This window comes from Vulpes lagopus, chromosome 5 (assembly GCF_018345385.1).
Source record: "Vulpes lagopus strain Blue_001 chromosome 5, ASM1834538v1, whole genome shotgun sequence".
In the NCBI taxonomy this organism is placed as follows: domain Eukaryota; kingdom Metazoa; phylum Chordata; class Mammalia; order Carnivora; family Canidae; genus Vulpes; species Vulpes lagopus.
Window position 1 is genome coordinate 25,318,605 of NC_054828.1, and position 144,179 is coordinate 25,462,783.

At 43.4% G+C, this 144,179-nt stretch overlaps 2 protein-coding genes across 3 annotated transcripts; both read left to right on the top strand.

Moving 5' to 3' along the window:
- The first annotated feature begins 2,340 nt into the window (after positions 1 to 2,340).
- Positions 2,341 to 65,450, top strand: RFX8 (regulatory factor X8). Its single transcript, XM_041757037.1, is given in 16 exon segments — positions 2,341 to 2,468; positions 11,046 to 11,169; positions 21,853 to 21,914; positions 23,010 to 23,096; positions 38,582 to 38,645; positions 43,035 to 43,145; positions 43,723 to 43,800; positions 46,110 to 46,223; positions 47,026 to 47,176; positions 49,780 to 49,838; positions 51,366 to 51,522; positions 53,657 to 53,751; positions 56,777 to 56,891; positions 59,087 to 59,403; positions 65,061 to 65,186; positions 65,189 to 65,450. Coding segments are annotated over 15 exon segments (1,659 nt in total). The 5' UTR covers positions 2,341 to 2,468; positions 11,046 to 11,097; the 3' UTR covers positions 65,240 to 65,450.
- A 17,011-nt stretch (positions 65,451 to 82,461) lies between these two features.
- CREG2 (cellular repressor of E1A stimulated genes 2) lies at positions 82,462 to 120,210 on the top strand. 2 transcript variants are annotated; one of them, XM_041757480.1, is made up of 4 exons: positions 82,462 to 82,894; positions 85,212 to 85,381; positions 110,820 to 110,933; positions 120,099 to 120,210. In XM_041757480.1, exons 1-4 carry the CDS (start codon positions 82,475 to 82,477, stop codon positions 120,136 to 120,138), a joined length of 744 nt encoding a protein of 247 aa, XP_041613414.1. In that variant the 5' UTR covers positions 82,462 to 82,474; the 3' UTR covers positions 120,139 to 120,210. The 2 variants fall into 2 exon arrangements, with proteins under 2 accessions (XP_041613414.1, XP_041613413.1); XM_041757479.1 differs by lacking the exon at positions 120,099 to 120,210 and adding an exon at positions 113,279 to 118,422.
- The last annotated feature ends 23,969 nt before the right edge of the window (positions 120,211 to 144,179 follow it).

Below are 144,179 nucleotides of genomic sequence, written 5' to 3' on the forward strand. Positions count from 1 at the left end.
CAGATTTTTTAAAATTGTGGTCAAATATGTAAAACATAAAATTTACCATTTTAGCCAGTTTTAAGTGTATAATTCAGTGGCATTAAGTACATTTACGTTGTGCAACTTTTGCCATTATTAATCTCCAGAAACTTTTCCTTATCCCAGACTGAAACTCTGTACTCATTAAACAACGTCTCCCATTTCTCTTCCCCCAGCCCCTGGTAACCACCATTCTTTCTCTATGAGTTTGACTATGCTAAGTACCTTATATAAGGGGAATCATCTTTTGGTGACTGGCTTATTTCTTTTAGCAAAAAATGCCTTCAAGGTTCATCCATGTTGTAGCATGTAATAAAATTTCATTCCTTTTAAAGGCTGAATAATATTCCATTGTTTATGTAAACACAAATACCGCATTTTGTTTATCCATTCAACCATTGATGGACATTTGGGTTGCTTCTACCTTTTGGCTCTTGCGAATAATACTGCTATGAATAGGGATATAAATTATAAATATCTGTTTGAGTCTCTGCTTTCAGTTCTTCTGGGTACTGAAGGGATTCAGAACAAATCTCCCCAAAATGTGCTACTTCAGCATGTGGTCTATTTTGAGCTGAAGGCAATTGAGACCCTGCAGGCTCAAGAGAAACTCCTGCCCCTCCCCTAACTACCTAGAAGAATCTAAATTGGGGATCTTTCCCAGAATAAAGTTACTACCAGAGATAAATTTTATCTGAGTGACCCATCCTTATGTCAAGGCAAACACCTAATTACCAAACATTTGCCTGTTTCCTTATGGTCCTGTGAATTGCCCTGTTCCCCTTTGAAGCCCTAGGCCCCTATCTCATTCCTCAGCTCAGGATGGCATATTTCCCTCCTTTTACCTTTCTGTCTTTACAGCTCTCATGTATATGGGGTTCCCGTACATATAAAATTAAATATGTTTTTCTCTGTTAATCTGTCTGATGTAAATTTAATTCTTAAACCAGCCATAAGAATCTTTGAAGGTAAAGGAAAATTTTTCCACCCCAACAATACATACCCAAGAAGTGGAACTGATGGATATGTTGATTCTGTTTTTAATTTTTTGAGAAACCACCTGTATTTATAGCAGCTGCACCATTTTACATTCCCACCAGCCATGAATAAGGTTCCAGTTTTTCACATCTTCATGAACAGTTGTTATTTTCTTGGTTTTATTTCTTGTTTTTAATAATAGCAATCCCAATGAGTATGGAGTGGTATCTCATTGTGATTTTGATTTGCATTTCTCTAATGGCCAGTGATGTTTATCATCTTTCCATGTGTTTATTAGCCATTTCTATATCTTCTTCTCCAAAAGAAGATATTTCTTTACCTTCTTTTGGAGATTTCTATATCTATAGAAATTTCTATATCTTCTTTTGGAGAAGATATTCAAGTCCTTTGCCCATTTTCCAGTTGGGCTGTTTTATTGTTGTTGTTGTTGTTGAGTTATGAAGTGTATTTTTAACCTAGATGAAGAAATCTTTATGAGAGGACTTTTAAGCAGTCAGCAGCCAAAGTAACAGTTGCCTGAATGAACTCCTCTTCATGCCACAGGCCCTGTGGCCCATATTTGGTCACTTAATACTTAAAACAACCACACAATTCCTAGTAAGTGAAGTAAGGTTGGGAGAGAGTAAGCAGTTGGACATCACCTATCAGTGACACGAACATCTAGCTCCTGAGGGCAGGGACTGCCCGGAGGTTTGGGGGATCATTGGCTGCAGGCTTGGGGGGAGGGTCACTCCAGGGCAGCTGTTCTCAACGTGAGCCACCACCGGAGTAATCTGGGGTCAGCCTCTCTACAGTCCTGATGTCGGCTCCTCAAACCTCCCGGGACCAGTGGTTCTCAGCCTGCACACCAGCAGCACTAACCTCCGGGGGAGCCAACCCCCCCACCCCCAGACCAATGACATCAGAACTCGGCTTGGCGCCTGGGCGGCAGAATTTCTGAGAGCGGCTCAGGTAACTCCAGAGCGCAAGCAGGTGGAGGGCGCGGCTGGCCACGGCTGCTGTGACCGCGTCGGAAACTTAGACGTTGGTTTTTGTCTGTTGCTTCCTCGTTTGTGTGATGGGTGGGTAGCGCGGCGGGCAGCGCCTTGCGTCCTTCTGTCTTTCCATCTTCTGACCCAGGGGCAGCGAGCCCGTGCCCCCCCCCCCCCCGCCGGTAACCCACCCTCCTGCACGGCCCGAGCAGGCTCCAAAGGGCACCCCGGGCTCTGGTCCCCGTGCGCCCCCCGCGCCCCCAGCCCCCGGCGCCCCCAGCCCCCGCGCCCGCAGCCCCCGCGCCCCCCGCGCGCCCCGCTCTAAAGTAAACACGGAGGAGCGCGGCGGCCCGACGGGTGCAGCGCGGCCGCCCCTGCCCGGAGCGAAGGCCGGGTCGCAGCCACGGCGGAGGAGGGGCCGGCGTCCCCGGCGGGCGGCGCGGGTCCGCGGGGCCTGCACGGCGGCGTCGTCCAGTGGTGAGCGCCCGGGCGCCTTCCCACCCGGCCGGGCGCAGGGCAGGGCTGGGGGGCGCTGCGGGCCCCGGGAGGGGAGGAGGGGGCGGCCGGGGGGCGGGGGCGGGGCCTGGGCGGGCGGCGCCGGGAGCCCCGGGGAGGGCCGGGAAGGGCCGCGGTTCACGCCAGGACCCGCGCCTTCGGCCGCCGGCTCGCCGGGGCGGCGCAGGGGACGGGCCCGCGGGCGCGCACACCCCGCGGAGGCCTCCTGGGGGTCTCCCCGTGGGGCTTCCCCGTGGTCGCCCCCACCCCCACCGGGGGCCTGTCGGTCACTCTGGCTCCTACACCTACGTCTGGAGGCGTGTGGGCCTTGACCAGGAGAGGAAATGTTTCCCCTTGGTATGAGATCCAGAATGGGATGTTTTCGAACTTAAAGCAAAGCCATTTTTAGCTTTAACAATGCATTCCACGTTGTTTGTGAAATTCGCTTCTGGCTATTTAAATAGGGACAGAAAAACTGGAAAGAAAAATATCATTAGCCCTTGGGACTGATGAACTCATGGGTTTGTAGCTTTTCGTAAATGGGAAAATAATTGAAAGCCAGTCTTCTAAAATCTAAAACCTAAGTTTCGTAAGGTGAACAAATAGCAGATATCTGATTACTTTTTTTTTATTTTATTATTTATGATAGTCAGAGAGAGAGAGAGGCAGAGACACAGGCAGAGGGAGAAGCAGGCTCCATGCACCGAGAGCCCGACGTGGGATTCAATCCCGGGTCTCCAGGATCGCGCCCTGGGTCAAAGGCAGGCGCTAAACCGCTGCGCCACCCAGGGATCCCTGATTACTTTTTTAAAAAGGTTTTAAGGAATATTTCTCTGGGAAGACTTACTGAAAAAGTCATGTGAGCAAAATAGAAAAATGAAGGGCGTGTTTGTGATTATAATGTGAAAAGTCCTAAAAGTGTTACCCTCCCTGTTCCTCTAAGAGAAAATTTTTGATGTAATCTGTCTTGCATAAGAGAAAAACGATCAAAAAAATACATATTAGAGGACACACAAAGTTTTCAGAATACCACGGAGCAGTGCTCTCTTTCCTTTATACTCAATATCTCAGATCCCTCAGCAGAGTGGCTCCTTCTTAGAAGAAAGAACTATGAGGATGCCTTTGTGAACTATTCCAGGTCACTCTTTAGTAAATTAGAGTTTCTGGGATTTGCATTATATTCAGAGACTTAAGAATCATTAGAGATTCAAAAATACCTAGACACCCTCCTGAAGTTGTCTATGAACAGGCACAATGCAGGCTATCCACAGTGCAGGTGCCCTAAATCACTTAGGATGGTGTAGACCATTTAAGCTGTAAGCTGAACTAATTCAAGTCCTAGGCCATGAATTCCTACCTCCCTACAAGCCTCTAAAACACAGGGTAATGCTCTTCAAGTTGGGGGAGGAGATGGAGCAATGAAAGTGAGGGGGGCTTAGCCTCCTGCAGAGGGCTGCTCTTTAGGCATCCAGCCTATGAAGTAGAATGATTAATAGATCATTGGGGGCAGCCCTGGTGGCTCAACAGTTTAGCACCTGCCTTCGGCCCAGGACGTGATCCTGGAGACCTGGGATCGAGTCCCACGTCAGGCTCCCTGCATGGAGCCTGCTTCTGTCTCTCTCTCTCTCTGTCTCTATGAATAAATAAATTAAAAAAAAAAAAAACAGATCATTGGTACTGATGGTTTTAACATTGGCGTTAAAAATACAGCACCAACCACTTCACACCCATTAGGGTGGCCATTATCAAGCAAACAAAAATAGAAAATAAGTGTTGTCAGTGATGTGGAGAAATTGGAGCCCTTGTGCACTATTGGTGGAAATGGAAAATGGTGCAGCCATTATGGAAAACAGTATGGCGGTGCCTCAAAGAAAATTAAAACTATAACTACCATATGATCCAGCAGTTCCACTTCTGGGTATGTACCCCAAAGAATTGAAAGCCAGAGACCCGAGCAGATTTTTGCACACCCACATGTATAGAAGCATTATACACAATAGCCAAAAGATGGAAACAATCCAAGTTCCAAACAGATGAATGGATGAGCAAAATGTGATATGTACGTACAATGGACTATTACTCAGGCTTAAAAAATGAAAGAAATTCTGATACATACTACAATACGAATGAAACTTGAAGACATTATGCTGAATAAAATAAGCCAGTTACAAAAGGACAAATACTGTATGATTCCACTTGTATGAGGTACCTAAAGTAGTCCCATTCACAGAAGCAGAATGGTGGGAATCAGGGGCTGAGGGAAAGGTAAGGAGGAGTTAGTGTTTAATAAGTACAGAATTTCTTTTGCAAATGGTAAGAGTTCTTGGATGGATGGTAGTGATGGTTGCACAACAATGTGAAGGTGCTTAACGCCACTGATGATACATTTTAAAATGGTAAATTTTGTTATATATATTTACCACAATGAAAAAATACATATATATTTTAAAACCCATACACACACATAGTAGAGCTACTCAGTTTGTAATCCAGAGCCTTGGCATCCTGGAGGGGGTTAGAAGATGCCCAAGGAAACCAGTTTCCTAGAAGAGTGGCAGTGAGTACTGTTGGGCCAGCTGCCCAGACCTTCTTTCTGAGTGAAAGACCAGAGAGGGGGCTGGTTATTGTCACGTGGGAGGAACATTCCACTTTCAGCATTGCCTCATTGCTTCATTTTCCAGTCACCAGTTAGGTCCTGAGCATTCCTTAGAGACTTCAGTGCCACTGTCGTAAACATATGATAAATTTTCCAAGGAGAAAGGTTCTGCAAGGAGCAGGACAGTCTCCAGGAACAGAAGTAATAGACATTTTCTGTTTCACAGGCAAGAAGGACTGTAGAAACGGAGAGAGAAGTGGTCGGACCTCGGGGGAGCACAAAGGGATGAAAAGCAATGACTTGACTTCCCCTGCTAGGGAGTGACAGGTCTGACTGTGGCCCTTGGCTTCAGACCTCAGATGAAGCTAGGCATCCTCTAATCCTTCTGCAGGCTGAGCCTGGCTAGAGACCAAAATAACTGTCTCCCGCATATGATATGACTTTTTTCAAATTTCTACAGACTGTTGAAATTAATGAAATGCAAATTTATTTTGAAAGATACAGAATTCATAGGAGCTTTTGATTAGGTTGAATCAAAGAAAGGGTACTACAATTCCCAGCATGTGTAATTCCCAGCATTATGTTTTTCTTTACCATGGAAAGGAGTGCTCAGAAAACGTGAGGATCGCAGGACTAGGTACGTGCGCTCTGACATTGGCTACTATCAGATTGTGATGAACACATCACTTTAAACAAGGAGAACATCATGAATGTTTTTAAGATCTTAGCAATCAACTTCATCTGGTCACAAGACCTGGTAAATACTGCTGTTAGACAGCTAAGCAAGAGTTTAGTGAGCTGATTCATTGCTCACGTGTACAGGCCTTATAATCATGACTTCCAAAACACGTTTTGGTGGAACAGTGTAAAACCTTAAGCAATCTCATCAGCCGGTAGTTTGGCCCAGCCCTACTGCCTATATATTAACCCCCCCCCGCCCCCCGTCAGCCTCTCCTTGGACCCACATGTTGTTGAAAGTTGGGCTCACTTGCCAGAGGTGTTTCTGGGCTGCCAGTCTGCCCACAAGGATGTGTTTCTTGCTTCTACTGAAGATTTTGGAGGTAGACACTAAAATGACAATGATAAGAGCTTCCGTGTGCCAGTAAGTGTACAAGGTGTGTAATATGCTTGTTTTCTAGTCACAAAAGCTTGGTATCTCAGAGTCAGAACAAAAGCCTGGCTCTGTGAGGTGCAAAGTCTTGGGTAATATTCATGATCATAATTTCAAGGGGCACCTGGGTGACTCCATCAGTAGGGCATGTGACTCTTCATCTTGGGGTCATGAGTTTGAGCCCCATGTTAGGTGTAGAGATTATTTTAAAAGAAATAATTTACTTAAAATTCATAAGGGTGCCTGGGCAGCCCAGTGAGTTAAGCATCCAACTCTTTTTTTTTTTTTAAGATTTATTTATTCATGAGAGACACGGAGAGAGACAGAGACACAGGCAGAAGGAGAAGCAGGCTCCCAGTGGGGAACCTGATTTGGGACTCAGTATGGGATCACGACCTGAGCTGAAGGCAGATGCTCAGCCACTGAGCCACCCAGGTGCCCCAAGCATCTGACTCTCAGTTTCGGCACAGGTCATCATCTGAGATCAAGGCCCAAGCCAGGCACAGGTCATCATCTTAGATCAAGGCCCGAGCCAGGCTCAGCACTAGGCAGGGAGTCCACTTGAGAATCTCCCTCCCACTCCCTCTCCCGCCACTCCTCCTCCTGTTTGTGCATGCTCTCTCTCTAAAATAAGTAAGCTTTTTAAAAAATCATAATTTCCTATGCGTGTAGGGACTAAATGCTGAAACAACCACTGTTTGAGCTGAAGTAAAGTCATGGCCCTGAACAGATGCTCTTACTGGACAAACTAAAACCCTGTTTCAAACCTTCCCTTTTTCCCAGTTAATGTATGCTGCTGCCCACCACAGGCCAGTTTCTGAGATCTGGCTGGGGACTTTGGGGAAACAACCAAAGGCACGTGGATGGAAATGGGGTGCAGCCAGGATCAAAGCAGCAAAGTCACCAAGGGGGCAGTGCAAGGCTTAAAACCAGAAAGGCAGCCCTTTGTTTCAGTGTGTGACAGAGAAGACACTCATCATAGACCCTTACTGTTATTCTCACTGATAGTGTTATTTGGCCTTACTTGTGTTCCCAGATAACAGGCAGACTCGGTAATGGCATTTTGAAAGAGAAGGACACAGTTCACAGAGGCCCAGAACAAAGGAATTACTGTGATGAGGAAAAAGGGTTCGCAAAAATTTAAACTGGAGTTTTTTTTTTTTTTAAGATTTTATTTATTCATTCATGAGAGAGAGGCAGAGACACAGGCAGAGGGAGAAGCAGGCTCCCTGCAGGGAGCCCGACGTGGGACTCGATCCCAGAACTCCAGGATCACACCCTGGGCCGAAGGCAGTGCTAAACCGCTGAGCCACCCGAGCTGCCCTGGAGTTCATTTTTAAGGAGCATTTTGCATGCTTCTTTTTAAAGGAAACCATCCCATGATAAATCAGTAACAGCTATAAACAAACAACAGTGAGTTTGACCTTAACATCTATCACATTTTGCAGCAGCTCCCCAAGTGTAGCAAGCTTTTGTGATACTTTAAGTGTAGGTTTTTCATCTATCAATGAGTGATATCTTAACAAGAGGAATAGAAGTATCACCTACTTGTATGAATTTGCCACTCTGCTCCCCACCAATAGACATCATCCTGTATTCAACATTGAGCCAAATAATTGGTGCTATAGCAGCTATATTTAAACCAGGGTAAAGTATCTCAAGTGGCATGTTGTCACATGATGTTAAGGAGACCCTTGAAAAACCCCCTCCTCGGGCAGGTACTGGGTTGAATAGTGTCCCCACCAAATACATATCCATCTGGAAGCTCAGAATGTGACCTTATTTGGGAATGGGGCCTTTGCAGATGTAATTGATTAAGAACAGATCCTACTGGGTTAGGCTGCCCCCTAAATCCAATCCCTGGTATCCTCATGAGGGGAGAGGACTCTCAGAGAAGAGAAGCCCAGGTGAAGACGGAGGCAGACATAAGTGCGACACATCTATAAGCCAAAGACGTCCAGCGACCACAGAAACTAGGAGAAGAGCATACAACACATTCTCCCTCAGAGCCTCTGGAAGGAACCACCCTTAAGGACATCTTGATTTTTGGATTCTCAGCCTCCAGAACTGGGAGAGAATCAATTTCTATTGCTTTAAGTTGCCTGGCCTGTGGTAATTTGTATACCTCATATTAGGGCCAAAGATTCCCCCACCTTCCCTATGTTGGTTTTTCCTAGGAAGCTGACGGGGTTGACAATTGTGGCTGTGGTCTTTAGCTCTCAGGGAAAGTAAATTTGGGCCTCAGCATTCTTCATCCCAGAAAATAAGCTGTATATCATCAATGAAAAAGGAGAAGATGTATTGGTAAATTCCCTGCTAAACATTCTTCTGTGTTTAAAAATGATATTGGCTTGCTTTGCATATTTCTCTAAAAGGATGAGGAGAACACTGAGAGTCTTTCCTCAACCAGGAAAGGGAGGGTTGTGATCAGATGTCACTATGGACCACACCTTCTTTCTTTCTTTTTTTTTTAAAAGATTTTATTTATTTATTGAAATGCAGAGAGAGAGAGAGGCAGAGACAAGGCAGAGGGAGAAGCAGGCTCCATGCAGAGAGCCCAACGTGGGACTCAATCCAGGGTCTCCAGGATCACGCCCTGGGCTGCAGGCGGCGCTAAACCGCTGCGCCACTGGGGCTGCCCTGGACCACACTTTCTGATCTCAGTCTCCCCACTTCTTGCCCCACACACATACCAGTTGTCAGAACAGAGACCTGGCTGTCCCCACAGGGCTGGTTGTGGGCTGTGAGCCAGAGGCAGAGCCCCTCGTTACCAAGGGGGCACCACCTGCCCCCAAGTGTAGGAGCACTTGAGCAGAGGCCTGGAGTGCTGCAGATCACATATAAATGCCATTCAGCTGGAGAGGGAAAGCATACTGCCTCTCTGTCTCTTGGTGTCTTGCATTTTACATCTCATCTCAATTTAAAGAATCAAAATATCGTGGCCTGCCCTGGATGACTCAGGTTTAAAAATTGTGCAAACAACTGGGGGAGGGAGGCAAAGCATTGCCCACAGGGTCTGGGTCACAGGCACACAAGGACTGAAGCCATGCTGAGACCAGCAGTTGCCTGCAGGGGTGATATAGCAAGTAAATAATTCTCACTTTAGGGGCACCTGGGTGGCTCAGTCGGTGAAGCATCTGCCTTAGTCTCAGGCTATGATCCCAGAGTCCTGAGATCGAGCCCCACATTGGGCTCCCTGCTCCAAGGAGAGCCTGCTTCTCTGTCTCCTTCTGCCCCTCCCCCTGCTCGTGCTCTCTCTTTAGCTCTCGTTCACCCTTTCTCTCCCACAAAAATAAAATCTTGAAAAAAAAACCTCTCACTTTATTGCTGTAGAGATCTTGGCTGCAACATTTATAATAGTACGTAAAACAGTGTTTGCTGGGCCACCTTCGTGGCTCAGTGGTTGAACGTCTGCCTTCTGCTCAGGGTGTGAACTGCGAGTCCTGCATTGGGCTCCTCACAGGGAGCCTGCTTCTCCCTCTGGCTATGTCTCGGCCTCTCTCCGTGTGTCTCTCATGAATATATAAATAAAACCTTAAAAAAAAGTGTCTGCTGAGCCAATAATTTAGGCTTCTTTTCAATATACCTACATGCTAAAAACAAAAACAGACCAACAAACAAAACAATAAAAACCCACATGTTGATAATCTAAAGACCCATAATTAGAATGCAAACTGGTGCAGCCATTGTGGGAAACAGTATAGAGATTCCTCCAAAAGTTAAAAATAGAACTACCCTACAATCTGGTAATTGCACTCCTGGGTTTTTACCCCCAAAATACAAAAACACTAATTCAAAAGGATATATGTGCCCCCCTGTACATTGCACACTATTTACAATAGCCAAATTATGGAAATAGCCCAACTATCCATTGGTAGATGAATGGATGAAGATGTGGCACATATGCACATTGAAGTATCATTCAGCCATAAAAAAAAATGAAATCTTGCCATTTGCAACAACATGGATAGAGCTAGAGAGATAATGCTAAGTGAAATAAGTCAGAGACAAATACCATATGATTTTATTCATATGCAGAATTTAAGAAACAAAACAAATGATCAGAAAGTGGGGGGGCAGAGAGACAAACCAAGAAACAGATTTTTTTTTCTTAAGATTTTATCTATTTATTTGACAGAGACAGCAAAGAAGAGGGAGAAACAAGCTCCCCACTGAGCAGGGAGCCCCATATGGGGCTCAATCCCAGGATTCTGGGATCATGACCTGAGCCAAAGGCAGATGCTTAACCAACTGAGCCACGCAGGTGCCCCTACAGACTCTTAACTATAGAGAACAAGCTGATGGTTCCCAGCGGGGAGGAGCGTATACTTATCTTGATGAGCACCGAGTAATGTATAGGATTGAATGATTGTATTGTACTCCTGAAACTTATAGCATTGTATGTTAGTGATATTCGAATTAAAATTAAATAACTAAAAAAAAATAAAGACCCATAATCAATATACTCTGGGCTGAGAACAAAAAGATACATTATTGGGCAGCCCAGGTGGCTCAGTGGTTTAGCGCTGCCTTCAGCCCAGGGTGTGATCATGGAGACCTGGGATCGAGTCTCACGTCGGGCTCCCTGCATGGAGCTTGCTTCTCTCTCTGCCTCTCTCTGTGTGTCTTTCATGAATAAATCTTAAAAAAAAAAAAAAAGATACATTACCGATGCTGACTGATGAGCCTTTGCATTTAATACTTAAACAGATTTCATTTTTTTGGATCCCACACATGTGTCTGACTGTTGATCTTTATCAAAATGTTCTACTCCAAAAAAAAAAAAAAAAGAAGTTCTACTCCAGACAAACCAATGTCAATTTCACCTCTGCCTTGTCTTCCTCTCCCGCAGGTTGGTTGACAATTTCTGTATCTGTGAAGGATACAGTGTGCCTCGCTGCCTGATGTATGAGATTTATGTGGAGACCTGTGGTCAGAATGCTCAGAATCAAGTCAACCCAGCCACATTTGGGAAGGTAGGTTATGAAGATAAAAATATAGTACTCACTGAGTAAAAAAAGCGTGCAAGTGAACTGATGAGGAAATATTAAAATCTATTTGGGTCTAATGGGTTCTTAGTGGGAATAATTGGCTTGGAAGCTGACCAGATAGTTAATATACTTCTTCATCTTCTTTGAAAAGCCATTATGTCCTTCGTCCACACTTCTTGGTAAGGGGTCTGGAAAGGTAAGGAATGGACGGTGCCTAAGAAAGTACCCACGGCAGCTCCAAATACTCCAAAACCTCAGCCAGGTTTGCTGGGCCGATATTTCCTGCATAGGAATGCCAACACTTAGGGTGCCTAGGTGGTGCAGTTGCTTAAATGGTTTTGGCTCAGGTCGTGGTCTCAGGGTTGTGAGAACAAGCCATGTTGCTCTCCATGCTCGGTAGGGAATCTGCTTCAGATTCTCTCTTCCTGTCCCTCTGCCTCTCTCACTCATGCTCACTCTCTCTGACTCTCAAATAAATAAATCTTTTTTAAAAAAAGAAAAGAATTGCCAATGCTTTGCACCACGCAAACTCTAAGAACCACTTGTGGTGTCAGACAGCTGGTGCTTCTTATAATTTGGTTGTACTTAGAGAATTTATTGGCTCTTAAATACCTCCTCTGGAGGTTAAGAGCTCTGTCAGGAACTTTGTGTAGAACATGTAATATACAGCACATATTAGCACAAGAGTAGTCTATCTGAGACCCTCCACATATGACAAATATTTACTGAGCAGCTGCTATGTCCCAGGCACTGTTTTAGATGCTGGGAATGTAATAATGAACAAGACAGAGAAAAATTCCTGCCTTTGCTAAATTTATTATAGTTGGAAGAGAAATATATATAAGATAAAATACATAGTATATTAGACAGTATAAATGCTAAGGGGAATAATAGAGCAGAAGGAGATAAGGTGTGTGTGTGTGTGTGTGTGTGTGTAAATGTTGTAGTTTTAGAGAAGGCAAACAAGGAAAGCCTCCCTCAGAAGTAATATTTGAATCCAGACTTTGAAGAGATAAGGCAGTGAGTATGTGGATATGAATAAAAGAGCAGTGCAGGCAGAGTCAGTGCAAAGGCCCTGAGGGAAGAAGGAGCACAAGCAGCAAGGAGACTAACAGCTGGAGGGAGGAGAACAGGGAGAGAGGAGCAGGATGGTCCCCAGGACCTTGAGGTCAAATCAGGGAGGCAAGAGGAGCCAGCTGTGCCAAGAATAGACAGAGATGTATTAGGGAGAAGAAGTCAAATTCTGGGTATATTTGAGAAACAGCCAATAGGATTTGTTGATGGAAATAATTAATGGAATCATAAGACATAATCGTTATTAAATTAACAATAATAATAACTTCCAGTGATAGAGTTGTATTTATTTTCAGGGCACTTACCCATCTGGTTTTTCAGGAATAGGCACACACCAACTCAAAACAAGTTAGAAGGAGAATTTTTTAAAGGAAAAGAAATATCTCATTAAATCCTCTTGTAAGAAGTTCAGACTTCATAGAGTCTACTCCATTGCTGCCCAATAAAAATGTAATGGGAGCCACAGATGTAATTTAAAATATCCTAGTATCCTCATTTTGGGATTGTTTTAAAAAGTGCAATTTTTTTATTATTTTGAAATGTAATCCAAAATTTCCAAAATGTTATTTTAACGTGGAATCAATATTATAAAATCATTGAGTTTTTCATTCTTTTCTTTATGCTAAATCTCAAAAATCTGGTGTATGTTTTACATGTACAGCCCATCTCAGTTTGGACTAGCACATTTCAAGTGTGCAGTAGCCACATGTGGCTGGTGGTCCCCATCTCAGCCCACAACTAGTTTCTAAGTCGCCAGGCATCTCTTTTCTTTCTCTCCAGTATATCCTTACACCACTGGGACTCTGCTTCTCTCCACTGGCCTGCTCCATGTCCCTTCCGAGAAGCCAACTTCCTTCACTGACTTCCTGATTTCCCATGATGGCTGCTTGGATGGTGCTTCCTATACCTGACCTTCTGCCCCAGTGCCCCATACTGTAACAGGCTTTGGGCAAGAGAGGCCTGCAGGAAGGACATGTGGGCAGGGAGGAAATGGTTGGCATTTTTAAAGCTTTGTCTTGTGTCATAGCTGTTGGCTGTAGCAGGCAGCATTAGAAGTCAAGAAAACAAACTAGCAGTAAGGCTGAGGATCACACAGCTAGTTGCAATGCTTGGGTGGTGGTTGGGGAAAAATTTTTTTCCTCTACTCTTTCCGGTTCTTTTGGTTGGTCTAAGATTTAAATCGACAGGAGACAGATTAATAAGAGAAAATCAAATTTACACACACATAATTGTGTGCGTGGGGGTTATTTTGGACCATCTGGCAGTCAGGCAATTGAGGCTTATATGCCATCTAGCACCAAGGAGAAGGGGGTGGGACTGTGGGACTTCAAAAGGGAAGAAATGCAATTCACAGAAAGATGAAAAAGAGTGAATGTTTGGTAAACTTTAGCTGGGCCATACAGAAATAACAAGAGGAATTTTAGCAAACAGATATTGCTAAAATTCCTCCCTGTGTTCCTCACATCATTCATATTATAGAAGTCATATTCCAGACTTTTCTGTAGAGATACCTCCCTTAGAAGATAACAGGTACTCCAAATTCTTTTAGGCAATTAGGGGAAAGGTCAAAGTTTCTTCTGGAGCCCTCTATATACCTAAAATAACCTGCTTACTATAGAGGTACACTTTGGGGTGGCAAATTTTGCTCCCCTCACATTCAGTCTCCTGAATTGTGAGTCAGACTTCTTTCCACTTGTTATTCCATCAAAAATATCCTTGAGTTCAAAGAGACCTTAACCATCACCTGGTCCAGTTCCATCCCGGTGCAAGATCCCTTTGAAAGCACCTCTGGCTGGAACTTTTTATGAGAACAAAATGCCCTCTCTGGGCGGAGATAGGTGATGGGGCAGCAGGCTTCTGTGCTCTTCCTCTGAGCAAACACAGTCCTGTTGCAGGATCTTGCTTGACAAGTAGAGCACAGCTTGATGAAAACCTGCTTGACTCCTCATTGGTGACCTTGGTGCACCTCACAACCAGTATAACCATACCACTTTGGGCAGCCACCTGACTTGGGCTGAAATCATGTGGGTGACAAGGAGCTTGCTGACCAGGCTTCAATGATGCCAATTTAATATCTTCCATACCTCCCTTCCTTCTTTTGTTCCTTCTCCCTCTTTTCCATGGCACTCAGATAGACAGAACTGAATTGATGCATGACACACTCTCATCATGGGCTTACCCATGGCCTAATTCTATCTGGATACTTAGTTCTTTTTTTATATATATTTTTTATTTATTTATTCATGAGAGACACAGAGAGAGAGAGAGAGAGGCAGAGACACAGGCAGAAGGAGAAGCAGGCTCCATGCAGGGAGCCCGACGTGGGACTCAATCCTGGGTCTCCTGGATCAGGCCCTGGGCTGAAGGCAGTGCTAAACCCCTGAGCCACCCAGGCTGCCCTACGTAGTTCTTTTTAACAATGTGGTAAACATCTGTGAACCCACAAGCCCAAATGAACCACATCACCAGTTCCCCATGACCCATTTCCCTGCCTGCCCCACTGGTGGGAACCGTCAACCTTCTCATCATTACCTTGCTTTTTAAAAAAGAATTTAAGTGCATTTTTGTGTATTTTTTAACCCTTTAACCACCTTTACCCCTTTTGCCCACTCCCCTGCCCCTTGCCTCTCTCAACCACCAACCTGTTTTCCATATCTGTGAGTTTGGTTTGTTGTTGTTTTTGTCTTTTAGGTTCACATGTAAGTAAGTGAGATCATAGGGTACTTGGCTTTCTTTGTCTAACCTATTTCATACATGTATTTCTAAAAAGCATATATTTAATTTTTGTGGCTTAACTTTTAAAAGGGGGTATCATGTTGTGTTATTCATCATCTTTTGGGACTTAGTCCACTTAATATTGTATTAAAATTCATCTAGATTCATTTCACTATTGTATAATATTTCATAATTTTCTCATCCACTGTCCTACGGATGAGCATTTGGATTGTTTCCAGAATTTGCTGTTGTGAATATTCATGTGTATATTTCCTGCTGTGCACATGATGTTCTCTTGGGCAAGGAGTGAACCTTGCAAGCTAAGGAGGGGGTGTGACTGTGATGTCTCAGGATGGGGCCAAAATATTTTCCAAAGTGGCTGTTCCAGGTTACCCTCCCACAAGCAATTCTGTGGATTCCAATGTTGCTTCCAAAACATTGAATTTTTTGATCCATTCCTCAGACCAAAATCTTCATGCCTGAAACTTAGAGTCATTGGTAGAAGTCCTGTACTTTTGATAATAATAAAATACATAGAAGAATCTTCTAATATGGCAGCTGCTCAAATATTTGAAGCAATTTTTTACATCTCCCTGTCTTTGCTTCTCCACACTAAATACTCCTTGGCTCCCGAATTTTTACCTTCATACCCACTTGTTTCATTATGACTTCAATTTATTGATGTTCTTCTTAAAAGGTGTCTTAGGAGTACTCAGAGGACAGAGGCTCTTACTTTTATGGGGGGACTACTATTGGCTTTTATCCTTCCCTGTCACTCTGTTGGTTTCATCTTAAGCTTGTGGTCAACAAAAATAACACCTAAATATTTTTTCACATGAATTAAAATCAAGCTATCTCCCTCCCTCAAAAAAAAAACTGCTTTGGAAACTGTGAAATACTCCACATAAATACAAAATATTATTCTCAGATTATTGTCATTTTAACTATTTGAACACAGAAGCAGCCATTCCCTTATTCCTGTATCTCAGCTTATTAATTTCAAACTGCAGTTCTGTTTGCCAGTATCTTCTTGAATCTTGTAAGTCATCCAGTCGTCTCAACCTGGTGAAAAGTGTATCTCTTATCCCTCATTCAATAAATGAAAGCAGTATGAGTACGTGTAAGACGATGAGTACACTCTGTGCTCACAAGGTGTCCTTGAGTAAAATTTTCCAGCCAACCAGGAATTCCCTCAGCTAGCTTATCATTCAGCCCACATTTTGCCATTTCGTCACTTGGCAGCCTGGAGCATTTCCTCAAGGGGACCCACTCCTGGGGACCCTGGCTGTACAGCATTTTCTTTATCTACCTGCCCAACAACTTGATCAGATGGAAGTGGCATGACTTGAGCATGACATGTTTAGGCTCTGCAAGACTTCTACTTGATTTTTTAGGAAGCCAAAGCCTATTTCTCAAAATCTTTTTTAGAGTTTCTTGTAAGTTGTGTTCCCTCTAGGGTAGTCTCACTGCAGAACATTCCAAAGGAAAAATAAAAAAGAGACTCCTGTGTGTGGCGATGGGCATTTATTTCGCATTTTTCATTTTAATACTTAGAATCATTCTTCAAGACAACTAATGTTCAATTCTCGTTGGGGGTTTGCCTAAAGAATGGGCCATTCTGTGGAGCCCATGTTGGGAAGGGACCCTTGCTGCTGAATTTGTGACTAATGGACAAGGGAGAGGAAGGGGAAAAGGATATGATCCCAAAGCATGTTTACAAGAGAAACAACAAAATACCCAATTCTCATTTCCTCCCCCTTCCCCTGGGAATGGAGTTGATTCCAGATTCCACATCAAGTTCCTGTGCAGATGTTGGAATGTTTCTTGCTCTTTTTGGCAGCCCTGGGCATGTGATGGGTAGTGCTCATTCTTGGTGCAAGTGATATCTCACATGGATTAGGGAATTTCCATAACACTGACTTCCTTTTTAAAAATAACATTTACTGATTATTTTTCTGATTATTAAAGTATTACAGTCCCTTTATAGAAAGTATAGGATTTAGAGAAAACTATAAAAGAGGGAAATAGTGTCTGTAACCTCATTGTCCAGATATGTAGCCACACATGTGTTTATTTGCATATTTGCACAAACATGCACACACATGTGACCAGCAAGAGCTGAGGGACTAATCACACAGTGGTTTTGTCTTCATTTCCTATGGTGTTTTGAACCTGCTCGTTGGCTGGTTCTTCCTCCACTCCTGAATGAGCACACAAACAGGCAGTGTGACCTCTCTAGAAATCCTCGGGTGATACAAAGCCCTGTTGTCACCCTTATCTTAATTTACCACATGGTATCAGTCTGATACTTAGAATATCCAGTTCCATATAATATCAAAACTGAACTGGGTTTAAAGTCAAATCTTATCTCCTCCAGGGTGGTTTCTTGCCTGCAGAGAACTTGGCATGAGGGCTTCTGTTTTCCTCCCTATACTACTCTTCTCCAAAACTTACTGGGGGTTGGTTTGACCACTCTGGAAGCAGAGGAAGTAAAAATGGCTGGAAAGTTCCTACTACTGAGCTTTACACTTTGGAGACCAGACAGACTCTTGTTTCCTGGTCCCTTTGGTGGCTTCTTCCGAGCAGCCCTTGGGAATGTTCTAGTATGCATTCCTTGTCTTGGTGAATGACTCTTTCTACAGCCTGACTGTCCATTCTGTGGGCCTTTTGCTGGGCGAAGTCTGGCCTCTTACACATGTCAGCTCTTTCTCACACATAGACAACTTCTGGCCATAGGAACTACTCAGCCATTCTTGAACTAAACAGACTTTGGATGTGCTGACTGACACTCACCTCTGCCTGTCCACCAAGGCCCCTGGCCAGCCTGTCTGTAGTCTATCAGGAGTCCTATGCCATAGCCAGACACGCATTCCAGGGACCTCCCCAAGAGTTCTTGGAGTGATCTGTGAATCCTCTTCTGCTAGGCTCGAGATGATTGAGCCACACTCTGTCCCACACACCCTCTACAGGTAAGAAGGTCTTACCTTCTTATCTTACCACAAGAAATCCTCTTAGGCCTCCTCTTCTCTCTATCTCATCGTGAGTAAATTGAGACGAGGACTTTTTAGGGTTTTAATACCCAATTTTAGATAAATGTCTAAGGGTATAAGTTCCCTGAGATGTGTGTGTCTCACAATTCACTTTGATGTCTGCTGTCTTCGTGCCTCATCCTGTTGTATGGATACTACGTGGAGGAATGGATTGATTGATGTGTGGATAGGCAAGACAGAAAGGTGAATGGACAGGTGGATAGACAGCATACAGTATGGCATTTTTTATCATTTTTCCATCATAATAAGTATACTCTTTATTCCTACCTCCTTGTATCCCCCATCCCTTCACCCACCTCCTCTGGTAGCCATCAGTTTGTTCTCTATAATTAAGAGTCTTTTCTTGGTCAGTCTGTCTGTCTGTCTCTCTCACTCACTGATTTTCCTTGCTTACATGTTTCTTAAATTCCACATATGAATGAAGTCATATGGTGTATGTCTTTCTCTGACTTATTTTGCTTAACATTATACTCTCTAGTTCCATCCAAGTCATTGCAAATGGCAAGGTTTCATTCTTTTTTGTGGCTGAATAATATTCCCTTAAATATATATCACTTTTTTTTTTTACCCATTCATCAATTGATAGGCACAGGCTCCTTCGATACTTTGGTTATTGTAAATAACGGTGCTATAAACATAAAAGTGCATGTATCCATTTGAAGTGAGGTCGTTTTTTTTGTTTGTTTTTGTTTTTTTTAACTTTCTGAGGGACCTCCATACTGTTTTCCACAGTGGCTGCACCGGCTTGCATTCCGACCAACAGTGCATGAGGGTTCCTTTTTCTCCACATCCTCGCCAACACTTGTTGTTTCTTGTGTTGTTGATTTTGTAATATGGTATGGTTTTTAACAGCACTAAGCCTGGAATCCAACTAATTAGGCTATAACCTTGGGCAAATTATTTCATCTTTTTGTGCCTCAACATCATCAACTGCAAAGTGAAACGATTCATAATGTTAATAACAGTACCTGCCTTAAGAGATACTTTTAAGAAATTAATGAGATAATGCATATAAAAAGAAATGAGTGATCTTGGCACATAGGAAGCACTCAAGAAATAATTAACTTATATAATTACATGCCCATTTATCACTTAGAATATCATAAACATTTTCACATTAAAATGTTTTAAAATAAATGGTGTAAAATACTTTTTGGATGTTCCAGAATTCGTTTAACCATTTCCCTTATTGGAAATTTAGTTGTTTATAATTTTTCTCTTTTACTGTAAGTCCCCACCTGTATGTGATAGCTTCCCTAGGAGAGATTCTAGACAATTATAACTAATTCACAGCCCTTATGGTAGTTCCTGATATATTTGGTAAGCCAAATCTCTAAAATTTTAACCAAGAAAATGTATAGCTGGGAAACCTGGGTGGCTCAGTGGTTGAGCATATGCCTTCGGCTCAGGGCGTGATCCCGGGATCAAGTTCTGCATCGGGCTCCCTTCAAGGAACCTGCTTCTCCCTCTGCCTGTGTCTCTGCCTCTCCTTCTGTGTCTCTCATGAACAAATAAATGCAATCTTTAAAAAAAAAAAAGAACTATATTTAGCTGTTTCATCTTGCACTTATTGGATTATTAGGAAAGGTAAACACTTTTGCATGTGCTTTGGTCGTATGGATCTTGTGTGTATATTATGTAATATGGATACATATTATCAGCAGACCACTTTTTATTGAGGTATTGTTGTTTTCCCATTAATTTATGTGAACTGTCCATATATTAGACATACATATTTCTTATTACATTTTTTGGAAATAATCATCTCAGTTGGTTTTTAAATTTAACTGCAGCATACCTGATCATAAAATGAAAACACAGGATAGTCTGGGGTTGGAATTACTCAATAAAATAAAATGTGCAGATTATTATGCTGCCAGACAACTAGGCAATTTATTTCTGATTCTCTCTCCAAAACACCAGATTATTTCCCAGGGCCTTGAATCTGAGCCTGCTGCATAGTTCATAATAATTCTTCTAGGTACCCACTATTTTACAAGTAGATATAGAGGGAGGGTTGTAAGTGATTTTCTTAGGAGGTGATGGAATTTTCAGAATCTCTTGTTGAAAGTAAGAATTTCTGGCTTCTAATCCTGCATTTTTAGACTTGCTGGCTTTTTCTTTTATCGTCATTTATTCTTCATCTGTACATTTTGGACCCTTTCCCTGAAGGAACTTCTCAATTTGCCCTCACAACCTTGATGTTTAATTGTGCAAGACTTGCCTTTCCTGTTCCTTCATTTTTCTTCCTCCATACCCAGGCTTGGGTGGCTTCCCATAGGAAAAGGTAGGGCCTGGAACCAGACAAGAGAAACATTACACAACACTGTCGAACCTTGCTGCTTAGAAGTTAAGAAAAAAAAGAAAGAAGGGACACCTGGGTGGCTCAGTCAGTTAAGCAGCTGCCTTCAGCTCAGGTCATGATCTCGGGGTCCTGGGACAGAACCCCACATTGGGCTCCCTGCTCAGTAAGGTGTCTGCTTCTCCCCCTCCATCTGCCCCTCCCCCTGCTCTCTCTCATGGTCTCTCAAATACATAAATAAAATATTTAAAAAAAAAAAAAAAGAGGGATGTAAGAAGAAATCAAGCAGAAGCAGAGGCTGAATGATTATGGAGGGGATTGTAGAAAAATAGCAGAAATCATTACTTAACTGCTTTAAACACCATGCCTTTCATGCTCTGTATTTTTCTAATTCCACCATGCTCCAGGATTTCCACTTCCTTTTTTTTTAAGATTTTATTTATTTATTTATTCATGAGAGACACTGAGAGAGGCAGAGACACAGGCAGAGGGAGAAGCAGGCTCCCCATGAGGAGCCCTATGTGGAATTCGATCCCGGGAACCCAGGACCACACCCTGGGTCAAAGGCAGACGCTCAACCACTGAGCTACCCAGGCGTCCCAGGATTTCTACTTTCAACAGACATGCCCTTGGATACCATGCATGTCATGGACCTCTTCTAATTAGGAAACTGGAACAGACTTCTATTTTTTTTAAGTGTAATTAGTCATAAATATAATATCAGTGCTAACAAAACACATCAAAAACATAACTGGGGGATGAGAAGTTGAGTCAGAAGTAGCTATGTTATTCAATATTTTAATAACATTTGCTACTAAAACCTTTAAAATGAAAAAATTGGGTAAACGAATAATAAAAAATGAAAATGACTATCACATTGGAAAAAGAAAAATAGTAAAATTATGGCAACACACATAGACTATTATGCAGCTATTAATAATCTCTTGTTTTTAGAGAATTCTTAATAACAAGGGGAAACATTTATGGTACAGTGTAGAGGGGAGAAAGTCAAAAGCAAAACTGCACACATGCTAATTGTGTGACACTAGTTGTTTCCTATGTATACCCACAGAATACACATATTGAGGCTTGCAAAAAAGACTAGAAAGGGGTGCCTGGGTGGCTCAATCAGTTAAGCAACCAACTCTTGGTTTCAGCTCATGCCTCAGGGTCTTGAGATAGAGCCCTGGATCTGGCTCTGAGCTCAGCAGAGAGTTTGCTTAAGACTCTCTCTCCCTCTGCCCTTTCCCCACACAAGTGTGCTCTCTCTCTCTCTCTCTCTCATAAATCTTTAAAAAAACAAACAAAAAAGACTGAAAGGGACCACACTGAGGTTTAAAGAATGGTTTCCCCTGAATGATATGTTTTTTTCTCCTATACTTGTCCGATTTTTTCAAATTTCATTTACATATATTTTCTTTATAATAAAAAAAGAGGAAATACAATTGAAACATTATAAATGAAGAAACAGTAAGTTTTATTTCTAAATTTTCTAAGTGCAACTTTAAATCTGGTTTATTCTTTTAGCTTGTGCATTTGGTTTTTCCTGATCTCGGCACCCGGAGGCTAGGCACGAGAGGAAGTGCCAGGTAGGCTTATCATTTTTGCTTTATTTGAAGTGTTAAAAACAAACATTTTGAAAAATCTCAAAATGGGTGACAAAAAAATGCAAAACTAAACAAACTAGAAAAATCAATGCTTTACCAAAGAGTTCCCATGATTCAAATGATATCCTAGTGCCTGGAATAATTTGGGTGATACTAAAAGCAAATAGTTTTTACTTTCTTGGTGACTTTGTTAAAATGCGAAAATCACAATGTTTTCTTATTTCAACACTTTAAATGTCTATTGAAATATCGAAATAATTACACACACAGAGTAATAGAACTGTTTTAATTGCTCTTTGAACTAAAATTTTTAACTATTCATCTAATTAGCATATTTGAATTTTCAGGAGACCAGGTACCCAGGCTCTTTGTATTTTTAATGCAAAAGGAAATTCCAGTGTTATCAGGTGCATCGGGTTATAATTGTCACTCAATTACTATTGTTGTTTGTTGTTTCTTTTAAATCCAGAAAAATCAGGAGAAATCAGTGAGATCAGAAAATCAGTGCGAAGGGATAGAAGCCAAATTAGGAAAGGGGCCTGCTACCCACAGGGGAATGAAGACAAGCCCAAGCGTTTGCCAAACTAAACATTGGGTAATAGTTCACTTGAAAAAATTTTGCTCTGCTGCTGTGAGCCTAGACAAGCAGCTGCATTTTCCCAGCTCAGCAAAGTGCCTGGGCTGCAGAGCAGGAACTAACTTCCTTCTTGGGTTTATGAGAACCTGACTCTGGTTCTCAGTAGAGGGAACATTGGTGTCGCTCTCTTTCACTTTAAAAAGGTTCATGGAGGTGCAGCAGAAGGCTTTCCCTGCCACATCTTTCTAAGACTGGGGTGTCCTAAGTTGGGAAAGCAGAGTAGAACGTTTGTGAGCCTGTTTCAAAGCTAATGTGTATGAAATAGTATGAAACTGTCTACCTAATGGAGCTAATAAAAGGGAGTCATAGCTAAAACTGAGATGAAACTCAGGTCTTCATGAGCTAGCCTATTCAGTGGCTTTTGTAAAGCATGTCAGTGGTTTGACATAATCTTTAAGACAGCTTAAAGATTAATCTTTATCTTAATCTTTATTTTTCAGGTATCATTATGATGGAATCTGTATCAAGAAAAGTTCTTTCTTCTATGCCCAGTATTGTTACCTTCTGGGTGAAAAAAGGTATCACAGGTTAGTATCTGTCTGTCATTTAGGTATTTTGGTCATAGGTTACAGCCTGATTAATATGAGAAGCATTCATATTTTAGTTGAATCTAACTGGCTTTTTTGGCTGTTCTGCTATTAATCCTTCTTAAGGATGGAAACACACACATCATCATGTCGACATGGCTTTGACATGGGCAATAAATCAGTCTCTGGCAACATCATTAGCCAGAGAAAGGTATTTCCAGTTCATTTTCTTGGATACTTTTCATTATAATTATCATTGCAATTGCCAAAGCCGTTTTTTATTTGTTCTTCTCAAATTCTCTGTAAAATATGACAGCATTGGCCACTTCTTTCTCGAAACTTCATTTGGCTCTGAAGACTGCTTCTTCCAATATTTTCCCCAGAGTGACCCCTTCTTGGTCTCCTTATCGCTCTCTTCTCTTATGTGCAGACATTCTCCTGAGACCCAACCAGTGGAGCTTTTCCTATCCTATGGTCCCAAGATATCTCATCCTTCTTTATCCTTCACCTATCACCACACCCCCATGGATGACTCCTTCTCCTAAGTCATTTTTGATGGGCCTTTCTCTCTCACCTCCCAGCCATTCCTCTCAGTCTACTGGATATTTTCATTTATATGACCCATTGGTGCCTCATACTTAGTATGCAGAAATCTAAATTTTTAATCTCCTTCCAAAACATCTCTGCCTCTTGACTTCCTCTTGACTTATTTTAATCTATGCTACCAATAGATAGAATCTGCACAAAGTGTCACCCCAAAGTCATCCCTGACTAGATTGGGAAGAGAGGTTCAGCCTAAGAGATAGTTCTAAGACTGCTGTGGTCATTTGGATGAGTGCCTGAATCAAAAATGTGGCAGATCAGAAAGCCCTCTCCAAGGCAGGGTCTTCGGTTGGTTGACTCAGCCCAGCCTGTCCCTCTGAAACCTCAGACTTAACCTCAAATAAAGTCATTATGTTCCTCCTCCAACCAGCTCTTCCTCTTAAATGTCTTATTCATCGATTAGTCACAAAGATGGAAAAATTGCATCAACAAAAATCGAGAAGTTAGGGAAGGCAATAGATAGATTTATTTCAGTGAGGGTTAGAACTCTCCTTGTGCAAGTTCTCTCACTTACTGACCCATACACTTTTGAAAGGCTAGAACTGGCATCTCGCTTTGCCCCAGAGCACCCAGCCGACAGTTTAGAGAGCCCCACAGCATGACAAGACTGGCACTCAGCAGCGTGAGATGCCAAGAGTGTCCTAAGGTCTCTGGATTGATGTCACAGAGAGAGGATCTGGAACTGGTCTTTGTGGGGAAAAAATGTAGGTTTTATCCTCAACAAGGAAGAGGAGGGCTATCAGGAGACAGAGAGATAAGAACAGGGGTGACATTGGATGATCCATGAGATAAGCCCAACACCAGGTGCTTTTCATGCTCAACACATATTTAATAATATTTGATAATTGATAAACTCTACAGTCTTGGCCATTTAAGAGATTTTTTAAAGCACTAAGATTTAACTGCCTTACTGGTTCCAGATTTTTTTAAATACTTAATATTTATTTTAGAATGCAGAAATATAATAAATGATACACTATTATTAATAATCTATGAAATACACAGATGAAAATGTCTTCTATTGTACATTTTATAGAAGGATCTGTATGACAAATTCCTCTTAAAAATTAGGTCTCAAAACAAAAATTTCATTTCTCCAGTGAAAATTGTATAACTCATCCACTCATTTTTTTTGTTTATTCAACAAATATTTGAGTACCCACAATAAGTCAGATCCTGATAGTTCTAGTCACTGATAATAAAGCAGTAAACAAGACAAACAAGGTCTCCCCTCTTGTCAGTTTTAGTGGTGAAGATGTAAGACAATAAAAAAGGAACAATTGCAAGATTACTCTGAAGACCATAAAATGAAGTCATGGGAAGACTTCCTTGAAAAGATGCCTTTTGAGCAGAAATGTGAAAAAAAAGAGCCAGCCAAAGTGAAGATCTGGGGGACAAGTATTCCAGGCAGAGGAAAGAGCAAGCTCAAAGGGCCTGAGGCAGGGATGACTCCAGAGAACAGCAAGAAAGTCTGAGGGTGGAGGTTGGTGAATGAGCAGAAGAGTGGGAGGAGTGGAATCTGAACATACAAGCAGGACCTAAAAGTCTTGGCAAGGAGGTTGGATATTGTTGTGGGTATGATAAGGAGCCACTTGAGAGTCTCAGGCTGGGTAGTGAAGCAATCTGATTTCTTTTTATTTGAATTTTTAAAAATTTGAGTATACTTGACACACCTGTTACATTAGTTTCTGGTGTACAACATAGTGATTCAACAACTATATACATTATGCTGTGCTCACCCCATTACTGGAATTTGGGGGTCCCTCCCAATCTCCTTTACCCATGGTGCCCATCCTTCCCCCCTCCTTGTCTCTGGCACCCCCCAGTTTTGTTCTCTATTTGTAGGTCTGAGCTGCTTTTTGTTTATTCATTTTTGTTTTTTACATTCTACTGTTAAGTGAAGTCATGGTATTTTTTTCTCTATCTGACTTATTTCACTTAGTATAATAACCCTCTAGGTCCATCCATGTTGTCACAAGTGACATGATCTCATCCATTTTTATAGTTAATATTATCCATTGTGCATATATACACCACATCTTCTTTATCCATTCCTCTATGGATGGACTCTTGGGTTGCTTCCATATCTTGACTATTGTAAATAATGCTGCATAAATGAACAGAGGAGCACATGTATCATTTCAAATTAGCGTCTTCCTTTTCTTTGGGTAAAGACCCAGCAGTAGAATTACTGGGTCATGCGGTGTTTCTGATTCGTATTTTAAATGGAGATCCTTCTGCCTCTGCCTCTTTTAAATGGAGGCAGAGCGACCAGATGGAAGACTTTCTCAGCAGCCCTGGCGGAGCTGGCCCATTGATATTTCTCACTGAAATAAGTTTAATTCTCTCAAAAAGGCAGCATGAGGGGATCCCTAGTGGCTCAGCGGTTAAGCGCCTGTCTTCGGCCCAGGGCATGATCCTGGAGACCCGGGATCGAGTCCCACATCGAGCTCCCTGCATGGAGCCTGCTTCTCCTTCTGCCTGTGTCTCTGCCTCTCTCTGTGTGTCTCTCATGTATAAATAAAATCTTTAGCATTTACTTTGTATGTGGCTGTCCAGTTTCCCTAACATCATTTATTGTTGTATATTCTTGGCTGCTCTGTTGTAATTAATTGACAATAAATGTATGGGCTTACTACTGGCCCTTCTATTCTGGTCTGTTGATCTATGTATTTTTCTATTCTATTTTGGGCTTTTTCTATTGATTTTCTATTGTATCCCAAGCATTTGGGTTATGCTGTTAGAAGATTTTCAATCCTATTAAATCTTCTACTTTACCAGTCACCCTGTTTAGGTGTAGCATATAGGTTCTGGCCTACTTTTGTGTGCTGTAGACTAAAGATGGTTGTTTTCAGAGCCCTTGCATGCTGTTCTGGTCTGCTTCATTCTTCTGGCACCACAGGGACTGCTGATCAATTCCTTACTGGTGCTACCTACAGGGACTGAACCTGCTGCTCCCCTGGGCCATCTGTGGGGAATGCAGAAAGCCAGAGTGGCTGGGCCTGGGTCCTTTTACGCTAATTGGTATCAGGCAGGGAAGTACTAGGTTCTGCTGGCATTGCTCCTGTGGGTAACATGCTTTCCCTTCTATACTCCATTGAATTCCCAAAGGACTCAGTACTGTCTCTGCAGGTGGATCAGCCCATCCTGGGTATTGAGACTGCCACTGTGGTCAAACTGGGTTGCCAGTCCAGGCTCCAGAAGCAAAGGTTGCAGCCCCCTCTGGGTCTCTGTTAGACTTCCCTTTCCTAGCACTTTGTTCAGAGAGTGTAGATTTTTCTTGGGATTTATGCCTATTCCTACTGACAGTTCTGGGTTACAGGTCTCTCCAGTACCCAATCCAACTATGAGTGGGGCATAAAAAGAAAAGTGCCTTCAGGCACTTGCCACACTATCTCTTCTCTGGTCAGTCCACCTTCTACTTTCCAGGTTTCAGAGTACTTTCATCATGTCCCATTGAAAAATTTCCAGGGTATCTATTTGTATTAGAGGGAATCAGCAAGGAAAAATGAATCCACACTATCTTGTTCCCTGTACATCATCCATGCTGCATCCAAAACCTTCTGAAAGCAGACCTTGTATACATTATAAATTAATGTCACCAGTGATTGGAATGCTTGATTATATGATTGTGCCTAACAAATTAAAATATGATGAGTTAAAATATGATGGTAGGGACTTTTGGCCAGGCCTAGATAGCATACACCCATTTCTTTCTGCTCCTCCTTGCTAAGCACATCTGTAAACCCTGGTAACAATGCAAGAAGAAAGGAAAACTCTGAAAGGTGGTAAGAAGAAAGTAAGCTGGCTGGGGACCGCAGGACTGCACAACCAGCACTGTGATAGGGCACTGTGTATCTTCCCCCATTCACCCAGGCCCACTGGTTCCCAGCCCCCTACCTAGCAAGACAAGGCATCTGGGTAGACTTGTTCCTCCTCTAGTTTCTCTAATAGCAGCCAAGGGAAGTCTCTCCAAAAATAAGTAGCCAAAGAAAGCACTCTCATTACTCTCTGGGTCTGAGATACCCCTTTTCCACCAAGAGATACACTGAGGAGTTTGAGCTAATCTGTCAAGGAAGACCCAGTTATAGCAAGTGGCCTAGTCTAGGAAATCTCTATCTCTACTGCACCCAGAGGGAGCTGGGGAGCACCAATGGAGGGAACCCCTGCCCCACAGAGAGAAACCCCTCACCCAATCTTGGAATAGCCCTCCAGCTCCCTCAGGTAGCACCAGCAGGGAGCCCCAGTAGCACTAGATAAACTAAGCAAACCAAAATAATATATTCATACCTATGGCTAAAATTTACTACAGAGACATAGTAAGGATACACAGTTGGAACATAAGGGGAAAAGAGGCAGAGGTCTGGAGGCATGCATGTTTAGGCTTCTATATGCTCTTGCTCTCCTATGAGGGATCACACAGAGCATACTCCTCTGTGCAACAAAAATGCAGCAACAGATATGTGATGTTTCTACTCAGGTAAGCCCATTGAGAGATTCCACACTCAAAGTTTTTACTGGGGGCTGGTCATAAGCATATTCTTCCTAGCATATGCCAAAATGACGGAGTCCCAAAAAGAAAATATGTTATTCAACATAAATTATATTGTTTGCACAAACAGTCTAGGCACAGGGAACCACTCTTATCAGTAACTGTTGACTGAGAACACTCTGGGAACCAAGTTCCCAGACTCCAGCCAAGGGCCAATCTTGCAAGCAGGCCTTTCTAAGGAGAGCAGTCTCAGTACCGCTGTGTTATCTCTTTTCTGCACAACTGTATGACCCTGTGAATATATGAAGAAAACATTGAATTGCACTCCTTAAATGGGTGAATTGTATGGTATGTGAATTATCTCTCAGTGAAGTTGTTAAAAAAAAAATCCCAGCAAGGTTTTTTGTAGACATAGACAAGCTTATTCTAAAAGTTATGTGGAAAGGCAAGGCCCTAATATAGTTCAGTCTTGACAAAGAAGAATCAAGTGGGAGGAAACACTACTTGATACTTAATGTCAAGTAATGTAGCTACAGTAATCAAGACTGCAGTGTAGTTTTGGTGGGGCACAGACACAGATCAAGCAGAGTAGGGAATCCAGAAATAGATCCACTCAAATATACTCAACTGGCTTTTCACAAAGGTGCAAAAGAAGTTCAATGGAAAGAGACTAGATTTTCAATGGTGCTGAAACAACTAAGATGTCCACATTAAAAAAAAAACTCACAACTAAAGTTCACAACTTATACAAAAATTAACTAAAATGGATCACAGACTTACTTTTAAACCATGAAAATATTTTTTAAGATTTTATTTTTATTTATTTGAGAGAGAAAGAGCACAGAGGGATAGAGAGGAGCAGACTCCCACTGAACAGAATGCCCAAGGAAGGGCTCAATCTCAGGATTCTGAGATCATGACCTGAGGTGTAGGCAGCCACTTAACTGACTGAGCCACCAAAGTGCCCCTTGACACCAAAACCATAGCCTATGGGAAAAAGCTAATAAGTTGGATCTCACCAAAATTAAAAATTGCTTTCTGTGAAAGACGGTATGAAGAAGACGGAAAGACAATATAGAAATTGGGAGAAAGGACTAGTAACTAGTATATATGAAGAATTCTCAAAACAGTAAAAAAATTTAGAAAAATTAGAAAATGAACAAAAGACACATATATCTCACTGAAGAAGAGATACAGATGGAAAATAAGAACATGGAAGAATGATCAGCATCATTAATCATTATAAAAATGCAAATTAACACCATAGTGAAATATAACTACATGCCTATCAGACTGACTAAAATAAAATAACAGGAATCATCAAATGCTGATGAGGATCCAGAGAAGCTGCATCACTTATACATTGCTGGTAAGAATTCAAAATAGTTTGGCAGTTTTTATAAAACTAAACATACAATAAACATTCAAGCCATCAATCGTACTCTTGGACATTTATCCCATACAAATGAAGAATTAGATCCACATAAAAATCTGTAGAGGGTGCCTGGGTGGTACAGTAAGTTCAGCATCTGAATCTTGGTTTCAGTTCAGGTTGTGATCTCACAGTTGTAGGTCATGATTTCACAGTTATAAGGTCAAGCCCCATGTCAGAGTCCACACTCAGCACAGTCAGCTTGACATTCTCCTCCATTTCCCTGCCCCTCCTGCTTGTGTTCACATGCTCACTCTATCTCAAATAAATTAATTAATTAATTTAATTTAATAAAACAACACAATTGCTGTTCAGCAGCTTTCTTTATAATGGCCAAAAATTAGAATCAGCCCTGATTTCCTTCATTGGGTGAATGATTAGACAAACTCTGGTACATCTATGCCATGGAATATTACTCAGCAACAAAGAGGAATAAACTACTGATTTGACAGCTTGGATGAATCTCTAGATGCTAAGTGAAGAAACTCCTGTCTCAGAAGGTTCCATGCCTTATGATTCCATTTATAAAACATTTTTAAATGACACAATTTTTAAAATAGAGGACAAATTAGTGGTTGCCAGGGACCAGGGGTAGAGAAGCAAGAGGTGGGTATGGTTATAGATAGACAACACAAGGATCCTTGTGATCATGAGACTGTTCTATATGTTGTCTGTGGCGGGATGGACACATGAATCTCCATAGGTGATAAAATTATATAGCACTAAATACACATAAAAATGAGTTTAGGTAAAACTTGATAAAATTGAGTAAGATCAGTGAATTGCATCAATGTCAACATCCAGGTTGGGACATTGACTATAGTTTTGTGAAATGTTACTATTGGGGGAAATTGGACAGAGTATAAAAGGAAGCTCTTCAAATCATTCCTTACTACATGTCAATCTACAGTTAACTCAATTAAAAATTTCAATTTCAAGTAATAAATGAGGCCTAATCCTACATGACAGGTCCCATGAAGTATCCCCACAGTATTCCCTTGCCCATTTTTCCAGGCCATATCTGCAGAGGTTTTAGTGTTTCTTCTGCCCACACCCATTCTCTCTTCTCACAGAGTTCAGTTCTTTATTTCAAAACACTCTCCTGCACATTCCTCTGTGTGGAAGTGGCAATGGCAGCCCAGTTGTTCTTCCTCCGGAGACCTTAAATGGCCTCATTACCATAACCAAGCAAGACTCCTAGAGCCAAGAGGCACAGAACAGGAGGGGCCCCTCTGCAGGCTTGGGAAAGTCTTCAAGCCCTGTGGGCAGTGGGCAACTGCATCTGCTGAAGCATGTTTACATTCACCTTCAGGAGCATGATCTCCCCAGTGTTTAAAACACAGAGGGAAACCCACAGCAAACCACAGATGAGTATATTCATAGTTTCCAAAAGTTGAATGTCCCAATGAAGCAGGCACTTCTCTCTGTGAAGACTAATTTACAAAAACTATCTTATGGAAATTTGCCTATGAGAAGAATAGGAATCTGAATTTTTATGTTTTGTTGTTATTGTGGTTGGTTTTTTTGTTTTGTTTCATTTTTATTTTTAACAGCATGGCTTGTTAGCAGGGTCTTAGAGTGGAATATACTCCATTTCCAGCAACAACCACCTGAGTTATTGAGCTGTGTGCATGCTGTTCGAGGGCATTCTGTTTGCCTTTTATGCCTTCTGGACCTTGTGTTAAGGAAAGAAATGGAAACACCAATAGGAGTGTCAACATAGGGATCCCTGGGTGGCGCAGCGGTTTGGCGCCTGCCTTTGGCCCAGGGCGCAATCCTGGAGACCCGGGATCGAATCCCACATCAGGCTCCCGGTGCATGGAGCCTGCTTCTCCCTCTGCCTATGTCTCTGCCTCTCTCTCTCTCTGTATGACTATCATAAATAAATAATAAAAAAAAAATTAAAAAAAAAAAAAAAGGAGTGTCAACATAGATTTGACAAGGAACCCAGGTTGGTAGCAAAGGGTGGCTTTGGGGGACTTCGCTTTCTCCTCACCACCACCACCAAGTGCTGCAAAGAAGCATATAACCTAATTAACATAGATTTAGTATCAAAATAAGTCCCTGTCTCCTCCCTATTTCCTCCATATTGTTCCTCCAAAGGCTCATCAGTCTAGAACTTCTGATGCCCAGGTCTCTGACACCATCCATCCCACCCTGCCCTCCATGCAAGCAAACAAAAGCATCAGGAAGACATGATTCAGAGCCAGGGCCCACATTCACTGATGATTCCCTTCACTGGACACCTAAATAGGTGGCCAAGGAGCAGATCAGGAGTCCAGCATGTCAACAGCATTCGCTTGCAGTAGGGTGGAGTGGGGGTGGTGCTGAATTTCACTAAAAACTGCTGAGGCAGCGTCTGCCCTGAACCAAGCAGAGACCGAGGTTTGATTTTCAAAGCAAATGAAAAGTTTGAGGCTTTTCTTCTTCTTCCTTTTTTTTTTTTTTTTTTTGGAAAAAGAAAAATAACTATAAATATGCAGTGTGCACCATATGAAAAGGACCCCTTCAAAAAATCCAGAACGTTTTCCCTCCTGCTCCCCTCTCCGGGGTAACATAATTTTTACAGGGGAATAGGCCTCCCCAGATTCCAATCTTGTTTAGCTGGCAACCAGATTGAGACTTGGACCTGGGTATAATTGCTGACCTAGAAACTCACTGAAGAATTGAGGCCAGAGTATAAAATGCTTTATTATTGTCTGGGGAAAAAGAGGGGAATGGGAGGAGAGTGTGTGTATTATTGTCACATCTAGAGAAACAACCCTGCTTAATTCACGGTTAGGCTCTTCCTCTGAGGCAAAATCCCCGTTAGTATGTTCCAAGGAAAACGTCTTTGTCATGTTGCAAATAGATGAATTCCCATTCTACCTAATGTAAATTCTGAAATCAGTTGTACAGAGGCTCATATTTCTCTCAGGAAATATGGAAACTAACCCTTGCCCTCATTCCTCTCCCAGCAGCAATCTCTCTCTCTCTCTCTCTCTCTCTCTCTCTCTCTCTCCCTCTCACTCCCTCTCTCACTTTCTCTCTCTCTCTCTCTCCCAGCTTTTCAAATTTAGGAGATTAAAAGCCCTTAAAAAGCTTCTAAAATTGTGCCTTCGACATTCTATGGCTTTGTTCTTTGGCCCTTTGTTCTTCGGCCAGCTCATGAGCTCAGGGGGCTGCCTCGGTGGGCCTCGGGCCTGCGGGATCCAGGGCTGTGAGTCCAAGGCTGGCCAGTCCTGCCGACAAAGCAGAAAGGCAAAGGGTTCGTCTTTCAGACCACACCACCCTTGAGGAGAATGAGTTCACAGGGAGCTGTCAGCCTGGCAATTGTGGGCACCGCAGACCTAATGATGTCAGAGCGAACACCAGCAGTTCCTTCAGAGTCCTTCTCCAGACCCAAGAACGGCTTCCTTCCTTTCTGTCCGGTTAGGTCGAGGCCCCAGGCTCTGGTGAGCCCCAGAGGGCCTGACTCTCAGGTACTAACAAGGTGTCCAAGTTGCAACCCGCTTTTTGGCCCTGTCCACCCTATAGTTTTCAAGGCTGGTTAGAACATGCGAAGGTTAAAAAAATACGCATTACCTGGGTGCTGTCTAGCAGCTCGAGAAACATACGTGTGGGGAATTATACCCTAGACTGCGCCTTGCCTGGAAAAGATTATAAAAGCAGGTAGCACTCCTGAGCTCGCGAATGCTGGATGATCCGGTTTGCTCAAAGCCTCCCTCCCTCACCCACGGGCCGCTACAAGCCAACGTGCTTTTGCTCTCTGCTGGTGAAACTTGACTTCTGGTTGCCGAGTTTTACCTCAGGAGGGTGAGGGTGAATGGATTAGACTTCCAACATTTGCAAAGGTGTCATCATTTTGCAATTAAGTTGCTCATAAAATCTAATGGGTCAGGGTACGGTTAAGCAGTATAAAAACCAGCAGCCCCCAATGCAGGACATGACTAATCCACGAACACTCAGCAAACCAGTTTTTAAAATAAGGTAGTTATTTTCCATTTTAAGTTTCAAATACCTGATGTCTTACTCTGTCCTCATGTACATTGTTTTTTATCCTAAACGTACATCTTGCAAGACAGAATGGATAGAGATAGGCCTCTGCAGTCAGAGCTGGGTCTCTAGCTCTTTGAATTGTTTCTCTTTTCTGATACATAAAATGGGGATAATAATGAATTATTATCTATCTACCTTGTGGATTGTTATGTTAGAAGAATTTAGGTAATACAAAGTAAAGCACTTAGCAATAAATAAGTGCTCAGTGGATTGTAGGGATTATTATCACTGGTAAAAGCAAAATTATATCAAAGAAAGCTTTTGTTTTTCAATCCTAATGACACGTGTCCTTCTACAGCTACATACATTTATTATTTTAATTTTAGCTATAAAAATATTCATCAAGTTAAGTTCATCTAACCAAACTGAAATATAATTATTCATGTGCTTTGAGTAAAAATTGAAATTGGATCCTTTAATGACTGGAAAGTGAAGCACCTTTGCTCTGCAATCTGACACCAAACAAGTATGGTCCATGAATTAGGTTTTATTACATTTTTATCCTCTTACCTTTGTAATTGCTTCAAGTTGTTTCACTGTTGTTGGAGTGATTTGAGAGGACAAATTACGAGGCCAAAATGATGTAAATGAAAGTCTGGATTAATGACAAATGATGTCAAAACCTGAGAATGTGAATGCAAATTGTACTTAGACTATAAGAAAGTCAAATGCCAAAAAGTGTATTGAGCTAACACTGCATTTGAAAGATTTTATGGTTAAAAAAAAAGAGTTGTGTGCCATATAATCCACATAGCAGTCCTCCTCATGCTGAATCCTTCTTTAGCCAAATTTATCATAAAAACTAATTCAAGGAATGGGGTGCCTGGGTGGCTCAGTCTCTTAAGCACCCAACACTTGATTTCTGCTCAGGTCATGATCTCGGGGTCATGAGATCAAGCCCTGTGTCCTGCATCGGGCTCCATGCTCAAGAGGGAGTCTGCTCCAGATTCTCTATCGTACTGTATGAATTCTGAGCCTTCCTTCTTCCTAAGTCTCTCTCCCTCCATTTCCAGGGGACCCTTTGTTTTTTTCTTTTTGTTGTTCTTTTTTTTTTAAACCAGGGGACCCTTTGTGGCCCCTTCTGACCACCACCACCCCATCCCTAGCGGTTAAATCCTGACATCCTGGGCCTGGGGCTCAGGAGACAGTTCATAAGGAACACAAGTGACTTCACTGGGCAGACTTGATTCAGGGTTTCTCTTAAGCCCTGAGCTCCACTGGATTTGACACCATGAAATACCTCAGGCCTCAGGGAATGGTGGAAGAAGACCTTGTGGACTGGAAGCCCTTCATTCATGGCAAGGCTGGCTCTGGATGTTAGTGTGGTTTTATTAGAACCATATTTCAGCAATGACTATGCTTTTGACCACAACCTAATAAATGTCCCAAAGGACTGAATCAGAACCACACAAGGGAAGTGATGCAGTAACAGTGACCCCTAGAACATGAGGCCATCCTGGCTGGCACCCCAAGAGCTGAAACTGTCACCTCCAATGCTGCTTTGGCCTCCCTACCCTCTCCACCCTGATTGCCTCTCCTCTTGAGTGATAGACCTCACCTGTCTTCCAGTCTCCCTTTCTAGCTCAGCCCAGCATTGTCTGAAGATTAAAGCATGGGGCCAATGTCTACAGTGTCTGTTTGGCCTAGTTGGCCAGATCCTCTGGGCACCAATGCCCTCGCCCTGGGCCTCCATGGATCCCCCTCTTGCCACAAGGCTGGTCTCCAACAGCAACCCTCTGCTCACCTGCTTTGTAGCCTGGCTCTCATACTGCCTCCCTCTCTCTCACTAACTGGTGCATACTTTCATGCATCTTTGCTTGAAGGGGGCCTTTGAGACTAGCAAATGTTTTAAATAAATAGATAGGATTACACTAAGCCCAGACCCATGTTATGAGCCATTGACCTGAATTAAGGGATCCCAAAGGTTGGAAGAGGCAACCTTGCCATTGTTTTGAACAAGTGAGCTGTCACTGGCCAGAAAGAGATGGACACTTTTTTGTAATATCTCTCTTTGAAGATGAGATTTTATTTTTCCTGTCACTATTGTTTCAAAGGATAAAATCCCCCATCTAAATGTTATGAAAATAAAATAACTCCCCCTTGAGAATAGGGGGCTTGTGTTTCCTAGTCTGATACACAAAGGCCTCTATGTGGCAGGAAGTTCCCTTTCAGCCTCCTTTGAACAGTGAGGAGGGTAACACCATGCTCCTTTCAATGGTTGTTAAATTAAACTCCTATACTATGATAAACACATGGCAGAAACTTGGGACTCGCATTTATACTCTCAGTTGATTGGCTTCCAAAGCTACCAGAATCAGGGTCAGAGCAGAGGGGCTGAGCAATAAGGCAAGAGGGTTGCCCTTGTCTTGCTTTTTTTTTTAAAGATTTTATTTATTTATTCATGAGAGACACAGAGACAGAGAGAGGCAGAGACACAGGCAGAGGGAGAAGCAGGCTCCAAGCAGGGAGCCCGATGTAGGACTCAATCCCAGGACTCTAGGATCACACCCTGAACTGAAGGCATTGGCTCAACCGCTGAGCTACCCAGGCATCCCCGTTGTCTTGCTTTAAGTCAGAAATCAAACCTTCTAGCTTCCAGATTCCTGTTTCTAAGCAGCTAAAGGAATGTCCCAGGAAGATTGCTGTCATCATCAAAAGAGTTTAGTAAGTGCTGTCCAAGTACAGTGTTAAGATAAGTACCATCCAAGGGGGCTAACTAATCACAACTGAAGCTCTCCTGAGCTTATCAAACTGATAATTTACAGGCACGTAGACTAATAATGGGATAGCACAGGCCCCCCGACATTTGTTCCCCTAACACCCCATACTGCAACTGTCTTAACTCCCATGCAGTATCTTTGCAGTTATGTAACATCTTTTATCCTCTATAGGCTGTTACCTCTGCAAGAACAGCCTCTCTACCATGATCATAGCTATATCCCCCAAAGCCTAGTGCAGTGCCTGACATATAGTAGGCATGCAGTAAATATTTGATGAGGGATGGATGGATGAATGGATGGATGGGTGGATGGATGGATGGATGGATGACACTGAATACACTCATATTTTGAATGAATATCTTGCATTCGTTTTTCCAAAGAGAATATATTAGTAGTAGCATATTAACAGAATATGGAATTACAGAGAAATTTTTTCCTTCCAATTTAGTTGACAAGAGACCTCACAAGTGATTTTTAGGACATCTCTTTAAGGCTGATGACTATGTATTTTTATATAAATTCCTCTTCTATTAGCCATTTACTCAGTGAACTTTCTGACCTTTTTTTTTTTTTTTAAGATCTTTTATTTTTTATTTGTGAGAGCAAGAGAGAGAACACAAGCAGGGGGAAAGGATAGAGGGAGAGTGAGAAACAGACTCCCCACTGAGCAGAGAGCCTGATGTGGGGCTCAATCCCTGGACCCGGGGATCATGACCTGAGCTGAAGGCAGACACAACCAACTAAGCCATCCAGGCACCCTTCCTCTGTCTTCTTTCATTCTAGGTTTTATCCAATGTTTTATTTATTATTTGTTGATCTTGAGGAACTGTCTCAGAACCTGAGTGGCAATGGGCTGTTTACATATTTTACCTGGAGAAACTCCATCATTGTCCATACCTACCCGGGAGACCACTGGGATATGACAAGTAGAATTCCAAGACATCTCAAATTCTTCACCTGTGGCTCTCCTTGCACCATCCATCAATCCATCATGCTATGTAGAGAAAGACAAATATATATCTTTCCTCCAGATTCTGTTCAGATCCCATGTTCTGAAACCCTCTTGTCATTGAGCACTCCAAAGTACAATTCCCGTTGTGATAACAACTCTTAATGGAAGGTGAAGAGGGTGGCTTTCTAGTGGTTTTGTATCCAAACCCTAATCTATTGCCCTGTTTTGAAATAGAATATTACGTAGAAACATTCATCAGAGGGGTATCAAGTAATCTCAGTTTCCTACAAGTTGGGTTGGAGACTGGAGACACAGAAACCTTCAGCAGGGAGCTTCTGGGGCTTTGGAGAGGCTGGAAGGGGCTGTAGTCTCTCCCTGTGTGAGATAAAAGCCATTGGCTTCCATCTCCCCTGCTCCCCTGGACTCTGACCTCCTCCCAGGCCATCCTACCTTGAAGACCACCGCCTTGCTTCCAGATGTAGAGAACTAGTCTACTGCCTTCCTCTTTTCTTTGTATGTTTACATAGAGTTGAAACAATCTGGTGTGATGATGTGCATTGAGTTGGAGTGGACAGAGCCTCCACAGCTCTGAGGACGGTAGGGGAACTGGGAAGGAGATGCTACCTCCTCTGGCATCCAGCAAATACACATTTCCTGTGCAAAGGGGGTCATCTCTGGGCTCCCAGTTTCTCAAATACCCAGAATTAGAGGGAAAATGTACCACACCACATGGAGAGGACTGAATCTGTTCTCCATGACACACAAATGTCTTCATTATAAGGTATGAATCCAAGAGACATGGGGAAATGCAATGTGTATCTCATTATCCTCCATTTCCTTGTTCTGCGAAGGTGCCTACTACATCCATCGACTCAGAAGATATTATCATTTCTGAATTGGTCAATTTAAAAGCCCCAAATCAGGAAGTATAAAACTTCGTTTCCATAATGATTTTTCTTTTCTCTCAGGAGCAAGCTCTACCCATGGTGACATCATAACCTTACTTCTAAGGGGGAATAAACCCTTCAAAAGAAATACATGGCAGTCTCAGTTACAGAAATTGATTTTTTTGACTCCAAGCAGGTGCTAATCACCAATCATGTATAGAAACTTGGAGGAGAGTTTTGAAATAAAAGTTATACCCCATATAAGTAAACTTGCTGCAAAAAAAAAAAAAATCACTTCATGCTTGCGCTCAGAAACAGGTGGCTTACTAAAATTATTTCTCTGTTATCTGTTCTGTCACAGTGGAGACATCATTGCCTTTGAAAAATCTCCTAATTATAACAGCATTATCCAACAAAAAGGAACAGTGAGTATGGAATAAAATAGAGTTACGATAACAGACCCTGCAATAGTCAGTAATTGCTTGATCAGATGCAACTGTTTTCCTGTGTTTGATGGTCGTATTATGTGTGACCCTTAAACACTCACCCATTTGGCCAGGGTTGTTGATTATCCACAATGTGCCACACACTGTGCTGGGACAGATGTCCTCAAGGAGTATACTGTTCACTGCACATCAGCTGTTTGTGTTTCTTTTGCTATAATTAAGGATGTATAGGTTGTTAGCAATCAATTTGTGTGAAAGCATCTCCATATTACAATTATAGCTCTTTGAATTAGGACACCAGAATTATTCATAGCTAATCTATGACATCATGAGTTGAATTTTACTTAAGTTGTCTGAGATGACGTGGTAGTACTTTGATACTGTCTTGTGGATCGGTGTCATTGAATGGATGAGTTTATAAAAAACCTTTTTTTTTGTGGCCAACACTCTTGAGGACTGAATGAGGTATGAAAGAAGAGTAAAAACATATGCTCTATACTTGAATAGAATACAGTTTCATTTTTGGGGAAATAAGATAGACATGAAATAACTGGTGTGCTGTGATATGGGCAGGGTAGGCTGTAGGTGGATTGGGAAGTCCAAAGTGGGATTGTAAGAGAAAGATTGTAGTGGGCCAGAGTGATTAGGGAAGGCCTCATGGAAGAGGTGGCCTGTGTTTGTTTCCTATTGCTCCTATAACAAATTAGCACAAATGTAGTGATTTAAAACACAAACTTATTTTCTTATAGTTCTAGAAGTCACAGTGTGACATGGTTCTCACCAGACTAAGATCAAAGTGCTGGCTACAGTCTTTCTGGGGGGTGTGGGGGAAAAATCCATGTTCTTTTGTCTTTTCTAACTTTTGAGGCTGCCCATGTTCCTTGGCTCATAACCCCCTTCACCAGTCTTCAAACCCAGCAAAGGCAGGCTGAGTCTTTCTCATACTGCCATCCCTCTGGCTCTTTGCAGCTGCAAAGGGTTCCCTGCTGTTAAGAACCCTTGTGATTACATTGGGACTGCCTAGATGATCCAGATAATCTCCCCATCTCAACATCCTTAATCACATGTGCAGAGTCCCTCTCACCATCTAAGGTTCTGGGGATTGGGATGTGGACATCTTTGGCCATTATTCTGCTTGCCACACACCTCCTTAAGCTGAGACTGGAGGGATCACTTGGATCTTCTTTAGGAGGCATTCATGTTGAGGGTGTACTTTGCATTCATGCTGGGAGGTGAGTGGGCAGTAGACTTTGTTACTGCTCTCTCTGCACTCTGACTCTGTGGGGTCAGATGGTAGATAGCTTGTCAATGTCAGGCCAAGGAATTTACATTTCGCCTATAGTGAAGACTGGTGGAGACTATAGGCCACCATTGAGGCATCTTTAGAAGAAGAATGACAGGTTATGTTTGCTTTGGGAGTGATAACAGAGGCATGAGTGTTGTCAAGGATGCAGGAAGGACCAATGGCATCCAGGAGAATTGATAGGGAAGGCAGACAATGCCTAGAGGATCGATATTGACTAGAAAGGTCTCCCATTGTATCTCTAGGGTATGACACACAGTATGCACTTGCTGAAGATTACAATGACTTTTTTTTGGAACTGTTGAAAATCCCAAACTGCATTTGACATCTAAATAGATGTTTGGGGGAACCTAGATGGCTCAGTGGTTGAGGGTCTGCTTTTGGCTAGGGTCATGATCCCGGGGTCCAGGGATGGAGTCCCACATCAAGCTCCCCATGGGGAGCCTGCTTCTCCCTCTGCCTATGTCTCTGCCTTTCTGCTTATCTCTCATGAATAAATTTAAAAATATTTTTAAAAAATAAATAGTTGTTTGAATAGATATTTGAAAATCTAAATAGAATTTCTCACTTTTTTCTTTGTCATTTTGCTGAATTATTTCTCCAGAATGAGAATTCCTCTGATTCTTTCCTGAATGCCTTCTCCTGCAGAAATTCTGACTTCAATGATTCTGTAACATACTTCCACGTTAGATTTCTGATTGTTTATGTTGTAAGGAAAAGATTTCAATTTGTGGTTTTAAAACAAAATTTTTTTTGAAAGATCAGTTCTTTTCACAGGAAGAGCCTGGAAAGGATGAACTCCAGGAACACACAACTTTGCTTTTTGTTATTTTTTAGTAATTGATTACTTTTACATTTCCTTACGTTACTACAATAGTACTTTGCTACGATAGTACATAGTACATTAAACAGGTAGAACTGTGATATATTTGCCATGTTGAAATGTAGCAATTTCTGCAGCGAGACAAAGAACAGTCTGCCTGGAACTGCGATTCTTAACTTGAGCATGTGTAAGGCTCCCTTGGGAGGCTGATTAAAATGACAGATTTCTGCCTTCATCTGATCTACTAGGGCCCTCGGGATATGAACCCCAAGCGCTCCCAGGGATTCTGATTTGCATGGTATCAGGACCACACTTGAGAAACACGGGCTTTGATCATAGTAACATCAGCCTCAGGAGCATTGATGAACACAGGAGTTCAAGGTGTGCTCTACAGAAAACGGATATAGTTAGGGTAAAATGTGGAAGGTAGGAGAAGCTAGCCCAATGCTGGTATTCCTTAGTGCTTCTCTAATAGAAGATGGATGGCCACACCAGTGAACTCCATGAAATAGCTCCATCCTTCTTGATGACCCACACCCATGTACTACAAGGGCTGTCCATCCATGACTCCAAATAAAGCCAGTGTTCCAAAGTGAGAGAAATGGGAATTGAATAGTACCCAGTGCAAACCCAGTAGAAACCAAACACCCATAGGAAATGACATCCTTTGAGCTGTCACCTTTCTGTGCAACTACTTTATGTATTTAGACACCCACACCTCTATTTATTCCAAAAATATCTACAAGGGGAATTTCAACTTGGCACTTCACAGTATCAAGTGCATAGTGTGCATGGCTCCAGGGAAAGGGTCAGTTGCTTTCATCAGATCTCAAAGGGGTTCAGGACCACGAAGAGTTAAATAGTAAAGATTTTAGGACACTGAGAAGACTGTTGGCCATGACCCTGAAGCTCCACTGATCCTCACTGTGATATGGGTTGATAACAGGAGAGTATGAGAGAAGGAGGAAGCTGGAAGCCCCAAGTGGGGTGGTCACTGAGTGCCACTCCTCTCCATAAGGGTGAGGCAGGCAGTTCAGAAGGCTGCTCTTCCCTCACATGACTTGTAGACAGGAACATACTGCAAACCCACATAAACAATCTACTAAGCAAGATATAAGTGAGTAGCTCAGTGAGGCTCTAAGTATGTAAGATCTGAGGATATGATCTAAGGGTGAAATACTGATCTTGCAACTGTACTGTCACAGAGCAAACCATTGGGTTGGAGAATGAAGAGGAAAACTTTCACATGTGTTGCAATCCAATGTAGCCAGCTCAATTTCCAACTCCTAGAAATGACTTCATCCTACTCTATTGACATGGAAATTATTCAAAAGTTGTTCTGAAAAATCTTGAAGAAGTCATTTAAGATAAAAATCAAGGTCCTAAAAAAAAAAAAAAAATCAAGGTCCTAAAAAAAAAAAAAAAATCAAGGTCCTGGGATCCCTGGGTGGCGCAGAGGTTTGGCGCCTGCCTTTGGCCCAGGGCGCAATTCTGGAGACCCGGGATCGAATCCCACGTTGGGCTCCCTGACAGGAGCCTGCTTCTCCCTCTGCCTGTGTCTCTGCCTCTCTCTCTCTCTCTCTGTGACTATCATAAATAAATAAAAAATTTTAAAAAAATCAAGGTCCTTCAATCAATCAGGAGGGATCATGCCTTCCCTTGCTCAAAGGGGACAGCAGGAAGGAATGTTGGATTTGCTTTCTGCGATGTTGCCTTTTTTTTCCTTGATGGAATGTTTTGCCATTCTGTGATTTGTCCTTCTGAAGTCTGTGCTCTTCGTTTTCCATGGTAGTTAGGCCCTAAGATTTCTGATACAACTCATCCTTTTTATAATACAGGCATCATGACCTAGCAGGATATGGTTTTATTTCAAGGAGGGACAGGTACATAGACAAAGATTTTATAAATGTATTTGTGGTATTAAATTATTCATAGATAATATTTTCATCCCATGTTGCTATACAGCACTTGTAATACATGACCACAAGAGTGATACATTTGAGTAATATATTCAGTCCTAACTGCTTCCTGATGACCATAGTTTATGGAACATAGGGGAAGGTTAATATCACTTGGAATGAAATAAGGGGGAAAAGTTGCTAGGATCAATAATATGTCCAGAGGTGTGGATAAAGTTTACATAGAACATTAACCTGTAGTAGCAATGTGATTATTACATGGCTTATATGAAAGAAAATCCATTTTATTTTAAAGAGATAATCCATGTGTAAATGGTTTCTAGTGTGAAAATCATTCACCGATAAAGACAGACCCAGTTGGATCCCCTTTGTCTGAATTCAGGAGATGTCCATTCTGGGAACAAGAACTGGCAAAGAAGTATTCCTACAAAATGGTAGGCTTGCACACTCGGGAGAAACTAACTTTTCATGCTTTTTGATGCTTAGAGGAGTAAATGTCTTCTTATTTTGCTTATGATCATTTGAACCAAATGGAGTAACATTTGCCTTCTCCCCAGACTCATGAGCACCAATGTTCCCTCCTGGGTTTGGTGGCAGTTAGGAAATGCAGGTCTTCACCTCACATCCTATATAGAAAGGCTCTACCTGAGACCACTTTGTCATCTAGAGTGACAGAGCAGAGAATAAATAGGCAGATTTTCTAGAAATTGGGACTGGGGAATATGGAGGGGGAAATTGGGGTTTAGGGAGAGAGATGTCAGAGATTGGTGGCCTCTTTAGTGGGTGGTACATACCCTGGAGTTATGACATCAAAACTGAAGCTATATTGATGTTAGGCCAATAATATGTATGTATTGCTACCCAAAAATAAACACTGGAAGAGCTCAGCTACTGTCATATCAGAATTGCAACATCGCAATATAAGCAGCAGTTTCTAAAGGGCTTAAAGAGGCCTTTAAGGATCAGTTCATTCTTGAAGTCACCTGAAATTATTTTCCATATCCTTCCTAGATGGCCTTTCTTGCTGATGACTACTACAACTATTGCCAAGACATTCTACAAAACGTGAGGAACCAAAAATTTGAGAGGGTAGGGTTTTATCTATAAAATACAAGTATTTATGGCTCATTATTAATCCTTTCACTTGAAAAGACCCCCTGAAGGGGTATCAAGTGGTAATTCATTGCACTGTAGTGCTTAGAAGTCAGCTATTTATGGATACTGAGGAGATATCTGAGGTGATATTTTTATTCAGTTTTAATCATTTGGAAATTTTCCAAGGTGCGAATATAGCCTTATGCTTCAAATATAATTCAGCTATTTTTAAAGATCTAATTCCTGCTGATTTTGAATAAAATATTGGTAACACTGTCCACCTTAGAATTTTCAGTAATGCTAAAGAGCCATTTTATTGATACATACTAACTAAAAAGAAGCAAGAGTTTGAAGCAGGGTCATCTGTGTTGTAATGATTGGGTTTTATTCTAGAAATGGCTGTGGGAAACACAAACAAATCTTTTAACCATTCTGAATTTTATCCTTTGAAGTAGAAATTCCTGGGCACACATTTAAATGAAAGCTTTTCTGATGCCTAGTGTTCTAAGTACTTTAAGTATGGTGATAATATTCATTTAGCGTGAGTTCATTTAGTATTTATTCAGTGTAAAGCATTATAGTGGAGACCAAGATGTCTTCAGGATGGCCCCTATTCTACCAATGAAATTTTAGAAATATCCATCCACATTAAATATCTAATATACTCTTTTCCTTTATTTTCTCATCAAACATTAACCTAATTCTTACACTTGACTAGTGCCATTTCTAGAACTAGGAAGGTATTCTCCATAAGCCTCAAGAAGCTTATAGTCAGGTACTAAAAGAGGAATATAAGTCAATAAATATGATACAATATGGCAAGTTCAAGAATGACAACTTGATTAGATTGTTGTGGGTGCCAGGAGGAAGAGTAACAAAGATGGCCGAAGAGTCTCCCAAGGGGAATCCGTGATACTGTTGATTGCAGTAGAAAAGCAAAGGTTCAAATACTCTTAAAAGTGCGGTAGGAAAGGGGTTCCAGGTAGAACCAATGGTGTAGGCAAAAGCAGAAAGATGTTCACAGGCATGACACAGCAGAAAGGTCACTATGACTAAATTAATATCTCTTAAGAAGAGAACCAGAGGGGATGTGGGGAAATAGTCTGGTGCTAGAAAGGGCCTCGTGCCCTGTGAAGAATTCTGATTGAGAAGGAGGTGGGGGAGCAATGATGCAAGATTGCCATATTGGAGCAGAGAGCATTCAGGAGGCTTTGTCATAGTGGTATATGAGGTGGTGTCCAATCTGGAGCAGTGACAATGACATCAGAGAGAAAGATGGACAAATTGGAGAAATATTTCTGAACCAGATGCAGCAGGATTGGATGACTTTGGACAAAGGTGATGAGGGAGTCATCAGAGATGAGCCTGTGATTGCTACCTCATTCAGACCCACCAACCTCAAAGAGCCATGCTCCAAAGTTACCAACCTGACAGTAAAAGAATTAAATAATCCTGCTCATCTCATTATTGTATTTTTTGTTCAGTATCTATGAGTCATTTGGAGATGACTTATCTAAAATTAATGCCCCAATAATAGGATTCCAAATCACAGCCTCATCATCAGGTATGTTGAGAGTTGGCCAGAACTTCCTTGACAGCCTATATACAGGAATAGTTCCTTGCCTGGAGTCATTGTTGGGTCCTCACTTCAGGGTTTCAATGCTGCAAAATATTTGAGCCTGCAAAAATCCCAAAAAGGCAAGAGTTTTTCTCAGTTGGCATCTCAGATTGGCCACCTGGTTCAATAATAGAGTCTGAAGAGTCAACATGGACAAACATAAAAAAAAAGTAAGGAAGCTACCATTTTGTTCCACAACAAAAGGTGTCTACCTTTTGTAGTCTTTAAAGAAGGCTCCTATGAGAATGATACAGGTGCCCTTTTGCTCACACGGTCCTTAGGTGACTTCTAACTTCTCTAGGGGACCTCTTTGATTACATACTGTTACACATCCTTCTGAGCTGACAAATAATTGAGGGAGTCAATCAATCAATGAACATTTATTTTAAACTGTGGTCTATGCCCTGTGGCTCATCCTATTACAATCAAAAGGAGCCCCCTTGTGGTCAGAAACAGCCTTCCTTCCAGAAAACTTCATGAAAAACCATGTTCCACATTATCCCATTCACCTGGCAGTTGCTCACTGATGGATTGCTGGGCAGAACACTTCTAAAACACAGCTTGGAAAAGTTCATAGGCCGAGCTTTACATTAACTGGACTGAAATCCATCCCATTATTATCATTTAGGGCTGATTAGGTATACAAGAGGGGATCACTTGGAGGTATGTTCTATTCCCTCATCAGGTGGAGGACTTGCTCACTTCCTTCTGGAAATCTCTGCAGCAAGACACAGTCATGCTTATGTCATTGCCCGATGTGTGCCAGCTCTTTAAATACTATGATGTGCAGCTGTACAAGGTAGGATGACATTTACTGGCCTTGCTGGTTTGTGTCCTTTCCAGAAACTGATACCAAATGCTAGGGTTAGAACTGCAGCGATTCTGTTCTGCAGTCTCTGTGGACTTCAGGCCCTCTAAGAAGTAAATCATGGTGTTGACAGAGCATTTTGATCTTTCCCTAAAACTCAGCTTTTCTTTTTAAATTCAGCGAGAGTTACCTCATATAACGAAAAAGCCAATACACATGGTAACCTATGGTTCCAGTGATTAGTGAACCCTGCACTGAGTCAAACTTCTTTCTCTGGTAATTTCAACAAAAGAAGCCTTTAAAAATGAGTAATTGGAATTATTGCTTTGGAATATACATATGGTTCTTGTTGGGTTTGTTTAATGCTCTATCTCTAAAGTGATTATTGTTACTTGGGAATCTGTTATATAGAATTTCTGTGGTTCTCCTCAAGCTGGTCATGAACCTTTACCTCTTACTTATTTTTTAGACTATTTTTTAGAAATAATCTAGTGCCTCGAAGTTTTGAACACAAGGGTTGAAAACTGGAGGCTGGGTTCAACCCTTGTATATTTGGGTTTGATCCACCTACTACTGGCTAAAATAGTATCTCTTCAAATTTTCAACCAATTGTCAATATTTTAAGATCTTTGAAAAAAATCCCATTCTGGCTAAATACCCTGCACCATGAGCAGTGGCTAGGGCTGCTGGTAGCTTTCTCTCTGAGTTTGTGGCATGTGTGACTGTGGCCACTTGCAGCTAGAGAATGCCTATCTTGGCCTGCAGTCACCACACCTTGACAATTCTGTTGTAGGGCATTGAGGACATTCTCCTTCATGACTTTTTGGAAGATGTATCTATTCAGTACCTGAAATCTGTCCGGTTATTCAGTAAGAAATTTAAGCTGTGGTTACTTAATGCTTTGGAAGGTTTTCCAGCCCTTGTACAGATCTCCAAACTCAAAGGTAGGTTTCAATGAAAGAAAGAAATTCGGTGAGAGCAGGTGAAGTATCTAACTTTCAAACTGAGACAGGTCACTCCAGCTGTTGGGTAACTCTTCCCATCCTGTGCTAAACTGCAGTCCGCAAGGCCTGACCGGTTCGGATCTGCTGGCATTTTCTTTAGGGTGTTGGGTCCTTGTGCTGATCCATCCACACCCTTTCATGGACTGCCCCTCATAAATACTAACGTAGATTTTTGACAGGCCCACAGGGTTATTAGTTAGAGGTACAGAAAAGGTGCCACTGACTATGGTCCAGGCAGGAGAGAAACTGGCAGTGCGTCCAGCTGGTGGCTGATGTGTGCCTTCTCAGAGCATTCCCCTGAGGGCAGCCTTTGGGCTCAGGGGCCATGTGAGCAGGACTGAACAGGGTTCTGGCTCGAAGAGTCTTCTGCCTCTTTGTGCTCTGTGTGGCCGCCCAGCAAGTCTTCAAAGAACATCACTCCCTCCTTAGAAATTCCTCCCTTGGGACACCTGGGTGGCTCAGTGGTTGTGTGTCTGCCTTTGGCTCAGAGTGTGTTCCTGGGGTCCTGGGATCGAGTCCCACATCCGGCTCCCTGCATGGAGCCTGCTTCCCCGCCTCCCACCCCCGCCCATGTCTCTGCTTCTCTTTCTGTGTCTCTCATGAATAAATAAATAAAATCTTTAGGGTAAAAAAGAAAGAAAGAAATTCTTCCCACGTCCTTAACTTATTCACACCTCTTGGGCCACTGAGGCATTCACACTTTGGTGGTCTCAGTCTCCTCACTCACCTTCTAGAACACGTTCCCTTCCATCCTACTGCCAGGTGGTAGTCTCTGAATACTACTGCCCCCAGGCTGCTTGTCCACTCAAGGCCTACAATGGCTCACAATGCCAGCACTCACCCTTGTGTGTGTGACATGCTTTATGGTCCTGGAAATACCTCTTTTCTCCCTCCTGCCCTCTACCACCCATAGCTACCTCCAATGCCCTCCCTACCCAGGCCCTTGTCTTCCTGTGCCAGCTTGCTCCGGGCTGACTTAGCATACTGTTTGCTGTCTCCTGGAACAGCACCATATCTCATTGTAACCCACCAGCCTGCACCCTTTGCTGTGTTCAGCACTCACAGGGGAATCTCCATCCTGCGGGACCCCTGGAAGTGCTCCATGGCCGGGCAGGGGCCCTGAGCTGTGAGACTGCCAGCCAAGGACTGGCAGAGAGGGGGCATTGCAGGGAACATGAGGTCTGAAACTTGCTGTGGCAGAGGGTCAAGTGAGGAGACAAAGCCCTGCTCCAGCTTTCCTATGGTGACTTCAGCACTCAAGCCCAGTCTCCCTCTGGCCCTCCCCCAAGCTGCCTCAGAGCTTCCTCATTGATCGTCCACACCCCCACCTCCAGCATCGCCCGCTCTGTCACACTTCCCTCTATGCACCGTGATCCTTCTACACAATGCTCTGACTCATGAAACCTTCCATGACCTCTGCTGCCTGGATAGTCCATGCACCTTCACTCACTAGGCAGAGTCATTTACAGCTTGGCCTCTGGCTTCATCTTTGCCCCCAGCCTCCAGGGAGTCCTCCCATGGGTGCTCCCCAGCAACACAACACGGGTTGTCTCCAAAAAGGTACACATTCCTGCTCCTGTCTCTGCCTAGTCTGCCAAACCCATCCTCAACCCCTGCCTCCCTCCCCTGCCAAGCCCTCACCCCTCCCTAACTCCTACCTTGCACATTCTAAGTGGAGCCACACCTGACATCTTTTTCCAAACAGGCCTCTCCCTTCCCTCTGTACCTCCCTCCCCCTTCCTTCCTTCTTCCTCAGGACAGGGGGGCACTTAGCCTGTTCTGAGGAAGGCGTGTGCACATCTGGTGACCCATCCTCAGAAGGTGAGGCCCTCCCTAGAGAGTTGAGGCTGCCCTCCTTTGTCCAACAATCCAGCGAATACCCCGCACACATTTATGGAGCACACACTGCGCCAGTGTCCCTCATAAATATTTGCCAGATGAATACATGCACACACTCCCTTTGTTTCCTCATTTCACCCTTTCCTTTTCTTGGATCTTTTTTTTTTTTTTTTAAGATTTATTTATTTATTTGAGAGAGAGAGCTGGGGGAAGCACAGAGGGAGAAAGAGAATCCTGAGCAGTCTCCCTGCTGAGCACAGAGTCTGATGCACTGCTCGATCCCAACACCCTGAGATCATGACCTGAGCTGAAACCAAGAGTCAGCCCCTTAACCGACTGAGCCCCCCAGGAGCCCCTCCTTGGGTGAGTTTTGGAGGGGAGCACTGTAGAGAAGACAAAATTGGGGGAACTCAAGCTTCCTGGGCAAAAGTCCTAAACTCCTTTGAGCAGGCACGTCAGATGCTGGGAGTACATCACCTCCTGGTACGGAGGGGTGGGGGGAGCAGTGTTGTAGTCAAGTGGCCCCCGCCAGCACCTCCTGGCCATTCGGGAAAGGGTCAGTGGGCCATGGGAAGACCAAGCCTCCCTGTGTGGAGGGCAGTTCAGGCGGCTGTACCTGCCTAGACAAACGTGTGTGCCTCGTGTCTGTGCCATGTCCTCGTCCCCACAGTGTCAATAATGGCCATGTGTATTGTTCTCAACAGAAGTTACTGTGTTTGTCAAGAGACTAAGAAGAAAGACATACCTTTCCAACATGGCAAAGGTAGGCTTCAGCCCGCAGGAAGGAGGGAATGAAGCTGTTTCCTGCAGTAAAAAGTGAAAGCTGCCGGCCTCCCCTGAGAGCAGGGGTAGCTCCCTTTGCAGGGAGGCTGTGTCCATCCATGCAGAGGGCAGAGGCAGACAGGAGGACCTTGTGGCTACTGATGGGAAGGCACAGTGCACCCCAAACTCAGCTAGAAGCCAATGCTCCTGCTCCCCTCCTGAGAAGCGTTCTCCCTGCAGGAGAAAAAGCAAAAGCAGGTCAACATTCTAAAGTTCCAGAGGAGGACCCCACAGAAGTGCTGACCAGGGCCAGCCAGTGGCAGAGGTGAAGGGGCATCGTAACAGAGCCTGGGACAGCCAGACAGAGCCCTTCACCCTGTGCGTGGCCCCATGGACTCCGGGTGTCTGGGCCTCCAGGTCTCTCAGCTCTGACCTTTCCCCTCCTGGGTTATTTATGTAGCTTCAGTGTTAGAGGAAGGCAGAGAAGGGCTGAAAGAAAGGTTATATAATGCCCGCATTTGGCCCCTCAGCCGCCTGTTCTGAAATCCTGTGACACTAGATCAGGACAGCACTTAGACTGCTGCTCTGTTCCAAACCAATCCGGGCTCGGCAGGAGCTCTGCTGGGCCCTCCACTTACCCACCTCTTCCCCCCCAGCACAAAACTCCCTCTTGTCTTCACATTTCTTGGGGTTGTTTCCTGCCTATGTGCTTGCAGCCCATCCCATTCTCCAGCACTTTCTCATTTCTGTTTGGTCAACCGGTGACGGCCCCACAGCAAGGCCTCCATCCCAACCCCAGCCCAAGTGGCAAATCTTCTCTTTCTGAACACTGCTGCTTGGAAAATTTTACTCACACCCAGGGGCCCTCGGGGTCCTCCCCTATCAGATGGAGGAGGTGGCTCTAGTGTCTGCTCCTCAGGCTGGTGTGAGGATGACCCACTGCCATCAGGCTGGTGTGAGGATGACCCACCCCATCTAGAGTCTGGATGGACTCTAGAAGTGTAAGGAATTGGGTTGCCCCTGTTGGACGGCTGAGGAAATCAGCTCCCAGCAGCTGAATTCATGGCCCAAACCTCCAAGAGGGAAGGACAGAGACAGTGTCTGGGGGCCCACAGCCACCGTCTGGATTAGGTCAAGTCATGTCTGCAGCACCACACTCTCCTTGGAGAACTTCAGGCAGAGCCTTTGTGCTCCTCTCTAGAGTAGTTCAGGTTCATGGAATGGGGTGCAGAGAATAAGAATCGGGGGAAGAAAAGCCACAGAGCCCCGAGAGCCCTGACCACATCTGCCTCTGAGCGGAAGCACTCCAAATGGTGATTTTTCAGACAGGCTGTTCTAGAATGTGTGCAATTCAAACATTTCAATTGTCATTTAGGATTCAGTTTTAAAGGATAATACCCAAATCCACTTGTCTTTCTCCTCAAAAAATAAAAGTTAAAATTTAAAAAATGGTCATTTGGAGAGGGGGATTAGGCAAAAGTCAAAGGACAAGACTTAATGAAGTATTACGCTTCTCCATTATCTTTAGACTATGAGAATGCTACTGGAAAATAACAGAAGAGTCCACATTTTGAAGTCAGATCTGCATGCCATCATCGATCAAGGCACTCTGGACCTCTCTAAGAAAGCCCTGCCCAGTACCCCGAGTAGCTCGGTTGACCTGGAGATGCACACGGAGATGAAATGTAATCTTCCTCCTGCGGCTTAAAGCATGTGGGGTCTATTTGGGGCTGGCGTGGCCATGAGTAGTTTATGAACTCTTAATAGAGGTAGAACCTACTTTACTCTTTGGTATGATTTATCTGCTCCCACATCTCGTCTTGCAGGGGTGAGGAGCACCATAGGGAACGTGCTCCGGGGCCTCCCCCTGGGTCTGCCAGCAGTGCTGATACACGAATGTTGGATGGATGGACAGATGAGTTTGGTTATTGCTTCCCGGTATTTCTTTCTGGAAAAAAAATCAATCTGGAGTGTCTCCTTTGGAAAAAACGTTTCCACGTCGATCTCGCACATGCAGATTCAGCAGTGTCTTTTTTTTTTTTTTTTTTGACCTTTGTCTGAATTGGATTCAGTTAGCTCCCGGCCTGGCCAGCTTCTGCTCTCACTATTGTTAGCATCACCAAGTATTCTTTTGAACAAGTTTAGCCGTGGTGCTCTTACCGTATTCCTCTGCTTTCCAAACAAGTGATATTAAGCAGGCCGATATTCCTGCCCTTTGCTATTTGATAGTTGTAATTATTTTTCAAGGGGAAAAAAAAATCTCCCTTCCACAAAGGCTCAGCAAGCTGCCTGACAGCCCGGTTCCATCTCCCAGAAGCAAAGTGAGAGAAGGAGCTGTCCTCACTCAGTGGGGAGAAACTGGATGCTGATTCAGGAGGAGAGCTACAGAAGGTGCATGACCTCCTCCCCAGACGATGGGCGAATCTCTAGGCCTTTGGATGAGAGTTGCCAGGAGGGGGCTAAGAGGGCCCTGCTCCATTCGTGCCTGTTCCCAATGCTCCACCACGATGGCCTCACTCCCCCCTGCACCTGGCCCTGTCCTGATACACTTAACAGTGCATAGAGCTGCCTCCCCAGAACCTGTGGGCTTCTTCAGGTGTCAGCTGTGGCTCATTCATGTGTCGGCACATGGTAATACTTCCATACTTCATAACTAGATGAATACAGGGATTCAGTAGTAGATAAATGAACCACAAATTATCCTGGCCTCTTTCTTTAACCTTGAAGTAGGGCCGACTTTGGTAGGATTGTACCAGTTATTAAAATATTTAAATAGGTCCATACTTGTTGGCTGGTCTCCTCTGCCCCTGTTGCCCTGTCCCAAATCCCAGCTCCTCCCCTCCCAAACCAGGAACGAGAAGGTAAATGCCTAACCTAGCAAAGCTTCAGAGATATGGATAAGTCATGCTCATTAGTAGGAGCCCAAAGGGCCCCCCTCCCAGGCTTATGGTTCTTCCCCAAACTCCAGGTGATTGCTCAAACCCTGCTCTTGCCCCCAGCCAGAGCCCAGGGAGCCCCAGGAGGGTATGAGGCCTCTCCCCAGATGCCTGCCCAGGGCTCCTGTGCTCCTGCTGGCGCTCTTGTGAATAAAAGAACTTCCAAGGGGGCACAGAGCCAGCAAGGAGACAGTATTCTGGTACCCACTGCTGACACCTAGCAGGCAAATGCTTGAGGTATCCCTGCAGGATCTTCCAGATGAGGCCTGGCCAGCCTCAGCAACCTACTTGGTTTTCTAAACTCTGCTTGGTACAGAGAGCTGCATGCAAAAAGGTGGGAGAGCCAAAGGCTATTCTTTGCTCAATGTTGCCCGAGAAGGTGGAGGACCCAAGTGCCAACATCACAAATGCTTGGGCTCCACCCTTCAGGTCTGTACTCACTGAGCCTGTAACCCCAGGCAAGGCACATCCTTCAGCAGCTTTGAGGTCCACCATTGGCTTAAAGGACATGAATAAACTACCCCTTTTGTGAAAACAGCAAGGGGAGGTGAGCTCATGTCTATATCATGCAATGAGCTCATCTGTAGCCAGGTTCTGTATAATTACAAGGTGTGGTTATTATTTCAAAATATTTTTTTTTCTATTTCAACAAGCGACAGAGGTGGTTCCTAAGAGGCAAGACCTTGTAACTCTGAACCAGCTGACCGCAGAAGTGACAAATACAGCTTTAGAATTCATCCTTTGTGTTCAAAAGCAGTGTGAGGCCCCAGGGAATTCCTTTGAACTGCAGGTCCAGTGTTGTGCCCAGGTTACCTAGTATACAAATACCTCCAGTAAAATCCTGCTACTTGGCTCACGGTCTTTTTGTTTCTTCTGTTTACAGGTTTAAGCAGTTTGATTGCTTTGCTGGGGACATCCACAGATCTCAGTGTATTCCTGAATTGTCTGTATTCAAATCTCCAAACATTTGTTCTTCAGGTACAAAACCATGATTTTTTTTTTTTAAGGGAAGAAGGGGCTGTTGCTCATTCTAACTATGTTTTAGCACCAGTGCCCATGGCTTGATGAAATGAAAGAATTTTCTCTGGCTAGAAATGTATCAAGGCTGGTGCATATATTAAGAATAGGGAAGTAGTGTCTGACTCCTGTAGCAAGACAGGAATCAGAGGCTGGCACACGCAGGCGTGTGTTTGTGGGTAAGCATGTATAGCCTCGGGTGTGTGTACAAGTGAGCACATATATACAGGTGAGTTGGGTGACAGTGAATAAGCATGTGTGTGGGGGTGAGCATGAGTACGTAGGTGAGTGTGTGTGAGGGTGGCTGAGCATGTGTGTGGAGGTGAGCATGTGTATGCAAGGGTGTGTGCAAGTGAGCATGTGTGTGCAGATGAGCATGGATGAGTGATGTGTACACCAAGCAAGAGTGTCTAGGGAAAAAAAGGGGGGGTTTTGTCTATTTGGGGAGAATGGTGCAGGTCTGGGTACTCTGCAGAACTATCCCAGTAGAGTGTCAGGCTTGATTTCATAAAATCAAAGACATATTGTTTTGGATACAGATGAGTTTGGTCCTTCTGGTCAGCTTGAAACTTGGGTGTTACTTGAATAGGGCTTTATTTTGGCTTGCTTGTCCTCCTCTTCTGCCTCAGCAGCCACACTGTAAGAGCTGAGAGTACCACCAGAGAAAGCCACAGCACCCTTGCCCCGGTGGCCCACAGTGGGTGGTGGGCGAGGAGCTGGGGGCAATGCATTAAAACTTAGACCCAAACAAGGTAGCACAAGGCCGCCCCACCTTGAGGCATTATCCTCTGAAGGCTGGGGCCCTTCGGAAAGGCCTTGATGAGGGAGGTGGGATTTAAACAAGATGTGGGAGGTGAATAGGATTAAAACAATATTCTGAAAGGGAACAGCCCACATGAGACGGGCATGAGCAGAAGGAGCATATGGAAAAATGGAGGACATATTTCCTGAAGAAGAAGCAGATGTCTCTGGAACAGAAAGCAAAGACTTGGAGGGCCTGGACCAGAAACTCGACTTTGGGCTTTCTCTGTTAAGCCTCAGTCACATTTCTTTCTCTCCCGCTTCCTGCCCTGCCTGATCTTGTCTGGATGCCCATTGAAGAGAGAGGGCGCAGAAAAGACCTAAGGCCACAAAGACTGCGGGCAGCCGTGGGGTCACACGCCTCATAGAGAGAGATGAACCACAAAACTTTTCAGGAAGGGGCTTGAAAGTCAGTCCCAATCCTTGGCAGGGGTCTGTCCCCATTCTTTGCTTCTGGGTGATAATCACTCCAGATTCTGTATGGCTTTTATTCCTCCTCATTGGGCTTTGGCAAAGCTTATTTGTAACAGTGGTAAGCATGTGTCTAGGGTTGCGTTGCTGTGGAGACATGTATTCATTGGAAAGTTTCCTCCATAGAAGCCCTCAAGCCTCTGTCCCTTGTTTTGAGTATTCACGCCACCTCTGACTTCAACCAAGTTGTGTCTGAGACCACTGATGCCCCCCACCCCCGCCTGGGGGCAGCCCCAGAGGCTCGCCCTGTGTTGGGGCAGGACCCGCTGGATTTCCCCGGACTCCGCCCCCGTATCTTCACCCTTCACAAATGAGGCATGTTAGAAAAATGGTGTATTTTGTAACCGTGCCTTCCAAGGGCTTGTTTTTGTACAACAGCCTGGCTGATAAAAAACAGACTAGTGTCAGTAAAATACTCAGACTGTTAGGATGTAAGCCCCGAGGCCTGCCGGAGATGACTCACGGCTTCAGCGGCTAGCATCTGGCAGCCGGCTAGCACCGGGGACAGTCGCCGGGGCTCGGGTCCCTTCCCCCCAGCTCCTGTGGGGTCAGGCCGGGAGCAGCTTCGGGACATGGGAACCTGAAGTGTCAGTGGGGTGGCGAGCAGAGCACCAGAGGGACACCCCAGGGCGTTCACGGTTTCCCCCTGGAGTCTGAAGGTTCGTGCAGAGAGCTGGTCACCCAGGGCTACTTTCCCTATTGCTTTTATTTTTTTAAGATTTTATTTATTTATGAGAGACACAGAGAGAGAGAGAGAGAGACACAGACAGAGGGAGAAGCAGGGAGCCCGATGTGAGACTCCATCCCGGGTCTCCAGGATCACGCCCTGGGCTGAAGGCGGCGCTAAACCGCTGAGCCACCCAGGCTGCCCTCTCGATGCTTTTAAAACCTTAAAGTTTAAAGTTAAAGAGCGGGGCTGGTCCTGGGAGGCCGGCTTTGGGTGGTCAGAAGCACCGGCCCGGGGGCCGGGGCGAGGGCGGCGGAGGGGGAGGTTAGGGTTAGAGCAGAGGGCATTCCCTCGGCTGCTCCCCCAGCCTGCGGGCCAGCGGCCGGTGGTCCCCAGGGCCCGGGAGACCCGGGACGGCTTCGGGGCGTTCACTCCCAGGCGCGGAGCCACAGATCCCGCGGCCCACGGCGAGCCTCAGCCCGGGGGAAGCTGCGCAGCCCGCGCGTGGAGGCGTCTCGCGGGTACCGGCTGCCCAGGCTGCCCCTCGCTGGCCGCCCGCGCGGGACCCTCCCGGCTCAGCCGTGCACGCGGCGCTGCGGCCAGCTCTGTGCTTTCCAAATTACCTTCATCATTAAGGGATTCTGTGCCGCCCCCCCAACCCCACGGGCCTTGGCAGGTGTGCAAGAGCCTCCAGCTCTCCCGATGGCATCCGCGAGGCCGCTCCTGCAACCCTTCTCTGTGCGCCCCGCAGGTGAGGCCTTCAAACAATCGTGTGGGATGAAAACAAAACAAAACAAATGTAGGCCAATTTCCCACCTTTCTACTCTCCACCGACTTCAAAGGGTTCTGGCCTGGAATCATCTCCACAGGAGATGCCGGAGACCAGAAACAGGCCAGTGTGCCTCTGCCCCCGTCCCAGCCTGACCATTTCTTCCTCCTCCGCTCGGCCACCTGGGAGCATCTGTGCAGGGCAGCTGTGCGCACATGATCTTCTTGACTTGGTCATAAACCCCAGCATTTTTTTTCCCCCTCACAAAAATGTAATAGCCAAGCAGAAACAAAGAAGAGTTTGTCCAATTGGCCGCCAGCTTCCAGCTACGATGGAATTTCCTTCTCACTGCGGTGAGCAAAGCCATGACCCTCTGCCACAGAGAGAGTTTCGGTAAGTCCAAGAATACCAAACAGTTTGTATTGAAAACTGCTATTAGGGCATAAGCATTTTCTGTGTTTCACATAGAATCCAGTCACCTTCTTTTCTTTTCACCTGTGTATGTAAAATACAACATAGACACAAAAACCCTAATAATCGTTTTTTTAATGGCAACATGATAGCCCATCAAACAGCATGCTTCCCATTCCCATTCCATCCTGGTCGGATGCAGACAAAACTTCTCCTTGTTTCTGTTTTTGAATTGTGTGCTGGAGTGAGTGTGTTCAGAAAAGCACCCAGGGAGCTGATGGAGATGGAAAGGAACATGGGTTCCTTGGGGCACCCATATTTAAATTTCATGAATAATAGTCGATACAGTCATCATTGTATGCAGATATTGGAAAGAGTGAAGCAATCATCCACTGCAAACTTTCTGGTCAAAGAGGTGGTCTTTCTCTGGGAAGGTCACCTCCACTGCATCTGTGGCAAAGATGCCGCATAGGAGAGCGGTAGCAAGGGCAGTTCACCCCTGAGCCTTCCAGCCTCATGGAAAGGATCGTTTATTCCCGTGGACATTTATTGTGTCCCTACAAAGTCCCAGGCACCTTCCGGGGCATTGCAGTGAGAGGATAAAGTCTCCACCCTGTGAGCTTGCAGGGTGAAGACTCCTGGCTCCAGAGAGCTGCCGGATGCCCTCACGCCAGGTAGGTGAAACCTATTGTGGCCCTGTTTTCCCAGTTTTACTCTGGAACTCGATCGAGAGTGGCTGCTGTAAGCTTCCATGTAGGTGACACCCATTGGTAATGAGACTCTCCCCTTTGATGAAGTCCAAAATGACTCTGCTTTATGCTAATGCTCTCCCGGAGCAAAGTGATGGAGCGCAATCACAGAAAGAAACCCAGCCCTGAAGCTCTTGTCCCCTCCCCCGACACAACCCCCGTAGGACATCCAAGAAAAGTGTTTGCATTGGTCTCTTCTCTTTACATAGTTAAATAGGCCAGGGGTTGCTGGTCAGGCTCATTCCAGACCAGGTCAGATCATCCCATCCCACCCAGATCCATCAAGGAAAAACAAACTCTGTATAAGGCTTTGAAATCGACAAAAGTTTGCTTGAAATGGACAAAAGGTTTTGAAAAAGATGAAAGGTTCAGCACACACTTCTGAGCTATCTCCACCTTTCATTGTGTTTGAGTTATTTTGTAACTCTCTAAATTATATCAATAACAATGCAAATGATTCTCCTCCAGGGAAATGCAAACTAGTTGTGTCAGGTGGATGCTATTAATTACTGCCCTGAGGACAGATCTGTTGGGCATCTTTGTGTGAATTCTTCACTGTCTATATATGTTTAGTGCTTTGAATTCTCCTTTGAACCAATTGCAACATTTTATTAATTCCTCTTTAATAAACGACTTACATAAGATCTTTGATGCAGGTTTATTTTATATCTGTAGAGAGCCACGGTTTTCCCTTCATTAAAAAAAGTATCTTTTAATGATAGCAATAAGCCAGGCCCCCCTCCCCCCCCCCGCCCCTCCCTGCTTTTCAGCTGAACATTAATTATCCTTCTTTCCTGGAAGACCAAAGACCTTGGGATTTGGAGCACTCAGCTGAGTCGCAGGCCCTCCTGTCTTCCCCACATGATGTCCCTGATGGCAGCCCTTGCAGGCGGGTGGGCAGGAGAGAATGTCAGCCAGCTTCCCTTCCCACTCCCCCCCCCCCACCCCCGCCCAGGACAGGCACCCCACAGACTGCAACAGGGGAAAGGCGAGGCTGCATTTCCTGCCTCCCAACGCCAGCTGGCCTCCTCCAAACTGCCTCCACGGCTTCTCCCAGCCTGTCCCTTGTGTGCTGTGTGCCAGCTGTGTGCCTTGTGTGCTGAGGGGCGCATTCCCCAGCTCTGGGAATAGCACCTCTTTCTCTGTAGGATTTGCTTATACTAGATGGGTTTTAAGTTCCCTTTCATGGCTCAGGCTATCTAGCTGTCTGTGCTTTCTGTCCAAAAGTCGCCTTGCTGGGGTTCACGGGTATGGAATGCCTGCCCAAGACCCACCCCCCACCCCCCCGCAAGGATCTGCTAAAGGACTGAGAAGGGCCCCATACACAGGAGTTAAAAGCTCCAGAAAAGTTGGTAATTCCACAATGATCTGTTTATTTGTCCATCTGCCTATCTAATTATTCATTTGGGGGTTGTTATTTCAATGTAGGCTCCTGGCATCTGTTTCATTTGCTGCTTTTGGAATTTGTAACTCATATACTTCAGTCACGCATAGAAGAGGAAGAGGAGGATGACGACGTGGGAAATTTCAAGGAAATGCTACCAGATGACCAGTCTCTTGTCCAGCCAGACCAGGCACCTTTCCACCCTCCAGATTCTTCACCAACTCAGGAGTATGACAGCCCAAGTGTGGATCCACACCGGGTGACCCTGAAACACATGGGCCAGAGCCGATATCCTGTGGGTGTGAGCAGTGTGGTTCTCAGGGTCCTGGGCTTCCTGGTGGACACTGACACAGGCAATAAGGTACAGATACAGGGGCCCTGGCTTCTGCAGTCTTTGCAAAGGAAGCAAGAACCATTGTTATAGGATTTTTGTCCCATTAGTGCCCAGGTTCTTGGTCATGCCACTTCGGAGAATGAAGAGGTAGACCAGATGAAGAGTGGTGGGCTGCAAAGCAAAGTTTATTGGGCAAGAGTATAAAGCTCCCCTAGAGGGAGGGGAGCCTGAGTGGGTTACCCTCGGAATTTCTAAGTTTAAGGGTTTTTATGAGCTCTTTTGCAGAACTTTCTTAAACAGTCAAGGTATGCTGAGTCATGCCAGTCAGGGCTTTGGTTACTTATCTGTCTACCCATTTGGTTAATGTCCATGTGCTGATGGTCTTGTTTTGTTGACATCTGGGGGCTTAAGTCTTCACTGCCCCTTGCCCGTGATATTGACAAATGCTTTGTGGTTAATTGTTTTGTTTTAGGACATTTTGCAGTTAGGGACTGAGTTAGTTCTCTGCAAGGCCTGCAAAGCAGATTGTCAATGCTGTTTTATTTTAGCTGTCCTGACTCCCTATTTTCTTGTTGGGGACCCTGGCCCTGACTACCCACCTGGTCAGCTAACTCCTAACACTATCATATGGTTAGGAAACCCATAAAGAAAAAAAAAAGAAAGAAAAAGAAACCCATAAAGATCACTTTGTCCAAACAATGATACACAATTCTAGATTTATCTTTGCTTTGGGAGATTTTGCCAGAGGTGATTATAGTAGCTTATCTGTTGATCACTAGTCAGCTCAAGTTTGTGGTGCATAGATAGGTACCTGGCACACTTAGAGGTATGGAAGATTTGGATGGCCTGGGTCTTGTCTTTCCAGAGCTTACCAGGCATGGTAAGACTAACTGAGCTAACTCAACTAAGACATAGCGCTGAAAAGCACGTCTGGTGTTTTGGATTTTGAAAAGATAGAATTGGGTCATCTCTTCAAAGATGTAAAAATGAGAATTGCTGGGGCACGTGGGTGGCTCAGCCCGTAGCCCTGGAAATAAAGGGAAAGGCAAGGGTAAAGGGAAGGGCAAGGTTATCTATCTTTTTTTTTTTTTTTTTTTGAGAAACTTAATTTATTTCCATGATGCAGGGGCTGAAGGGTCTGAACCAGAACCTGGCCTCCTGCCCCGTTCCCTCTTAACCAAAGAAAGAGGGACTTGGCCAAGAGGGCCAGCTGAGGCCTGAACAGGTCCAGGGTGGCTCCTCGGCTCCAGGGCCCCCTCAGGCAAGACAGTAAGCAGCCATGGGGCAGGGTCACTTTGGTGGCCGATACGCCAGCTTCCGGCTCTTGAGGACAGACCACTTATGCCGCTTCATAGCGTAGATCAGGGGAAATAGCAAGCCCATCATCATCAACATCTTGAGCCCCATGCGTTTCCGATGGTCGTGCTCTGGCTCAGATGCCCAGCGCAGGAAGGTACACACGTCCTTGGCTACCTGGGACATGGTAGCTGGGGTGCCGTCGTCAAACTCCAGGACTGACTGTTGATTTCAGCTCAGGTCATGATCTCAGGGTTGTGAGATTGAGCCCTGCATCAGGCTCCTGCCAGGTGTGGAACTTGCTTAAGATTCTCTCTCTCTTTCTCTGCCCCTCCCCACTCTAAAAAAAAAAAGATTCTCTATCTCCCTCTCCCTAAGCCCCTCCCTGTCCCTCTCAAAAAAAAAAAAAAAAGGTATTGCTATTTATCTAACACCCACTACACACCCTTTATATACATTATCTCAAAACCATACAGTCCTGTGGAATATTTGTTGCTATCACTGTCATGCCATGGCTGAGGTAACTGAGGCTCAGAGAAGCTAAGTGATTTGCACAAAGTCACACAGCACTAAATAATGGAATAGAGATTGGAGCCCTGGCCTGCCTATTCTCCAATCCATTCTTCTCCCATAACACAAGATCAGAAGAAGGTGATCCATGCCCCCAGAAGATTATGACACGGGTTGCAGATGTGCAGGGGGCCTTGAGTGCCAGAAAGAGGAGCCAGACTGATGGAACAAGCTGCCAAAACTACTCTGCTGACTGAGGAAGCAGGGATGGCTGGTGTAAAGACAAGTGTCTTAGTACTAATTTCTAAAACTTCTATACACGTTTGGAAGTTTAGCCGCTTTGCATACTATTTCTATTGCACCCTCAAGTTCCTTCCCCTTTGGGAAAGATGAGGAGTTGAGCTGAGTAGGAGACCCAGGCAGAGGCATTGCCCTTCACCTGAGTTACAGTGGTCTTGACCATGGGACTGAGTCATAGCCTGAAGCTGTTCGTGCCCTCCCAGTCAGTCATCACAATAACCAGAACCTTCCAGGGACCTTTTCTTCCTAAACAAACTCTCGTTCCAAGTATTCCAGAGTGCAGAGAACCTTGTGTGTGTGTGTGTTTTTTTTTAAATAAAGATTTACTTATTTATTTTTAGAGAGACAGGGAGAGAGAGAGCTCTCACTCTCTGGGGAGAAGGGGAAGGGACACAGGGAGAAAATCCACAAGCAGACTCCCCGCTGAGTGGGGAGCCCGACAAGGAGCTCGATCCCAAGACCCTGGGATCATGACCTGAGCTATAACCAGGAGTTAGGCACTTAACCAACTGAGCCACCCAGGCACCCCCAGAGAACCATGTTATTGAGCAAAGTGTGGATGGAACACCATACTAGACAAAAATAATATGAGCAGGAGCAAAAGAAATGCATCTCAGGTTTATAAATTCTCTGCCTTTGGTCTTTGTTTTCTTACTTTGCAATAGTAAGTTCATATATCCAGCTGCCTTTGATGCTGTTGGTGAAGGAGATTCAGATGTGTGTCAAAAAATAAGAAACTTCCCCTGTGAGTGTGTATGTGAAGCAGATATGCCGGATAGGGATGAAATAGTGATATAGTGACATACTTGCCTCAAATCAGGGACCCAGTGGCAGGGACCCCCTTAGGAGAGGAATAGCCAGGGACAGTTAAGACATCACTCATGAGCTAGTATTTCAGGGCTGTTGTCAGAAGGCTCAGTCAGATCCATTGGCCAGGCTGTGCCCAGGGGCATGTCTCTCCCGGCACCCTGACCCTCTGGATGATGTGCCCTGTCCTGACAACAGGGTCCCACAAGGGCTGGCCAGTAGGAAGTCTGCCTGAGTACACTTTGGAACATTCTATGGAACTCTAACAGGACAAGCAATTGTACTAGACACTCATTTCCAAGTGTGTACATCTCTCTACTCCCTGGCTGGGGAGAGAACTAGGACTGTAGATAATCTGACATGCCCCTTGATCACCAAGATAACTGGGAGTAAATTTTCACTTCTTTGGCCACAGCTGGAAGCTGCTGGAGAGCAGACACTGTCAGCTCCTTATGCTGGGCATTTAAATGCATCATTTCAGCAACTCAAGATGTGCCATCATTGCCTCCATTTCGCAGATAGCATAACTGAGCTCATGAGGTGTCAAGTAATGTTCCTAAGGTCACCTCACTAGTAATTGACAGAGCAGGGAGTCAAACCTTTGTAGATCTCCTTGCAAGACCATCATTTTCTAGCACTTTCTCTCTCCCCAGAAGATGCTACTATGTGCTTTAAGTCCAAAAGCGGTGATTCAAGAATAAATAAAAAATACCTTCAAGTCTGAAGATTTGGGAATTTAAGTGGGAAATTCTATGTACATTAACTTCCTGGGTTCAAATACCCCATCTTCCACCTCTTAGCTGAGAACCTTGTGCAAGTTGCTTAATTTATCTGTTCCTCAGTTTCCCTATCTACAAAATGGGAATAATAATATCTAATCCCATAGGGCTGTTATGAAATTTAAATAAGTCAATTGTTACAAAATTCTTGAACATAGTAATTACCCATAACCATTAGTCGTCATTATTATTTCGCCGAAGAAACCTAATCTGAGTGCCTTTCCATTGACACTCCACCCAATCTCCTAGCAACTCCAAAGTTCATTGCAGTGGGGTTTGACCTATATTTAATTGGTGGAAACAATAGAGAAAAACATTAAATACTTAATTGAACTACATCATAAAGCAATACAGGCAGATGAATGTCAGATAATCCAAGGTAATATGCATTAGAGATTAATTAAACCTGCTTCTGTTTGTGCATGTCTGCTGAATTAGCTATAATGACTTAAACACTCTAACACCAAAAAGTTACGCTCATCTAATTTTTATTGCATTCATTATTCAGCATTTGCACTCATCATCAACAAAAAAGCACACCCTCTGTGTCCCATCTGCATTCATCTGCCACGAGTTAACGCCTCATTCCGCGGCACATCTGTGGCTTCCTCATTCTTTGAACAATTTAGTGCTGCCCTGCACCTATGATAACGTCCGAAGTCAGCATTCTGGACTTGCATATCCATCTGTCACTCTTCTACATTCCAACAACATTCAAGATAGGAAGGTGCCAAGGAGTCTTTAAGAATAAAGTAAAAAATCATACTGATATTAAATAAGAAATATTCTTTTTAAAAACATACCACACGGAGGCACCTGGCTGGCTCAGTTGGTAAATCATGTGGCTCTTGATCTCGGGGTTGTAAGTTGAAACCCCACATTGGGTGTACAGATCACTTAAAAATAAAAAATATATATATTTAGAAATAAAAAATAAAATAAATAACATACTAAACATTTTTCACTTTAGGGTATATACTCAAGGATTAAAGCATGGCAAAAATATTTAAAAACAAATGACTCTTTAGCTATAGGACAAAGGTAAAGACGATTTTTTTGAGAGAGAAGAGAAACATCCTCTCATTGGGTGGTGATGGTTATTGTCAAATTTAGGGAGAAAGAATGAAAAATAATTTCACTAACCTTGCATTTGAAGTTGTCTTGTGCACATCCTTGTCAAAATGTATTCACTTCTGGGGAGTGAAGGAGGTTATCGATGAAACCACACCAAGAAAATATGTATCAGTTTAAAAGTAATCATGTCCAAGGATTTACTAATCTTCCAAGTACCACTGGAGTTAAGGGAAAGGAGGCATATTATCCTTGTTTCTCTGATAGCAAGGCCAGCTCAGGCAAGTTAAATGCCTTATCCAAGAGCAGGCACTAAGCTAACATCAGAATCTGTGAATCTCTCAAATCTATTAGTACCTAGGAGTGTTAATTTAATCAATGACTTTTTTCATGCCCTCCCCCCCCCATCCCTTATCTGCTGGTATGTTTGATGGATGGTGGAGGGAGGATCTTTGTGGGAATTTGAGCCAAGAATACAGGGATTGGTATCCATCTGGAAGGCAGCCGAAGCGATGAGCTTTTCAGCCACCTGGAGCCCCATGGACATTTCACAGGTTCCTTTCTGACAATGGATCCACACTCCCCCGTGTCTTTAATAGCAGAGTTATTGGTTTGATCTCTGCTCCTCCCAAACAACTGCAGGCCTACTCCTTTTCCTAAAGAGAGCCACCTGCCTCCCCTCCCCGTGGCCCCTCTCTCTTGCACCATCCCAGGGATGAGACTCCTTCCCTGAAGTCCTCACCAGGCCTTGAGCATTCCTCAGAGAAATTAGGACCTCATGTAGTAGGAATAAATAAGGGCACAAGCTTGCGGTTTAGGTGGGTTGAGGGCATGGTAGAAGGATACAAGTGGTGGGTCCTGCAACAGGGAGTAACTTCTCTTTTTATCTTTCCCTGCCGTTTAAACATTTCCCCCTTGCAGGTCATCCAGGTATTACTAGAAGACAAGGCCACGGAAAGCACTGTCAAACTCAGCCTTCCTGTGGGACAAGAAGCCCTTGTGACCCTAAAAGATGGACAAAAATTTGTAATTCACATATCAGATGTACCCCCAAAGCTCTGAAAATATTTTTTTTCAGGGAAAGCAATGCTAATATATAAGGTTATTATTTGAATAGGACATGAGAAGACAGATTTTTCACTCTTAAAAATATATTAAATGAAAAAAAAATAAAGATATATTAAATGCTAAAGCTTTTATATTGATTAGAAAGAAGATTTTCTGTACATGGGAGAGGTAGCATTGTCTGTTTTGTGTTTGTATTTCAAGGAGCCAGTTTTGATGAATCTCATAAACTGATTTGGAGAATAATTGTTGCTTCTGTTGCTTTTCTTTAGGGATTTTTGAGTATGTTTGTTGGGGACTTAACAGAAGAGAAATTTGAGAAATCTTGTTGGGAGGAGAGAAATGGATAGATCTCTAGAGAAAGATAAAGTTTGAAGGACACAAACTGATACAAGCAATAGAATGCCAATGGTAACATTTTTCTTCCCCTTGCAGAAAGATCCCCTCAGGCAGTGAGGAACAGGCAAAATGCAATTTGAACCCACCTTTAGGCTTACACAGTGGTCCACTAAGAATATTCGTAAGGTGAGGTGGAATTGTGAAAGCAGTAGTGTCTGCAACAAATGATGTCCTGCTTTGAATCACTTTTCATTCCTCTCTGTTGCAAAATCCTAAGGAATGCTGAAACTAAGAATAGATCCCTGTTAAACCAGATCAATTTTTATATAACCGATTATAATATTTAAAAGGAATTTAACAATTCATGCTCAACATGATTTCTGGTGTAAGTGGAGAGAAGAGAGAATATTTTATTGATCTCATATTATTTAAGAAATGAGTTAGGTTTCCCTAAATGCTTGGAAGTTTTAAAGAAACCTAAGAACTATATGTCACGAGATCCATTAAGAATTCTTCATCTTTATAGTTAAAGAAGTAATCATATTTCAGGGGCCCCCCCCCCCACCTTTAATATGTTACCTCATTCCTTAAGCTCTCTGGGAGGGGTTGTCTATCAAAGAATAACTCAGAGATACTCCTTTGTTCACTGTTCAATAACTTAGCATATCATTTGTTTGCTCACATGTAAGTAAAAGGATGGGAGACTGAGTGAAGAAACAAAGGTGTATCAGTCTGAGAACAGTGAATTTTGTTTGCATATTTTGGGGTAAACTGATAAGCTGAGAACTAGCAGAGGACATTCTTTCCTTGAAAAAGCCAACCAGGTTTGTCAAAGGCAACAATCTGAATTGTTTATCTCTAGGGTTAGAAGTTAGGGTAGGGGATGGAGGTGGGTTGTAAGAAAGAAGAGAAGAAGGGGTTTCTGGGACCCTCATAGAGTCTCCAGTTCCTGGCTGGGGTGGGGGGTGGCCGTACAAGTGTGTTCACCTTGTGAAAAAGGGTCACAAAGTTTGTGGTTTGATTTGATTACTTTTCTGCTTTATATTATATCCGAAAATGTTTTTTTAAAAATAGAAGGCATTACATACATAATGGGGATCGTTTTGGAAGTTTCTGGTGGGAGAATGGCTAAGAAGCACACAGGAGTTCAAGAGACAGTGAGCCATGTTGGAAAGCCACCAGGGCCCATGAGTCCTGATACGAAAATGGAACCGCACCTGCCCACACATCTGTGTTTTTCCCTCTCAGTCTACCCCTTGTGAGCTGAGGCAGGAGGCCGAGCAAGGAAGCTGAGAATCTAACCACATCCACCTCCCTCAAGACCCAACAGAGTTCTCAGCCAGGAGAGAGGAGAAGCTCTTATCCTTAATAAAGTTTGACATTTGGGTTATTACACTGGATCGGACATTCTAATTACTCAACAGAGAGGGTTCTTGTTTCATTCATGGCAAATTATGCTCAGAGACCAAGATTGTCTTTGCCAATAACTCATTTAACGGAAGTTCACTGCGGGAATTATAATTTATAATAATAATATGTCACAAGCCAGCAGCATCCAGGATAATGTCTCTTCATGAGCCAATAAAGAAATAACATACTCCAAACCAGTAATAGATTAATTACACTACTGTTCCAGGCAAAGGGGAGATGAAAGATATAAAATCCAAATTTAATTGAGGTGTGCCTTTCCACAAGTTGGTTCTCAGAAGAGTCAGCTTCGCCAACCAAGAGCTGAGGGCCAGCTGCCAGCACAGACTGAAGGCGCCTTGTCCCTGGAGCACCTTGCTAGCAGACCGGAAGCGCTGGTGTTGGTGGGGAAGAGGATCCCCTTCAGGGGGCCACTGCATGGTTTGCACCACAGCCAACAAGGAGTAGCCTCACCACGGCAGGAGCTACTGTCCCAAGGTCTTCAAAGAGCTATCTAGACCGCCAAAGAGCAGCCCTGCCTGGACAGAACACTCTGGTAAGACTTCACAGATTCTTGGTATCTGTAAGCACTCAGCACAGCAGCTTTGTGACGTCCTTCTGACATGGCCACCCGAATGTAAACAAAGTCACCCTTAGATCCAGACAACCTCACTTAACCATGAAGAAGTGGATTTGAAATCATGGCAGCGCTTACGATTGAAAGTGATGGGTGGTCTATGATGTGAACGTGAACGTGAGCATAAATAGGACCTCCCTCTGGCCCCTTCCCCAAACCTGGGTTTTTATCAAAGAGCCAGAAATAATTTACAGAGCGAGTGGCAAAGACTGTTTCCTGCTTGCACCATCTATCACTTCACGATTGCGGCCTGACTAAGCCTTAATGGCTTCAAACAGCCACAATGTGTGTATTATTCCCCCCACGGGTCCTCAGGTTGTTTGGACGGTTATGCTGATCTGGGCTGGACCCCGTGAACCTTGGCTGGACTCACTCAGCCATCTACCACAGAGGCAATAATATTTCCTGAAACAGTCATTTGAAATAGAAATAATAATGAGCCCCTGTACAAACAGAAATCTTCCCAGGGCCCATCACTAGTGTCAATATGGTGCTTGCAGAAAGAGAAGCACATCAAATAGTACATAGATCTTGGAACATAAAACTGTACCCACAGTGATGTTAAATTGGAAGGGGGGATCCCTGGGTGGCTCAGCGGTTTAGCGCCTGCCTTCGGCCCAGGGCATGATTCTGGAGTCCCGGGATCGAGTTCCGCATCAGGCTCCCTGCATGGAGCCTGCTTCTCCTTCTGCCTGCCTGTGTCTCTGCCTCTCTCTCTGTGTCTCTCATTAATAAATAAGTTAAAAATTTAAAAAAAAATTGGAAGCCCACCAACATTCTGGCAACAGACAGATCTCGCAAACACAGGCATTTGATCTAAAATGTATAGTGATGTGTTCCAAAATTATTTGTCATATGTATTCTTTTTCATGTGCTACTCTTTAAGCATCGGGGATCATCATGGAACTAAACAGGCAAATCCCTGCTCCTCGTGGGCTTATATTCCTGGTAGAAGACCAACACCAAACTAATCAACAGAAGTCTGATATCTTAGGTAGCTATCACTATTACCTAGTATAATAGTTAAAATAACACACAATAATGGAGATAATGATGGGGAGGCAGGTGTTGCTTCTTACAGGGTTCTCAAGCAAGGTCTCTGTCACAAGGTGTAATTTGAAAAGAGATCTGAAGAAAGAAAAAAGAAATTGTGAGAATCTTCTAGAAGGGTGGGACAATGAATCAGGGTAGTTGAGTAGCACTCCCAGGCAGCCCCAATGGCCTCTTGAAGTTAATGACCATGAACTTAAAACTATTAAGGATTTAAAATCAATATTGGTTTCAGAAATATGGCAAGCTATTATATTGGAATGAATTCATCAGGTGAAAGCAACTATATGTGTTGGAAAAAAATAGAAAATGTCTTCTTAAAAGCATCAGAAAGCTGACTAGATGGAGAAAAAAAAAAGCCCTCCCGATCAAAATCTAAGAGAAAGTGGAGTTAAGTGAGATAAGCTGAGCACCAAGGCTACTTTTTCCAATCTATGCAACTTTGAGCTTCAGGTGTGATGACCACTAGGGGGAAGAGAGCAGTAGTCAAATACCAGAACCTATCCAGGGTGTGGAGTCTAATAGCAGACCTCACAAATTGGAACATCCAAAGGTTTATACACTCCAGGTAAGGGTGAGTCAGAAGTGAACGTGCCCCTGCCCTCCCCACCCACCCTATTCCATACCCAGGAGGTGACAAAGTTGCTGGGTGTAACAGGTTGGGGGGAAAGCTGTCACCCTCTCTTCTCTCATTCTTCTCAGCCCCTAGAAGCCACTCCTTTTATTGACAAATGGTATTCTATTGGATGGATATACCACATCTCATTTATCCATTCATCATTTAGGTTGTTTTCCCTGAATGGAAATGGAAATGACATCATTTCCACTTGAATAACACCTCTATAAATATTGGTGTACAAGTTTTTGTGTGGACATACATTTTCATTTATCTTGGGCATATACTTAGGAATTAAATTGCTGGTTCATATGCTTTTTATTTTCTTTTTAAGATTTTATTTATTTATTAATGAGAGAGAGACAGAGGCACAGGCAGAGGGAGAAGCAGACTCCATGCAGGTGCCGGATGTGGGACTCGATCCCAAACCCTGGGATCGGGCCCTGAGTCAAAGGCAGACGCTCAGCCACTGAGCCACCCAGGCATCCCACTGGTTCATAAGCTAACTCTATGTTTAACCTTTTCAAGAACAGCCAAACGGTTTTCCAAAGAAAACACAACTGTTTTCCAAAGAAATAGCTTTATTTTATGAAACTTCTCCACAGCCTGGGAAGCTTGACCAACAATTGTGTGGATAGTACACAGGGAATCCTGGCTGGAGGGAATCCTGGCTGTTATCAGGGGATTTGAAAAAGAGAAAATTGCCCAAAAGATGAGTAACATTAATTCATTTAGCACCCCTATTTCCTCTTATCACACCGAATATTCTCATCAGAAATGGGTAAAAGTTCCACATATTTATCACCTGTCTTTTTGTGAAGTGGTATCTCATTGTGGTTTTGGTGTGCATTTCCCTAATGACTAATAATGTTGAACATTTTCTTGTGTGCTTATTGGCCATTTGCATATCTTCTTAGAAGAAATGTCTATTCAAATCCTTAGCACATTTTAATTTTTTAATTTTTCAGTTTTTAAAGATTTTATTTATTTTAGAGAGAGGGAGAGAGCATGCAAGTAGTGGGAGGGCCAGAGGGAGAGGGAGAGAGAAAAATCTCAAGCAGACTCCCTGTTGAGTATGGAGCCCAACACAGGGCTTGATCTCACCCTGAGATCATCACCTAAGCTGAAATCAAGAGTTGGACACTTAACGGACTGAGCCACACAGACACCCCCATTTGCACATTTTTAAAGAGGCTTGTTTTCTTGTTACTGAGTTGTAGATGTCTCTGGGTATTCTGGATACAAGTCCCTCGTCAGATAATGTCTCTGTAACAGAATATTTTACCTAGCAAAAAATCCTTTATCGCATCTAATAAATATAACGACATTCTTTCATTATCATCTAATTCTTAGCCCACATCCAGATTTCGCTACTTACTTCAATAATAGATTTTAACAGTTGGCCCATACATTGCACTTCATCTATGTCTCCTAAATCTTTTCATATCTATGACCATACACCCATAATTTTTCATGCCACTTATTTGTTGAGGAAATGGAGTCATTTGTACCATGGAGTGTTCCACATTCTGAATTATATAACCTGTTCCATTGAATTTTGTATTTCTGTTATCTAGAAGTTAAAATAGAAGCTTGGGCAGATTCAGGCCAAATTTTTTGTTTCAAGTTTTTATTTAAATTCCAGTTAGTTAATAGGAAACAAACTGAGGGTTGCTGGAGGGAAGGTAGGTGGGGGGATGGGGTAACTGGGTGATAGGCATTAAGAAGGGTACATGATCTAATGAGCACTGAGTGTTATATGCAACTGATGAATCCCTGAACTCTACCTCTGAGACTAATAATACACTGTATATTAATTAATTGAATTTAAATAAAATTCAATTAAAAATAAAAGTTCTATGGAAAAATTTTAAAAATAAATTCTAGTTAATTAACATAGAATGTAATATTGGTTTTAAGAGTAAAATTTAGATTCATCATTTACATATAACACCCAGTGCTCATCCCAACTAAGTGCCTTCCTTAATATCCATCACTCATTTAGCCCATTCCCCAACCAACTCCCTCCAGCAACCCTCAGTTTGTTCCCTATAGTTAAGACTCTCTCATGGTTTGCTTCCCTCTCTCTTTCTTTTTCCTTCCCCTATGTTCATCTGTTTTGTTTCTTAAATTCCACATATGAGTGAAATAATATATTTGTCTTTCTCTGGCTGACTTATTTCACTTAGCATAAGTGATCTAGATCCATCCACATCATTGCAAATGACAAGATTTCATTGTTTTTGATGACTGAGTAATATTCCATTGTTCATATATATTACATCTTCTTTATCCATTCATCAATTGATGGATATTTGGGCTCTTTCCATAGTTTGGCTATTGTTGATAATGCTACTATAAACATTGGGGTGCAGGTGCCCCTTCAAATCAGTATTTTTGTATCCTTTGGATAAATACGTAGCAGTGCAATTGCTGAGTCATAAGGGTAGCTCTATTTTTAACTTTTTGAGGAACCTCCAAATTGTTCTCCAGAGTGACTGGACCAGCTTGCATTCCCACCAACAGTAAAAGGTTTCCCCTTTCTTCACATATTTGCCAACATCTGCTGTTTCCTGTGAAGAACATTCTCACAGGTGGGAAGTGGTATCTTATTGTGGTTTTGATCTGTATTTCCCTGATGATGAGTGATATTGAGCACCCTTTCATGTATCTATTAGCCATCTAGATGTCTTCTTTGGAAAATGCCTATTTGTGTCTTCTGCCCTTTCCTTAACTGATTATTTGTTTTTGGGATGTTGATTCTGATAAATTCTTTTTTAAAAAATATTTTATTTATTCATGAGAGACTTATTAAGAGAGGCAGAGACACAGAGAGGAGAAGCAGGCTCCTTGCACTGAGTCCGATGTGGGACTGATCCCGACGCCCTGAGCCAAAGGCAGATGCTCAACTGCTGAGCCACCCAGGCATCCCGATTTTGATAAGTTCTTTATCTGTTTTGGATGCTAACCCTTTATCAGGTGTGTCAGTTGCATATATCTTCTCCCATTGCATAGATCAGGCCAAATTATTTTAAACACTTCATAGACAGCCCTGTGCAATTCCTACTTTTGCCCACACCACTGCATCACATCAGGAAATACTTGATGTCACTGTAATGGGCTGAATGTGTTCCTCCAAAATTCATATGTTGAAGTCCTAGACCCCAGTGTTTAAAGGTGGGGACTTTGGGAGGCAACTAGGATTAGATGAGGCCTTGAGGATGGGGGCTTCATGATGGTATTAGTGCTCTTATAAAAAGAAAAAAAGAGGAAAAGTCATCTAAGCACACAGTGAAGTGGCCATCTACAAGCCAAGAAGAGAACCTTCACCAGACATCAAATCTGCCAGCACCTTGATCTTGGACTTCTCAGCCTCCAGAACTGTGAGAAATAAGTGTCTGTTGTTTGAACCACCTAGTCTATGGTATTTTGATACAGCAGACTAAGATAGTCCTTTGTCCCATATTTGGTGAAATTAGGAATTAGGATCGATCCCAGGGTTCAAGTGTTGCCAGACTGGTGTAAAATTCCACCTGAACTTGTACTTAGTATTTTTTTTAAGATTTTATTTATTCATGAGAGACAGAGAGAGAGGCAGAGACACAGGCAGAGGGAGAAGCAGGCTCTGTGCAGGGAACCTAATGTGGGACTTGATCCCAGGTGTGCAGGATCAGGTCCTGGGCCGAAGGAGGCGCTAAACTGCTGAGCCACCCAGGCTGCCCTGTACTTATATATTGATTATTGCTGCCTATATTGATTGCCTCATTAGGGGTTGCAAAATGATTTTTTTTATCATTTTCTATTTCCTTCTAGATGTATTAGCTGGAATTCATCTAGAAAGAAAATCTTTCCCTCATCAACAATTGGTTACCTTGAAATATAATTGAAATATAAGAGGAAAGGCAGGATAAATGCTTAGATTATTTTTGCTTTAGAAAAAAATAGAGTAGGAGGGATCCCTGGGCGGCTCAGCGGTTTAGTACCTGACTTCAGCCCAGGGCATGATCCTGGAGTCCCGGGATCGAGTCCCACATCAGGCTCCCTGCATGGAGCCTGCTTCTCCCTCTGCCTGTGTCTCTGCCTCTCTCTCTCTCTCATGAATAAATAAATAAAATCTTTAAAAAAATATAATGAATCAGATGCCCTGATAACTTCCAGTGAAGACTATTGAGATTTTGTCTTTTGTTTTGTTTTTCATCGTTATTAACTCAAGAGACCAGTACCATTAGCTAGACTTATATCTTATGCAAATATAGTACAACATGAAAAACAGGAATTCAACATTGGTGCTGTGTGTGTGTAGTTCTATGACATTTTATCACATGTATATTTGTGTAACCACTACCACAATCAAGATACAGAACTCTTGGGTCACCTGAGTGGCTCAGTTGAGCATCTGCCTTTGGCTCAGAGTGTGATCCTGGGGTCCTGGGTTCGAGTCCTGCATTGGGCTCCCCAGAGAGCCTGCTTCTCTGTCTGCGTATGTCTCTGCCTCTCTCTGTGCCTCTCATGAGTAAATAAAACCTTTTTTAAAAAAAAGATACAAAACTCTTCCACCACCACAAAGAGCTCCTTCATGCTACCCCCTTATAGTTATACACCCCCACACACCATCATTAACCCTTAGCAACCACTAGCCTGTTTTCCATCCCTATAATTTTGTCATTTTGAGAATGTCATATAAATGAAATCATACAATGTGTGACTTTTTGAGACTGATTTTTTTTTCACTCAACATAATGCTTTTAAGATCCACCCAAGTTGTTGCATGCATCAATTTTTATTGTTGAGTAGTATTCCATGATATGGATAGAACCATTTGTTTAGCCATTCACATATTGAGGGACATTTGGGTTGCTTCCAGTTTGAGGCTGCTACAAATAAAGTTGCTATGAACACTGATGTCTATAGGTTTTTGTGGGAGACATATGGTTTTAGTTCTCTGGGAAAAATGCCCAGGAGAGCAATTGCTGAGGAGTACGGTAAATAAATGTATGTTTAGTGTTTAAAATAACTGCCACTATTATTCTTTTTGATACTTAAATTATTCCATCTTTTCCCAGGGGAAGACCTTTCCAGTTGCCTCCTGTGTTCTTCTGACATGATCTATTAATCTTTTCTAGCTTTCTTTTCTAACTCGAGAAGGCATCCCAGCCTCATCTTGTACATTCCCATCCCCAAACTTTAAACCATGGTCTATTTCCTCTGACCACATGCCTCTCATTGTTCTTGACAAAGTATTTGTGAGTGGGAAGTAATGGGTGAGCAGTAGATCTGCAATCTGTTCTCTCCCATTACTAGTCAAATATTCTTGTAAAGGTACCAATGGCCAGTCTCCTACAACCAAACTTGAGAGTATTTGCTAGTGGGAGAGTCCTTTGCTAGAGCAACACATACCCGATGGTTCTGGATTGCTTACAGTAAAACAAACCTAAAATCACTGGAAAATTTTACTAAGCCAAGTAACCAAGTTCCAATTCAAAATAACTCCTTCTGTGTAAGTGCTATGACCACATGCATCATTTAGAGACCTCATGTGGTACTCATACACTGCTACCAGGCTACTAGGACTATAAGATGGTAAATATCATATTGGAAAACAGTTTGACAGTGTTTCAGTCTGCTTGGGCTGTCATAACAAAATATAAACTGAGTGGCTTAAACCACAGACATTTATTTTCTCACAATTCTGGAAGCTAGAAGTATAAGATCAAGATGTCAGATGACTTGGTTCCTGGTAAGTTCACTCCCTAGCTTACATCTATCTATCTTCTTGCTGTGTCCTTACACAGCTTTCCTTGGTGCATAGACACAGTGGGGCAGGAAGGTGGGTGGAAGAACTTTCTCACTTCCTCTTCTTATAAGGCCATTAATGCCATCATGGGGTCTTACGCTATGACCTAATCCAATCCTCATTACCTCCCAAAGGCCCCATCTCTAAATATCATCATAATGGGGGATAGAGCTTCCACATATGGGCAGGGCCACAAACATTCCGTCCATAACACAGTTTTCTATAAACATATAGCTACTCTATCAGCCAGCGATTTTATTCTAAGGTATTTACCCAAAAGAAAGAAAACATATATTCACAAAAAGACTTGTACAAGGGTACTTATAGATGCTTTAGCTATAATAGACAATATCTGGTAACATGACTATTATCCATCAATAGGTTCAAGGACAAACCAATTTCAGTATATTCATTGTATTCAGGTGCTTGAGGTTGTCATAAAAAAAAAAAAATACACAGGCTGGGTGGCTTAAAGAACAGAAAGTTCTTCTCTCACAGTTCTGAGGGCTGGGCAGTCCAAGATCAAGTTTCCAGCTGATTCAGTTTCTGGTAAGAGCTCTCTTCCTGGCTTGCAGATGGCCACCCTTGCGCTGTCATCACATGGCTTTCCTTGGTGCTCATACACAGAGAGAGAGAGTTCTCTGGTGTTCTTATTAGGTCACTAATTCTGTCAAATCAGTCCCCACCTTTACAACTTCACTTAACTTTAATTATTTCATTAGAGGCCCGATGCCCAAATATAGCTACCCCTAAACATATGAATTGGGGGTGGGGGTAGACACAAAGCTTCTGTGCACAACAATAAGTTATCCAAAATGTAGCACAAAGATAAAGAGACAACAAATATAAAAGTTTAAAGACCAGAGAGGTCTAAAATGTTTCCAGTGAAAGAAGGAAGAAAAGGAGGAGGAAGAAACCTAGACTCAGATGCATACCAAACACACAGAGAAGAGTTTTAAAGCCACAGGAGAACTAAAGAGCAGTGGTCTTCAAAGGAGTGGCCATGAGGCTGAAATCTGACTTCTCAGCAGCAACATGGAAACCAAAAGTGGAATGATGACTTCCATGTCTTGAAGACATGCCTATTGCTAGAATTCTATACTCAGAAATATTTGCTGAGAGTGAAAGAGAAGTACACTTCAGACAGAGTTTGCCACTAGTAGACCCTCATTAAAGCGAATTCTAAAGGATATAATTCCTTTAGAATGATCTTTTAGATGATATTTAGAGATGGGGCCTTTAGGAGGAAAGAAAATGATTACAAATGGAAGATCTGAGATACAAGAAAAGATAGAGTGAGGAAATTGGAGAATATGTGGCTAAATCTAAATAAATGTGAACTGGGCGTGCCTGTGTGGCCCAGTTAGTTAAGCATCCAACTCTTGATTTCAGCTCAGGTCATGATCTTGAGAGCAGGGAGTCCACTTGAGATTCTCTCCCTCTGCCCCTCCCCCCACTAACACATTCTCTCTCTCTCTCTCTCTTTCTCTCAAATAAATAAGATATTTAAAAATGAATAAATGTGGAGTGCATAAAAGAATAACAATGTCTCATTGTATTAAGAAAATATAGCATTAAAACAACAACATGTAAGTCAAAAGAAGGGATAGTCTTTTTAACAAAGAGTGATGGATCAGTCTAATCTCTGGGGACAAAATGAACCTCACCCATATACAGAAAATGTCTTTAAATGGATTATAGACTTAAATGTAAGAGATAAAGCTATTAATCTTCTAGAATACAACATCAAAGCTATTTTTCATGGACTTAGGTCAGGCAAAGATTTCTTAGAAACAATACAGAAAACACAAACCATGAAAGAAAAAAATTGGTAAATTAGATCCATCAAAATTTTAAATGTTTTTTTTTTTTCTTCAAAAGACACTAGTAAGGGCAGCCCCGGTAGCTCAGTGGTTTAGCACCACCTTTAATCCAGGGCAGGATCCCAGACACCTGGGATTGAGTCCCATGTCAGGCTCCCTGCATGGAGCCTACTTCTCCCTCTGCCTATGTCTCTGCCCCCCTCTCTCTCTCTGTGTCTCTCATGAATAAATAAATAAAATATTTTTAAAAAGACACTGGTAAGAATATGGAAATGCAAGCCATAAACTGGGAGAAAATATTGGCAAAACACATACCTGGAAAAAGACTGGTATGGAGAATATATAAAATAACTCTCACAACTCAACAATAGGAAGACCCAACCAGATTTTATAAATGAGTAAAGAATTAAAGAGACACTTCACCAAAGAAGATAGGTAAAAAGTAGGTAAGCACATAAAAAGCTGCCCAATATTAATAGTCATTGGAGAAATGTAAATTAAAACTGCACTGAGATATCACTACATACCCAGTAAATGGCTAAAATTAAAAGCCACCCAATACCAAGTGTTGCCAAGGATGCGCAGCAATTGAAACAGTCATGTAGTGTCAGTGGGAATGCAAAATGGCATAGACACTTTAGGGGAAAAAAATCTTGATGATTCATTATAGAGGTAAATTGATAATTACCACACAACCAAGCAATCCTGTTCTTAAGTGTTACTCAAGAAAAATGAAGACATGTGTCCCCACCTACACTTTTATGTGAACGTTATTGCAGCTTTATTCATAACAGCAAAAAAAAAAAAAGAAACAACACAATATCAACCGTTGAATGAATAAACAAATGTGGTATATCTACACGAGGGAATATTAGTCACCTAGAAAAAAGAAAGCACTACTGATCCATAGAACAACATGGATTAGCTCATGTGACTATGGAGCCTGAGAAGTCCAAGATCTGCCCACTGCAAGCTGCAGGCCCCAGAAAGCCACTTATGTGGTCTCGGTCCAAACACAAAGCTCTGAGAACCAGGGGTATCAATGGAGTAAATCTCAGCGTGAACCTGAAAACTTGGGAACCAAGAGTGCTGATGTCCAAGGGCAGGAGGAGATGGGTGTCTCAGCTCTATTCAGACCCTTAAGGACTGAGTGATGCCCACCCCCAGTGGTGCGACCCATCTTCTTTGCTCATCTATGGACTCAAACACTAATCTCTTCCCCATACACCCTCACAGACACACCCAGAAATGATGTCTTACCAGCTGTCTAGGCATCCCTTAGCCCCGTGAAGTTGATGCATAAAAACATGAGCATTAACAGCTACCCAAAGACAAGCTGTGGCACTTTTCAACACCAAAAGACTGGCATACAGAAAATAAAAGTAACTCTTACAAATCAATACCAAAGAAACCCCACAGGCAACCCAATATAAATGGGCAAAAGACATTAAGGCGTTTCACAAAAGAGGATATCCAACTGGCCAATAAAAGTATGAAAAGGTAATCAACCAACCACATTAGTCATTAAAACAAAAATCACTCATTACCATTATTTATCCACCAGACTGGGTGGAGGAGTCAAAAACCAGGAAATCTGACAATAATCTGTATTGATGAGAATGTGGAGCAACAGCAACTATCATATACTGATTGTAGCGATCTAAACTGGTACAATCATTGTGGAAATCAGTTTGACATTATATAATAAAACTAAGCACACTTATACCCCACAATCAGCTATCCTACTACAAGTGATATTTTCTAGAGAAACTCTTTTTTTTTTTTTTTTAGATTTTATTTATTTATTCGTCATAGTCACAGACTGAGAGAGAGAGAGAGGCAGAGACACAGGCAAAGGGAGAAGCAGGCTCCATGCAGGGAGCCCGACACAGGATTCGATCCCGGGTCTCCAGGATCGCGCCCTGGGCCAAAGGCAGGCGCCAAACCGCTGCGCCACCCAGGGATCCCTCTAGAGAAACTCTTGAATGTGTGCACCAGCGCCTTAGCTTAGGTTCCTCCAAAGTTCTGAGACAAGGACTTGGCACACAGTAGTTTACTTCGGGATGTAGTCAGTCCTAAAGAACAGAAGTGGCGCATCATTTGAATGATTGAACCAGTGAGGAAGGAAAGCCATTCGAAGGGGGTGAGCAACCCATGCTCATTCCTGCTGGATACCCTCCGAGAAACTGTGTAAAGTAAATTGCCCACCCGTGACCTGGAAATGGGGAGTATTTATCCTAGGGGTCCTGTCCACATTAGTCAAAGATCCCTTTTCTTGAGATCTACGAGTAGAGTAAATTACCTTTGCCATGGCAGTCATCTCTTGATCTGCCGGCCTCACCCTACCTGAATAATAAAACCTATCAAAACATCTACTGACAGTACTTGAATAAACGGTCAGATAGTCACACAATGCAAAGTATTGTGTACAGCCATATACATCCACAAACAACAAAACAAGGGTGATTCCCACAAACAGAATTTTGAACACAGACACAAAAAATACATTAAGTATGATTTCATTTATATGAAGTTCAAAATAAGATGAATCCATAGCATTGAGGGTGCATACGTAGGAAGTCAGACTATGAAGAAAAGCAAAGAATGTGTGTCACAAATGACAAGATGGTAATTACCTCCAGGAGAGGGGGCAGGGCGTTGTGATTTGGGGAGGGGGATATATGGAGAGCTTCTGGGGAACTGGTAATGGTAATGGTAATATTTCCTCACTGAATGATTTTAGCAGATTTTCTTGTTAGAGATTCTTTAAATCATACACATGTATTTTATGCATTTGCTGCATATGTCCTATCTCTTAATCAAAATATTCTAAAATTATTATCATGTAGCCTGATGAATGAACAGAGGGATAAAGAGTGAGGACACAAGTAGATCAGAATGGTAATTGCATTATCTACATGGTGCCAGTGTGGCTGTTCGCTGACTGTAGCACCACAAAGAGGCTGGTATGACTGCAGCAGAGTCTGCGAGGGAGATGCAGTGGGGAGGATGGCCAGGGACAGACAGACAGGCAGGGACCAGGTTACAGGGGTCCTGTATATTGAATTAAGGAACCTGGACTTGACCCTGCTGGCAATGAACAGTAAGAATTAGGCATTTCATCTTCACATCATGTGCTGAGGCGGCAGAGGACAACACCCACCTTCACCAGAGCCTCACAGTAAGACGCAGCCCCTGACAGTCAAGAACAAGAACGTTGGTGGCAGGAGTAGCCGCGGGGCTTGCCCTGCTCCCTGCAGAGCCCGGGCAGGGGAAGCAGCTGTGCTACACGGATCCGGCGCAGCGGCTGCGGGCTCCTCCTAGGCCACTGGGATAGATGTGACTGTCCTTATTTTGCAGACACAGCTAGTAGGTCATAGAACAGGATTTGGATTCATTTGAAGTCATTTGAAAGAGCCCACGTTTTTAATAACTTGCTACGCTGCCTCTCCAAGACCGTGGCACACATCACTCTGGGGCGAGTGAGAGGTTGGCAAGTCAGCAGTAGGAAAGGATGACAGAGCCACGGAGGAGAGGCGATCACTCGGAGAGAGTACCAGGCCTCCCCTTAGGCTCTCCGTAGAGAGAGGGCATCGTGGAAAGGTGGGGGGTGGGGTGGGAGGAGGTCAGCTTGGAGGGCACCCAGGAGATGAAGCCGACTTTTTATTTTTTTATTATTTTTTTTTAATTTTTATTTATTTATGATAGTCACAGAGAGAGAGAGAGAGAGAGGCAGAGACACAGGCAGAGGGAGAAGCAGGCTCCATGCACCGGGAGCCCGACGTGGGATTCGATCCCCGGTCTCCAGGAGAGTGCCCTGGGCCAAAGGCAGGCGCTAAACCACTGCGCCACCCAGGGATCCCCGAAGCTGACTTTTTAAAAGAAGAAAGGCTTTGAAGAGAAGGGAAAGGAGGAGGTAGATGGATTGGGGGACAGAGTAGGCAACAGATCCCCTGGTTACTGCACCGTGTAACATTTGCCAAAAGAGCTACAAAAATGCTAGTGCAAACTCCTGTTTCTTTCATCCGTAATAAATTAGAAGTAGGACTATCAGATTTTGGATAGAAAATCTGGAGCAGGGCAGTCTGAGTGGTTCAGCGGTTTAGCACCGCCTTCAGTCCAGGGCGTGATCTTGGAGACCCGGGATCAAGTCCCACGTCGGGCTCCCTGCATGGAGCCTGCTTCTCCCTCTGCCTGTGTCTCTGCCTCTCTCTCTCTCTCTCTCTCTGTCTCCATGAATAAATAATTTAAAAAAGAAAGAAAAAGAAAAAGAAAGAAAGAAAGAAAAAGAAAGAAAGAAAGAAAGAAAGAAAGAAAGAAAGAAAGAAAGAAAGAAAGAAAGAAAGAAAGAAAGAAAGAAAATCTAGAGCAGAGGGCAGCCCTGGTGGCGCAGCGGTTTGGCGCCTGCCTTTGGCCCGCGGCCTCATCCTGGAGTTCCGGCATCGAGTCCCGCATTGGGCTCCCGGTGTGGAGCCTGCTTCTCCCTCTGCCTGTGTCTCTGCCCTTCTCTGTCTCTATGAATAAATTAAAAAATCTTTAGTTTTTTTTTTAAGATTTTATTTATTTATTTATTTATGATACACACACAGAGAGAGAGGGAGGCAGAGACACAGGCAGAGGGAGAAGCAGGCTCCATGCAGGGAGCCTGACGCCGGACTCGATCCCAGGACTCTAGGATTGCTCCCTGGGCCAAAGGCAGGTGCTAAACCGCTGAGCCACCCAGGGATCCCCAATAAAAAATCTTAAAAAAAAAAGAAAGGAAAAGAAAAGAGAAAAGAAAAAAGAAAAAAAATCTAGAGCAGACCATGTCTCCGTACGGGCAGATAAGGGAATGCCATAAGCAGAGGTTCAGAGGGTAAATGATTTAGATCCTGCTGATATCTATAAAACCTCACCACTGGCAGCAGCCCAAATGTCCACCAACAAGAGAACGCTTTAACCCCGGCGGGTTCAGAGAATTCTCCGCCCAGTCCGCCCCAGCCACGTTGTCTCTGGGCGTCCGCTCCCTTCTACTTTAGTTGATACGTAAACATTTGATTTTGCTTTCAGAGGAGCGGGGGGCAACGCGTTCCTGTCCCAGCAAAGAGTAAAGGCGGTCACGGTCCTCGTGCTCAAGAGCAGGAGCAAGGCCTCTGCATCAGGCTGACGCGGTGCCAGGCTCACCCCCGCCGTTCACTCTCTGAAATGACGACGACCGGTGCACCCGGACCCCGACGCCCGCGCTGCCCGAGGCCTCTGCACGCCGTGATTCGCTTCTCCCCGCCAGCACCCCTGGGCGCTAGATCCTGTGCTTGCCGGTTTCTCCAATAGAGAAACCGAGGCGCAGAGAGGCTGAGCGAGCCGGTGAGGCAGGGAGCGCGTCGGTTCGGATCTGAGCGCCCACCCGGTCTGGCCGCGGAGCGCACCCGGGCCCCGGCAGGCGGCGCGGACCCGGCGGCCGCGGAGCGCGAGGCGGGGGCGGGGGCGCGCGGGGGCGCTCGGCGGCGCGCGGGGGCGCTCGGGGGCCCAGCCCAGTTCCGCGCTCCCGCCGCCGGGGGGCGCCCCCGCCCGGCCCGCCGCCCGCGCGCTCCAGGCGGCCCCCGCGGCAGGACGCGCCGCCGCAAGATGTCCGTGCGCCGCCGGCCCGCGCGGCCCGCCGGCCGCCTCCCCTGGCTGCTGTGCTGCGGCGCCCTGCTGTCCCCGGCCGCCGGCTACGTGATCGTGAGCTCCGTGTCCTGGGCCGTCACCAACGAGGTGGACGAGGAGCTGGACAGCGCCTCCACCGAGGACGCGCTGCCCGCGCTGCTGGAGGACTCGGGCAGCATCTGGCAGCGCAGCTTCCCGGCCTCGGCGCACAAGGAGGACGCGCACCTGCCGCCCGCCGCCGCCGCCGCCGCCGCCGCCCGCGCCAGGCCGCCCCCCGCGCCGCCGGGGATGTTCTCCTACCGGCGCCAGGGCGGCCCGAGGCTGCGCCCCGGCACCGCCCGCTTCCTGGCCCACGCCAGCGCCTGGGGCTGTCTGGCCACCGTGTCCGCCCACGAGAAGGTACGCGGCCGCGAGCGGGCGGCAGGTGCGCGCCCCGCGGGGTCGGGGGGGGGAGGGGGCCGTGCCCGGCGGGCGGGGGCGGGGGCCGGCGCCCTGGTTACCCTGGCAACGGGGAGCGGGGGGCGGGAGCGGGGGGCGGGGGGACGGCGCCCGAGGTGCACCCCCGAGGCGGCCCCCGGCGCCCAGCGGACCCCAGCGCCCCGGTCACCTGCCCACACTGCGGCTGGGAGGAAGCACCACGGGACGGGGGTGCACAGTGACGTTTTGAAATATGCACCTCGAGAATTTTTCTGGAAAGGAGGTTTAGGGTGCAAAGTGTATGTATATATATACACGTGCTGGAATGAGCCGGTTTCTGCTCCACTTTTATCTTTCGGTTCGCAAATGTTTTACTCACCTGTTAGCCAGGATTACCCCTTAAGTCAAAATGACATGGAGAAATACGAGGCTGTGACATCCACAAGTACTCACCCTCCAGAAAGCTTTCAGGGCTGGTAAGCCTGGTAAGGGTTTTATTACAGGGAGGTAATTAGAACTCCTATTTAATTTATGCAAAAAAAAAATTTTTTTTTTTGGAATGTATAGGTCATTGGCCAGCAGGCAGGCTCTTAACCCAGGTCTCACCCATTTGGGGACTGGCTAAGTCACTGGCTTGTCCACTTTGCTTTCCTTGTCTATGAAATTAAGTGGTTGACTATATAGTTTCAAAGTTCCTGTTTTACTTTTTAAAAAATATCTCAAGAAGTTTATTCTGATTATGGTGATGATTTAACCCCTGTCACAGCATCCAAATGGTTGCTCACAGTTATATATGAGGTTCCTAAGACACACCTTAGGAAGATATGAAGCTTAACTATGAAGCTGATCTTGGTTTATTTTTTATTTTTTTTAATTTATAAAGTTTTTTTTTAAATTTTTATTTATGACAGTCACAGAGAGAGAGAGGTAGAGACACAGGCAGAGGGAGAAGCAGGCTCCATGCACTGGGAGCCCGATGTGGGATTCGATCCCGGGTCTCCAGGATCGCGCCCTGGGCCAAAGGCAGGCGCCAAACCGCTGCGCCACCCAGGGATCCCTGATCTTGGTTTAAAACATTGTTTCAGCGTGTTTGGCTGGCGCAGTCAGAAGAGCCCAACCCCCCTCTTGATCTGGGGTTTGTGAGTTTGAGCCCCACACTGGGTATAGAGATTACTTAAATTAAAATATTTTTTTTTAGAAAAGAAGAATCTAGATAGAGTGAATGCTTTAAAAAAATACACAGATTGTTTCAAGCAGTTAAAAGGCTAGTGCCAATGTACTGAAGATACTTTGACTTTCAACGTCTCTTTTCTTAGCTTTATTATTCCGGTATTGACATTTAATCCAAATTCAATACATTCAGAGAGCATTTACCATATGCATGTCATGTGTGCAAAGCATGACTCGAGGCAGTTTATGACAAGCTGAAAAACAAGAATCTGTGAATGAACTTACAATTTTGGAAGACTCCATAACATTGCGTCTCCAAAGATGAAAGCCATCTATTATTCCACTGTTGCCATGTAACACTTTAAAGATTAGGACAGCCCCTGAGTTCTAAGCTCAGTGACAATAAGGAACCCTCTGTAGAAGGTAAATAAAGCTCATGAAGATAGGGATGCAACACCCAGCAGGTGTCAGGGCAAACCTAAGATATATTTGCATACATGTCTGAGAACTTCACCCACACCATTGGGTGATCATGAACAAAACCGGGTGTAGTATGTTCCTATGACTTCCAGGGTGAGTTGCTGGACTATATAATGAAATATTGATTACAATTAAAAAATGTAACTAATACCTAAGAAAATGGTGTGGCCCTAAGAGAAACAGTAATAGAAAGTTCCCAGAGTCCAAAGACCAGTTATTAAAGTTAAGACTTGAGTTCTGTTCTCAAAGTTTTCAAAACCTTGGGAGAGTGAGGCTTCTAGGGGCAGCTTAATGGAAAATATTCTAGCACCCTTCCATACATTTCATCACCTCTCCCACAGATCGCTTTAAATTGCATAAAGTGAGCATTTTTCTTTGTCAAATGCTTTTCATCAACTTCCAGAATAATCCTTTTGCTATTCTCCCAGACAGAATGGCCCCGCTCACCTTCTCTGTAGAATTGTAGAGCCATCACTGGGTGACCTGGGTCAGGTGGGAACCCCCGTGGCTTCATTTACTACCCATCAACCCCGTGATGATGCCGTGCCATCCTCGTTGCTACATTTCCTGGCCAGAGACACAAGCTAAGCTCCCACCTCAGATCAATCCAAAACCCTGCATTGAAAAAGCCTTTTTCGCTATTTGTTAGATCCCAGGACTGCCGTTTGGGAACTGCCTGCCCATCAGCGACGGCCCCTTGGACAACAGCACTGGGATTCCTTTCTTCTATGTGACACCCAAGGACCCTGCAGTGGCCGATCTGATGAAGAACCCCATGGCCTCCCTCCTGCTGCCAGAATCGGAAGGAGAGTTCTGCAGGTAGTCAAAGGGGTTGGCCTTGCCCACACAGGTCCTCTGCATAAAGAAGAGGAACCATGGGGTGGGTCCTGTCTGGGTGGCATGACTTTGCCAGGGCCCTGAGATGCAAAGTGATGTGTTCACCAACCTGAAGTGGAAGGAGTGGCTGTCCGCCCCTTGGAATCAGGTGAATAGAATTCCACCACTCACCAAGTTGTGTGATTTGGGGCAAGTTACTTCACCTGTAGGAGCCTCAGCTTCCTCCTCTGTGAAATGGGAATAATAATTCCTACCTCACAGGGTTACTGGGAGGGTTGAGGGTCTTATACAATACCTGGTGGGCAACTGGCAGCTCTTGTTATGATGGAAATAGGGTAGGGAGGGGAGGTTGATGAAGGAAGGTCCAATAGTCCATGAGTCACAAGTAGCAAGGAATCCATTTACTACCCCCAGTGATCTACCTACTTCACTCTCTATTTATTGTTTTTCAAATTAATTTTGAACCCGCCATCCCTCCCACCAGAGATGTATGCACAAAGACCCCAAATTCTTTAACACACTTTTTTCAAAACCTCTAAAAAGAAAAGACACTTAAGTGCAGATGGAACATTAATCCAACACTTCTGTCTGCATTCAGAGCATAGAGGTTGAAATCCCATCCTGCCAGGGAGACGTCGGCACCACGCTTGTGTGGGGGTCACATGGCAGGAACCCCCTGAGGAGCAGCAGATGCAACAGGTGGCCTCAGGCAAGTCCCTTAAACCCCAGGACTCAGTCACTTCACTGGAAAATTTGGTGACACTTTAGGAACTAGGATAGAATTCATCCCAATTCCAAAATTCTATTATTCTTTACACAAGGCATAAAAAAACATATTAAGCAAACAAACTGATTAGTTCTTTGGGGTGTGGGGTGGTAATAATCAAAGCAACAACATGCTGTAAAATGCCACTCAGATAAAAGACTCTGTCGCTTACCTTTGGGACACTGACGAGGAGAGACTGCATTGGGCTAGAGACAGTTCAGACCCCTGTGGGGTCTGGCAAGAAGCCAGGAAAAGGGATGGTTCTTCTTTCATGGAATATTCTCTCTGTTCTTGGCCAGTCAAGCTTGCTGGCACTAGAAGTATATTCCCAGGATACCTTTCTAAACATCTGAGGAGTTCCAAAATCAGGCATCCTAAAGGTTGTCATGAGGCCTGAGCGTGTTGATCCCACAGCAGCTCTTGGAGACAGACAACAGAACATAGAGCAGCGCACACGGCTGCTGCAGAGTTCAGATGGCGGAAGGAATTGTCGACTGGAAGGTCCCAGGTGGACGTCAGCAGGAGCTGAAAGCTGGCAGCTACGAGAAATCTGGCTTTGAGAAGTCCTTGCTGGGGTGATCGAGGTCTGTAAGAACTGGGTATGTGTGTGTATGGCCTGGAACCATCTGTGCCATCCGTCTTCATGCGTGCAGACCACATCTGGAAAGTTCAGACACCTGTGCAGCATGCCAGGGTCACTGGAGGAGGCCGCTCAGGACCTGCCTGAGTGGCCACCCCAGGCCCGAGGGCATCAGTGTCTCAGCACACGTGTAAGCCTGGCCTGGAAGAGGAGGGATGAGCCGCCACCATTGGTACCCCTGTGTTTAGATCCTCACGTGAAACTACTTCTCAGAACTGCTCCCTGTTTTCCCTGCTTAAGCTTCTGAAGCATTAAAATAGAACTTAAAGAAACATACACAAAATCAAGGTTAGCTATAGTAAGCACCAAAGCTAAGGTGACCAAGCAGTGGGGCCTGTTGTCACCCCAAGATCCACTACTTTCGTTGAACTGCCTATGCCCCGGTGTGTTTCCGCTGTGTGAGCTTCAGCGTCCAAGCTCTGCATTATATTTTAGGCTTTGGGTCCAACATCTTGGTGATGTTGAGCACAGAGACTTAACTAGAAAGCCAGGCAGACACTGGAGCCCTGAACAAACAAGCCGAGCGGGAGCTCCTCGGGTCACAGAAGCATCACAGGGCATCAGATACAAATACCCATGGCTGGGGCAGCCGGGGGGCTCAGTGGGTGAGCATCTGCCTTCTGCTCAGTGCGTGATCCCCAGGTCCTGGGATCGAGTCCCGCATCGGACTCCCCGCAGGGAGCCTGCTTCTCCCTCTGCCTGTGTCTCTGCCTCTCTCTGTGTCTCATGAATAAATATATTTAAAAAAAAATGTCCATGGCTAAGAACTACTCGGACCTGCCACAGCCTGGCAAGGCAGTGAGAAGCTGCCCCTCCCACCTGATCCCTGGGTCTAGAGAGATGGCCCCTGAGACCAGGGCTCTTTGCCAAGCCCTTCACAGCATTCCCCACAGAGCCGCGGGATTACAAAAAAAGAAAAAAGAAAAAAAAACTCCCATTTCTCATGCTGCTGCTGCTGCTGCTGATGATAAACCAAAGCCTTTCACCTTCCTTTCACCTGCAGAAGGCAGCTCATACTGAGAAAAGTGAAAATTGCCTTCATTCTTTAAAGCTGGTGTCCTTGTGGATTGAAGACGTGCAGCAGCATTTTTACCGTCACGTCTGGTACGTTCTGCACGCTCGTGGTGCTCTCCGCTTTGTGCACCCGGGGAGGGGCTGGCTTTTCCCCATTTCACCCAAAGTGGGCAGACGAAGCCAGACCCGTTCTTCTTGCGTGCTGCATGCCAGGGCTCTGGGGGCCCCGAGGGCCACGCTGGGGCTGGGGAACCCTCAGAAACCCGACCACAGACTGAGGCCAGATGGGAGGGAAGCAACGCGGCCACCGATGCTCTGAGAGAAGGAAAAGAAGTACCTTCCCAGCCATTTTCCTGAAGGGCCCACGGAGCGTTGCAGCTACGGCTATGCCTCTGCCCCAGGGCTAGCCCGGTGCCCACAGTGTGCACTGCGACAGGCTGGGGAGCCCCACTTGCCTGGGCAGGACACAGCGCCAGCAGGGCCAAGCACTGTTCCTGCCCGAGGGTGCACCGCGGGCATGGATTCTCCTGCCAGGGCAGGCTGAGCCGTGTGTGTGCACATGTGCGTATTGTCCCATATTCGACTATTACCCATTCGGAGGGCATATACCTCAGGCACCCCAACCCCGGCTCCCCCCAAGTCTACTCTGTCACCTTGAATTCATCCTCTATCCAGCAGCTGAAGTGATCTTTCAGAACCCGAGTCAGATCCTGGGATTCCCCTGCTTAAATGCTTTCATTGGGAAAAATAACAAAATCCTCAGAAATGGCCTGAGAGGCCCTGCATGGCCAGGAGCCTGCCTCTTTCTCAAAATAGGTAAGAGAGCCCGAGTCTTTGCTAATTGACTTACCAGTTGATTTATATCCTCGTTTTATTAATTTGAGAGGCTTAACCTTGAAAGCATGTTGTGATCAAAGCTGATGTGGATGTTTGGCATGTAGCTAAGAAATACGCTTTTTTTATTGCGATATAATTGACATAGAACAGTATATAAGGTGTATAACGTGTTGATTTGATACATTTACATATTACAGTGTGATTACCACCGTAGTGTTAGCGAGCACCTCTGGCACATCCCATAATTATTATTTCTTTCTTGTGGTGAGAACATTTAAGATCTGGTCTCTTGGCATCTTTGAAGTATGTGATATGGTATCATTGCCTGTGATCACTGTGCTGTGCATTTGCTGCCCAGAGCTCATTAATCTTCCAACTGCTCACCTGTGTCCTTTGACCAACACATCCTTGGTCCCCGCCCCCGCCCCATCCTCAGGCCCTGGTAAGCACCACCCTACTCTCTGAGTGAGTTTGGCTTTTTTTGAACTCCACGTGTAAGTGAGATCATACCATTTTTGTCTTTCTCCATCTGATTTTTCATGCTCAACATAACATCCTCAGGAGGCATCCATGTTGTCTCAAATAGCAGAGTTTCCTTTTTCTCTTAGCTGATTAATGTCCTCCTGTATACATGAGAAGTGCTTTTCATTCAGTAACACCACATGTGTGTTGACACAGATCATGCCCCCAAAATGATGCTTAGGTCTATAGCTGGCCTGTAGATTAAAGATAAAGTTGGATCTAAACTATTAGGGGTGGAACACCTGGGTGGCTCAGTGGTTGACTGCCTTTGGCTCAGGCCATGATCCTGGAGTCCTGGGATCAACTCTCACATCAGGCTTCCCACAGGGAGCCTGCTTCTCCCTCTGCCTGTGTCTCTGCCTCTCTCATGAGTAAATAAATAAATCTTTAAAAATAAATAAATTAATTCCTAGAGGTGAAAGACATCGAGTATCCAAAACTCCGAGGAGGTTTAATGATGAAGAAAATGCATAGCAGATGTCTTGTCCTTAACTAAGGCTGACCAACATCTTGAGAATAAGCAAGGAACATGTATTTCTCCACATTTTACAGGTTTATGGGGCCGTTAGAGAGTTTTTTGGTGAATCTGTAAAATGCAACCTGGGGAGATGGCTGGATGGCTCAGCGGTTGAGCATCTGTCTTTGGCTCAGGGCATGATCCCGGGATTCCAGGATTGAGTCCCGCATTGGGCTCCCAGTAAGGAGCCTGCTTCTCCCTCTGTCTGTGTCTCTGCCTCTCTCTGTGTCTCTCATGAATAAATAAATAAAATATTTTTTAAAAATGCAGCCTGGGGTCCTCCATCCCATCTGGTTATGGGATTTCCCCCAGACTTTTTTTTTTCCCCCAGACTTTTTACCACTCTGATCCTCTGGTCCCTGAACGTACCCTAAAATGTCACAGTAAAGTTACTAGATGTAATGGCACGCAGTTGTCTGGACTCCCATGCCAGGACGTATTGAACTGGGTGCTATTACCTGCCCTTCCTCAGGGAGGAGATCATTTGGAAAGGGAATCCGACTGGACAATAAACAGAAAGCGACTTTCAATATCGGAAAAGGACAGGATTGGTGGCTTCTAAAGGACCACGCTCAGGCTTCCCAGCTCAGGTTAACATGACAAATTGAACATAAGATTCCAGTTCACAAGGTTCACCAGCAATGAGCAACCCCTCTCCCCTCTCATTTTCCTCTTCCTTCAAACACATAAGAATGTAGAGATGCTCCTATGCCTAAGTGACTGTATGCTCAGACCAGAGACCCAGTTGTGTGAATATCCAATAAATATTGATTGACAGAGAAAGCCTATCGGAGACCTTCCCCTCTGCAGAAACATCTTTCCTTACAGAGCGCGTGGGCTCAAACACTGTGGGGTTTAGGGTTTGCATCTTCTCAGAGCCAAGGCAAATCAAGCCTTCTGGGCCAGGGAGGGTTCTTCTATTGAGTGACATTCTGCTCGTTGGCATTAGAATGAACTTTCATTTTGAAGATCTGGAAATAAATAGGACCCAAAGGGGCTTATCAGATGCTTTTCCTGCAATGAAAAAAAGATTTGATTGATAGTTTGGACACAAGCTAGGTTTCTACTCAATTATCAAGACAGGAGGATCTGAAAACACTTGTTTCCTTTTCCCCAAAAGGTTTTTAATGAAATATTGCCATGGCCCATTCATTCCCCCCCTACTCACCCCCCTCCCCCGAGCTGAGAGCGTCCCTGTCCAGACAATGAGCTTGTCAAAGCCCTTGAATTGACCAGGGCTCAGAGTGGTTTGGCATCAAAGGAGATGCTGAGATTCTGTTTTGTAAAGGAATCTAGTTTCTGAGAGGGAGATGCCAGACTGAATGGATCGAAGCCCCCTGGGTGTGTAAAACACGGAATGGGAGCCCTTCGGAAACGATGGTCCCTCAGCGTGATTTGCTTGGAGGGGTACGTGCAGCACAGGGAATTCAACACTGAAGAATCCCACATCAAAAGAGTATTGCTCACACTAGAGAGTTTGGGACAATGTGCTTGGACACAGGTTCCCGCCCTATCCTCTGAGCAGCCCTCGCATTTGATAGGCACATTGACGGGACAAGAAGCTCCTTTGGTGAAACGTGGGAGGGTGTCCGTGGGAGGGCTGGTCTGCCTTTGTGCCAGGAGCACAGGCAGGACAAACGCTCAGTGGGCTCACACAACTCAAACAGCGTAGTGACTTTAATCCTTCCTTCTCTGCAGAAAATTACAAGAAGTTCCAGAAATACAAATGCCCCTTAGCCTGCATCTTTTTAACTGTTGTCGTAGGAAGAAAAGATACATCAAATGGGAGCCGAAAACCTTAGCCCAGCCCAATTTCAAATGCAGGCTCCAAGATCTGTGCCCCTAGAACTATACGTGGAAGGCGCTCTTTTCCATTGTTCTCTAGAAGAGTTCAGTCAAGTGAACACACAGCGTAAGCATGTGCTTGCAACAGCCTGCCTGCTAACGGCCAAGATGTATCTCCGTCTGCACTCCGTCTACCTGAGACGTGACGGGCGTTCCAAAGTGCAGGGCCCAGCCCTCATCAGCTAAAGAAGCTGAATTCAATTTCTCTTCAACTGAATTTTGTTCATTCTCCTTGAAGGCAGCATAGAGGTCTTCTAAATAGATGGCTTTCTGTCCAGGTCCATGTTGCCTCTTCTCCTTTGCCTGCACAGCCCTGAAATCCTGAAGCTAACATTAACCCAAGTTGCTTTTAAAAGAGCTGTCTGGGAGAGAAGGCTTCCTGGGCAGGTGTTTGCTTTTTCTCTCCCGTCTTCCACTCATTGCCATGGCCAGTGCTCCCGGGAACCTGTGGCTACCTCTTTCTCCCTAATTTTGTTTCAGCTCCATGAAGTTCTGTCCCTGTGGATCCCAGGGCACTCATTTCACAAGTCCACTGGTGATTCTGGTTCCCCTGTCTTCATACCACACCCTCTGGCATCTCTGACTACCTCTCCCCATCCAGTTTACAGTGTTTTATTCACCTGTTAGACATGATTTCACCTTGTGCTGAAATGAGATGAATTCATGATAAGTAACTCCTATAAATATACACCTTCCAGAAAGCTTTTAGTTGTTAAGAGAGAGGTAAGGGTTCTATTATAAGGCCCTTAGCCTCTGGAAATTGCTAATCTATTTTGTGTATTTATTGAATTTGTCTATTCTGGGCATTTCCTTTAAGTGGAATTATATAATATATGCTTCTTTATGACTGATTTCTTTCACTTAGCATGATGTTTTTGTCAATGCAAAATGAACAAATCTTTTAGAATCTCTAACAGCAAGAAAGAGCATTTTATTTGAGCCCAAGTTAGGCTGCCTGGGAAACACGCTCTTCACAGAGATGAACGTGTTCTGAAGAATGAGTCATTTTTACAGGATTGTCTACATTTTACATCTTGTAGAAGCTCAGAAGATTATGGATTAGCATATAGGCAGGAATCAAGAGTTTTCCATCATAAAGGAATGCAGGGAGCAGGAACATTGATCCGTATCTCAAGGACAAGATGATTTTTCTTTAGGTTACTCATTCACAAAGCAGATGTACGATACATGCATGGTGGCCATAAATCAGGCTTTTGGTTTGAACAAAGTTTAGAGTCATGCTGACTTAGAAATCTAGAATGGCTTCCTTTGAGGGTAGATCTTTAGAGTTTTTCTCTCCTCAGCTTTTGTGGTTCATTATGTTTTAGCATGTATCCATACTTCATTCCTTTTTATGGCCAAATACTGTTCTATTGTATGAAAATGCCACATTCTGTGTATCTATTTTTACTTATGTATTCATCAGTTGAGGACATTTGCTTCCATGTTTTGCCTGTTATGAATTATGCTACTATGAATATTTAAAAGTTTTCATATGGACTTTTTCTTTCAATTCGCTAGGGTACCTACCTAAGCGTAGAACTGCTGGGTCATATGGTAACTGTATGTTTAGCTTTTTGAGGAACTGAATGTTTTCTTCACGGGCTTTGCCGTTTTACCTTCCATCAGCAGTGTATGAGGTTTCCAGTTTCTCCACACCCTCACCAACACTTGTTACTGTCTGCCTTGTTTATGATGGCCATCCTGGTGGTGTTTCATTGTGGTTTTGATATGCATTTTCCTAATGACTACTAATGTTAAGCATCTTCACATGTTCTTATTAGCTATCTGTCTATCTTCTTTGGAGGACTATTTAATGCCTTTACCCTTTTTAAATTGGGCTATTTCTCTTTTTATTATTCAGTTGCCAGAGTTCTTTCTATATTCTGGATATGATCCTTGTCAGATGTATAATTTGCAAATGTTTGTAATGCATGTTTGTCTGATTTTCTCTTCTTTTGTCATTGGAAGAAGTAGAAAAACTCAGGATTTAATATTGACATTTAAATTATATATATTCTTGGTTAGTGTTCTTTCGCTTCTATAAGCTGGACTTCCCCCATCAGAAAAGGACATAATTGAAGTAACTTTCCTGAGATAATACAGAAGTACACCTAAATGATCTAATGTGCAGAATGGTAAGAAAATGTCTCAGAAAAAAAGATTTTAATTAATTGGATCACAAAGAGTCACTGGATCTGTGATTTGTGAGGGAAAAGGGATTTGTGAGGGAAAGCTGTTATTCTAATAATCTAGAGATGAGGTGGGGAGATACTGACAATAAAATCAATTAAACATTAATTGAGGGACGTCTGGGTGGCTCAGCGGTTGACCGTCTGCCTTCGGCCCAGGGTGTGACCCTGGAGTCCCGGGATCGAGTCCCACGTCAGGCTCCCTGCATGGAGCCTGCTTCTCCCTCTGCCTGTATCTGCCTCTCTTTCTGTATCTCTCATGAATAAATAAATAAAATCTTTTAAAAAAATTAATTGAATTAAGCATACTGTATATGAAGGAACATGCTAAATATAGTAATGAAAATAAGTTTTTCTTTCAAACAATATTTATCAAGCACTCCCTCTATGCCAGGTGCACATAATTAGGACTTACAGACATGGGCTCTTCCCTGCTTATTTGTCACCAGTCATTTGAACTGAGACAGGGAGATCGAACAAGTGACTGTGTGTAAAGGGCCCCTAATTGTTAAAACCACACATCTCTGCAGTGGGGTAGATGAGTAGAAATGCAGGTGGTAGCTGTGATTTCCACCAGCTTAGCATCTCCACTTGGCATCTGTCTGTCCACCATTTCCATCTCATCCTACTCAGTCTGACCTGTCCTTTAAGACACTGTGGCACCTGGTGGGGCTCAGTCGGTTAAGAGTCCAACTCTTGATTTCTGTTCAGGTCATGATCTCAGGGACCTGAGATTGAGTCCCTAGGTGGGCTCTGCACTGAAATGGAGTCTGCTTGAGATTCTCTCTCCCTCTCCCTCTGCCCCTCCCCCTGCTTGCATGCCTTCTTTCTCTTTCTCTAAAGTAAAAAGTAAATCTAAAATAAATAAATAAATAAACCCAAAACCAAAAACAACACAGTTGATCTGAAAGTTAATCTCTTGAAAGTCCCTTCCTTTCTTTGCCTCTTCCTTCCCATCTTAAGGCTTCGAACACACCTTCTAGCCCCAGTAATTACCAGTTCATTTCCCAGGATGCACTTCATTTCTGCCTGCCTCTCAAGGAGAGCCCAGGTCTCAGCCCCTGGGACTGCATCGTCCCAGGCCCCCAGCTCTGAGAAGCCCATTCCCCTGCACCCCCACCTGCCAGGACAGCGGGGTGTTTGCGTGCTCCCCACCTGCTGACCCTAGTGCGCCCTGCGCTGCCTTTCTGCCCTGTTCCCCTTCAGGTGTCAGAGCAGCCTGAGCTGAGCCTGACTGGGCTGCCGGCAGACGTGATTCTCCAAGGGGCACAGTCTCTCCCCGTACAACAGGCCAAGGCTCCGGGGCACTGAAAGGTCCTTACAGCCTGCAAGGGCCTGGCCATGGGCTACTGCCTTCCACTTTACGGGTTAGGAGCTGAGGGGCGGGAAGCCGGGGCCCAGAAAATGGGGGCTCAGGATTCGGTCACCCCTTGCCCACTGCGTGGTCTCTGCAGACAGCTCTGCTCCCCACTGAGCGCCCACATCCTCCTCCGGCTTTCGGCTCCTCTGTAGCTGCCTCCTTGCCTTGTCTCCTTCCAAGGGGGTGGAGTGTTGGATTGCCAGGCAGCTCCTCTTGCTTACTTCGTCGGCTGCCGCACATCTCCGAGTAGGATGAGCAGTGGGGTTTGGGGAAGGACAGCTGAACGTGCAGTTGAGCTGCACGTGTTATTAGACAGCACGTGTGCTCGAGCCACAACTGCTAGAGCGTGGGCACGCAGGGTGAGGACAAAAGCAAAGCCCACTCTGCGGGCTCCTGTGGTCTTGTGTGCCTCCACGGGGACTTGCTGTCCTGTTTCTGAGGCAGGAGGGCCATGGTGGGTCTAAGAAACACAAGTAGCCCAAGCGGAGCCGCAAGGCCTGTTTGCCCACAACGGGGTTCAAGCAGTGCCAGCAGAAGGGCAGGGGGAGCTTGGGTGGAATCTCAGAAGTGGTTTCAGGGCTGCGTCCAATCGGAGGCCGGCACTGCAGGTGAGGCCTGCCCGGGCACCCTAACCCCATCTCAGAGGATCCCAGGGCGTCCCCGCTCCAATCACTGGCCGCCCTCCTTGCAGGGATGGAGAGCACGTCTGCCCCTTACCCCCAGCCTCCCACCACACTGCTGGGCCTCCCTTCCTCCCTTCTCAACTCCGTGTCTCTGCTCTTCTTCTCTTCTCTGAGTCTCAGCACCCTCCCCGAACAAAACCAAACTCTTCTGTGTCTCCTGCCTGCACAGGAGTCCAAGATGCAATAACATCAAGGGAAGACATCATTTGCAGAACTGCACACCCTGACCTGTCTTTCCTCCCACGTGCCAGCCTGCCCTGGGGAGGGGGCCTCACCTTGTCCTCCTCATCAAGACTCATTAATGCATTTTCCTAAACAAAAGAGCAGCCCTTCCTGAGATGTGTTTACTGCCCTCTGTTCCCACCACCGGGTCCTCTACTCCAGTCACACGGAGACGCAGGAATTCCTGGCCAGCTGCAGTCAGCTCGTGTTTCTTTAGTGGTGAGTCCACCAGGAGCCAAGGAATGCGGTTAAGCTAGAGTCAGAGGTCAAGAAATAGCAGGTGGGTATCAGACTTGGGGCGCTGTGCAGATAATAACAGGGAACAAGAGGTGAATGGACAGACTTGGGGGAAGTTCTGAAGGAGAAGAGGCAGTTCCTTTCCTGCCAGTGCTGCACACACCCCCAGTCTGGGGATCGACCAGCAAGGCCCTGGACTAATCCAGAAAGAAGAAGGCCACCAATGGACTCCAGAGTTTGCACCAGCAATGCCTTCTTCATTACTCTATAATCCATGTAATACGAAATATTTTTGTCTAATGGGCAGATGGCATTTTAAGATAACTTATTCCTCCGTTTTTATTACTCAGAGAGATATATACATATGCAAATCGGAGCTTGCAATCAGCACGATCTATTTATTTTTACATCGCTGGTTCCAAAGTGATTCACTTCCAATCCAAAGCAAAGAAACTTAACGGTTTTACATGGTGTCAAGAACTGTGACAGGGCTAAGATTTTGCCCTATTTGCAAGCAAGTTGGCCACGTTCGTTCTAACCAAGAGTGAGCCTGCCGTGGTTCGCAGATGCTGGCACAGGACACAAAACTCGTGAGTCAGAGACAAAGGTTTGGGTTGCTCACCGCGAGGGCAGTGGCTAGCAGAGCAGTGTTTTGTGGCCGGGGTTCCCAGGGGCCCCAGTTCCCACAAGGATATGAAGAGGGCCAGGTGGCATCTATACACACAGTGGGTTGCACAACAGGAGAGCAACTCTCAGCCTCTCAGCCTCAGTCTTGTGTGACCGAGAGCAAGCCTGCCTGCCCCCGCCATCCTGGGAAAGACAGCATCTTCATCCTGCTGGACGTAAACAAGCCTGCCCTTTGCCCCAGAGGGAAACACTGTACCCTCCAAGGCACTTTGCTCTATGAACATCTCTGGGAAAAGATGGTCCTGAACAAAGGAAGCTAGTCCTCTGCTCCTAAGAGGTCAGAAACACGAGATACTCTTGGAGAACTGCTTAGATAAGACTTATAGAGTCTTATCTTTAAAAAAACATATCAAAGTGTGAATAGTTTTTAAACCTGGGCCCTCTTTGCTTGGCCTGATACTGTGTTAGTAGAAACGGATGCAGATGGGGACCTCCTTCCTCTGCACAGTTCCATCACGACTTTACTGCCTGTATCGAGAACAGTTTGCGGATCACTATTAATACCACCAGCATTAGGCGGGCATGCCTCAACCACAGGATCCATTCTAAGAACAGGAAGAGCTCCAGGAACTGTAAACCCTTCTACCAGTGAGGAGCCTCTCAGATGCCAAGAAATAGAAAAAATAAGCTCAGAAGTGCTTAGAGAAATAAACTTATTAACTGACATATTTGGAAGTCCAGAGGAAGGCTTTTCTTAGGGGTCCTGCAGTGTCAGGCCAAATCAGCTTTTCCCATTTCTCCTATCTGCCTTCCCTTCTGCTTCATTTTAAAGATGGCCCCACTTGTGATCCAGATGTGGTGCCAGCAATTTCAAAGCTGTTCCCTCTTTATGTCCAGGGAGAGTGAGCACCACTCCAGGTAGACTCCAGAGGAGAGTAAGGGGGCTGCCCTTCCAGAAGTCCCCAGCAAGGAGCACCTTGAGCTTTAGTGACCGGACTTCTTGTGCCAATCCCCGAATCCATCACTCTGGCCAGGGGACAGAGTGTTCTGGCTGGTTAAGGCAATCCCAGCCCTCAGAATCAGGGTGGTGGAATAGAGTTCCCTGGAGCTGGGAACAAGGGACAAGCGGATGCCTAAACAGTGTCAGGAAGAGGGAGAGTCTGTCTCCAGCCCCTGTTCACCAAAGGAGGCTCTCATAAACTGGAAGGGTCCCCAGGGTACAGGGCATCCTCCTCGCTGGTACCCGGTGCATTTACTGACCATCTCAAGAGCAGCAGCTGCGAGAAACCTCAAGTATGTTGTAGTGGGGGAGTGGCGGGGGGGGGGGGGGGCAGGGAACTAAAGGTTCCCACCTCTTTCAGATGCTAGTTAGTTCCCTTTTACTGCTGTACCAAAGCAGCACAATCTACTGGCTTCAAATGACACAAATATATTGTTACAGTGACAGAGGTCAGTAGTCCCAAACAGGTCTTCATAGGCTGCAATCAGGGTGTAGACAGGACTGCGTGCCTTCCTGGAGGCTCTAGGGGAAAAACCATTTTCTTGCCTTTTCCTGCTTCTGGAAACTGCCTGTATTCCTTGGCTTGTGGCCCCTGCCACATTCAAAGCCAGAGACGGCGGGTTGTCTTTCTCACACTGTATCTCTCTCACGCTCTCCTTTGTCTTCCCCTGTGACTTTTAATGACTCCTGTGACTGCCCTGGGCCCAGCTGGATAATCCAGGATAGTCTCCGTATCCAATGCCAGCTGGTTGGCCAAACAGCCTTGAAATTGCTGGTGCCACATCTGGATCACAAGTGGGGCCATCTTTAAAATGAAGCAGAAGGGAAGGCAGAGAGGAGAAATGGGAAAACCAGCTGGCATTGGATAATTTCCCTTTGCCATGTAAAGTAACACAGTCACGTATTCCAGAGATTAGGATGCAAACATCTTTGTTGGGGGGTGGGGTGACAATTATCCTGCCTGCCACAGGTGGGAAGGAACTTCTACAGAGTCTCGCTGGGTTGTCCACTGCATAAATGGAAAGTTTTGTATTTATCTATTTAAATACATAATCTCCTTTCTTTTCTATATAATCACCACCAGTGGATAAGCAAAACACTCCCTATATAAAAATGATGCCCCCTATATAAACCCTGTAATGACTTACTTATGAGTACTACTTTGTTGCTTTCATCAAAGAGCAATGTTGTGAAGAAATTAGCCTTAATAGTGAACAAATAATTAAGTGCAACTAGTCTTGTCTAGTATATGTAAATTTAGTTCTTGTTTACTGTTCTTGCTTCTTTTCTCCTCTTGGGTTTTTCACCAAGTTCAATGTAGATTCGTAGTTATTATGTGGATTGCTTCCCACCGTTGTTTCATCATAACCCCACAAGAAGAATTCACAATTCAGCAACTGCATTTTTGTGGTGTCATAAACAGAGCAGACTATAACACTTTCAAACGGTACACAGTGTTCTCACATGAAGCAATTGACCTGAAAGTGTGGGCATGTCCACTCTTTCCCGTGTTACAACTCAACAGGATGTGTCGTACAGAAAAGCTTCCAGGCAGGTGAAAACAAGTTCCTTAAATATAAGCAAAACATATGCTTTGCTTAACAAATGTACCTTTCTCAAGGTTTTAATGCAATTTAATGGGTGAGAATGAGTTTTAAAGAATCATGCCTCAAGGCTTCCATTTTATGACACATGCCATCTGGGAGAAATAGATCTATGGGAGTCTGCTTGGCCAGCTGTGTCAGGAACTCCCAAACGACCCCCACCCCCCCAACAGCTTGATGATTTGCTGAAATGACTTGTGAGACTCAGGAGCTCTTGCTTTACTGCAGTAAAAGGATACAGATCAAGGTCATCAGAAGAAAAGCTGCACAAGTGAAGTCCAAGAGTAAGGAGGCCCAAGCTTCCAAGAGTTGCTTCCCGTGGAATTACATGGAGACACACTGAATTCTCCCAGCAATGAAGCATGACAGCATGTATAAAGTGTTGCCAACTAGAGAAGCTCACCTGAGCCTCAATATCCAGTGTTTTTATTGTAGTTCAGTCACATGGGCACTACGGTGTCCAAATGATTCATCTTAGCTACTCAGTCTCTGGGCCCCATAGAGGTCAAGTTGATCCTGTGTGGCCCAGGGCCTCACAGAAACACTCTCATGAAGAGGATATGTCATGGCCTCAGAAGTTATCTTCCAGGAACCAGCTGAGGGCCAGTCCTCCTGAAACAGGTCTTTCTTTGGAATGTGCAGGGCCTGAGCAACTGTGGTCTGCTGAGTTAGCTCCTTACCTACATCCCGTGGATATCGTGAGGATTAAACAAGTCAGATGCCTTAAAAGATACATAGTATTATGTAAAGGAGATGTGTAAAAGTCAAATAGTGATACCTGTTTCAAAAAGGAAAAAAAAAGAAATATCATTTTCTCAAGCAGTAATCAAATTACAAAGTGAAGCAAATGGATTGGTAACTAGGTGGGTAGATTTGAATTGAAATGCACAGCCCAGCTGGAAACTGCCAAGGTTCTTAAAGTGAGGACAGCTTTAACCATGATGCCAGGAGATGTCATAATATTCAGATGGTAAAAATACACAGACTTCTGGGAGTCAGCTAGAGTATGTCTTTCCACATCTCTGTGGACTCCTTAGACACCGAGGTTCCCAATACAGGCACAGGATCTGCCACACACATAATCGGTCTCCATTTTCAGCTTTAAAAAAATACCTCCAAGATTTTGTAGGTTAACTCCCACCAATATTATGTGTTATCTACTGTCATACTAATTTAATACCTTCCATCCCATAATATCCTACCTCCGCAACAAATGTGGCCTGAGAGCCAGAGGAGGAGGCTTTTGGTGCTCACCATTTCAGAGTCCCCGTACAGTCCCCACCAACTTTGTATTAGCAAAATACCACAGACTGGGAGGCCAAAACAACAGAAATTTATTTTTTCACAGGCCGGGATGCTGGAAGCCCAAGATGAAGGTGTCAGCAGGGTTGGCTTCTCTTGAGGCCTCTCTCCTGGGTTTGAAGATGGCCCCCTTCTTGCTTGGTCCTCCCTTGGGCTTCGTCCTCTGCGTGTCCCTCCCTGCTCTCTTCTTATAAGATCAGCAGTGCCATCAGATGAGGACACCGCCCTTGTGACCTCATTAACCTTAAGTGATTAATTACCCTCAATTACTTCTCTAAAAACCCTGTTTTCACATACAGCCCCACTGGGAGGTGGTGGTTCACTATTTGAATTTGAGAGGCAAACAGCTCACTCCATAGCAGTCTTCTTGATATTTTATGATCAATACCACCACCAATCAAGGCTATAAGATTCCAGAACTTTCCAGCCACTCCACCCTTTCAGCTCCCAAGACAACTGAGCAGAATGGTAACAGCATGACTCCTGGAGGGCTTGCTACAGGCCAGGCACTATTCTAATTATGTTATATGAATTTATGCATTTCATCCTCATGTAGGAGTCCCAGGGGACCTGATGAACAGTCCCATGATCTAAACCAGGGGTTGGAAAGTGTTTTCTGTAGGGGGAGGATGGCAAATTTTTTAGATGTGGGGCCATATGGTTTCTGTCACAACTACTCAACTCTGCTGTTGTAGCATGAAAGCAGCCACAGACAAATGAGTGAGACTATACTCCAATACAACTTTTTTCAAGTAGACTGAAATCCAAATTTCATATAGATTTCATGTGTCATAAAATATTATTCTTCTCTTGATTTTTCTCCATCCTCTAAAAATGTAAAATCCATTCTTATCTGTCACACCAAACACAAACAAGTGAGAGGCCATCGTTTGCCTGGTCTAAACCAATTGAGAACTAAAAGAGTAAAGCAGAGGGAACAGCAAAATCTCACTTTTAACATTGGTCAAGCCAACATGGAGAATGTGGGCAAGGAGACTCCCAAATTTGACAGATTCACACAGTCTACAGCACTTCCACCCTAGGACCTCTCTGAGCTGTGGCAGGTCTTTCCAGTTTATGGCAAGAGACCGGGGAGAACAGAATGGATTCTTCCTGCAAGAAGATGTCCAGTATCTTCTTTCAGACTCAATGATTAACTGAAGTCTTAGTATTGGAGAGAGTCAGGAGTGTTATCCTGGGGAGTCCACCTCATCATAGCACCAGGAAGTCTCCATCTTCCCACAGTGGTACCTCACAATGCTGCTAGGAGGCAGGAACTCTTTGTGTCTGTTTCTTACAGGTGAGGAAACTGAGGCATAAAGAGGTTGAATCACAGGATTCAAGTCTAAGGGGCTGATTAGGAGCCCATCCTCTTTTTTTTTTTTTTTAAGATTTTATTTAAAGGAATCTCTACACACAACGTGGGACTCGAACCCACAACCCTGAGATAGAGAGAGAGGGAGAGAGAGGAAGTCACATACAACACCGACTGAGCCAGCTAGGTGCGCCCGGAGTCTATGCTCTTAACCACCTCACTATATGCCTTTCACGTCCTTCTGCATTTCCTGTCTATCAGAATGCTCAGTGATACTGACTGTACAAGACAGACGAGGGAAGAGTACTCCACCTCCCTTTTTCCTAACTGTAACTGGCCTCAAGCAAAAGGGAAATGCAAGCTCTCTCCCGCTGCCTTCTCTCCTTTGATGTTGGAGAACAATCCATCATAAAGATTTTCTCATTTAGCCTTAGATAATGAAATGCAGCGCCAGAATAATCTCTTGGGGTTATAGACTGATGGAGAAGGGAAATGATCCGGTCTACCCCAAAGAAGAGCTTCCCTGTCTTGAACCCACTCACGTTAACTTACTGTAGTTTCACGTTTCGATGAGAACACTTCCTTATGATGCTCATCATGCTCTTACATACCTTTGAACTCTGTGAAGAAGGCAGGCAAGAAATTAATGTCCTCACTTTACCAAAGAGGAAAGTGAGGCTCTGTCCTTGGGGCTTCAGCTCACAAGGTCCGTGGTCGCACCAAGAGCAGACACCGTGCACTTCCCATGACTCAGCTTCTCTGCACAGCCCCGCAATACAGGGTGAAGTCATTCAACATCAGAGCTGCAGCGTCCTAGCCCCTTTTGGATACTCAGTAGACAGGAATGGTAGAAAAATGTTTGAGAATTCTGCAAGTACATAGGCCTCACAGCATGCACTTCTCAAAATAAAATGTTCACGATTTAACTTTGAAGTGGAAAAAAATAAGATAAAAGCTCTATATGAGGCAACTCCAAGTGATGAAAATTCCAAGTTTATTTTAAAACACACATTTTTATTTTCCAGCGTATGTTTTTATAGTCTCCAAATCTTCTACATGAAAATTATGTTTTTATCTTAAAAAAGAAAAATTTGTATTGTTTAAAGTTTTTTTTTTTTTTTAAGATTTTGTTTATGTATTCCTGAGAGACACACAAACACAGGGAGAAACAGGCTCCATGCAGAGAGCCCAACACGGGACTCGATCCCGGGTCTCCAGGATCACACCCTAGGCTTGAAAGCAGTGCTAAACTGCTGAGCCACACAGGCTGCCCTGTTTAAAGTTTTAAAATACAACTGCAGGGGATCCCTGGGTGGCTCAGCAGTTTAGCACCTGCCTTTGGCCCAGGGCCTGATCCTGGAGTCCAGGGATCGAGTCCCACGTCAGGTTTCCTGCATGGAGCCTGCTTCTCCCTCTGTCTGTGTCTCTGCCTCTCTCTCTCTGTGTGTGTCTCTCATGAATAAATAAATAAAATCTTAAAAAAATAAATAAAATAAAATACAACTGCAGACTTCATCAATCTAAAAAACAGTAGGAAGAAAAGCAGTCTTTTAAATGCATATTCGTAAGAAACAAAAAGAAATCCCCAGGGGTTAAAAATGAAGATGAAAAAAAAAAAAAAACAACCCAGAACCAGAACTTTTCTAGTGGGGTATACTAGTCTGGGAAAAATAAAGGCTTAGGTATTAATGCAACAAGAAAGAAGAAACAATAGCTTGGGCTGGGTGAGGTGAAGAGTTAGAAATAAGGTCCCTATATAAAATCAGACCTCCAAAGAGTTACACTTTCAATTAAAGATTGGGAGATCTTATTAATTTTAGATATCCCTATCTTATTTTTTAAAGATTTTTAAAAAATTATTTATTCATGAGAGACACAGAGAGAGAGAGAGAGACAGAGACAGAGACACAGGCAGAGGGAGAAGCAAGCTCCATGCAGGGAGCCTGATACGGGACTCCATCCCAGGTCTCCAGGATCAGGCCCCAGCCTGAAGGTGGTGCTTAAACGCTGAGCCACCCAGGCTGCCCTAGATATCCTTATCTTATAAATCAGTTAAGTGTATCTTGGGTATCTATTCTACTATTTATGTTTCTACTGACTCTTGCTTATTCCTGTGAATTATGGACTGAGCTCATCTTTAACAAAGCTTTGTCTGAGAATCCTTTGAGGATTTCCCCAAGGTTACTGAACAGCCCAAGAGAAACACATATACACACACACACAAACACAGAGATACTAAATAGTTAGGGAATCCCTCAGCAAAACCATCAAAGCTGATCACCTTAGAGTAAAGTCCACTAGTCAGAAAGCCATACCTATGCAGTCAGAATTTTCAGTTGGCTGTGAGGTACCACAGTATAAACAGTCAAGGAAAACATTTTAGGAAAATCTCTACCATGCAAAATGAACAGATAAAAAGAACTAGGGAAAATTAAAACAATACAAAAAGAAGGAAACATTTTTTTCAGGACAGAAGATAATATATAGCAGAAGAATGAGCTTTAAGGACCAAAAACAAAAAAAAAAAGCTCTTAAAGATTAAAAATATGATAACAGAAATTAAAAAAAACTCAACTGAAATATAGAAGGTAGATTTGAGGTAATCTTCCAAAAAGTGGAATAAAAGGAAATAGATGAAACATATGAGAAGAACAACAAGAAAATTAAAGGACTAATCCAAAAGGTCCAGCAGTTAAAATAAAAGAATTCCAGGACAGATGAGAAAATAGAAGAAAAAATTATCAGATATAATTGAAGAAAAATTCTTCAGAACCAAAAGACATGAGTCTCCAGATTTAAAACTATTCACCAGGTACCCAGAATGATGGATTTACTTCAGCATTTAGTATAGCATTAAATATACCATTTACTACCCGGCCAAACTATCAATCAAGAATGAGAGTAAACTAGGGGCACATGGCTGGCTCAGTCAATGGAGCATGCTACTCTTGATCTTGGGGTGGTAGGTTTGAGCCCCATATTAGGTGTAGAGTTTACTTAAAAAAATAAAAGAAATCAGAATAAACTAATCACACTCTCAAATAAACAAAACCTCAATTTTACTTCCAATGTAGTTCTTCTCAGAAAACGTACATATTTTGGGCAGAATCATTTTACCAAAATGAGAAGAAAAAAAAAAGGAAAGAAATGATCCTACACAGGACCAGGGAAATTTCTCATTGATAAAGAGAGTTCTCCTGATTATGGTCATGCAACAAACATGAAAGTACCTGTACTGTACAGGTGGGAGCCAGCAGATGATTCCCAAGAAGAAAAAAATGAACTCAGTGGAATACGGCTTTTTTCTTAATTGAGATAGAGTTCACGTACCATAAGATTCACCTTTTAAAGTGTGATGTTCACTGACTTTTAGTAATTCACAAGGTTGTGCATCTATCACCACTACCTAGTTTCAAAATATTTTCATTTCCCTCAAAATAAACCCCATGTGTATTCGCTTTCTCTTCCCATTTCCTCTTCTTCCAGCCCTTACAGCCACTAATCTCCTTTCTGTCTCTATGAATTTGCATATTATGCACATATATATGCATATATATATGAGTTATTACCTATATTACACATACACACTTGAAGTATCTTCAGAGTTTACCCATACGATCAGTACTTCATTCTTTTTTTTTTTGAAGTGAGAGAGGGCACCGATTTTATAAAGATTTTTTTTTAAAGTAATGTCTGCACTCAATGTGAGGATTGAACTTAAAACCCCAAGATCAAGAGTTGCATGCTCTACCAACTAAGCCAGTCAGGCACCCTAGTACTTCATTCCTTTTTAAAGCTGAATAATATTCCACTGAATGACTTATCCCACATTCTGTCTATTTGATGCCATTTGGTTTATTTCTACTTTTGGGCTATTATAAATAATGCTGCTACCAACATCGATTACAAGTTTTTGTATGAACTTATGTTTTCAGTTCTTTTTTTTTAAGATTTATTTATTCATGCGAGACACAGAGAGAGAGGCAGAGACATAGGCAGAGGGAGAAGCAGGCTGCCCACAGGGAGCCCTATGTGGGACCGGATCCTGGATCCTGGGATCATGCCTGGAGCTGAAGGTAGATGCTCAACCACTGAGCCACCCAGGCATCTCATGTTTTCAGTTCTTTTGAGTACAATAGAATATATCTGATATTGATTGTGCTAAAAGGAAGTTTGGGAATGAATAAATGGTAACTTTGTAGAATGCTAACATAAAATTAAAAAGAAAAGAAAGAAAAAGGGGAAATTATTACTAATTCCAAATGAAAACAAAAGGTTGAATAAAAACTTTATTCATAGTGGCTTATGTAAACTCTGTGTTCACTGTAAACACAATATTTATATGAATAAAAATAAAAATTATGATATAACTACTTTAGGAGGAAGTGAAGTGAGTGCGTGCGTGCGTGCGTGTGTGTAAGGATGGAGATCCAGACATTGGCCCTTAAAGTATTTCACACACCTTTTAGTAATTGATAGAGCAAGCAAACAACAACAACAAAAATAGCAAAGATAGAAAAGATTTGAAGACATTTAAGAAGCTTGCCGTAATGGTCATTTGTAGAACCTTCACTGAACAGTTAGAGAAAGCCCATTCTATTCAGGCACAAAGCAGTTGACCACAAGGCTTCAAGGCTGATTTCAACAAATACCAAACAAAAGATACCATATGGATAACTTTCTGACCAAAATGTAATTAAGTTGGAAATCAGTAACAAACAATGGGACTGGAAAAAGAATTATCAGCTGAAAATTACGATTTGAGCAGACCCACTGTATTCATTCTCTGTGCTATGTAACAAACTAACACAAACATGGAGGCTTGGAATAGCACACATTGGTTATCTCACAGTTTCTGTGGGTCAGGGTTCTGGGCATGGCTTAACTGAGTCCTCTGCTCAGAGTCTCCTGAAGCTGCAAGCAAGATGTCAGTGGGGCTGCATCCTTCCTTTTCTGGAGCTCTGGTCCTCTTTCTAGCTCCCATGAGTGTTGTTCCTGGTGGAACAGTTCACTTCCTTGTGGTTGTAGGACTGGGGCCTCAGCTCCCGGAGGCCACCACTGTTCCCTCCACTGCCAGGACAGGTCACCTCACAGCACCTGACCTCTTCCAGACCAGCAGGAAGGGTAAGACAGTCTGTCTCTTCCACAGTCCCTAAGTCTTTCTCACTGCCTGTGACATCTTATAAGCATGGGATTAACATCCTGTCACCTTTGCCATATTCTCTTGGTTAAAAGCGAGAGCCGGCTCCCATGTTCAGGGAGAAGGATTATAAAGGGTGGAGCAGTAGGGGGTGGAGATGACGAAGACCATCCCAGAATTCTGCCTACCACGCTCACTGAGAGAATAAGAAATCATGATGGAAATTAACAGACTTCACCCATAGCTGACTTATGAAATCTTTTATTAAAGAAGAATTGACATTTTAATAAGTCATATTCATCTACCTTTGTGGTTTGTGCATTTTGTGTCTTGCTTAAGAAATTCTTTCCAACCCTGAAGTCATAAAGATTTTGTCCTAAAAGTATTAGGGCTTTGCTTTATACATTTAAATCATTAATTTCATTAATTCAATGTAGAATTTACTTGTATGGGGTGTGATATAGGGGTTTATTTTTAGATTTCTTCTCCCATACAGATAGCCATTTTTTTCAGCACCATTTATTGAATAATTAGAACCTTGCCTGCTAATTTCTAATTCAGTCTTTGGTGTATGTCAAGGATTGTGTAAGCATGGATCTATTTCTGGGTCTTCCAGTCTGTTCCCTTGCTCTATCCTTACACCAATACCCATTGCCTTATTAATATGGTTCTTCTACATCAGGGTTTGCTATCTGGTAGAGGAAGCCCTCCCACCATGTTGCTCTTCTTTATCATGGTTTTGACTATTCTCAGACTTTTGTTATTCCATGTGAAGCTTAGATTCAGCTTGCTTAGTTCTACTTTAAAAATACCAGAAGGGCAGCCTCAGTGGTGCAGTGGTTTAGTGCTGCCTGCAGCCCAGGGTGTGATCCTAGGGACCTGGGATCGAGTCCCACGTCAGGATTCCTGCATGGAGCCTGCTTCTCCCTCTGCCTGTGTCTCTGCCTCTCTCTCGCTCTCTCTGAATGAATAAATAAATCTTTAAAAAAATAAAATAAAAATGTTTAAAAAAATAAAAAATAAAAATAAAAATACCAGAATTTGGGACGCCTGGTTGGCGCAGTCACTAGAACATGTGACTCTTGATCTTGGGGCTGTGAGTTTGAGCTCCATGTTGGGTGTAGAGATTACTTAGACATAAAATCTTTAAAAAATACCAGAATTTGAATTGAAATTATGTCATCTATAAAGATTAATTTTGAGGGGCACCTGGGTGGCTCAGTCAGTTAAGCATCTGCCTTCAGCTCAGGTCATGACCTCAGGGTCCTGGGATCCAGCCCCACATGGGCCTCCCTCCTCAGTGGGGAGTTGGCTTCTCCCTTTCCTCCCTTTTTTGTTCTCTTTCTCTCTCACTCAAATAAATAAATGAAGTCTTTTTAGAAAAAGATTAATTCTGGGAAAATTGACAGCTCCATTAAATTGGGCTTCCCCATTCATGTGTATGGGATAACTCTTCCTTTGCTTAGGCCATTTATGTATTTCAATAAAGTCACAGTTTTTTCCACCAAGGTATTACACAATATTTATTACATTTATTTCTAGGTATTTTATAGTTTTTTTTTAACCATCTTGTATACTTTTTAGTATTTAAAAATGATTTTTTGCTTATAAGTAGCAATGCAATTGTTTCATAATCTTATTCCTAAACTCAACAATCTTGCTGAGCTTTCTTCTCAATACTGATGTTCCTAGTGTGGATTTTCTTGCATTTTCCTTTGTATACAGTCATGTTATTTGCAAATAACTACACGTTTGTTTATTATTTCCCAATCTTTATACAAATTTCTACTTCTTGTCGTACTATAGAAGCCACAATATCTAGTAATATGGACACGCTTGTCATGTTCCATGAAATATAACACATGTGTAGGATTTTGATAAATAGCCTTTGCCCTAGTTTGGTGGGAGATTTAAAAAAAAAAATAAATGGAAACAAAAGCAAAATAGGTAATTTGGACTTGATGAAAAAATTTTAAATTATTTTTACATATATCAAGTTGAAATTAAAATGGGGAAGGATTTGAGCAACATTTCTCCAAAGATAGATACATGGCCAATGAGCACATGAAAAGGTGCAATATCATTAGCCATCAGGGAAATGCAAATAAAACCCACAGTGAGGTACCACTTCACACTCACTAAGCTGGCTAGAATGAAAAAGACTAAAACAGTGTTGTCAAAGATGTGGAGGAACTGGCCTCACACACTGCTGGTGGGGATGTAATATAGTACAGCTGCTTTGGAAAACAATTCAGCTATTCTTCCAAAAGTTAAACGTAGAATTGCCATAGGATCCAGCGATTCCCTTACTAACAGTTCCACCACTGAAAAAACATGTCCACACAAAAACATCATTTGTAAGGGCCAAGGGCAGCATTATTTGTAAGGACCAGAAAGTGGGAACAACCCACATGCCCATCAGCTGATGAATGGATAAGCACAAGGTGGTCTCTCCATACAATCAAATAACATTCAGCAGTAAAAAAAAAGAAGTTCTGATTCAGGCTACAACATGGATAAACTTTGAAGTCACTATGCTAAGTGAGAGAAGATAGTCGCCAAAGACCATATGTGGTATGACTCCATCCGGATCGACCCAACAGGCACATCTATAGAGGTGGACAGTAGATCAGAGGTTGCTCGGGATGGGGTGGGTGAAGTGAAGGGTCAGGAATGAGGAATGTGCCCCCAACAGGCACAGAGGTTTTTGTGAGGGGTGATGAAAATGTTTTAAAATTAGATTAGGATTTTGGTTGCACTACTCTGAATATCCTAAAAACTCTCAACTGTGCACTTCAAAAGGGTGAATTTTATGTAAATATATATATATCAGTAAAGCTATAAAAAATTAAATGAGATAAACAACAAATATGTTTCCCATATTACTATGTGTCATGCAATATTTTATCAGGCAATCCTAATGAGAATTTTTAACTAAGAGAATTATATTACATCATATCATACCGTATATCATATTACAGAAGTAGAGCGGTGTCCCGAATACAGAATACACCCTTACTGCCAGGTGACTCTTTCAGTGAAAGCAGGTCATAGAAGAAGTCTGCCACTGTGGAAGCACTTCTAGCAAGCAGTCACAGATATAGTCACAATAACGTTCTCATTATTTCCAATGTCCCTTACGCTGAGGGAGGAGCCTCCACGTTCTGATAGTGACGTCTGAAGACCCTTGTCTCAGTCACCCTGGATCCAGGCAGGTGCACCGCACTACTTCAGGAGCACCTTTCATACAGTCTTTAAGTGAGTGGCACCCCCTAGAGTTGTGCAGAGCAGCAACATGATTCAGGACAGCAGCTCCCGAGTACAGTCTTGCAGAGGTCAAGCTGGCACGTGCCCCCTTGACTAAGGTCCTTTGGGGGTTCTCTGCTGCCCCGGGGGTGCAGGCCAATGTGTAACTTACCCACTCACACCTCCCACATGGCCTGTGCCAAAGTATTTTTAAAGTGATTATGGACAGTGTAAAAACCTGAATGATACAACCAGCTCTGTGGCTGCTATTTTTAATTTTTAATAAAATCCTCAGTATTTCAGGTCAATGTTCTATCATTTTAATATGTGAAAAATGTTCTCTGAATGCAGAAAAAATATCGTCGACCCGGAAGACCCCCGATGTGCCCGGTTGACGCTCACCGGCCAGATGATTGCAGTGCCTCCAGAAGAAGTAGAATTTGCCAAGCAGGCCATGTTTTCAAGGTTTGTATATGCTTTCAAGTTGATTTGCCCCAAAATAAACCTCAATAAAAAGCAGAGGTGAGGACTGTGCCATTTGTTGCCTTTGAAGCAAATGACAGTAATGGTCTGAGTGGCCCTCGGATGGCAGCACTGCCAACCTCACGCTGGCTGTCTTGGCTGCTCCAGGTGGCAGCAGAGGCCACACAGCATCCCGATTGAGGCACTCTTCCTTGCGCCCTTGCAACCATCCACAACACCCTGCCTTGAAATGGAAATACCTGGGCTTTGTAGAGAAGTCAACCCAACAAACATTGTCAAAGGGCCACGCTAAGCAAAGCACAGTGCAGAGGTGAAAGAGCGCCTCTCCAGTGTGGTCCTGTGATGCCTCCGTCTGACTCATGAAGATGCTGGCGGCGGCAGGCTTTCTGCCCCCACCCACCCAACCCACCCACTGACTGAGTCAGATTCTCTGGAGAGAAGATTCAATCTAAATTTTAAAAGCACATTCCAGGAAATTAGCATGAATGCTGAAGTTTAAGAATCACTGCTGTAGGGGTTCCCAGAGAGCGGAGGTTAGAGGTGGTGAGAGGTCAAGGGCTTATGAAAACGTGAGGAGGGTGTGTGCATGGAGGGGTGGTCGCTCGGGTGTGGAGTCTGTCTCCATGGGTCAGGGGGGTGGCCTTGGTCAGAGCCGGGCCCGGGAGTGGCAGGTACCCTCCCAGAGTTGCAGGTGATGAAAACAGGCAGATTAATACTTTGTCTAAGTTAGAGTAATATGAAAGCAAGTGGAGAAGCGGTGTGGGTGGCACTTCAGGAGGTGAAGCATACAGGAGAAGCATCAAATAAGTAGTAGGAGAGGGGAACCCTGGCTTCTCAATGCAGTGGAAAAGATTTTCACATCCACAGAGAAAATCGGAATGAACTCCTGAATCATATCGTGATCAGATACAAAACACGAACGCAGGGTTTTCTGAACATAGACTGAGAAAAGAACAGAGAGGGTGTGTGTGCCCGCATGCGTGATATACTTTCAAGTCCAGCTGTCCTCTTTACTTCTAAACACTCCTCTTTTGTGTTATGATAGGCAGTGAGAAGAGGCCAAAATCTCAGGGAGACCATTGGGTTCGTTAAATTCATTTCCTGCCGTCTGCATCACGCAGGCATGGTGTTGCCAAATTTTTCACCACTATGTTACATGGGTCCCTTTATCTCCCACTTCGACGAATTTCATCTTTAGCTTCTTTTAAGCCCCCACCGTGAGTCTCCTCAAGTTCCTGCCACCTGCCCCTGGCTGCCTGCACGCAAGGCCGGTGCCCCCTGGATTAGGATTTGCTACACCTGCCCCCCACCTGCCAGTGCCAAAGTGTGTTCCAGTTCCAAGTACAAAAGGTGTTGGCTTAAAATAACGACAATCCTTTTATTATCTTGGCTGCGCAAACATTTGGAGTGTTGGCCCATCACATCAGCAATTTAATTTCAAGTGGTTTAGGGGGAAAAACCCAGTTCATTGTAATGTACTTTCAACTTCTCTGTGTGTTTACAGTTATTTCAAAACAAATTATCTCTTATAAGAGGCCATGAGCCTGTTACTGCATCTACATTGTCACAGACATCCTTCCCAGCCTGCCTTTGGTCTTTGAATTTTGTTTCTGACATTATTTGATATGAATATAATTTTTTACTTTTATGAAATTTTAAAGAAGTGAGCCAAGCCCCTGCCCTTACGAATCATGTGTGTGTGTAGAGTTATGCGTGAAGGAGAAAGCAAGTCAGTGAAGGTGGAGTGCAACGTTCCCTGTCCATTCTGGCTAACTCTCTACTTGGTTCAACAGTTCTAAGCCTCTGGCAGGAATGGAGATCTTCCCATGAACAGATTCGTTTCGTGGGCTCACAATTCTTTTGATGCATCAAGCCTGTCTTTGTGTTTCCTGGTAACAGTAACCAGCTTTCACCGAGCACTTGGTCTGTGCAGGTGCTTCACATGTGCAGAGTTGTTTGCTCTCCGCACAACCCCATGATCTGAGCACTGACCATCATCCCACATAATGGGTAAGGAGAGCAGGGTTTGAGAGGCCAAACGGCCCATGAAGCATCATAGCTCATCAGCAGTCAGCCTGGGATTGGAACCAAGGAGCCTGGGACAAGACTGGTTTGCCCCTCGGTGGAGGTGCAGTTTCCCGCCTTCCTGGGGTGTCCCAGCCCCCATCCCTGGCTCCCTGGCTTCTGCCTCTGGCTCCACCCAAACGAGGCCTGGGTTCTGGAGGCCTGCCTCACCTGGCCGATGCTAGTAGTCTGGACCGCTGCCCGGGGAGGGCGCACCCGCTGATGAGAGTGGCTCTCTCGTGACCTCTCCTTTATTTCTACAGACACCCTGTTATGAGGAAGTGGCCTCGTCAGTATGAGTGGTTCTTTATGAAGATGAGGATAGAACATATCTGGCTTCAGAAATGGTATGGAGGAGTATCCGACATTTCGAGGGACGAATACTTCAGAGCAGTCCCAAGAAAGGCCTGATGCAGTAAGAAGAAAGTCCTTGGGGTTTGCAGGAAATGAAAACCTTTGAAGTCACGCTGCCAGACGGCGACTGATCTGCTGTCTGTCTGGTTGCAGGCTTCACAGCCGCCCTGTCATCATCATGACAGAACGAGGGAGGGTGACCAGGGAACCCTGTGCCAGGCTGGAGATTAGAGTACTTGTTTGCAAACCCACACACAGGCACTCACATATTTAGCCTCTGTATCGTAGTCAACCCAGTCTCGCTGACTCGGGAATCATCGTTGGTTGTCGAAGTGACCTGTTGAGACAGTTGCTGTTCCATTCCTTAGGACAAAAAAAAAAAAAAAAAAAAATATGTGCAATGTGATTGCATTGTATTGTGAGCGTATTTTCATTGCTTGCTGTGCCCAAAGCAGTCTGGATTTGAAGCTCACCGCAACCACAAAGGAACTAGATATGCCTCACGTGGCTACAGTCTTGTGTTTGGGGTGAGCACGCAGGGCTGCTTGTCTATGGAGCACTCATCATGCTACTTACTGGACTGCAGATGCATTATGAAGTCACATTTGCTAGAATGTATTAGGCACTTAGGAAGCCTTTGTCCCACTATAACATGACAAACTGCATGAGAACACAGAGTCCTGCGTGCAGCCCCATTCTGGGTGAGCAGGCCTTGGTAATTCATTCTTGAGGCAGGACAGCTTCAGCACCAAACCCCCCAGATCCCAACTGCTAATGCTTCTGACAGATGGTTCCCTTTCCTTAGGCATGAGGAGTGGCATCCAAAATAAGAAGCATCTCATTCTGTGGTGTGTAGAGAGGAGAAGAGCATGGGGGAAGTAGAGAAGGAAGCAAGGACAATATACAAGAGGAGGAATCCAGGAAGTCAGTAATTGAAGGCACACTCCCTGCCCAGCCTTGGACCAGGCCCTTGGCAGGATCATCTCATGTAAGCCTTACAACCAGTGAGAGTCATATCATCATTGCCACTTACAGATGAGAAAACTGAGGCTCAGACAGGCTAAGTCAGCGTCCCATGGTCTGACTCCAGAAGCCACAGCTTCTGGTGAAGTGGCACTTAGATGATTTCCAATCTTAAGAACAAGACAAGAGTGTTATTGAAATGCAGGGGTGGTCATTGAATCAGCAAAATTGGTAAAGTGAGGATTAACCTGTCTGTGGCTGATTTGCCACGGTTAACTACCAAAATAACAAAAACAAAAGTCTCTGAAGTTTTACTGTTACTACAGATTAAAATTTTCTACAAATTATATGCAGGAGCTCCTGGTTTTGCAAGAAACTACATTGTACCTGAGCACACATCTAAGGCCTATAGAGGGCCTATGTGTATACATCCAAGACCTCTTACATTGACCTCTATAAAGATCTAGTAGTACCCAGTTTTCTGTCTTTTTATAAAGGCTATGAACCCTCTTTGGTGGGTTAGGTATGTTGTATAACATAAAAACACAACACTATAGTAAATATACACTTTTTAAATAAGTAAAATGTTATTGATGGTTATACTTTTATTTAAAAAATTAAGACATGAATAGAGTTTGAAATGTCAAAATATATTTTAAGTGCCTATTACTAAAAGCATAGAAAGATGCATGGAATTCTTTGTCAAAAGCCAATTATTGAAAGGGTTCCTAACAATAGCAATTTCTAATATATAAGAATAAGGTAACTTTGATGGTACTTTGTATTTCCAAGTTAAAAAATTATGGCTACCTTCAATTTAGAGATAAGAGGGGAAAACTGGAAGGATAAACCACATACTCCATAAGTCAACCTCATACCTTAATTCTTTGAGCATCACTACCTCCTAGTTCTGTCTTACGAATAATGCTCCTATGCTAAGTTTGCTTTTATAATGAGGTTCCACTTAGCTCATTAACGGCCTCTCTGCTAGCTTCAAGAGGCTTTGCAGTTGTGGGTGCCATTAAAAACCACTGCTGAATGTTATCAGTTATTTATCCAAATTATAGGGAATGAAGTCTAAACAGGTTAGATGATAAGAGTGTTGAAGATACATCTGTTTGAGAATGATGGGCCCCATTCAGGACAGTATGTTTCTGCAAATCTCTGGAAATTTACATTGATGAAAATGTTAAAGGCTGTCCTGGAAGTTCCACACATGGCAATAAACAAGAAAAAAAATTAAATGCATATGATTGGAAAGAAATATCTCTGTTTACAAATGACAGGATTGTCTACATAGCAAATTCCAAAGAATCTACTAAAACAAAACAAAACAAAACTCCCAGAACTAGTGGATTCAACAAGGTTTCAGGATACAAGATCAGCACACAAAATTTAATCACATTTCTAAACACTAACAATGAACAAAGTGGAGACCAAAATTAAAAGCACAATGCCATTTATAATAACTCCAAAGAAAATAAATAGGTATAAATTTATCAAAACATGTACAAGATCTATATGTCAAAAATTAAAAGATGTTAAAGAAATCAAAGACCTAAATAAATAAAGAGATATACCATGTTCATGGATTGGAAGACACAAAATAGCAAGGATGTCGGTTCTCTCCAGATTTAGCTATCGGTTTAATGCAATTTCTGTCAAAGTCCCAGCAAAGTTTGTAGACATATTCAAGTTTATTCCAGGAATTCCAAGACATAGGCCTTGGAATAGCTAAAACAGTCTTGTAAAAGAAAAATAAGTAGGAGAAATCACTCTATTCAATATAAAAATTTATATGTAACTACAGTAATCAAGACAGTATGGCTTTTATTGCTGGAGGCACAGATACATAGATCAACAGAACAGAGTAGAAAATCTAGAAATAGACCCACACAAATATATTCGTCTGGGTTTTATATAAAGATACAAAAGTAATTCAATGGAGGGAGGATAGTCTTTTCAGCAAATATGTTAAAGCAATGGGATATCCACAGGCAATAGAAACCTCAGCCTAAACCCCATACCTTATGTAAAAATTAACTCAAAATGGATCATACTTCTAAACATAAAATCTTAAACTATAAAACTTTAAAAAAAAAATAGAAAATTGCAGGGCCTAGGGCTAAGGAAAGAGTACTTTGATTTGACACCTAAAAGCACAATCCATAAAGGAAAGTTTGATAAATGACTTCATCAAATTTTCAAACTTCTGCTCTGAAAAAGACCATGTTAGAAGAATGAAAAGACAGGCTACAGAATGAGAGAAAATATTTGCAAGTGTATATCTGACAAATGACTAATACCTAGAAATATATAGAGAACTCACAAAACTCAATAATTTTTTTAAAAAAATCCAATTCAAAAATGGAGAACATATACAAACATTTCACTGAAGAGGATATACACATGGCAAATAAGACCATGAAAAGATACTCAACATCATTGATCATTAGGGAATTGCAAATTAAAACCACAATGAGATACTACTATGCACCTATCAAAATTCCTAACATATAGTAACAACACCAAGTATTAGCAAGGATACAAAGAAACTGGATCAGTCATACATAGCTGGTGGGAACGTAAAATGGAACAGCCACTCTGCAAAACCATTTGGCAGTTTCCTATAAAACTAAACATGCAGCTGCCATACCACTTAGCAATTGCACTGTTGGGCATTTATCCCAGAGAGATGAAAACTTATGTTCACACACAAAAAATGTCCATGAATGTTCATAGCAGCTTTATTCATAATATTCAAAAACTGTAAACAACCAGATGTCCTTTAATGGGTGGCTGGTTAAACATGTGATACATCCATGCCCTGGAATACTACTCAGCAATAAAAATAATCTCTCATACAAGCAACAACTTGGATGAATCGCCAGAGAATTATGCTGAGTGAAAAGTCAATCCCACAGGGTTACACACTGTACAATTCATTTATACAACATTTTTTTTATACAACATTTTGAAATGTAAAGTTCTAGAAATGGAGAACAGATGAGAGGTTGCTAAGGAGGAGTTTGGAGGAGAGAGGTGAGTAACCATGAGGGATCCTTACAATGGAAACATTCTGTGTCTTGACTGTATCAATGTCAAAATCCTGGTTGTGGTATGGAATAGTTTTGCATGATAGTACCCTTGGGGGAAACTGGATAAAAGGCAAACAAGATCTCTTTGTATTATTTTCTACAACTCTATGTGAATCTACAATTTCTGCAGTTATCTTAGAATTTGCAATTATTTCAGAGTAAAAAGTTTAATACAAACAAAATACAAGGCTTAGCGGACTTACTAAGGCATTTATGCTATCTCATTGGTCCTTAATGAAATGAAGAACTCAACTATGTGCCAAAATCTAGCAGAACAGACATTAGTTTTCTTTAGTTAACCATTAATGTATGCATTTGTGAAAGAGAAAATTTGTTTTCTAAATGTATTCAATTTAATATTGAATCCAAATTAATAAGAATTCAACAGATTCAAATAAGATTTTATGTGGGACACATAGAAAGGGAGGCTCTCTTCAAATTTCTGACATAAGCATGTTGAGTAAGCTGTAGGTACTGTAGGAATCTGAGTCTGTATATACTGATTCTCCCCCTGATTATAGGAAAGAACTATACTCCTAGTAACATTCCTGGAATATTCCTAAATGTTCTGGGAAAGAAGTCTTTTGTTTCTGTGAACAGCTATATCCTGACCCCTATGGTTTTATTTATAGTGACTGTACATATCCATGATGTTGACATAGGATAATTCTGATGTTACTTGTTTCAATGTACCTTGTATATATTGACTCATTATGAGAGTTATTTTTTAGTTGAAATGTATTTCTGCAATTTTTCCAGAAAGTCTGTATTTCATTTTTAATGATTTATCCATCAAATATTGTCCTGAAAATAAAGCTTCTCTAGAATAATTTACTGATGCACATTTGATTGCTGTAACAGCAAGTCAGTTATTAGAAAATTTGAATTATAATGAAGGTTTGTCTATGCTATATAATGCATGTGGAGTGTGAAATCTATTTTCAACACTAGATATGTCTATTTAACCAAAGACTATTTCATTTTTGATATGATTCTTGTGCTCAATTAAATAAAATTATGATATTTATATATAGGCATTTCATGTAATATTGCAAATTGACGTTATTAGAGTTCTAAGAAAATAGATGCTATTATAATAAATCAGCAGTTTAATTTCCACTAGAAAGAGAAAAAATTAGCAGGGCAGCTGTGTTGATAGGATTTTTTTAAGGCTCTGAGCACGATGCACTTAATTTGCAGATTTGGAAATGCTGATGTAGCCACACCTTGGTGTTTCCACTCTTGGAAGTACTTGCCATTTTTAGCATACTTGTTATTCCTAGAGTTCAGTGCTATGAAAAGGCTCCCTTTCACTGCTGGGAAAACATGCCCAAGGAGTCCCACATTGAGTGTGGCAAAAACTGACACAGGCCCACAGGAGTGAGGAATCCTGCAGCTTCCACAGACCACTGACCAATATTCTGGCTTCTCAGAGATGTTCTTGTCCAGCATGTAGTAACCAGTTGGCCAAATTACCCAGGACTGAAGGCTCTCGAGGACACAGGGCTTTCCATGGTAGAGACAAGAAGGTCCAAACAAACCCAGATGTATTGGTCACCTACCTGCACTCGACCTCAGGCCCTGGTGTCCTGAGCAGATCATCTCCAGAAGTGACCCGTCTCTGAAACTGGGCCATCAGACACCTCCTTCAGTCTCTCTCACTCTCCCTCTGCCTCTGTCCTGCTGCCAGAGCACTGAGGTTCTTCATGCCCACTGTCTGAGTTCACTTGCTCAAGAAGTGACCCCTGACAGGATAGGACTACATGCAGAGCAAGGCCCTGCCTTCAGGAAGCTTCTGTTTTGTAAACAATTAGTAAACGATCAGGTTTTCAAGCCAGGTAATCAGGTTAATGTCTATAAATTTCGCTCCAACACTTTGGCCAATATCTCCAGCATTTTCTGTTGGAACCACCTGGCAGCCTCCTGGCCCTGGATAAACTGATTGCTCATCCCTGCAGCCAAGCATTCAGAGAGGAAGGCCACAGCCACAGAATTGGTTCCCACCTTAGCTCCTAGGTCCACATCCTCAGCTGGGCCCTCCGCATGCTCCCCCCACCAGGAGCTCCCCATTCTCCTCAGTGACTGTCAGGGCCTCTCCACTGTCTTCAGCCCTGGGACCCCACAACTTCGCTGCCGTCCCAGAAGAACTCTGAAGCCTTCAGCTCAGTGCTCCGTTCAGAATTTCCTATTCCCTTCCAATGGGCTCCCCTGCTGCAAGGATTCCCACCGAGGCCACGGCCACGGTTGCGGGATGTAGTGCCCAGCAAGGACTGGTGATGGTGAGGTAGAAGCCAGCATCCGGAGGAGAGTGGGACTGGGGACAGCACCAAAGCTGTTCTTGAAGGGTAGCCGAGGTGCCACCTCATGGGAACTACGCTGGGGAAAGAAGGAGGTGAAGTCAGGAGAGGTGGGTGCAGGGAGAAGCTGGACCAGCTGCCAGGGGGCCCAGTAAAACAAAGAATAGTTGTGTTAACTTTAAAAAGAAAATTATCAGTTATTTTCCCATCAAAAAGAGGCTTTTTTCAGGAATAGCAGAGAATGGCAACTTGGGATGAGCAAACTGCAGCAGAATGCTAGCCAAGCCCGCAAAACAAAGCGGGAGGGTCCTTCATGGTGGAAAAGGAGATGGGGCAGCTCTTACAAACCCAGTGTTCATTGGCATAAACAGGGATTCGAACTGCAGTGGCTTTTCACCGGCTGAGTTGTGACAGTCTCTCCCTGGCCGGGCTGTTGGAGCACCCAGGAGACAGCCCTTTCCCCCTGCTGCCTGGAGAGTGAAGTAGCAGCTGTCTACTTGGTGGGTGAGTCTTCCCGTTGGGTGTGCAGTTGGCCACCAGTGGAGGGGCGTGAGGGCCTCCCCTGCTGGCCTCCTCGCGCCAGGTTAAATGAGGTTTCCTTATGGGTGGGGCATTTGAGGCACCCAGCTGGAAGGCCAGGTAAGCAGGGAGATGTGGGTGCTAGTCTCTCCAGGGCCCAGCTGCCAGCGATCACCAAGGCCAGCCGTGGCTGTGGGAGCGGCAGCGGAAGAGCCCAGAAGATGATGATTACAGTGAGCCACGTGCCTAAGTCAGTGAGTGAACAGGGAGCAGGGAGGAAGGCAAGAGGGGCACTGAGCCCAGGGCTGGGGGAGCGGGGTGCCCACTGTCATCTTGTCAGCTTGCTGAGACTAACCTCAAGTGGTGAGCTTTTAAAGGAGCGGGGCTGTGTGTCTTGTTTTAGGCGAGCAGCAGTGGTTTGCAAAGCACTGCTGACAAAGCCTCTAAAATACAGCGGCATGGCTTGAATCTGGTTTTTTCAGCTTTGGGAATTTGGAAAATGAGTGAATCCCTTGAATCCTGGTTTCCTTATGTGCAAAGTAGGAAGATTATCATCCAGCCCCTGGCTCGCCATAAGGGTTGAAGAGATGGTGGCATTATGTCCTGTTATTTTCTTTTTTTTTTAATATTTTATTTATTCATGAGAGACACACACACACACAGAGGCAGAGACACAGGCAGAGGGAGAAGCAGGCTCCATGCAGGGAGCCCGACGTGGGATTCCATCCCGGGTCACCAGGATCACGCCCTGGGCCAAAGGCAGGTGCTCAATCACTGAGCCACCCAGGTGTCCCTATGTCCTGTTATTTTCACCTTACCTATTAGCCATGTGTCCACGTGCCAAGCTCGTCAGCAAGACTGTGAGCTGCCTGAGGGGGCTGATCTCACACTGTGCCCGGTTCACGGCTCATGCTGAGCACTGGACAAACCGTTTGGCAAGAACAGATGAATTATCCGTGGGCCTGGGGGGGGGGCTCCCCAGGTGCCGGGGGTACCTCCACTGACACATTTTCTTCACCCCGTCTCCTGCTGTGGCCCTCGTCCCCAGCGGTCCTGCGGAGGCCGTGCATCCTCCGGGCCACTTCCAGACAAAGTGCTGGCCCTGCCGGAGCTGACAAAGCGGTCAGGCTTCCCAACCCGGCGGGTTTTTCACCGCAGCCTGGCGAAGGGTCGCTGCGCCACCCGGTGGCGACATGTGGGGACTTCACCTTTTCCCCGCCCCGGACTCCAGAGCCCGTGAATGCAGCGTCCAGGCCCGGGAGCCGCCTTAGGGCAGGTACCCGCGATGGGCACGCACGCACACCAAGCTCTCCCTTTGAAAACGTACCCAGGTAAGTGTTTTCCTCGCACACGGTGATAGGACAGACACAATACTTTATGACATTTTGATAGTGATTTTTAATTATTTATGTCAAAGATTTTAATTATTTATCTGTTAATTATGTATAAAGTAATTATTTAATTATAGCAGTTCCTGTTATTGAACTCCTGCTATAAGCCAGGTATTTCACATACTTTAAAAAAAAAGTCTCATTTAGGTTTTACATCTGCCCTGCAAGGAAGAAACTACTTCAGTTTTCCACCTGGGAAAACCTGCAGCTCAGAAGCCCTTCAGACCTGCACTCCTGGGGCCCAGTACCAGGTAGGGAGCCCAGTGGGTACTAAACCCAGGACCGTCTGACGCCAACCGCCCCCCCCCCAACATTGTAAGGGTTTCAGGAAGATCTCACTTCTTTCTTTTTATTATTATTTTATTTATTTATTTATTTATTTATTTATTTATTTATTTATTTATTTATTTATTTATTTATTTATTTTATTTATGATAGTCACACAGAGAGAGAGAGGCAGAGACACAGGCAGAGGGAGAAGCAGGCTCCATGCACCGGAAGCCCGACGTGGGATTCGATCCCGAGTCTCCAGGATCGCACCCGGGGCCAAGGCAGGAGCTAAACCGCTGCGCGACCCAGGGATCTCTATTATTATTTTTTAGGATTTAATTTATTTACTCAAGAGAGACACAGAGAGAGAGACAGAGACACAGGCAGAGGAGAAGCAGGCTCCCTGCGGGGACCCTGATGTAGGACTCGATCCCAGGACCCGTCCTGAGCCAAAGGCAGACGCTCAACCACTGAACCGCCCAGGCCCCTACCTCAGTTACTTCTAACTAGTTTTTCTTCCATTCTCCAGCAGGGTGAGTGGCCGTCCCTGGCATGGCCTCAGCTTAGGCAGGTGCTGCTTCCAGCAGATGCAAGGACCCTAAATCAGTGGAGAGTTTACCGGGTGCCAGGCCTGCTGCGAGCCCTTCACAAGCTGTACCCTCTTTACTCATTGCAACAATACAGCTACCCTGGGAGGTAGAGCTTCCTCTATTGCCAAGTGAGAAAACCTGCCCAGGGTCACGCAGCTAATAATTGCTGGTGCCTCACATCCATGCTCTGAAACATGACTCAACAGGTTTATCTGTGTATTTTTCAGTATCAAATTGTGATTGACATTTTAATTTTGATTCAGTAATACAAGAATAGTAATGCAGACCCACGTCCCCTAGCCACTCAGTGGGAGCTTTTGCAATAATCCCCACCTCACTCCCAGCTCGAACTTCTTGGGTCTTTGGCTCTTCGGTTCTTCCAGCCCTTCCAACGTCTTTGTAGCTAAGTCCCTACCTTCAATCCTGTTTAGTAGAATTATCTAGATTGTTTTTCTGATTGGACACTGATTAACACTTTCTAACAAGAAAGAAATGTTCTTGGCAGTGATCTCTTAGGTTCTCGTGGAAGAGAAAAACATTTCTTCTGTCATGACTCACATTTCCCAGGTCATACGATATTTTAATTAGTTTTAAAATCATGCTCTGGATCCCTCTGACGTGAATGCCACTTTTTTATAGACAATTGTGAAAGAACGATGTCGTGACCTAAAAGTGTTTGGGAACAGTGAAATAGTATGACTGTTTGGGGTTGGTTGGTTGGTTTTTAAACATAGCAATTACTTTTTATTGTATTCATCTGTGGTGTACTACATTCAGCAAAGTAGCTGGTGATTTTTTTTTTTTTTTTTAATAAAGACTCAAACAATTCTCTCCCCAGACATTACACTGAGAAAGGAAAAACTGCCCTACCCTGAATCTGGATGGCAGAACAGAAACAAAGCCAGCTGCAAAGTTAACTGGAAACAGTATTACTCCCAAGGTCATGGTAAAGCTGTAAAATGTCATAACAAACCCCCTTTTGAGTGACTTCTATTTTCTGGATGAGAAGCCTTGTTCTAAAACCAGAGGCCATCAAGAAACACTGCTGTTTAAAATCCAACCAGCGAGAATGAAAGCCCGCACTCTTTTGCTGGGCAGATCTATGTCTTTAACATAGAGAAACAGCCTCCATTTCAACCGAAATGCGGGCTCCAGACAAGACATTTATATAGCTATCTTCGCTTGCTAATTCCCAAGAAGCAAAGCCCTGAGTTTGATTTGCAGTTTACACCCAAAACTGACCCCTAACACACAATCCTGTTTGTTTTGAGGCTATTCAAACATTACTTCATTTAAATTTTACCTAAACTCCCTTCCCCTAAATTACATAATAACCTTATCTCTTTCTTTGTTTGGTGAAATGCCCCAGGGCTCCGCTGGTATGCAGGCTCTAGTTCCTTGAACCAATAAACCTGACTTTGTCAGACTTGGGGTTTGTCCAGATGGCCTTTGTCTGAGCAGGCTAGGATAGCATCCACACATCCAAATGTTCCTGCCTCACAGTGAGGACCCCCCACCCTTTTCCCTAGCCATCAGGAAAGCTGAATTGTTATCCAGAGTTGTTTGACAGGCATAAAACAGATCAAAGGAGTAGAATGGGTTGGAAGGGGTTATTCATCTAAACTCAGAAACAGGGAAACAAGATCATCTTTATTCCCTAATAGAGAATGCAGCCAAATTATTCTTATAATCCAGATTTAGGAGGTCTCTCCCTAGAAGAGGGTGATGGGTAAATGCTTAATATCACTGACAAAGCTCTATTCCAAGGCACCATTCTCTAAGTCATGTTTGTTTGCAGCATATAGCCATTCTATCTCCCAACAATTTATTAAATATTGATTAATACTTATTGATAGATTAGAACCACTCAGGAAGTTTTGAGATGTCCTTCCATGACAACCAATAATTTCCATATCATGTGCCTAGTTGATTTAGATTGCATCTCAGTATTTCAATCATCTATTGCTGTGTAACAATTTACTCCCAAACTCAGTAGTTGAATGCAATGACATTTATCATATCACACAGTTTCTGGGACCAGGAATTCTCATTATGCACATTGCTAGAATTTTTAGGGAATTTAAATCCAGATAAAACTAAAGTTGAGGGATCCCTGGGTGGCACAGCGGTTTGGCGCCTGCCTTTGGCCCAGGGCGCGATCCTGGAGACTCGGGATCGAATCCCACGTCGGGCTCCCGGTGCATGGAGCCTGCTTCTCCCTCTGCCTGTGTCTCTGCCTCTCTCTCTCTCTCTCTCTGTGACTATCATAAATAAATAAAAATTTAAAAAAAAAACAAAACTAAACTAAAGTTGATACTACTACTACTCCTAATTGAATGGGGATACTATATACTTAAATTACATTAATATAAATGAAACCTTGAGAAAAACTTTATTGTTGTGTGTGTGTATTCATATATCCAGTCAGCATGTTCACATTTCTCAGGCCTAGAATACAAATATAGTTTGTGTTAGGAGCCATAAACCATGGAAATTGTACGCTTCAAAAGTTGAGCAAGTCAAGGGCACCTGGCTGGTTCAGTCGGTGGAGCAAGCAACTCATGATCTCAGGGTTGTGAGTGCGAGCCCCACATTGGGTGCGGAGATTACTTGATAATAAAATCTTAAAAAAAAAAAAAGGAAAGCACATTTATGATAACATCAAAATATTTTATGAAAACTTAATGATTCTGCTCATTTGGGCCCAAAGAAAAACTAAGTGGGAGGTTATATATATAAAATAGTGTAATTAATTAGGATCTTGGAAGTAACCTATGTTTTATACAATAATCCCTGTTGTAATGGCTGTTTAATGTAAATCAGCCCTTTCCACCGGTTTTTATTAAAAATAGAAAAGGCGGGGTGCCTGGGTGGTTCAGTTGGTTAGGTGTCTGCCTTCAGTTCAGGTCATGATCCCAGGGTCCTAGGATCCAGCCCCATGTCAGGCTCTCTGCTCACTGGGGAGCCTGCTTCTCCCTCTCCCTCTGCCTGCCTCTCTCCCTCGTTGTGCTCTGTCAAATAAATAAATAAAATCTTAAAAAAAAAAAAAAGGTAAGGAGTGCCTGGCTGGCTCAGTTGGTAGAGCATGTAACTTTTGATCTCAGGGCTGTGAGTTCGAGTGCCACATTGGGCATTTTAAATTCTTCTCTAAAATGAATGGTATTTCTTCTATGTGGCATATTTTTATATTTGATGTAGTATTTAACATGCCTTCTGGTAACGTCAGTATTTTTCAAACACCTCATGAGGACCTAACAAAAGATAAGGCAGTGTGGAGTACCAGATGAGTCCAGGTACAAGGGACTCAAACAGACCTGAGTGAGTTACTGGCTATGCCACTTACTACTACTGTGTGACCTTGGACAAAGTACTTGACCTCTCTGATCTTTCATTTTCTCCATAGTAAACTGAGAGTAATAATCCATAAATGCCATAGAGTTGTTCTGAAGATTAAATGAGTTGTGTAAATAAAGGCTCTTGGTACTGTGCCTGGAGTTTCATTCTTTAAGTGATAGCTGTAATTGTAGTCTGCCCCACATGAAAAAGGCATGGAGTCAGGTACAAACATAGAGCAATTTTCAATGTCAACTTGGGAAGTTAAGAATTCTGTTAATAAATACTAAAGAATGTGTACAGGTAAGCATAAAGGTCTGTCATGATAATTCTCTTTTTATTTTTTTTTAATTTTACTTATTTATTCATAAGAGACACAGAGAGAGGTAGAAACACAAGCAGAGGGAGAAGCAGGCTCCCTCCTGGGAGCCCCATGCAGGACTAGATCCCAGGACCCTGGGATCATGCCCTGAGCCAAAGATAGACACTCAACCACTGAACCACCTAAGTGTCCCCCCCTTTTTTAAAAAAATATTTTTGTCATGATAATTTCTATATTTTGTCTCCTTCCATTTTTCTTTTAGCCTAACATACCTTCATCTATACCTCTATGTGTAGTCTTTCTGAATCATTTTGCTTGAGGTCTTGTTTGCAGCATCTAGTTGGGTGTAGTTTTATGACTCAAAGTGAAAATCTTACTGTTTTACTAGGTGAGTTATGCCTGTTCACATTTATTGATGTCATTGGTATGTTTGGTCTCTGTCATATTTTATAATGACGTATATTTTATTTACTGTACTTCTTTTTCTTTTTTTTTTAAGATTTTATTTATTTATTCATGAGAAAGACACAGAGAGAGAGGCAGAAACACAGGCGGAGGGAGAAGCAGGCTCCATGCAGGGAGCCCGATGCGGGACTCGATCCAGTGACCATGCGATCACACCCTGGGCCGAAGGCAGATGCTCAACCGCTGAGCCACCCAGGCGTCCCGTGTACTTCTTTTTCTAAAAGATGCGCAGTCTTGGGGTGCCTGGGTGGCTCAGGTAAGTGTCTAACTCTTGATTTCACTCAAGTTGTGATCTCAGAGTCACGAGATAAAGCCGGTGGCTTCCTAAGATTCTCTCATTCTGCCCTTTCTCCCCAACCCACGTACACATGTGCGCTTCTCTCTAAAAGAAAGAAAGAAAAAAAAGAAAGAAAGATGTGCACCCTTTACTCTTATTTATTAAAACACTTTTGGTACTTAGGAAAGTTCGTGTTTTCTTCTGGTGGTCACCTCTGTACTTAGGCTTTTTTTCTTCTGCAGTATCTAATCGGCTATTAATTCCACTGTGTGGTTCATCTCTAGAGTTTTCATGTGTGTCTTTTTTATATCTCTCTTGTCTCTACTTAACACATTCAAGCTTTTCATTCTTGAACATAATAACAGAGTTATATTAACTTCGCTTTGTTCACTGATTTAATCATTTTGTCATTTCTGGACCTGTTTCTATTGATTTGCTCTCCTCCTCACTGTGGGTCATATTTTCTGGCTCCTTTGCATGCTCAGAAATTTTTTTTTTAAGATATTATTTTTAAGTAATTTCTATATCAAATGTGGGGCTCGAATCACAACCGCAAAACCAAGAGTGACACACTACACCGACGAGCCAACCAGGTGCCCCTGTCTGCTTAGAAATTTTTTATTGAATAGCAGAACACCAGCATTTTTTCTACCGAATATTGTATCTTGTTTTGGGGACTAGATGTTTCTGTGTTCCTATAAATATCATTGAGCTTTGTTCTGGGATGAAATTGTTGTTTAGAAACAGTTTGATCCTTTCAATTTTGCTTTTAGGTTGCTTAGGTGGGATCAAAGCAGCCTTTAGTCTGTGACTAATGTGACTCCATTACAGAGGCAGTAACTTTCTGAGTTACTCGCTGACCATGAATGGTGAGGCTTCCCACTCCAGCTCGTGAGCACAGGAACAATTCCTAGCCCTGTTCAACCTTTCAGGATTGTTCCCTTTAATCTGAAGGGCTGATTCTTTCCACGGCCTTGAGTAGTTTCCTCTTACACATGCACAGACCAATACTCCGCTGAAGACTAGAAGACTCTCTTTGGATCTCCGGCACTGCATGGGCCTCTATTTTTGTGCACCCATGCAGCTGTCTCCTCTCCGACACTTTGCCCTGTGCACCCAAGCTAGTTTGGCCTCCCAGAACTCCTGATCACACTTCCTCAACTCAGTGAAATTGCTGGGCTCTAGCTGCATTCCCCCACCACCTGAAGATTGTCTTCAGACCCCAAGTTCGGCACTCACTCATCTCTCCTATGTTTCCTCTTTCTCAGGAATTCCTGTTCTTCATAATCTGAGGTGCAATGTCTGAAAACCATCATTTCACCTATTTTGTGTTTGTGTTAGTCATTTCGAAGGGGAGAGTGAATCTAGTCCCTGTTACTCCATCATGCTAGAAGCAGAAGTACCTTGCTCCCCTATTTTCTTTTCTTTTTTCCCTTTTTTTTTTCCTTTTTTATTTTGTAACTGGAAGTTTGTACATCTCAATCCTCTTCACCTATCTCACCTATTCCACCCCCCCCTTCCCCCGCTCTGGTAACCACCAGTTTGTTCTCTGTTTTTAAGAGTCTTTTATTGTCTGCTTAGTTTTTTTAGATTCTATATATAAGTGAAATCATCTGGTATTTGTCTTTCTTTGACTGATTTATTTCACTTAGCATGATACCCTCAGGCCCATCCATGTTGTTGCAAATGGCAAGATCTCACTCCTTTCTGTGGCTGAGGAATATTCCATTGTGTGTGTATACCACATACCACATCTTTTTTTTTTTTTTTATTCATTTATCTATTGATGGACACTTGGGTTGCTTCTGTATCTTGGCTATTGTTAAGTAATGCTGCAATGGGCATAGAGCTACCTGTACCTTTTTGAATTAAGTGTTTTCATTTTCTTTGGGTAAATACCCAATAGTGAAATTGCTGGATTGTGTGGTATTTCTAATTTTAATGTTTTCATGTACTGCTGTACTGGCTAATGCACCAGTTTGCATTCCCACCAATAGTGCATAGAGTTCCTTTTCTTCCACATCCTCATGAACACTTGTCCTTCCTTCCTTCCTTCCTTCCTTCCTTCCTTCCTTCCTTCCTTCCTTCCTTCCTTTTTTTTATAAGATTTTATTTTCATTAGAGACACAGAGAGAGAGGCAGGCTCCCTCTGGGGAGCCTAATGCAGGACTTAATCCCAGGGCCCCGGATCACAACCTGAGCCAAAGGGAGATGCTTAACCACTGAGCCACCCAGGTGCCCCAACACATTTCTTTTGATACCATTCTGACAGGTATAAGGTGATATCTCATTATGGTGTTGATTTGCATTTGCCTGATGATGAGTGATATTGAGCATCTTTTCATGTGTCTGTTGGCCATCTGGATGTCTTCTTTGGAAAAGTATTAATTAAAGTCCTCTGCCTATTTTTTAATTGGATTATTTGGGGTTTTTTGGTGGTGAGCTGTGTAAATTCTTGATATATTCAGGATATTAACCTCTTATTGGTTGCATCATTTACAGATATTTTGTTTCATTCAGTAAGTTGTCTTTTTGTTTTGTCAATAGTTTCCTTTGCTGTGCAAAAGCTTTTCATTTTGGTGTAGTCCCAATAGTTTATTTTTGCTTTTGTTACCACTGCCCAAAGAGACCTTTCCATAAATACGTTGCTAAGACTGATGTCCAAGGAATTACTGCCTATGTTTTATTTTAGGAGCTTTGATGGCTTCAGTCTCATGTTTAGGCCTCTCCTTTATTTTCTTATTTAATTTTTATGATCTTTTTTTTTTAATTAGTATCCATTAAAGCCCACTTATTGTCTACAATAACTAATAAGCTTATTTTATTTTTTGCTTTCTTGCTCCCTTCTCCCATATTTTAGTTCTCATATTTCAATTTTGTCATAATATATAAAATCTGTACATTGGTCTTCTACCTTTGTCTCCATTTTTAATTTAATCTTAGAGGTGCATTTATATGTTTCAAAATACTCACCATCATGTTTTCTGAAGTTTTCCCAGTCATCATTTGGTTAATGAATATATATACTGTAGTAAATCCTCAAGGAGGATTGGTGGATGCAGATTTCTCTATGTTATTATGTCTAGGGCTATTTTTCTTTAGCCTTGATATTTGAAGGACAACTTGTTTTGGTATAAAACCCTTGGGTCATGCTTTCTTTTCTTGTTTTAGTTTTGTTTTGTTTTTTTTAAGTGGTGTTCAATGTTGCTTTCTTGGTATGTAGACCAAAAAGTTTGATGCCAGACTAATTCTTTTGTGGCCAGATTAATTCTTCTTTCTTTTGTAATTTATTTGATAGTTTAGCCTGCAGGCCTTTAGGATTTTCTTTTTCTTTGATATCTAATAGTTTTTTAGTCTGTGTCTCAGAATTGATATCTCTGGGGAGTTTCCCCAGTACCCAGTGAGCCCATTCAGTGAACAGGTCTTTTCTCATTTCTTCTTGCCATTCTGGTCAGTCATCAAATTAATACTTAAATCCTACAACTAACCAGATAGTTATGTGCTTGAATCAGAAAAGATCAACACTTTGAATTGAAATAGCAATTTGAATGCTAAATGCTAAAACATATAAGTTCCCACTTAGCAACATAAATATTGTGTAGAGAAGCAGACTATATAACAAATGTCATACAAGTGAAAACAATTTTTCATTCACTTTCTGGTATGCTTTGTAAAAGTTATGGAAAACTGATTTCTTTTTGACAACGAAATCAAATTGGAGTTAGTTCAGGTTATGTAACACTGAGATGTTGCTGGGTACTATCTTTTTTAAAAATTTATTTAAAAAAATATTTTATTTAAATTCAATTTGCCAACATATAGTATAACATCCAGTGCTCAACCCATTAAGTGCCATCCTTAATGCCTGCTACCCAGTTACCCCACCCCACCCCGACACTCCTCCACCCTGCAACCCTTTGTTTCCCAGAGTTAGGAGTCTCTCATGGTTTGTCTTCCTCTCTAATTTTTTCCCACTCAGCTTCCCTCCTTCCCTTATGGTCCCTTTTACTATTCTATTCCACGTATGAGTGAAACCATATGATAATTGTCTTTCTCCAATTGACTTATTTCACTCAACATAATACCCTCCAGTTCCATCCATGTCAAAGCAAAAGGTAGGTATTCATCCTTTCTGATGGCTGTGTAATATTCCATTGAGTATATATACCACATCTTTACAATGGATACTCTCTTAATGTTTTTTAGTTATCAATTATGAAGTAATACAACATGTAGGAGAATATAACAGCCATTTATGTAACTGCCATTTAGATTTACAAGATGTTAACATTTTGCTTCAGATTTCTTAAAGAAATAAAGTGATACCCTTAATCCTTTCCTCTCCCTTCTTTCTTCCTTTCCCCAGGGTCACTGCTACCCAACAGATGGCAAGTATATCATCCCACACTTATTTTCATATTTACACAAACTATGTGTTTGTTTTATGTCTTTAAACAATATAATTGAAATCTGGTTGTCATGGAATCCCTGGGTGGCACAGCGGTTTGGCGCCTGCCTTTGGCCCAGGGCGCGATCCTAGAGACCCAGGATTGAATCCCACGTTGGGCTCCCGGTGCATGGAGCCTGCTTCTCCATCTGCCTGTGTCTCTGCCTCTCTCTCTCTCTCTCTCTATCATAAATAAAAAAAAAAAAAAAAAGAAATCTGGTTGTCAGTATCCTTCTGTAACACTATGTTTTTATGCTTTATTTTATGGTACATATGGTATGCAGACTAATGGCCTGTCAATGATTTCCACATCTTAATCCCCAGAATCTGTGAATGGGTTGGCAAAAGGGACTTTTTATCTTTGTGATTAAGTTAAAGATCCTGAGATGAGGAGATTATTCTGGAATATCTGGGTGGGGCTAATGTAATCACAAGAGTCTAAGTGAAAGGAGTCAAGAGAGCCTGAGTTTGAGTGATGTAATGTGAGAAAGACTCAATCAGGTACTGCTGGCTTTGGAGACGGAAGAGGCCATGAGCCAAGGAATGCAGGCAGCTTCTAGAAGCTGGAAAAGGGAAGAAAAAATTGATTCTCCACTAAAGCCTCCTCAAAGAAATGTAGCTGTGCTGACACCCTGATTTAAGTTCACTGAGAACCATGTTAGACTGCTGACCTCCCAAACTTTAGGACAATAAATCCGTGTGGTTTTAAGCTACTGAGTTTGTGATAATTTGTTACAGCCACAGGAAACTAATACAGTACATATTCATAACAAATTAGCTCCTATAAAAAAGGAGTAAAACATGACGGATAAGACCTAGTTAAAAACAAAACTCAGAGGGCACCTGGGTGGTTCAGTGGTTGGGCATCTGCCTCTGGCTCAGGTCATGATCCCTGGGTTCTGGGATTGAGTCCTGCATCAGGCTCCCTGAAGGCCCATGCTTCTCCCTCTGCCTTTGTCTCTGCCTCTTTCTGTCTCTGTGTCTCTCATGAATAAATAAATAAAATCTTGAAAAAAAAAGTATACATATAAATTGGCATAACTATTAAGAAAATACAATTTTAGTAAAAAATGTAAGTAGATGTTTAAATTTGGAATCTAGAATAAAGATGAGATATAATAAACAAAGGATATATCTGCCCACACATGTAAGATTAAAATTTCCAAACAAATTTAGAATGATGGTCCTCATAATTTGATATTAGAAAAATCCTCAGCAACATATGAAGAGCAATGATAATTCCATTAAACATGATTTTCCTGCAGAGCCTCTATATAGCTTTATTTTGAAGAAAGAAGCAATCTGCTATATATAGGCACAAGAACTGTGAAAAATAAAATTAATAACTAGCAAGCTTCAGAACTATTCATGTCATAATATTTCATTATAACTATCTTAAATTCCCACAATTTAATTTTTTTCCAAAATTCCTTTTTAATGATTTCCTACAAATTCATACAACTACAAAATTGGTGATTTTTCTGAGCATGCATAAGAAAGTATCCTGAGATTTCTGTGTATTTTTCACAATTGATTATTGTGAACCTTTAAGATACCTGGGTTAAATAGCCAGTGCAACAAGTCCTCCATATCTTATTCCATCTATTAAGTGATCAAAAATCATGAATTTCACTGAAAACAAAAATGACCCAAGATCTGAGATCTATGAAATGGCTTTCAGCTTAAGGATAAGCTGAAGTGGGTAATGAGAAACTTTTTTGGGGGTGGGGGGGGCAATGAGAAACTTTTAAAATGTCCTTGAATCTAAGTGAAATTGTATGCAAATAATTTTTTCAATGTGAAAAAAATACTTTAAGAAAAGTTTTTTATTTAAGCAAAATTCACATAACATAGAATTAGCCATTTTATTATTTTTTATTTCTTTTTGAGGGGGAGGTAGGGGCATGAGGAAGAGGGGGAGAGAGAATCTTAGGCAGGCTCTATGCCCAGCATGACATGGAGCTCAACCCCACAATCCTGAGATCATGACCTGTGCTAAAATCAGGAGTTAGACGCTCAAATGACTGAGCCACCCGCACCCTAGAATTAGCCATTTTAAAGTATACAGTTCATTGACATTCAGTACATTCACAATATTGCATAACCAAAAAATTATGTTTTAAATGTATATGCATAGGCCTTTAAGACGCAGAATTATTCACCGTGTATTAATACATGGTTTCTAAAAAGACTCTAATCATTTCAGCTAAAAGAGGTCAAATATCAAATTGATAGCTATCAAACAGTGACAACTCTTTGCCCTTTCTGATGCCAACAAAGATGTCCAAATCCCTTCAGCTAAAAAGTCAACCAAGATCAAAGGAGCTCCTAATGTTACAGGTGAGAAAAATGCTGTCTTTACACATTTTAATAAATCAGTAATGCTCAATGACCTACTGGGTGGATAATGTTTCACAGGCTTTTCAAGAGAAAATGGTTATAATTTCCAGGGTAAATCTGATAGGTATTCATGACATTAGCGACAATGCTGATGTTTGTAACTCTTAGTGCACTGTAATTTGGTTTTGCAATTTTTCAGTCAATTAGCAACTTCAAATATAAGACCCAATATTTGAAGAAGCTGACAAAATGGTTCCTTATTCTCCAGTTAATCTGAACATAGACACTCTTGAATACTCCCGGGATTTCACCTACCAAAGGAGCAGTTTCTCCTTTCCCCCTTCTCCCACCTTTGGATCTACCATCATTGCCTCCTATTGGCAGAAGACGATAGGAAGTCAGCTGGCAAGACAGCTGGGGTCTCCAAGATCCCACTCTCCAAGAGAGTTTGCAGACTCCCAGCCTTCACATTACAGAACCAACTGGAAGAGAGACATTGCAGTTGTAAGAGACAGTTGGTCAATAGTTGGCACAGTCTACCCCTTCAATTAGTGTTTCAATGTCCATTCACCACCACCAAGAAACCTCATGTTTCTACCTTACAAGATGCAAGTACACGTTATCCAAATAAAGATTCTCTCTCTCTCTCTCAACCTCTCTCTCTGAAAAGGGGAGATTTAAAGGCTCGTCAGTCATTGTATCACACCCTGGGTGGTATTAATTATTGCCCGATGTTCTATAATCCAAGAGCCAAATGATAATGTTAATCATCACCATCACTCCTCATATAAAATGAATAAGAAAAGCTGGAGGGAAATTTTTACAGATGAATATGTAAACAACAAACAAGGAAGAAAATATAATAATGTCAAAGTCCTTGCAGTATACCTGGTCACAAGGCCATGGTTGATAAGCCTAACTTCCTTCTTCCACTATTCATTTCATGTTCCTTTTCATCTCTGGTAGCATTCAGGTGAGTTTCTTCACCCAGAGTGCCCCAAACGTTTGCTGAAAGGACTGGTTCCTTAGCAGTCCTGTCTTTGTGTTGGTTGCTGTAGCCTTCCTTTATGTTTTCCTAAGGTGTTCCACGCATCATGCTCCCTTTGTGTATCAGGAGCCATTTGCCCTTGGTAATCAGGATCAATCACCCAGACAACCTGCCTTTTGGTTCAAGAGCATGAAGAGCCCTCATGGCCAAATGACAGTCCCCCATAATGAACCTGCCCACTAGATGGATGACTGATCCCTTTGGGAAGGGTGCCATATTGGAGACTAAGCATTGACATCTGTTGGTGACAGAGCCAGCACACAGTAGCCTCAGTAGCAGGGCCAGTCTTGTGAAAGGAAACATAGGTTGTTGAGTCCATGCATTGCCCACATCCCCATCTGCACTGGGTAAAAGCAGGGGTGATAGGAAAAAGAGGCTGACATCCACAGAATAGGGCATGTTGTTCTTCTGATTATTAGGGTCCTCCTCTGCTCTTTGGTGCACATTCACATGAGGTGTTAAATATTTTCCCAACTTTTGCGCTTTCCAAAGTGTCAGTGCATGTTCCCCCTCCTCAGACCTCCTTATCACTGGTCTTTTATTTTCCAGGTCCCTGGCTATCCAGCCAAACCATTAACAATATAGACCATTTCTTTGCTCTCCAACTGGGCAGTCCTGCCCAGGATTTGTCTTTCCTGTTTTCTTTTGGACACCCTCCTGGATGAAGCCACAACATTGCAGCTGTCTGCTTCTGGCTGACAGCTTCATATCATAAATTGAGCTTAAGGGGTGCCTGGGTGGCTCAGTTGGTTAAGTATCAGACTCTTGAATTCAGCTCAGGTCATGATCTCAGAGTCATGGGCCCAGTGTCCAGCTCCTCACTGAGTGGTGTTGTCTACTTAAGATTCCCTCTCCCTCTTCCTCTGGCCTTCCTCTCCACCCCACCCCCACTCATTTGCACACACGTGCATGCTCTCCCTCTCTCTCAAAAAATAAATTAAAAATTTAAAAACTAAGCTTAAGTTTTTTCTCAGTGACCTGGTCATAGAAAACCCCCATTGGAACTGGGTTATATGGAACTGGTAACCTACCATCTCAGAACAGGGAGAGCCTTTCCTATATGGATCCGAGTAAAATAAATGATACCCATTTTTCAGCTAAGTACTTACACCATTGGGCTCAGTTATTGGTTCTACTTGAAAGAAGAAAAACAGAAACAAAGCAGATGCAGAAATCATATCTTCACAGCAGTTGAAAAAAAGAACTAATTTGGGAATTTCCTCAAAACACCTAGAGCCTACTGGAGAAATAATGAGAACCCAAAATGAGCCTCAAGAAAACCAAAAGTCCATGGAACTAGATTTGAAAAAAACTGGTCTCTTTCCCCTTTCTACTCATTCATCAATTGATTTTTTTCTTATTTTTTAACTTGTTTATTCAGCTGTTGTAACATTTATTGATCATCTACTTTATGCCAAGCACAGAGTGGATACCACAGTGAACAAAACAAAGCCTGTGCCCTCATGGAGCCTCTACCACAGAGGCAGGGGATGTGAGAATTAGGGGAGTTAGTCCATACAAAATACATAGAAAGGCCTGACATATATTAAGCACAGAGGAAATGGTGTTTTTACATTCCTTTTCCTACCCATAATGTTACATTGAAAAATAGAAAATTTGAGAGTGGGGAAGAAGCCTTACAGGGCAGGCATTCCAATCTTCACATTACAGACATGGAAATGGAGGCCCAGAAGAGGCTCCGTAGGTCCCACAGTGTATAAGTGGTAGGGTCCAAATCACAACCCGAGAGCAAGGTGGGCACGCCAGGGTGCTATCTGAGAGATACCAGCATGGCGTCCCTGAGTCAGACAACTAAATACATATGCCAACCCCATCACTCCCTAATTATATAACTCTGGGCAGCCTCTATTTACCCATGACGAGGAGGAGGAAGATCCTGAGAGGTTCCACTGAGACACTGAATGTAATGTTGACCTTAAAGAGAAAGGTGATCCCACTTGTGAGGGGATAAACATCAGTATTTCCTTGCTGTTCCTTTCTGATTTTGTCTCGAAGAGACTTTCTCAAAAGATGGAATACAGTAAAACCGGGGAGAACCACCTCTGCCTAATTTCAGCAAAGGAAAATCTTGAGATGCTTTGAAGATGGCCACGGACTTGAAAGAAAACCAAAGTTCCCGGCTTCTTGAGGTCTGGGTCAGGAACCCAGGGAAGGTTTCTTCAGAGTCCTGGTCTCTACGCGAGTGTTCTCCAACCATCTCCAGTTTTGTGCTACTCTAATTCAGGCTCTGGGAGGGAGCTCCTCTTTGAGTTATTTACCAACACTTGAGTGAGAGAGAGAAAGCACCTTGAGCGACACTCCTAGCAAGACAGTATCCAGTGCAGAAAGCTATTTCCACTAAACAAAACAGTGGTGCTCCTAGCAAAACAGGAGATGGACCCTGGGCAGGCACACTCAACAGATATCCACTACACTTAACTCAGTGGTTGGGTTACAGAAATATGTTCTCCAATAAATCTTAATTCACTGAGACTTTCCCTTTTCTCCCTAGCTGTTAAACACAGAAGAGGAAACCTGTATGTGGTGGTTCATTTAATGTGTTGATTTTACTGAGTTAGGGGATGCCCAGAGAGCTGCTTAAACTTCATTCCTGAGTGTGTCTGTGAGAATGTTTCCCAGGAGATTAGCATTTGAATCACAGACCCAGTAAAGATCATCCTTACCAGTGCAAGTGGACATCACCCTGTCCATTCAAAGTCTGGATAGAACAAAAGAAGGGGAAGAGTGAATTTTCACTTTTGCTTGATCTAGGACATCCATCTTCTTCTGTCCTTGAACAGAATCGGTGTTCTGATTTCCAGGCCTTTGGACTCAGACCAGGACTTAATACTGTCAATCCCCTAATCCTCAGGCTTTTTTTTTTTTATAGATAATATATTTTTTAAAATTTGTATTTATTTATGATAGTCACACAGAGAGAGAGAGAGAGAGAGGCAGAGACAAAGGCAGAGGGAGAAGCAGGCTCCATGCACCGGGAGCCCGACGTGGGATTCGATCCCGGGTCTCCAGGATTGCGCCCTGGGCCAAAGGCAGGCACCAAACCACTGCGCCACCCAGGGATCCCAACCCTCAGGCTTTTGAACTCAGATTAGGATCATCAGTTCCCAAGGACAAAGACCAAAATACATATTTCTTACAATACCATCAGCCCCTCCGGTGGCTAGAGCAATGCTATGAAAACTCTCACCTGCCATCTGTCTCTCTTGGCCTCTGGGTCCTGACACAATGATTCTGTGTCAGTCTGGGTCCCCCAAGAAGCCAACTCCATGGCTTGAGATAGATGAATGGTGCCAGCATTTTATTATGCCTGTGAGAGATAATGAGGAAGGGACTGGAAAGGTTGGATGCAACATTAGCACCCAGGCAAATTTGACCCTGAGTGAAGGAGACAGGGAAGGAAGAGGGGCTGGAGGTGTCCTAGACCTCTGTGTGCTGTAAGGAATGTTCTGCCAAGGCCAAAGGAGAGCTCTCAAGCCAAACTTGGCTATCAGAGGAGATCCACGTCTTCTAAGAATGCAGATGCCTCCACATCCCTGGCTGAAGCACCCAGTTATTGGCCGAGATCAGGCCAGCAACAGCAGTCAGTTACACCCATGCTGTTTGGGGTCAATGAGATTCACTGCAGGTGCACAGCAGGTTCATAGTCCTCTGTGTCTAAAAGAGTGTTCTGCCCAGATTCTGAGAATCTAGATCTGTAGACTGTAAATGTTCATATAATATCTAAATAATTATTCATTTTGTCTTGTAGTTTCCTCTTGAGGGTTCTGATTTTTTTTTTTTTTAGAAAAGCCCATGCCCTCGGCTAAAATATTAGATACTCCTAATTGAAGAGAGCACTAAATTCTAAATTTCTTGACTTCAATCTTAGCAATGTGAAAGTATAATTACAGTAAATTGCCTCTGATCCTGATGCTAATGCTCAGCTTTGCAACTTTTGAACTTGTTCTATTAATTCATCCATGAATTACTATGCCTCCCATGAACCAAACTCACACAAGACTGGCTTATAAGCCATCGTGCTAATTTATTAATGTTAAAAGAAGATAAAATCTCTGTAGTAAGCCATGATTGTGGCTTTGATATTAGACCCCATAGATCTTAGGAAGCAGAATTAGAGATCAGGGCTGAAAGGTAAGCATGGCGATCAAGGAAAGGAGGGGGTGGGGGAAGTTCCATGGATCTCTTCCGTACCACTGGTAGGCATGTTGAGCTTCAATAGGGAAGAGGGATCTGAGGTTCTGGCATCTTCTCCCTGGCATGTGGAGATGGGCAGCTGCTGATGGGGCACTGACTCAGCCTTAGTAATAACTCAGTTTCTCACCTTCCATCCTCTCCTTCTGCTCTATGGTAGCTAGTTAATGAGAATTTTAATCTTGCTGCATAGTCTGTTTATTCATTTAATAAACCCTTATATAAACATGGACATGAACATATGAACAATAAACCCTTATATTCAACAAACCCTTAAATATGAACATGGTAATGGCACTGGGTATGGGGACTACAATGCCAAGTAAGGTATGAACCTGCTTTTCACTTGCAGTGATAATGTAAAATATATAGATAACTGACTAGAACATATATCTGGAAGACCCCACTATTTGGTTTCTTCTCTTTGCCCTCCAGGGACCCCACATGGGTGATCGTGCTTCCTACTTCTACCACAAAGTCTTGGATTTAGACTCAGGCTCCTAGTGGTCTTCAGAAATCTGTTTGCCCATTTCTAGTGGACTCTATCCCACGCCAACAGCCACTTCAGTCTTTTCCCTTATTCTCAAAACGCAGCACCTGTTCCATGCTGGTCTCTGGTGATCTCACCTTCTATTCTCTTGAAAAGAGTGAGTCACCCACTAAGAATGTCTTCAGCTTCCTGTCTCCACACATCAGAATGTCTCTGGAACCACACTTACCTTTTCATCCTTCTCCCCCATGTCCAAGAAAAAATACATGCTTCCTGCCTTTTAAGGTTGACTCCTTTAGCTCAATCTCACCCCAAGAAATAAAATGCTCCCCTCAATCCTACTACTTCCTGGAATTACCAATCTTGCTTCTCCTCAAGTGACTTAATGCATTTAATGGTTACACTTACAGCCCCCAGGATTATAGCCAGGGTAATCCTTGGGGTCTTCTTACCTGAACATTTATCTGCCACTTTCAATGTCTCTTTTTCATTCTCTTACCCTTACCAACCACCACTCCTTCTTCCCCTAAAGTTCTTACTTGGTTAAAGGTAGAGAACCTACCCCCAAGTTTCTCTACCTTCTCTCATCAAGTAGTTTCCTTTGCAAGCATCTCAATCCTCATAGCTCCCCAATTATCTCGGTGCTGTTGCCTCTCAAATTAGGATCGCTAGACCTCACCTTTCTCTCAAGTTGCTGACCTACATTGTCTATGCATATTTCTACTTGGATGGCTTGCCAAGAACCTCAGACTCAATCCAAGCCAATTCATTATCTTCCCACCAAACCAGTTCTACCTGCTGCCTCTCTCCCTTGGTTTGGCACCATCATCCTTTCAAACACCCTTTCTTTCCCTGGTTGTTCATATTTGAGCAGTTTTAAGACCTGTAAATGGTGTCTCAATCATAGTCCTGGCAGATCCCACTACCACTACCCCACTTCAGTCCCTCATTATTGGTCTCTTATTATTTAAATAACATTTTAATGAGTCTCCCTCACTCTGGTCTGTTTCTCTTTAGATATTTGTTCCTCAAATATATGAAGTTAATCTTTTAAATCAAAGTAGAACCATGTCACTTCCTGGTTCACCAAATATCAATGGGTCCTTATTGCCCAAAAGCAGAGGACAAACTCCATGGTGTAGAATCCAAGTCCTTTCTAATGTGGCCTCAAATACTTTCTGACCTTACCTCACTCTGACTTCTATACCTTATTTTCCATTCACAATTTACTACTTACTAGTATCTAAACACAACCCTTATTTTTCCCACTTCCAAACTTTCTTTTACTGTGTACTACCTCAAATGCCTTATGTCTTCTCTCTACCAACCCTATACATAACCATCATTCAACAGAGGACCTTGATAGACATTTTTCCAAAAAGACATATAAATGGCCAAAGGGCACATAAGAAGATGTTTGGTATTGCTAACCATCAGGGAAATGCAAATCAAAACCACAATGAGATATCACCTCACACCTGTTAAAATAGGTAATACCCAAAAAGACAATAACAAGGGTTGGTGGGGATGTGAAGAAAAGGGAACTCTGTTGGTGGGAATATAAGCTGGCCACTGTGGAAAATGGTATGGAGGTTCCTCAAAAATTAAAACTAGAACTGCCGTATTATCCAGCAATCCCATTTGTAGTTATACATAGAAATACAGGATATGGAAACAACCTAAGCCTTGGTGAATGAATGGATAAAGAAAATATTATACATATAATGTATAAATATCATATGATATGTATCAATCATATATGTGAATTATATATATGGAGAGAGAGAGAGTGAGAGATAAAATTCAGCCATTAAAAAAGGAAAGCCTGGGGATCCCTGGGTGGCGCAGCGGTTTGGCGCCTGCCTTTGACCCAGGGCGCGATCCTGGAGACCCGGGATCGAATCCCACGTCGGGCTCCCGGTGCATGGAGCCTGCTTCTCCCTCTGCCTGTGTCTCTGCCTCTCTCTCTCTCTCTCTCTCTATGTGTGTGACTATCATAAATAAATAGAAATTAAAAAAATAAATAAATAAAAAAAATAAAAAAGGAAAGCCTGCCATTTGTGACAACATGGCTGAATCTGGAAGACATTACACTAAGTAAAATAAGCAAGACACCAAAAGAGAAATACTGTATGATATCACTTACATATGAAATCTAAAACAGTTGAACTCACACAAGCAGAGGAGAATGATAGTTGCTAGGGGCTGGGGGAATGAGATTATGTTAGTCAAAGAGCACAAGCTTTTAGTTTTAGGAGGAACAAGTTCTGGGGATCTAACGTACAGTAATATTGTATTGTATCCTTGAAACTTTTTTTAAAATTTTTATTTATTTATGATAGTCACACAGAGAGAGAGAGAGGCAGAGACATAGGCAGAGGGAGAAGCAGGCTCCACGTACCGGGAGCCCAACGTGGGATTCGATTCCGGGTCTCCAGGATTGCGCCCTGGGCCAAAGGCAGGCGCTAAACCGCTGCACCACCCAGGGATCCCTCCTTGAAACTTTCTTTTTTTTTTTTTTTTTTTTTCCTCCTTGAAACTTTCTAAGAAACTTTCTAAGAGAATTAGACCTTCTCACTGCACCCAAAAAATTATGTGAGGTAATATGTTAACTTGATTGTGTAATCATTTCACAGTGTATAAGTGCATCAAATTGTCATATTGTATACCTTAAACGTATACAATTTTTGTCACTTATACCTCAATAAAACTGGAAAAAATATTTTTAATCCCTAAAAAAATCTTAACCATCATTTAAAGTTTAGTTCAGATTCACTGCTTTAGTAAACTATTGCCAGATTTTTCTACTTGGAAACTCTCTCACTATTGATTGGAGCTCCTGATGGTATCTGCTACAATTTACCCAGCAACAACACACAGAAATAGGAACATTTGGGGCAGCCCGGGTAGCTCAGGGATTTAGTGCTGCCTTCAGCCCAGGGTGTGATCCTGGAGACCCAGGATTGAGTCCCACATCGGGCTCCCTGCCTGGAGCCTACTTCTCCCTCTTCCTGTGTCTCTGCCTCTCTCTCTCTGTGTCTCTCATAAATAAATAAGATCTTAAAAAAAGAAATAGGAACATTTATCTCTACTACTCAATTGTAGATTAGTTTCTGCCATATTTCTTTTTGCGTTCCCTCATGCAGAGCCCCACAGTGTCAAAGTATGGTCCACATCTTTAAGCGTGATGCCCAGTTCAGCTGAAATTTTTTCTTTTTGTACCAAGACTTTCATTATAAAAGAAACAGTGGACTGATTTACACTCTGGTACAAGCTCTTTATCTCATGTCAGACCATTAACAAACAATTCACTGACTGGCACCAGACAGAGTCCACACTTCAAGCAGTTCTGCCCTAGGACGCAGTATCTTCCAATACATTTAAGTGAATAAGTACCCTGGTTGTTGGGCCGTCTCACCCTCCTCTATTAAAAGTCATTACCACATTCAGAGCTTGTTCATTGGGAACAGCTCTTTCCCAGAGCATTTATTAAAAATAATCAGCAGCTTCTTTTTTAACTTCTCAGTTGCCTGAGGTGGTATTAACAATTGAAGCAAATGAGAAAACCTTTGAGGGACGCCTGGGTGGCTCAGTGGTTGAGCATCTGCCTTTGGCTCAGGTTGTAATCCTGGGGTCCTGGGGATCGAGTCCCGCATTGGGTTCTCTGTGGGAAGCCTACTTCTCCCTCTACCTATGTTTCTGCCTCTCTCTCTCTGTCTCTCATGAATAAATTTAAGAAAAAGAAAAACTTTGAAAAGCTGGAGAATAAAATATCCGTAGGGACTTGGAAAACCTTCAGCATATTCTTGGGAATCTAAACCACAAGCCTGTGCAAAACTGTGTGCATGTTCAGGAAAGACTGAGAAGGCCCTAGTCTCTCACTTCCTGTTGACCTTGACACTCGGCAAAATCCAGAAGAGAAAACTGGGGCAGAATTGTAAACTGCTTTCTAAAACACTGAAAACATGCTTCCACCTAAACACAGAGCCCTTTAGCAAAAACTAGGAGACTTCCTGTTCAAGGCATTTAGGAAAATCTCAGACGAGTCATGAACAGACCATGAAGTTAACTGAACAGAAAATTCAGTGGTCACACACTGCAAAGAATACACACTTTATAGAATCAATTCAGGAAAGTTGCTAAACAAACAGAAATGGCAATAAATGCTGATCAGGGGAGAACCTAATTAAAGTCCATTTTTCAACCAAAAATATATGAGATAAGCAAATAAACAAGAAAGTATGGCCCATATACAGTGGGGAAAGCAGTCAATAGAAACTGCCCTTGAAGAAACCCAGACATTGAACTTCATAGATAAGGCCTTCAAATTAGCTGTTACATATGCATTCAAAGAATTAAAGGAAACTGTATCTACAGAAAAAAAAAAAAGGAAAGTAGGAGAATGATACTTCACCAAATAGATAATATCAATAAAAAGAAATTATTTTTAAAAGAAGAAAAAGAATTTCAGTGTTTTTTAAAAAGATTTATTTATTTATTTATTTATTTATTTTGGAGGGAGAGAGCATGAATGGGAGGGGCAGAGGGAGAGAGAGAGAGAGAATCCCAAGCAGAGTGCATGCTGAACATGGAACCTAATGCAGGGCTCAATCCCATAACCCTGAGATCATGACCTGAACTGAAACCAAGAGTCGAATGCTTAATCAATGGAGCCAGAAATTTGGATGTTGTAAGTACACTCACTGAAGTGGAAAATTCACTAGAAGGGCTCACCAGCAGATTTGAGC

Excerpts from the sequence above, each read along its gene's own strand:
- CREG2 (XM_041757479.1), top strand. The coding sequence starts at position 82,475 with ATGTCCGTGCGCCGCCGGCCCGCGCGGCCCGCCGGCCGCCTCCCCTGG. Across the intron at positions 82,895-85,211 it reads CCGTGTCCGCCCACGAGAAG|ATCCCAGGACTGCCGTTTGG; the intron begins GTACGCGGCCGC and ends GCTATTTGTTAG. Across the intron at positions 85,382-110,819 it reads TCGGAAGGAGAGTTCTGCAG|AAAAAATATCGTCGACCCGG; the intron begins GTAGTCAAAGGG and ends CTCTGAATGCAG.